The sequence below is a fragment of the Micromys minutus genome, assembly GCF_963924665.1.
Source record: "Micromys minutus genome assembly, chromosome: 15".
Classification (NCBI taxonomy): Eukaryota; Metazoa; Chordata; class Mammalia; order Rodentia; family Muridae; genus Micromys; species Micromys minutus.
Window position 1 is genome coordinate 49,216,780 of NC_137984.1, and position 144,179 is coordinate 49,360,958.

The 144,179-nt window shown below is 46.2% G+C and overlaps 2 protein-coding genes and 1 pseudogene across 4 annotated transcripts in view; 2 read left to right on the forward strand and 1 right to left on the reverse strand.

The window, feature by feature from the left end:
- Positions 1-333: 333 nt before the first annotated feature.
- Positions 334-44,969, reverse strand: SETD7 (SET domain containing 7, histone lysine methyltransferase). Its single transcript, XM_080929350.1, has 8 exons — positions 44,821-44,969; positions 34,721-34,850; positions 25,713-25,914; positions 19,926-20,115; positions 16,804-16,885; positions 14,105-14,222; positions 10,478-10,635; positions 334-6,180 (listed from the first exon to the last, which is right to left on the reverse strand). The coding sequence occupies exons 1-8, from the start codon at positions 44,858-44,860 to the stop codon at positions 6,000-6,002; spliced, it is 1,101 nt and encodes a 366-aa protein (XP_080785476.1). The 5' UTR covers positions 44,861-44,969; the 3' UTR covers positions 334-5,999.
- A 13,992-nt stretch (positions 44,970-58,961) lies between these two features.
- LOC308430458 (small ribosomal subunit protein uS12-like) lies at positions 58,962-59,864 on the forward strand (annotated as a pseudogene). The gene is made up of 2 exons: positions 58,962-59,009; positions 59,491-59,864. The product of its transcript is annotated as a small ribosomal subunit protein uS12-like (transcript).
- A 69,360-nt stretch (positions 59,865-129,224) lies between these two features.
- MGST2 (microsomal glutathione S-transferase 2) overlaps positions 129,225-144,179 on the forward strand; it is a gene marked incomplete at its 3' end in the record, with an annotated part of 19,118 nt that continues 4,163 nt past the window's right edge. Inside the window, exons 1-3 of one of the 2 annotated variants that reach the window (XM_080929234.1) lie at positions 129,225-129,319; positions 131,916-132,015; positions 143,592-143,662. In XM_080929234.1, the coding sequence (XP_080785360.1) occupies positions 129,262-129,319; positions 131,916-132,015; positions 143,592-143,662 (229 nt within the window). In that variant the 5' untranslated portion in view covers positions 129,225-129,261. Of the gene's footprint in view, positions 129,320-131,915; positions 132,016-143,168; positions 143,211-143,591; positions 143,663-144,179 lie in introns of those variants that run through there. The other variant, XM_080929235.1, reaches the window with a different exon arrangement.

Consider the following 144,179-nt stretch of genomic DNA (forward strand, 5'->3'; position numbering starts at 1 on the left):
CACCAGGCGGTCCCCTGGAAGAGCAGTGAGCGCTGTGGAATCTTTTTCTTATTGTGACTGATGTGTGTGTGTGTGTGTGTGTGTGTGTGTGTGTGTGTGTGTGTGTGTGTGTGTGTGTGAGATAGGGTCTACTGTGTAGCCCTGTGATGGTTCAGAGATCAGTCGTTTCCTCCCAAGTGCCTGGATCAAAGGCCCAGCCAGTGTGTAAGCACCACTAAGTCACCTTGGCTCCATCCAGGTAAAACTCATTAGTAATTTCAATGCACAGAAAGGCACATCCGAGACCTGCTGCTTCCCTCCCCTAGACAGTGACACACCGAACCCGACAGCAGGTGCTTGTATATTTTGTTTAATGCTTGCATTGTTTCTATAGCACGATTATAGCCATCTTTAAGTTTGCTTTTCATTACAAATATTTGTCAAGTTTTGTTTCAGAAACATTTTTCCTACTTTCTTGCACATGCGCCCAGACACACTACAAAAAAATTCATTCATAACACAGTAAGGGCAAACATTACTCATGTAAACATCTTCCATTGATTTCCCGTAATTAAAAAAAATCATAGAATTATAGATATTGAATAAGGCTCATAGATTTAGTTCAAATTCCACAAAAGACCAAAGATGTTTTGTTTTTTTAACTGTAATGGGTTGACTTTTGGTTACAATCAAAGCCGAAAGCATAACCCCTGGCTTCCACTTCATAAATGTACCTCACAACCCAATAACATGCTTTTTAGGATAGGAAGGGGACATGGAAAAAACGTTTGAAGAAAGGAGCTAAGAGTCATGGACATAACTTCTTTCTTATGCAGCCACCAGGTAGGACACGTAGTCCCTGTAGCATCAAGGGTAACTATAGTGACCAAGGGTGCACTGGCTCAGTGTTCGTATTGCTGGTGTGCACAGTGACATTTGTCAGATTATTAATTATACCGAGGGCCGAAGGTGGCTTGGGGAACGCACTCAAATGGAAAAATCATTGTAAAGGATTTGTTTTTGTTTTGTTTTTCTTTCCAGTCGGAAGAGTTGGGAGGTACACAAATGGGGTCTTCATATGAAAATGACATTTAACAACTGCGTGTAAAGTCACAGACAGGAATCACGGGTTTCCTTTATCCGTGGAAGTCTCCCTCTCTGGCTGAAGTCGGGTGCTTAGATGCATAGTCTTCCAGAGCTGAGACAGGATAAGTAAGGACTGTGCTGAGAATGGCCCCCTGCCAACGGCTGCTCTCCTCCTCCCTCTGGGAGAGGGAGGTCGGAAGGCAAAAAGCATTGGTAAATCTGTGAAGTCCCACCCCGGGGTCCAGACCCCAACTCCACTGAGGGTAGCCTCCCTGACATTGTGACTAGGCAGTTAGGGGTGGCGAGTGAAGGTAGCCGGGAAACCCAGCTCCGAGGTTTACACGGCCAAGTCTGGCTTCTGACTCTGCAGCCCTGCAAAGAAATTGTGCTCGGATAACTGCACCGGTGTCTCTAACGCCTCGCCCTCAGGCCCCTTAGGCCTGCAGGAATCACTAAAAGGTAAACACATCTCCTTTAGCACCGAACTGACCACCAGAAAGCGGCTGAGGCACTGGGGAAGCCTACCTCACATCAGACGCCACCCCACCAGGAGGTGATCACCAGTCAGAGCGGTTTGTAGGCTTTTGATTTCTAAAAATGAAAATTGATCTGCATTATATCTCAATAGACTCAGATAATTCTCACCAAAAAGTTTTGTCATGTGTTTAAATAGCACTGGAATAATTCAACTTCATTTAAATATATTCACTCTACCATGAAAATATTTCATACAAACATCTATTTACATACAAACACATTAAAATTTGTGAAAAGGGCTCCACCCCTGCGGCTTTATGGCTTGAAATAGTTTCATTGCTTTGAATATGTATGCACATGTTTGGCAAAATAAAACTTAGAAAATTTAGTATTTTTGAAAACAAAAATCACCACCCCCTGCCTTCCCTCCCTAAGCCCAGCAAACCAAAACCCAAACCAAAAAAAAAAAAAACAAAAAAAACCAAAAAAAAACAAACAAAACAAAACAAAACAAACAAAAAAAAAAAACCCAGAAACCAAAAACAACCCTCCCAAACTAAAGCCCGAACCAAAAAATCCTGACACCAAAGCTCAGAATTTCTGAAGGGAAAACAATCCAAGGTATACTGGGGGAATCTATCCAGATACCTCCTGTACCTGCAAACTGAATATATTGTGAACCTTTGATCTGCAGAAGGCAACACTGCAACTATCCATCTTGCAACATAGTTTTGCTTGTTTGTCTAAAACAAAAGATGTCTGGATTCTAAATCCCTGAACTCTGAAGACAGAATTTGAGGTGGTTCTTTGAGAATAACCAAAATCCAGAATTCTTGACCTTCTTGGAAGATTTGGAAGTACATTTTGCAGTGAGAAATTTAGATTTTTTTAAAACCAATTACGTGAAGTTAATAAAAGTGTCAATAAGACAGCCTTTTAATTCAGTGTTCATAACTGACCCTTCCACACCCAGTACTAGGGATGTAAGCCGGGGCCTCTAGCTGTTAAGCAAACATTGGGACACTGAGCTGTATCTGCAATCAAACTCAATTTTAATTGTCACAATTAAATGTTGTAAATGATTATGAGGCCTTGTTGGTGTGTGTGTGTGTGTGTGTGTGTATTGGGGGGGGGGTGTTGTTAATAAGAAAATAGTTTTTCAAGTCTGATGAACCCCAAGGGGTAATGAGGCTGAATTCCCAGTCAGGTTCAAAGAGGCCTTGACCCAAAAAAAAAAAAAAAAAAAAAAAAAAATCCTTTGTAGTTGCGGGAAGATCAGGAATTGAGAGGTTTAAAAATAAAAATCCGTACTAAGAAACTCAAGTTTTTCGCCTGTTACTTTGTAACCTTATCATTCTTATGTGTCCTAAATTCAGTTCTTCCTTTGCTTTTGTTAGTTCCAGGAATGCCCCAGTAGAGGGACATGCTCTGTGGATTAGTTCCTAGTCCTAACTTCTAACTCTAACACAAGGTAATAATAGTTCATCATAGACAAGGTGCTAAAGATGAATCAAGTCATGCAGGGTTGGAACAGCTCTGAATGAGTGCCCTCGAGACCAAGGCGTCAGGCAAGCGCACAAGCTCCAGCTGTTTGGAAGACAGCAGTTAGGTTTCTTTCCTACCACACAGAACCTCAGTCATGTCTGTGATTAGGATCCTGGGAGAAGACCAGATTTGTCTGCTTCCTATTTCCTTCTACAGCAGACGTGAAGTAGAGGCACGTTCTGAGGCTTTTCCATTTTGGTTCAAGCAAGGAGCAAACCCCAACCTCCCTCAGGAGCTAATTCTCCGTGCGGTGCCTACGCTGTCTGCTTTTCCACCCCATATCGAAGTCCTGGCCTCTAACAGTTGCAACCTGTGAAGATGCTGGGTATTTTGGAGAGGGAGGAGGAGGAGGAGGGGGAAATGGAGAGGGAGAAGATGTGGGGGTGGGGGAAACAGTGACTGGAATGGGTGACACTCAGGGAAAGGCAGAGCCCAGAAAGGGAGGAGAGGAACTTAGGACATAAAGAAGGAGGTGAAGCAATCAGCTGGGCTGCCATTCTCACACAGCAGAAAAGGCTCCGGAAACACACAGGGAGAGGGGAGACAGAGAGGCTCAGCTGTGAGAATTGCTGGGTTGCAAGTCCAGCGTGTCTTCCTCCACTGTGGGACGGGAAAAGTAGACTGGCCAGTTTACAAGCCACATTTGTGTGTGTGGCGGGCTGCATGCATGCCCCGCTGGGTGTGGTCAGGGGACAGCTTTCAGGAGCTGCTTCTCTCCTACTACACAGGTCCCAAGGCTCGGCAGCAGGCATCTGTACCTGCTCAACGATTTGGCTGGCCTCAAGCCCCCCAAATTGTTTTTGAGTTCCATTTGGATGCGATTGCTAGAGTAGCCCTTTAGGATAGAGGTTGAGCCCCTGCGGCAACTGAGGCTAAGGCTCCATCCCCAGGTGTGAAATCCTGTGAGCCCAGGCTATTGGAGGTGGGACCTGCCCTCTCTTCTTCAGTCTCACCTGGTGACTAAAGTCAGCCAACTCTCTTTGGACACATTTACATAAAAGCTCCTCTCAGAATTCGGATCCACAGACTTAGCCTCCTGTCCCCCGGTGGACGGAATCGTCTCTTTCTACAGAATAGAAGCCATCCTGTCCTGCTGACTTGCGGCCTAAAAAACTATTCTGTCAACTTGGTGGGAGGTGTCTCACAAGTCCTGAGGATGCTTCTCCTGAGGGAACCGGCTCCTGAAGTTTTCAGACAGGAATGTGACGAAGCGAGGCCACCTGGGGGCGGAGCCTTAGGGTCAGTGTGTCAGGAAGCTTGTGAAAGAGCCCAGGTGTGGCTATGCCAGCTGAGTTCTCCATCTGGGGCTGTTTGATGGGCAAGCTGTGCCGAAGCGCCAGATGGAGCACCGGTGAAAGCCATGAGGAGCAACATGGAACAGACAATAGGGTATCCAACTGCTCTCTACCGGTCTCCTCCCTCCATTTCTACCCACTCCTAAGTGAGCACATCTCCCCTTCTCAGCGCCCTCAGCGACCTATAGCAGCGTGGGAAGCTTTGGCTTTTAGGCCTAAACCAACACAGACCACAGGGAGCACTGTTGACAGCTGCAGGCCCGGCCTTCGGGTGATGGAGCGACGCCTTGGGGAGGTGTTCCCCCAACTCGGCGTTCATTCAGAGCAATCCAGTTATGTTACAGATCTAATGTGCTAAACTAAAATACCGGGGTTCTCTCTGTATTTCTGCAGGTGGGATTACATATGGCTTGTGAGGTTGGCTGAGATGCTAACGGCGTTAACCGTACAGGTGTGAACTTGTGGCTTCTAGCTCTTGGAAGCAACTAAGTGCCTTGAAATCGCTGTGACGAAAAGCTTTAACCAAAGATCTGATTTGTGCCTAGTGATCAGCACGTCTGCTGTCATGACACTGATTTCAAAGAGAATTTTGCATTCTGCCTTGGGATGCACATCGGCTACTGTATTTGAATTCAATGAGCTGTGTCACAAGCCGGGCGGCACTAGGTTATGTACAATTAATGTGTACCCAAGAGGAAAAGAAATTGCCAGCACTACTGAAGATACTGCAGAAATCGTCATAGCAACTGCTTAGAAATACGAATTTTCCTCTCTCCTTCCTGAAAGTATATCTTACATTTACTCTTTCATAACTTAATGCAAACAAGGTAATTTCATTTCTTCTCACATCTGAAAGCAAAGATATCTTTGTTTACATGCGAGAATAGTAAGTGTATACTAACGGTCTGGCCCTGTGAGCCAGGACTTTGTATCAGGACAGGAGAATGGGATGGCAGAGAAAGAGCCAGAGACCTGGGCGCTGCTATGAATGCAAAATCCATTTGGAAGCTTTCTCTTGTAAGGTAGAGCTAATATAGAGAAGCTAAAGAAATTACTCAAAGACTGGGCTTCAGTTCACTAGGAGAGGAACAACAGCAACAACAAAAAAGCCATTCTATTGCAAGATACAGATCAAAGGTTAAAAGGCAAATGACCCTACATGTATATAAAGATGTAATCGAATCGCTTCCTGCCCTGCGGCTGGCAACATGCAAGGGTGACTGGACACCGTTTGCACTAGCCATCATGGAAAAAACCATCGACCAAAAATAAAATAAAACAAAAGTGACCAAAGAACCCCATTTCCCCTTTTCAGCCTAATCATTTGGTAACTCTGAACATGGTCCAGATTTAGACTTCAACCATCAAAGAACATCATGCTGTCTACAGCTCGACAGTCCCTCTCAGTAGGGCGTTGTTGCAAGGCTATAGCTAATTTTAAATCTGGTATGAGTAATATAGTCAAACCTAGTTAGTATGCGAGAAAGTCGTTGCTAACGCGGGTGAGAGGATGTGACGTCACGGCATGAACAGTCCCTGGTTGTCCCGTTGTCAGATAAATGTAGTGCATAGATCCAAGATTCTATTCCAGGTCTCTGGAACCCAGGGCCAAGCCTTTCACTTTTGCTGGGTGGCCTGGAAGGCCTTCAGCTCCACCTGATACCACTCAGGGGCCTCAGGCCTACTCTTCCCCGGGGGGCTGTGGTCATAGCCATAGGCAACGGTCAGCTCTTCCTCAGCCTCCACAGCACGCAGGGTGCGGATGCACTTGATGGGCCCGAAACGGGGGTGGACAAACCTAAACACGAAGACAGGAAAGGTCATTCTTGGGCCAACCCAGGGGGCAGCTCACCCACATGCACCTGCTGGGTATCAATCCTGGGTTCTCAGGGAACGGGACAGCTCTGACAGCTTCAGTGGGACTCAGATTTGCTGGGTTAGAGCACTCTAGGTAGGCTGTGGGGGTGGTGGCTCAGTTGGTAGATTGCTCATCTAGTGTATCTGGCCTCCAAGGCTCTTCTCAGCATAGTCATAAACCAGGCATGCTGGTCCTAGCACTCGGGGTGGGGGAGGGGAATCAGAAACACGAGGTTATTCCAGGCTTCATAGTGTGTTTGAGGCCAGACTAGGATAATACAATATCCTGTCTTAAACCCCAAATCTCACAGAACTCCCAGCACATGTAGAGGAGGTCAGATGAGGACAACTTGGAGAAGGTGCTCCCTTCCTTCCACCATGTAGGTTCTGGAAATCAAACAGAGGCCTGGGGACAAGTACCTTTACCTGCAGAGCTACTTTGATAGCCCTCATCCTGCATGTAGGCCCCCATGATGAACAGAGGACATATCAAATGGGAAAAAGCCAGCCATACATCAGATTGGCTGGCTCCTCTGATTGTGGGTATGTGTCTGATGTCTTCTTAGGTCACTGGAATAGAACCAGTGACCAAGTGCTCTCTCTGGGCTATGCTCCCAGACGTGTGTATGTAGTTTGGGATAACTTTTATGCAGTATAAAAAACGAGCAGCTTCTCCTTGACCCCAAAGAGGCCTCTATTCATCCTGATTGGCTATCATGTTTCATGGAAGGGTCATAACTCAGGGTCGAGAGCTTTGGTTGGCTGCTCTGGTTTCATGTGCGTCACGGTGTTCTCCTATGTTCCTGTGTTCCTGAATTTCACTTTCCTGACAACCCTAGTAAGACTTTTTCCTTAGATGGTCTCTGTGGTGAGAAAATGGGTTCTCACGTAGCATGTCCCTAACACGGTGGCTCGTGCAAACTGAGACTCTGCTATCAGCTACTATGCATGTAAGCATGCACATGTGTGAATACGGAACATGTGCATGCACGTATGCTGATATGCGAACAGCACTTATAAGCTGTTCGTGGGCATTCATATGAGTCCATGTGTGCACATACATGTGCATGTGAACATATGAGCATACAACATTCAGATTGTGCTCCTTCACAGAGAAGATATCCAGCCCGTGAATTCAGAACTCTTTATTAAAACTGTGGCTTTGGGTGGAAGATATACCTGGCGCTAGAGTACTTGCTGGCACACAGATCTCCAGTACCATAAGATCACAGGTATGTATGTATGTATGTATGTATATGTGTTAGTGGTTGGTCTGGTGCTGTGTATACAAATGCTAAGCACTGGCCCCCAAGATTTGGTTGCCCCTGATGAGCAGATCCTCACATATACCAAGTGGTGCTATGTAAACCTTGCTCCCCAATTTAAAACTATTGGCTAGATAAAGGTGGCATTAGCCAGTTACTGGGGAGAGTTTCAGTTACTGGGTGGGGGGTCAGGTAGGGATGATGGAAGGAGGAATGGAGGAAGAAGACAGAAAGAACAGGAGCTCCCCATTAGACGTGATGGAGTAGCAGCAGCACATACCCTAGTGAAATGCACCCCCGGACAGCCTGCTGAGCTCAGTTAACTGGGGCAGGACTCAAACAGCAAGTACCATGGGGAGAGATGCTGGGGAAGTAGCAGAGCTTAGAAAGATGGATTAGGGGCAAACCCTCAGTCACTGGGCAAGAGCCGATAGGGCCCTACCTCAGCTACTGGCAGGCCGTATTAATAGTTTGCCTTGTTGAAGGAAGTGTGTCACTGGGGGCGGGGCTTTGGTGTTTCAGAAGCCCAAGCCAGGCCCAGTATCACTCTCTCTTCCTGCTGCCTGTGGATCGGGATATAGAACTCTCAGCTATCTCTCCAGCACCTTGCCTGCCTGCTGCCACGTTTCCCTCCCTGTTGGCAATGGACTAAACCTCTGAACTGTAAGCCAGGCCCAATGAAGTGTTTTCCTTTCTATGAGTTGCTGTGGTCATGGTGTCTGTTCACAGAGATAGAAAGCAGACAGAAGCGTATTACTGTGTAGCTCTGACTTGCTCAGAACTCACCGTAGACCAGGCTATCTCTGAACTCAGGGAGAACCTCCTGCCTCTGCCTATTTAGTGCTAGGATCGAAGACTTGAGTTACCACGCCAAACAATTTTGTCTTTAAATTGACATGCTTCATTAGAATTTGCATCACATGACTTCAGTATGAAAATTAAATAATGATCCTGAGATGGAGCTTTGATTAAATTTCTAGAAGATCTACTGGGGGTGGGGGAGGGGAGCCTGGTGTCGAATTTTTGGACCTAAAACCTTTTTTCCAATGTTTTTTCTCTCATGCTCACTGCCTCTGTTGCCTTTTTATTTCGTTGATGTTTGTGTTGAGACATGGTCTCACTATGTAGCTCTTGTGGGCTTTGGACTCACAGAGATCCTCCTGCCTCTGCCTCTCAAGTGTTGGGATTAAAGAACTCAGTCTCTTCCTTCAGGCACCTGAGTTATGGGCGGGCACCACCATACCCAGCCCATTTTTTGGTTTGAATAGACAGAACAGAAAGAAGTTGTTTTCAGGGGCTAAAGCACTGGGGCACACTGCACAGGGTCACTCTACCTCCAGGTCTGAGACCTGACTGACCAGAAGGTCCTGGGGGGACCAACTGAGATAAAACAGGCTATGAGGTTAGCATGTGTGAGGTCCCAGGTTCAATCTCTAAACATAAGAAGGAAGGAATGAGGGGAGGAAAGGAGAGGGACCTGCAATGAATGCTCAGAGGTCATGGTGGCAGAAGTAACAAGGAACCCAGAACCTCTGGGCCACATAGCTCTGGACCTTAGCTGGCCGACTTGGTACCGTATTTACTTGTGTAATTGTTCCCTGGGCGTTTTGTGCCAGACAACAAACACAAAGAAATCAAACAGAAAACACCCAAACACAACCTGCTGAGCGGAGAGTGACTTTGCACAAACACAAACTTCTTCTAGTTCTCCATTGCCTCGGGGAGAAACGCCATCCTGGCAGAGAAGCCATAGAATGGACTGGATTCGAGGGAGGGGTGTTAGTGGTGTCTGGGACGGTTAGCTCCCATGGCCTTAAGGGTTATGCCAGCACCATTGGGAATGAGCTTCAGCCAAATGTACACTAGTCGTGAAAGCCCACCCTAGTCATCGTTTTAGTTTCATGTCACAAGGCGTGTCTTAGGTCATTTCAGCTCGCCCTTTGAAAGCAGCTGGAGCTCCAGGTACCTGTCACTGGCTGCCAAGAAAAGCTGCCAGGATGATTTCTGTGGCATCTTAAGAACAAGTCTTGGGACATTTCCTAGCAAACCCTGCATCTTGGCAGGGTCTGACAGATGAGATGTCCAGAGTCACGCTCTGGGCATGTCTGCTGTGATCATGTACCAAATGGGGAAGCCTGTGCTACAAAACTGAGCCACGCCGCCATCCCATCATCTGTGTGCACGGACGGATACAGGTGCACGTGTGTGTTGAGATTGGTCTTGTGCACTGTGTATTCAGATGCTGAGCTCTGTGCCCCAAGGTCAGGTTGCAGTCTGGACCTCGGCAATGTAGTGTGCTATAAAGAATGCTCTCCAATAATCTCTAATTGGACGATAAAAGGCTAGAGTCTGTGACTGGGCAGGAGAGAGAGAGGAAGGCAGGCCTTGAGATCAAGTAGGGGGTCTCAGGCAGGGACCACGAGAAGGAATGAGGTAGGAGGAGGAGGTCTCCATGACGAAGGATGGACAGTGGGTATGTGGCCAAGAGAAAATCGCTCAGAGGACACATACGGAGCACAGCAAACAGAGGAAGACTTAGTTGGAAAGTAACGGGGTCTACGACTGGGACGCAGGTTAGATTGGCTCAGAACCTGCCTGGTTTACAGCTTTTTAATAAAAACATCAGGGCTGGAGAGATAGCTCAGCAGTTAAGAACACACTGACTGCTCTCCCAGAGGTCCTGAGTTCAATTCCCAGTAACCACATGGTGACTCCTAACCATCTATAATAGAACCCAATGCCCTCTTCTGGTGTGTGTGAAGACATCTACAGTGTACTTATATAAATAAGATTACTTCTATACACATGTACAGGAGTGTGTCTGCTTCTATGCGTACGCGTGAAGTTCACAGCAAAGGGCCCCCCGGTTATTCTGTGAGAGCAGCCACCATGTGACGCTTACAGACTTTCCCATGCCCTCCTCGCCCTGGGGCCCCTCTGCACAGATCCAAGCAGCCACTGTGTCCTACTCACAGGTCATAGATGCAGTTTGGAGTAAAGGAGTGATTCGCCTTGTGTCCCAAGGAGGCACAGTACTTGGACACGTGGTCATAGGGCTCAGGCACATCAATGACCGTCTCCTCATCCAGAGAGAGAGTGTTCCCATTTAGGGCCCAGTCCCTGCTGTCAACCTGCAAAACACAGGGGAGTCGTGCTAGAGAGGGCCTTTCCCCGCAAAAGCTCATAGCGTGTCAGAGGCACTAACTCACTTAGCTTAAGGCTTCATAGAGCACAAGACAGCCAAGACGTCTTCCCACGCAAGGACGGTGCAACCAGACAGCTCAGCCTACTGCTAGCTGGATTCTCATTTCCTATAACACAAAAGTCTCCCCTAGACTCACGCACCCTGTTTTTTCTAAATATTCCCAATATAGTCCTCCACTTCCAAGTTATAGCTTCTGGCAAGTTCCCTCTTACAAAGCTGAAAAGACACCTGTCTGTCTCATTTAACCCAGAACCCGCTGGGTCCTGATTCAGCCTTCGGGTGGTTGGAAGTCTCCAATTCTGCCACAATCCACCCTTTACAACACACACACAATTATCAGACAAACCCAAACGAGAAATAAACAGAGGAGAGGCTGCCGAGATGGCTCGGTGGGTGCAGCTGCTCACGACCACGCCTGGCCACCTGAGTTCAGTCCACGGGCCACCCAGTCAAAGGTGAGAACCCATATATACACACACACACACACACACACGTTATATATGTTATATATATATATATGTTGTGTGTATATATATATATGTATGTATGTATGTATGTATGTATGTATGTATGTATGTATGTATGTATATATGTGACAGGGTTTCTCTGTATAGCCCTGGCTGTCCTAGAATTCATTCTGTAGACTAGCCTGGCCTTGAACTCAGAGCTCTTCCTGCCCCCAGCTTCCCCAGTTTTAATTAGATTAAAGGTGTGCACCAATACCATCCATTCATCCATTCATAACTGCATTTTTAAAACACTAAAAGGTCCACACTTCTGTTTCAACAGAGGAACCCGGGACCAGGAGGCAGTCTCTAAGCCTGTGTGCTTTCCTACCTGTGCCTTATCAGGTGTGACTAATCACCTCCAGCACAACTTCCAGGCATCAGGCTGGACACTGGGAGGCTAGCAGAATAGCCCTTTGGGGCTATTTAAAAAAAAGGGGGGGGGGGCTGTGTTTCCATAGCAACGTGTAGACTCCATAAGGCACATCCAAGTCCCTGACATTGTGACACAATTGTGCTCTACAACTCATGTTTGTGAGCCAAAGACTGAGTTTGAAAACAAAACAAGGGTCTGGAAAGATGGCTCAGTGGTTAAGAGCACTAACTGCTTTTCCAGAGGTCCTGATTCCCAGCAACCACATGTGGCTCACAGCCATCTGTAATGAGATCTGAAGTCCTCTTCTGGAGTGTCTGAAGACAGTGAAGGGTATGCACATATACAAAACAAACAAATCTTTAAAAAGAAACTATAAAAGAACAAAACAATATTTCTTAAGCTGTAAGGAAACTTCCAACTTCGTTAGGCTGTGTCTGCAATTATTCTTTGCCTCATGTAGACTGTGAGTCACAGGTTAGCCACCCTTCCTAGGTGAACTGACTTTTCCTCAGATACACTGTGTTTAGATGTGACATCAGCCGATGGACTGGGTAGTTGTCACACACAGCAGTGTCGGACAGGAGGAAGGTCCTCTCAGGCCTCATTACTCCCAACCTGCCCTGGAAGTGTATGTGGTGTGAGCTGTGCTATACTGCCATTAGGTGGGTATCAGAGTCTCAACTGCACAGGGTGCAAGCGGCATCTCCTGCATTGCTGCAACCGTCCCATATCAGACTCTGCAACATCAGTGTCAGATGTCAGCCTGCTTCTGTTTTCGAAACCTTCCCTGAATTCTGCAGTTCACTGTATCTGTGACCTGGGGCAAACTCTTTAATCTCTCTTAGGTTTCCTCATCTGAAAGATGTTCAGACAAAGAAGCACAGGCTCAATATTTAAAAACTCCAGAATGCTTCCAAATTCAAGCCCTTGAGGCTGCTATGATGTAACGGAAAGAAGCCGCTTCCGACCTCATTTTTATCACAGGCAAAACGTAGGTGCAATAAAAATGTGGAACAGCTCCCTCTAAACTATGCACACAGGGCAAACAGGGACATCAGATTTCGTATTTTGACTGAGGTCCAATTCCTAAGAGTGCACACACACATACATACACACACATACACACACACACACTTAGTAACTCCAAATCCCTAACATTTCTGGTCCCAGCATTTCAGATAAGGGGTGCTCTACCTGTAATACTCCCTTTTCCATGTCGAATGTCCTGGACCTTCTGCAGGACTGGCAAGGGTGGTCACCTGTGTGATGCCAGCTCCTTGCCTTTTGCCTGCCCAACTGCTCTGAACACGTGACTAACTGGACCCGTTTGTGAAATGTTCCCTTATCCCCCACTGGCGCACTGACAGTGGAAACCGGATGTGAGACGCTGGCTGTGAGCCTAGGCTCAGCGCCCACACAGAAGGGCTCGAGGGTGTGCTGGAGCTTGCTCCTGGCCACCCAGCTCCTTGACCCCGTGAGCCATGACACTTAACGGGAGCCATCCTTGGAGTTGTAAACTACGCCAAAGACCATGCCTTAAGGCAAAGAGGGGCTGTGTGTTTCACAAAGGTGTGGGGAGGCCAGAGAACAACTTCAAGTGTCCTTCCCCAAGGACTCTTCATGTCTGTCTGCCTGCATTCTGTCTTTCCTTCCTTTCTTCCCTTTTGTGTTTTGGAGACAAGGTTTCTCAGTGCACTCCTGGCTACCCTAAAACCTTTTCTTCTTCTTTCTTCCTCCCTCCCTCCCTCCCTTCCCAAGGTCTCTTATTGTGTAGACCTCGCCCAGCAGGCTAGGCTGGCTGGCCAGTGAGCCCCAGGGCCCCATCTAACTGCTACCATTACAAGCATATGCTACCATGCCCAGCTTTTAAAACTGAGGCTCTGGGGACTGGATGAGTTCCCTCCTACCTGCAAGGCAGACACTTTAATGCCTGCAGCATCTCCTCATCACCCCACAACCCCCAAGACAAGACCTTGACCTATACAGCCCAGGCTTCTCCGGTCTCATCCTCACAAATGCTGGGGCTATGGGGTTTATGCCTGACACCCGACCACGCTGAGAGTAGTTGATGAACAGATCGAAAGGAACTCATTTTCAGGGGCTGAGACTCAAATGGGGACACTGCTGTGTAATGGTCAACTATACTTGACCCACACGCTCCTCACGCTTTGGGCCTTTCAGGTGCTGAGATTACAGGCACGCACCGCGTCCTGCTTACTCAACTTTAGGCTTCTGAGTTTGGACTTTTTGGTTTTTGCCCTAACTCTTCCTGGTGAGATGGAGATGATCGTATAACTGCGTTAGCAGGAATGGGGGCTTCCCTAAAAACATACCATACTGAAGGTTATTCATTTTAGGACTCTGACTGGATCTTGGATTTCTGATGTGGGGGTCTACAGTCTAGAGAAAACACACAACTGTGTGTTATCAACCTTTCCGTGACCAGGAAAGTGGCTTGTACAAACTAAAGCTTTTTAACTGATTAGGTTGATGTTCACATCTTTCCTACTCACCTCTTGGTGTGTGATTCGGACTCCATTATAAAAGGACATAACAGTATTGGGTCCCACTGCTACCTTGGAAAACAGTCCTTCTCCGGCGCTGGAGATGAGAGAGTCGGCAACATAAACCCTGAAATAGACACAACAATGACAATCAAGTCGAGAGCTGCTCCAGTGTGACCTGTCACTTCATGTCAGTCACCAAGTTCCACCATCAACTGTTCCAATCATTCAACAAAGGAAGCGAACGAGGTCCAGAAAGTAAACCACAGTATGTCAGCAACAGGAATCAAAGAGACACCTTCCATCTCTGTAGGAGCTGTATTCAAACTGAGCTCTACCCCGCTCCTTCAGATCAAGTGTCTGGCTTAGGCTGGCCTCAGACGTGCTCTGGAGCCAATGACAGCAGGAGCTACTTCTTTATCTTATTATTTTCTCTTGAGACAGGTTCTCTGTAGCCCCGGCTGTTCTGGAACTCTCCATATAGACCAAGCTGGCCTCGAACTCACAGAGATCCTCCTTCCTCTGCTTCCAGGGGACCCAGTGACAACCACCTAATGATAACAAGGAACTTCTAATATTTCTGCTTCCACCTGTGGAAGCCTGAGGTCAAACCCAGGGCCTTTATACATTCTGTTAACTGAGCTATGTCCCCAGGCCTCAAACAAGGTCTTTCCTAAGAATGGGGAGATGGCTGTTCTTCCAGATGTTTGGTTCCCAGCACCCACATGGAATCTCACAACTATTTGTAACCACAGTTCTAGGGATCTGACACCTTCTTCTGGCCCTGTGGTCAGTGCACATACATGGTGCACAGATAAACATGCAGACGAATGCTCATACATAATTTTTTAAGTCTTATTTACAGCTAATGATTATTTTTAGTTTTACCAGGCAAGAAAGCATGCCCAAACTTTTCAAAGCCACATAACAGAGTAAGACTATTTCTCAGTTAAATGCCAAGATGGACTGCTTACACAAATATCGACAACTAATGAGATATATCCAACAAAGGAAGGGGTTAAAGCAGAGGTCAGCTAGCTATAGGTCAAATCTGAATGCTGTTCATGTTTGTTAATAAAGTTTTATTGAGATACAGTCGATGGGCTCAAAGGCCTCTAGAGCTGAGTCTGTGCAACAGACAACACAAGGCCTCCAAGGTTCAAAATTGTTACCCAGTATAAAAAAGGTTCCTAAGCTCAGTTTTACAAGAAAAGCACTCTTGGTTGTGGCGCAGACGTAATAGGAACCTGTTTCACCAACAAGCCTTTCGTTTCTTCATGCACTGTGATATATGACCCTGCTCAAGACAGGGCATCTGTAATGTTGGCTTATTTTATGGACTGGAAGTTTGAATTACTGTTTCCAATTTTGCTCCTTTCTAGTGACAGAATGACACATCTCACCCCTTTGCCAGGTACCCTCAGGACACTTCCTTTAGCGTAGGTGGGTCCTTTAGCGTAGGTGGGTTATATGTCCCCTGCCCTATTGACTCTGCTGAAAGAACATGGAGGAAGGCCCTGCTGCTGGGTCTCAGGTGTTAAAGACATGGCGAGTTTCTGCCAGGCTCTTCCAGTTTCCATTGTCTCCAGGGAGAAAAAAAATATGTCCTGGGGGTTGTTTGTCCTTTAGCCAGAGTCTTGGAATGAAGAGATGTGAAACAGACCTGAACCCAACTTGAATCCTGGAGCCCAGCCTAGTCTGGCTGAGCCTGGTGAAGCCCAAATAAAAATGGCTGAATCTAAGCCAACCCTCAGAACCATGCGTATAACAGGAAATGCTCAAAATGCTCGCTCCTGTAAACAGGGAAGCAGTATGAGAGTATTGTTATGTAGAATTTCACAACCCTCAAAATTCCTGGCCCTGGGCCAGAACCTCTTGTCAAAAAAAAAAAAAAAAAAAAAAAAAAGTGGACATTCTCTCCCTGCAGTGGCATTGTGGGATCAGCTCTGTCAGGCAGACCAGGAGGAGGCTAGTTTCTCAGATGGAAGCAGAGGTAAACAAGAGATAAACCATGCCCTGGAGGTTGGGGGCTGTCCTAACTCAAGTAGTCCAGCTGCTAGAGATAAGACTTCTGAGCTCCTAAACCGAGCTAAAGGGCAGCCATTTTCATAGGCTAGGTGTGAAAAAGGCCAGACTCAAGGGCAGGAGCTTTCCTGTTTACTGTTAGTGCTCACTTTTATTTGCTTTTTCTGCCCTGTTTTCCCTTATGAATAAACACGTTGCTTTATATTTATAGCCCAAGAGTCGGCTGCAGAGCACAGGAGTCGTGCTGAAGGTATATAGGTGAGGCTGGAAAGAGGGACCCCTGACAGGGCTGGGAACATGGCTTGGTGGAAGGAAAGAACTGATTTCAAAAGTTGTTCTCTGATTTCGACATGCTTGCTTCCCTATCCACCCAGAGTCCTGAGGAAGGGGGACACTGGAAGGGAATGACTAACTGCTTGACCTTTCCTAGAGAATTTGTTCTAGGATGAGATGCACTGGCTGGATAATGTAGCACTTTCTACGGACAGGGTCACTGTAAGAATACAATCAGCTTCCTCAGGACACCCAAATGTCTAAGTGAAAGACGTGCCAAGGAAAAAAGCTCATTATGGAGAAGCTTAGGTCAAACAGGAGCCCCTGAGCAGACAGACAGACACAGAAGCTCACGGGTGCCCACCGCCAGGGCACACACAGTGTAATGAAAGCCACAAGGAAATAGTTACCTCTCGGACTCATAAGGATCTGGAAGGAGGGCATCGCTAGAGATGCAGGAGGAAGTCGATTTATCAAAGTGGTACACGGAACCTAAAAAGGCGAATCCACATGTCAGTTCCGGTGCAGAGCCCAGCAGAACGTGCAGATGTGTTCCTCAGTCAGGGAGGGGCCAAACAATCATGATGCCAATCTGACTCTGGCTCTGTCCCTTTACCCCAACCCGGCTTAAGGAGATGGTCCTACTGAGTTGTCCAGCCTGGCTTTGACCTTGTAATCCTCACTTTTGAGTAGATAGGATTACAGACCTGTATTTACTAGGCCTGATTTAATTTCAGTCTTAATGGACAACCATCAGACCTAACTCTTAGGATCCCTATTTGTTGATTTTTCTTTATTCCAATGTTTTATAAATCTGCTTGGGTTCCTAGAATTTTAAACAAAAATGTTTTTTTTTTTCATAGAATTTTTCAGATTGCTCTAGTAAGATCAAACAGAATAATGGTTTTTAAAATCTCTGAGGTTTTCTTCATACCAGACAGACAGTCTGTAAAATCTACAGCAGAGCCCAGCTTGACTCCTTTACTGAGGGTGAAGTCAGCCTCACAGAATTAAGAACAACATTGCTTCCAATGCTACGTTAACTGTCATGTGGCTTCTATTTCAGTGGCTCAGAACCTGGTGACTGATTATTCCTGAAGACAGGGATGCAGCTGTCCTAGAATTACTGTTGGCTTTCTGTCAACCTTGGTGGTTTCTGAGGGCTCATAAACAAAGAAACAATATTTGGAACAGGAAGCTAAACTCCTATAAAGCAAACTGTTCTTAGCACCAAGACCACACTAGGTCAGGTCTTCAGCAGTTGTCATGGTTACCAGACCCCTTTTCCCATGGTTTAAATAGGTCAACCTAAACAAATACCCTAAACTTAAGTCAGAAAATCCAAATCAGCCAGTGAAGACCCAGGATCAGACCACTTAAAGATTTCAAAAGTAGAACTTGTAGCTGGGCAATCTGCTTACAGGGGAGGCAGGGGAGCCGTGAAGGTAAGCAGGGAGCCCGGAGGAATCTGGATATGGGCAGGAATAGGAAGCTCTGCCTTGCGAGGCTGGGTATGGAATAAGAGGAGGAGGTGTGTTCTCCCCAGCCCCACAATGCATTCTGGGCTTAAACTCAGGAGTCAGATTCACAGGAGCCTGAGAAATGGAGCCTCTAAAAGAAGCAAGCAGCAGAAAACAAGGCTATCTTTGGTCATCAACTTTACTACATCTGCAATTAACCAAAATCTGAGTGGCCGCATACACCTGCGAGGGATTGTTTTCTTAATTAAATAATGTACCGTGGGAAGTACCACCTTTAATCTGGACTCCATGTTCTAAAAGAATAATTGCTTTTTGAGAACCAAATCAGGTGACTTAAAGTTCTGGCTCATGCCACCAAAAATACTGCTTCTTGGGTAGTTTTACATTTGTAGCAAGGCTAGGGCTGGAGCACCACGTGAGAACACCTAGCGCCATGTACAAGGCCACAGTCTGAACTCTAGAGCTGCACAGATAGAGGAATAAAGTCAAAGGGCACCACTTAAAATGTCATAAGGGAACGGGGTGTGGTGGCACACACCTGTCTTCCCAGCACCGGGGAGACAGGTAGGTGGGTCTCTGAGCTGGATGCCAGCCGGTCTACAGAGGAAGTTCCAGGGTAACAGGGGGACAGAGAGAAACTGTCACAAAAAACAAGACAAAACCCAAAGCTATGGTAATGGGCTGGAAGGATGGCTCAGTTATTAAGATTGCTGACTACTCTTGCAAAGGTCCTGGGTTCGATTCCCAGCACCCACTGGGCAGTTCCCAACTGTCTGTAACGCCAGTTCCAGGGGATCCAACACCCTTGTCTGGCTCATTTAGGTACCAGGCATTTTGGATAGCCACAGATCTCTGCATTTGCCATCATTTGTCTGATGGGGAGGTGGGATGGAACAGCAGGCATTCAATTTTAGATAAAACAAACAAACAAACAAAAAACCCTCCTTCATTTTGGGATTAAATGAATGAACTGACACTTGTAGGTCTGTGTGTTGCTGTGAATGTTGGTGGCAACACGTGTGACAGTGACCTCGAGGCTGGTCCTCAGGTCCCATCCACCTTGTGATCCTGAGACCTGATTGCAAAATCTGGAGCTGGCCAGCAAGCTCTGGGGATCTGCCTGTCTGCCTCTCTCCAGTGCCGCGTGGCTTCTGCACATGGGACTTCGGGCTCTGACTCTGGTCTTTGAGCATAGGTGGCAAGCGCTTTACTGAGCTACGTCCACAGTTCCTAGAAGAACAGTAAATCTACAGAAAAGCACAAAGAAAGCACAGAATGCCCCTGCTCTTTTTCTCCTAATGGTAACTTTCAGAAGGATTTTATATATATTTAGCATGTATGTATACATACATGCATACCGTGCATGTGTGCTCATGGGAGGTCAAAGGACAACTACATGGGTCCCAGACACTGAACTCGTCATCGGCCTTTGAAGCAAGCTCCTGTAGCCTCAGAGCTGTTCCCCAGCTTAATCAGCTCTTCAGTGTATACAGATGTGATGTTTTTCTGACTCGATTCTTTAATACCATGAAAATCACGGTCAGTGTTTTAGAGCTACCGTCATCTGAACTGATTGACCACTGTCCCTTCCAGAGTCACCCACAAGTGCCTCCTTACAAGACTTCTTGGCATATCCCACTGACACACATGCTACACTTTCTCTGACTCCCTCACATTGGGCTTTGTCATGTGACTTGCAACATAAACTGGGAGCCCGGCTGGTACTGTCTGATTATACTCTGACACTATGAGCCACTGTGACAAACTATTGCCCAATGTGGCCACTGTACCTTCACACTGGGCCCAGCCAGAAACAGTTCAAATCTGACCAGCCGCTTGGGAGTCTAGCCTGGCTGAGCCCTACTAGCCCAGCCCAGGCTAGACCAGCTGAATCTGAGGACACAGCAGATATACGTTTGTTGTCCGAAAGCAGGGAGGGGCCACGGAGGGGTCTGGTTTTTGCCAAAACCTGACTGACACTCCATTAAAGTGGGCTACGCAGAGAAGGAAAGAAACCTCTTCAACCTGTCACCCCACGGGATCCAACTTACTTTCCGACGTCAGCTCAAAGTGCGGCTTCCCTTCTTCAGTGGCTATGAGGGTGGCCAGTTTGGCTTCAAGCATCTCTCCGTCAATGAACTTCCCATAGAGCGCAGTCCTCTGGTCAGGGTACACATAGGCTATCTTTTCTCCCGTCATCTCCCCATCTTCATTGACTTCCCCAACAAGGCTGCCTCCATCCTGGCAGAAGAAACCAAAATGCGGAGCTATTATATAAAGGATTCATCTTAGCGCTCGAGTTCAAGATGTTTCTCTTCCACACTCCACGGTGAAGAACGTCAACACTGATTTATCTTTTTTAAACTTAAAAATCTAGAGCTTTTGACAAGAGCAAAAGTTCTTGATGCCTCTGCAGGTAGCTAGCTACTCTGCCACATACAAATATGCTTCTAGAGTGTTCTATGCACAGGAGCATACATGCCTCATTTAGAGGAGACCGAAGGGTACTTTATAATCCTGGGCTAACTACAAGCACTCTGGCTTGTGTTATCTAAGAAACAAACACGTTTCACTCAGTGTAACTGCCAACATTTGAGGGGAAATATAAGCTATGTCATTACAACACACACCTGTAATCTCAGCATTCTAAAGTCTGAGGCAGGAGGATTCTGAGTTTGAGGTCAGTCTAGGCTACAAACTGTTTCAGTTTCAAATTCCCTCAAAAAAAGAAAAAAGTAAAATAAAAAAGAGGGCACAAGTATCTATAGTAGAGTATTATTATCTGCCAGTCATATGGTCTTACCTCTTAAAACCCACTTCTTTTGAAATTATTTGTGTGCACGGCTGTTTTACCTGCATGTACGTCTGTGAACTGTGTGCATGCAGTAGAAGAGGGTAACAGGCCTGGAGCTGGGTTTCAGACAGTTGTGACCCACATGTGGGTGCTGGGACTTGAACCTGGGTCCTCTGGATGAGCTCTAACTACTGAGCCATCTCTACAGTCCGTCTGTCTTCCTTTTTGTTTTTTAATTTTAAGAAGTTTTTGCTATGTTTTTGAGCCTGGCCTTGAATTCATTATACTGGACAGACTGGCTGTAACCTCACCATGGCCCCCGTGTCTGCGTCTCAAGGGCCGGAACTGCAGGAATGCCCAACTCACCCACCCATCAATAGTTTGCTAAGAAAACCTGAAGGCTGGATGTGGTCTCATACACCCTTGATCTCAGCAATAGGGAGGCAGAGACAAGCAGATCTCTCATCTTTGTGGGTTTGAGGCCAACCCGATCTATCCAAGGACAGCCAGGATTATATATATAGAGAGATCTTGTCTCAAAAATAACACAACAACAAAACCTTCAGTTAAAATGTACTTTAAAAATTTATTATTATTACTACTACTATTGGGCTAGAGAGATGGCTCAGTGGTTAAGATACCTGACTATTCTTTCAGGGGTCTGAAGTTCAATTTCCAACAACCACATGGTGGCTCACAACCATCTGTAATGGGATTCGATACCTTCTTCTGGTGTGACCGAAGACAGCAACAATGTATTCATATATAAAATAAATCTTAAGATATATTTGTAGACTAGGAGTAGATGAAGGGCTCAAGACCTTGTGTGCTTAGACATGCTACACACTCTACCTCTGAGCTAAATCTCTATGGACTTAAGAATTCATTTGGGCTAGCCAGGCATTGGTGGCACATGCCTTTATTCCCCCGCACTTGGAAGGTAGAGGTACCCACAGAGGATCTCTGTGAGGCCAGCCTGGTCTACATAGTTAGTTCTAGGGCAGCCAGGGAAACCCCATCTGGAAAAACCAAAGTTGGGTGTGGAGGAAGAAAAAAAAAAAGGTCGTCTCTTATACATCACTTCTTTCCTTCTTCATTGGTGGGTCCCTGAGTCCCTCTGGGAGCAGGGCCAGCTTTGTGTCCTTCCTTAGGACAAAGGCCTGAGTAACTCTATGTCCTGGCAGGTGCCAGGGTAACAGTAGGTAATCAACAGATGCTTGGTATTTTTATTTTGTGTGCATGTCCCTGCATGCACGTGTATTCGCATGGGTGAGCATGGGCCACGGTGCATGTGTTAACGTCAGAGGACAACCTGCAGAAGTGAGTTCTCGCCTTCTAACATGTGGATCCCAGGGGAGCCATCATGGTCTGGCTTAGTGGCAGACACCTTTCCTTACTGAGTCATCCCGCAGACATGTTTTAGTTGAACCGGGCTACCATAGTACCGTAGATAATTCAATTTAGGAAGCAAGAGATGGGCCATCTGCTGAAGTCCTTATGGCATAACTTACCAATCAAAGTCACTTGTAAGCTTGCTAAACTATTTGGTACCACGGCATCTCGGATAGCTTGGTTAATGTCCTCAGCTCAGATAGCTAGAAACAGTTATGCAGAGTAGCAATGCAGGGGGACACTCATGTGACCCTCAGGGCTGCTTATTGGGACAGGAATAAGTGACATTATGCACAGGTCGCACGGCTCACCAGTCTACCCGATCTTTGGTGGGGGAGAGATTATAAGCTAAAATAAATTCCACAACTTCTGAGGAAAAATATACAGCATCGGTTTTCATGCGCAGAAAATGCAGAAGGTGACATTTGGTGCTCTTTGTCCTTCTGAACTTAATTCTTGCTAACGCAGTGTAAACGGATAGTCTGTAAATGTGATCTGCCTTCAGGCTGCTGCTGCTGACACAGCGTGTTAGCGCGTGGTGTGTGTTATTCTTACATGTCGTAACTAGCAGGAGCCATTACATTTCTGCCTCACCTTCCTCTCAAAAGCCAAATTTCTTACTTTGCACTGACAAAACAGAAATCCTTTGGCTTTTTTACATAATAAAATAAAATAAAATAATGCACTGGAAGCTAAAATCAAAGCAAACCCAGTTTGAGCACATGGTACCTCTTGCTAGCGTTCACCCGGGTTTGAGTCTCAGCTCTGCAAGAGCTGGCGGCACACACCTGTAATTCCAACCCTTAGGAGACAGAGGCAGGGGAATCAGAGGTTCAAGGTCCTCTGAAACTACGGAGAATCTGAGGCCAGCCTGGGCTACACAATATTGTCTCAAAAATCAAAACATCACCAGCAAAGCTTTTGTATAACTAGAGGGAGATTTTCGAAAGGAGCGGTTCTTAGAGCGATCTCACTGGAACAATAGGCAAAAAATAGTTGGTTTCCTAGTCTCATTCTTGCACATTAAGGGGAAGAGGTCATTGCTTGGTTTCTTCTGCTCGCTGGCTCCCCCTAGCGCAATTGGTGAGAAGGCAGGTCAAAGGCTTGTTGACAACACTTTTCTCCCTTGGATGGGGATTTAACAAGGTATGATGTACCTACAGTGGGTCCAAGGCACTGTCCCTCAAGAGACACCTGCAGTGCCCCATCACTGATGGCTGCTTTATTGACAGCCTCCAGACAGGACCGGCGCCTTCCACTCTCAACACATACACGTGTTGTCCGCCATTCTGACAGCTAGTTATTACTTCCCAACAATCGGCTCTTGGGGTTTGAGAAGACCACAGGGTGAACCGTTGCTACAGCTGTTGGCAGGTCTCCCTGTGCTGCGGTGGCTGCAGCAGCACTAACTGGATTATTAGGAAAAAAGGGGGAAAAGGACGCAAAGGTGGGAACTGACATTTTGGGGTGTCTGGGGTGGGTTGGGGGAGACCTGGGGCATGCATATGATGAAGACATGTTGAGTACACATGTATGAAATCATCAGATGTGGAGAGCTTTGGGGGCCGTTTGTCAGGAATTTGACATTGGGCCTGCACAAGGAGGCAGGGCTACTTCAGGCAGGAATCTTATTTAGGCTTCAGAGGAAGTAGTAGGCTTCAGGCAAGAATCTGACTTTGGGCTAGGACAGGGACGTAGGCTCAGGTATCACTGTGATCTGGGGACTTTATTGCCTCGCTTGTTCCTTGACTACTCTGTTTATTTGTCTTGCTTTCTCCCTTAACCTAGAACTGACCTTAATTAAAAGGGTGTAACAGCAGACTAGGAATAAAAAGCCCACCTCGGCCTCAGAACTGGCTGGGCTCATGCTACAGTGTAGTCTAAATGTCTTTTTTCTTTTTAATCCTCGATCCTGGGCTGGAGAACCTGTTGACTGACTGAGCTGGCTTGGTCAAAGAACACATAAAATATTCTCCAAAGATGTCATTTTTAGAGACATTTTTAGGTTTGCTATAGCCAGTGAGATGAAAGCAGGAGATGGTCTCAGCTGTGCCTTCGGTCTCATCACAGGACTTCCCTTGATCCTAGTCAGGGGAAAATGGCAGGGAGTGGGCGTCTCTGGGAATCCCGGTTTCGGCTGTCTCTCCTCTTCTGCCTACACGGGCTCCGCTCCTTTTTCTGACAAGTCTCTCAGAGGTTAGTAGCTCCTCAGCTCCGGGCAGCGTGGATCTCAGCCTGGCCACTCAGAAGGCATCTCACCCTGCCCTGAACTACAGGTACCTGGGCCCAGCCCATCGGCTTGTCTGCCTCTATCTAGACCCAAATGACGCCCAATGGATCAGAGCTGATCAGGATGCCTAAAAATGCTGGGCGATGTCTTAGACAAACAGTAACCATATCCTTTCCTTAGGGCACAGTTCTTTATAAATTTTAGTGTGTGCTCAGGCTCCTCTAGCAGCTGGACTGACACACAGAAACTATGTCAACTGGTTGAAAAAACAATTGTGTGGCTAGTCATGGTGGTGTGCGCCTTTAATCCGAGCACTAGGGAGGCCGAGGCAGGTGGATCTCTGTAAGTTCACGGCCAGGCTGGTTTACACAGTGAGCCCCCAGGTCAGCCAGGACTATATCGGAAAACCTTGCCTCAAAAATAAATACAAACCAGCTGTGTGTGGGATGATGTTAGGTGTCCTGATCTGCCACTCTCTGTTTTATTCCCTGAGACTGGAGCTCACTGAACTTGAGGTATACCAGCAAGCCCAGAGATCCTCCCATGAAACCCCAGTGAAAGCTGTGAGTGCCTAAGAGACCAAGCCAGGCTTTTTACTTGGTTTCTGAGGACTTGAACTCATGTCCTCTTACCTTCAGCAAGCATTCTTATCTGCTGAGCCATCTCCTCAGTTGAGTAAATGATTTATAAAGAACAGAGCCACTGGTGAGATAGTCTGCCCTGGAGATTGGGGGAGGGGTGAAGGTGTTCGCTGTTCACCAGCAAACAGCAGGGGGGGGGGGGTGGTAACTCCAAAAAGACCAGAAACTGCCAGATTCCATCTCACATGTAAGAGACTGGAGAAAACAGCTGGGTGTGGTGGCACATGCCTTAATACTAGCATTTGTGAGGTAGAAGTAGAGGCAGGTGGATTTCTATGAGTTCGAGGACAGCCTGGTCTACATAGTGAATTTGAGGTGAGATAATTCACAGGGTGAGATCCTGACTCTCCTCTCCTATATTTCCTATCCCCCCCCCCCCCCCAGGGTCCTGGCTATCCTGGATCTTCCTATGAGCCGGGATTTAAAGGCATGCATCACCACACCCAGCCACCCCCCATATGTATTTCAACATTGAAATAGCTTTCTGGTTCTTTCTATAGGATAAAGGAATTAAAAGTTTTTTTTTTTAACTTTAATAATGGTACAATAAAATTAGTTTGTCCCAGCGATGAGTAAATACTCAGCAATACTCGGTATGACTCAGAAGAGTAATTAATAGCAAATCTAAGCCTTGCCATCTAAGTCCGAGCAAGCAACAGCAGAAACTCCCATCTTTAGCGGCTGACCATGCCTTCACATTTACTATTTATTGTGAGCAGTCAGAACATTGGCTTAAATCATGTTGCTTTCTTTCCCTCAGAGGGAACAGGTGGCAGCTTACCGGGTAATGGACCCAACACACTCCATGTCGGATGTTGTCCTTGTACTGTCCCTTGAAGATCAGCCTGCCGTCCGTGTCATACTCCTGGGCTGGTCCATTCAGCTCCCCATCCACGTAGGTGCCTTGCAGAACACCACCATCCTCATAGGTGTAGACGCCCTGGCCCTGCAGGGCATCATCCACATAATATCCCTCCAGGGTGCTGCAGGCAAGGGGGGACAGAAGGGACAGTCTGATGACGTGGGGCTAGAGCTCCCCCCATTTCCCCACCCTAATACAGTCAGCGGCAGGTGGAGATGTCTTGCTGTGGTTGGCTCTCTCATCCCACTGTGTGGGTCCCAGGGATCATTGGGTTGTCAGGCTTGGTGGCAAGTGCCTTTACCCACCGAGCCATTTAAAAACAAAGGATCGGGTCCAAGGACCCACATGCCGGGCTGTTTCAACCCTTACTTGTATCCAAAACAACAGCTGGAGTTCCCAGAGATTGATGGCTAGGAAAAATGCCAAAAGATGGATAAATGGCTGGTGATCTCAGCTTGTTGGTAGGGCATTTACCTAACATGCCCAAGGCTCTGGGTTCTAAAAATCTTTAACCCATCATCTCCTGGTTTTTATGAGTCTTTTTTCTCTGACGAAGGAAAGAAAAGAAAAAAGTCACAGGTTGGGCTGAGAACAAGTCTCATCTCCCCGAGTCTCTGTGGCCAGGCAGATGCGCAGCTTACACCGGGCACTGGCATTTCTCATTTCTGCTGTTAAGCCTCATCTGAGGCTGGTCATTCACTGCCCTGTGGGCCAGCACTCACTGACCCTCGTGGGCCCCCCTTGAATGGCTCAAATGCAGGGGTCTTCACCTTACTTTCAAGCCACGAATTATATTTACACTCTACAGTAGCAAGGTAACTGGCATCCCATCCAAAGGCTCACCTTTGTTTCCCTTTGGAGTCAGGGGGGCCTTATTTTTGTTTTACAGCCATGCATTCCCTAAGGGCAGGGACAGGCTCTCCAAAGTGTGTCATTAGATGATTTTGTCATTGTATCAACAACACACATATATACACACAAATCTAGATGCTACAGCTGCTTCAACACCTAGATTCCATGATAATCTCTAGGAACTTTTGAGGCACGTGCTGTGTGTCTCAGCTGCACACGTGTTCGCATACACATGTAAAGGAGGAAGATCAGCAGTCTGACAAGAGGCTGAGCCCTGTGGTGTTGGACCAGAAGAAAGCTCACGGTGTGTTTGTGGTAATTTCACTATTCTCTTCTTACCTCTGTCCTCACAACGTGCACTTGGAAGTTCAGAAATGTGCTTTGCGCCCAATATCCTTACGTAATGGAAGTTTTCCAAAAACTCCATTTGGAATAAAGGAAAGAGCAGCTCAAATCATTTTAAGAATTTAAAATGTAAGGGTCAGCAATACGGCTCAGTGGGTACAGGTGTGTGCCGCCAAGCCTGAGGATATGAGTTTGATCCCCTGGGTACCCATCATGGAATGAGAGAACCCACTGAGGAACGGTGTACTCTGACTTCCACACGTAGCAATGGCACCTACGCCTCTCTACACATAATATCCACACACAAAATAAACATATGCAAATGAAAGATTAAAACTGAAATATAAGATACCCAGAAATCAAGACGGCTTAAATAACACCAGCTTTTATTCACAGATGCAGCGAGCACTCGTTTTCAGGTGTCGGAGTAGTAAAGCACTGTGTGGGGCTCTAGCCAGCATGGTGCACGGGACATGTACGGCCCGACAGTCCTCTGTGGTAAGCTCACACTGCGTACTGGGTAGGCAGGATGAATACAGCCTCACACTAGGACAAGCGTACACGGTGTACTAGGTTGGTTAAGTGGGACAAGCGGGCATGATGCGCATCATGTTCTGGGGCAGGTAGAACAAATCGAGGCAAAGGACTGAGCGGGCTGTCCCCGCCCCTGCCGACGAAAGCCTCGTCTTGTGATTGAGAATGATCTGTAATTATTAAATGAAATTCACAGCCCGAACGCTGACAGCTCCTGATTTCATTGTAATTACACTACTTGTGGTCTCCCAAGGGGATAAATAGTTCTCTTTCCCGTTTGTTTGTATTATCAATGACAAATAGGCTTATTAAATTCACGAAAGGAATAAAGTATACTTTAACATTGCTTCTGCATAAATAACCAAAACTCTAAACTCAGTGAAGCTGAATTAATGAGACGCAACTGTCATTAGAACCACTCAATTAAAAAAAAGAGCCGCTCGGAGAAGGATTGCTAATCAACTGAGGGGGGTGGGCACAGACCGCAGAGAATCGAGTCAACCATCCTCTTCACTTCCGGGAGGGACTGTCAGATTAGACACAAGATGCCCAGTGAAGCCTGAAGTTTAGACAGGCTATGAACTTCAGCAGGTGTATTGCCCAAATGCTTTATTGTTGTTGCTGGAACTATTAATTAAACTGATTGTTCTAAGTTAAAACCAATTGTTTTATTTGCTAGGCCTGTTTGCAACCTGTTTGACTTTAGATTCTCAGCAGAACTCAACATGTTCCTGTGTATACTTGGGTATTACTCCAATAGACAAGCACCCCAATCCCTCTGATATTCGTGACCAAATCTTAAAGGCACAGGTCTTCTGGACAAGTCAGTGTTCTTGTGACTTGTATAGCTTTGGGAGTGTGAGTTTATGAATGTCAGGCTTGCACTTGGAGGAACGAGGACGTGGGAATCAGGTTTTCCTTCCACTGTAGGTCCTGGGAGCTGAGCTCGGGGCATCAGGTGAGTTTTATCCACTGACTCATGTTTGTCTGTCTTTGCCATTCAGGGTTGGTCCTGGCTGTCCTGAAACTCACTATATAGACCAGGCTGGCCTCGAACTCAAGACATCTGCCTGCCTCTGCGTCTTAAATCTTTAAGTGTGTTAAAGGAGGTGCCTCTACACCAAACTCCACTGACCCATCTTGTTTGGCTTCGGTCCCCATTGTTTTCAGGGCTTGTCTTGCCTCTTTGTGAGCCCAACCTCACTCTGGTGAGAAGCTGCTCTGCCCTGCCGGCTTCCCAGGCACTTTCTAGCACTGCCACCCAGTGCTCAGTCCTACAGCGGGACACTCACGCCAAACCCAAGAGCCCTTAAAACCACAGTCTGAGGGACGAAAGACATGCTTCTCCTGTAATTTATGAATGACCCAACTGAATGGGAAAAGGAAGGAATAGATATCTTTTGTGCTAAAAATTTTAAAGTAATGTTTTTATTGGAACAAACAAAATAAACCAAATACCTTCAAGCTACAGAAAGTACAGATTTTTACCATTCCTATCCAAAGTATTTGATTGACCTTCATGTGGACATCATGCATTTTCCTCCTCCTCCTCTCTGTCCTCTTTCCTTCCCTCCTCCCCCTTTCTCCACCCCCAAACCCCGTCACAGGGGCTCATTGTATAGCCCAGGCTAGCCGTCAAACATAGGATCCTTGTGTCTTCTTAGTGATGGGGTTACATGTCTGCACCATCATGCTCACCTCTGTATTTGACTGTTGTAAGACAAGCTCTCTTGTCCTCAGGCTGGTCTTGAACTCATTATGTAGCTGAGAATGAACTCTTGATCCTTCCCAGAGGCCACTGCTAACAGCTGTAGCTGTTTCAATTTTATTCTGTCTCTCCCCCACTGTGTGTGTGTGTGTGTGTATGTTTGATCTCTTGGGTCTGGAATTACAGTTGGGAACCATTTAATGTGGGTGCTGGGAACTGAACCTGAGTCCTCTGGAAAAGTTCAGTGCTCGTAACCACAGAGACACCTCTCCAGCCCTAGTTTTAATGTTTTTAACCCATGTTTCCTTTTAACATTTTGCCAGACTCTCATGATATTAAGAAATAACAAACATGGTCTTTGGATTGATTGATTTTTCTGGTAATGGTACTTGAAGCAAACACTGAACAACTTAGGGAAAAGTTTGATTTAACTACATTTCTTTCTTCTCACATATAAAGGCCTTTTTATTTTTTAAAATTTGTTTTTGGTATGGTTTTTACCAAAGCTCATTTTATGAGGTGCTAGGTTTGCAGAAATAATGAACTTAGGAACTATACTTAAAATAGAGAAATGTAGCAGTTTCTCACCCCAGTGGGTGCGCCTTCATTTTATTCAAATATCACCATCTCCATTTGAAAGTCACCTCTGTAGTATCTGAAATACAGATATTTAGAAAACTTGACCTTACTCGTGGTTACTCCGTGGGCCTAACCACCAGTCCGTTCCTCCAGCAGGTGTGTGCAGCCGGGGACTTTCAGGCCTGGGATAGCCACGGATATGGCCAATACTAAATCTCCAACTTGCTTAAAATTTTAAGATTTACTTCTTGGTTTTCAAGTCTGAACCTTATCAAAAGGCTGGACACACCTGCTAGCATGTCCTCTGAAGCACAACAGCTGGGAAAGAACCTTAAAAATGAATCTGAATTCTACTTCCAAGTCCTGTCTCTAACAAATCAAACTTGAGGTTCTTAGTCTGAGAACCTTGTTCTAGGAATGATTTTGTGTGGCTATTACCTAACACTGAAAGCCAAGGAAGGTGAAGGAGTCTGAAACCACCCAAAGCTACTTCCCCGCTAACACCTTTAATCTCTGAAGGTGGGAGGGGCAGGCGGGATGAGTTGCTTTCTGCAAGGAGTCGGGCCATATGCCGGACAGCTTCAAAACTGCTTTTGATTTTGTTTTAACAGAGGATGAGAGCCTAGAGAATCTGATGATCACAAAGACTCAAAATAACAGCAGTTAGCAAAACCTAGTTCTTTCTTTAAATAAAACCCTTGAAAAGGGACTGCCATGGGCTGTTTAGGCCCCTGTAAAACCTGTGCACTGAAGTCTTATTGGCGGCGGAGGGGAGTATCAGGTTCCAAAGTCGTGGGCTTTCTGCCCTTTTACAAACAAGCTTTCTCAGGCTTCCTTCTCCACCATGGGAGGATGAAGGAACAGAATAAGCAAGCATCCATCTGTAAGCAAGAAACAGGTCTTGGCCAGATTTAACAGCATTTTGACCTCAAAGCTTTCAGCCCTCCAGAACTATGAGAGGTGAACAGAACCCAGGTAGAACTGAATTGCAATGTGTGATACCACTTGGTGTCTGGTGCCGAATTGCTTGTTTGCTGATGGGGGGGGGGCGCCACACTTTTTGGAGTAGTTGACTGTTGCGTGTGTGTATTGGTATTAGGACATGGGACACTTGACATGTGACACTTTGATGTTTTCCCTAACATAGGAGGCTTCTAAGCCACTGTAATGAACAAAGACTACAGTAACAACATCCGGTTGTGGTTAGTCACCACCATCATCCACCTCGTCCCCAGGCATGGGGACAGAGTGCTCTGCCTCTGCCAGGCTCCTAGCAAGTGCTACTGTACCCACAGAGAAGCTAAGTGCATCCTAGGGCTCCTTGGAAAGTGTCACAATTCTAGCTAAAGGGTGTAGCTGCACACACCTTTAATCCTTACACTAGGGTGTCAGAGGCACGTGGAGCTCAAAGCCAGGCTGATTTATACAGTGAGCTCCAGGACAACCAGAGTTACCAAAAAAAAAAAAAAAAAAAAAAAAAAAGCAAATGCAACCACCAACCAAGAGGAACAGTTAAGAAGTGATCTCAAGGGCTAGAGAGATGGCTCAGTGGTTAGGAGCACTGACTGCTCTTCCAGAGGTCCTGAGTTCAATTCCCAACAACCACATGGTGGCTCACAACCATCTGTAATGGGATCCAGTTGATGACCTATTCTGGTGTGTCTGAAGACAGCTACAGTGTACTTCTATACAATAAATAAGTCTTTAAAAATGAAGAAAGCTCAGCAAGAAAGAAGACCGGTCACTGTTTCCTCACTGGTGATCAGAATGGAGCAGCAGATGTAGTAGAAAAGAAAGAAAGGAAAGAAGTTAGCTCTAAAGGTGAATTTAGCCAGTGTTTTTCACATCTGTGAGGTAAACACAGGAGGATCAGGAGTTGAAGGTTATCTTAGCTACATAGTAAGGTCAAGGCTAGCCTGGGCACGGGAGACCTGGTCTCAAAAGGGAAAAAATATCAAAACACAAGTAGGAGTGAATTCACCTTAACTGTAACTCTCACTAGGGAATCTGGGAAAGTTTCTTCATAAGTGAAACGGGATTGTAAATTCACATGTACTTACTTGGTTCGGTCAGGAACACATAAAGGATTTTGCCTCAGTAAGAATTAAAAATTCATTTCCACCCCAGCTTCTCTGAAATGTGACCAAGCGCTCTGTAACAACCTGGGAAACCTTAGGTACCCTCATTTCCCCTCAGCCTATAGGGTCCCTCCCAGCGGAGCACACCGGGATAGGGAATCAACCTCTGAATATGTCTGCAGGAGGCTGGGGTGATAGCTCAATGCCTGCAGGAGGCTGGGGTGATAGCTCAATGCCTGCAGGAGGCTGGGGTGATAGCTCAATGCCTGCAGGAGGCTGGGGTGATAGCTAGGCTGGAAAGCCTTGCAAACCGAGGATGTGGGTTAATCCCTCAGAATCCACTTTAAAAAAACAACAAAACAGGCGAGGTGGTAAGGACCTGCAGTCTCAGCCTGCTTCACTGTCTAAAAACAAACACTGAACACACTCAGCAGGTATAGTGCTTCCCACTAAGCCTGGTGGCATCCTGGTCTCCATCTATGGTAGAAAAAGAACCAGCTCCTGCAAGTTGTGCTGTGATCTCCTCAAACACTGTGATGTGTCTAGCCCCTCCCAATAAATAAATCTATGTAATTAAAAAAAAAACCAAAGTTCATGTCACTGAGGAAAAAAATGGAGCTTCTTTTTATTTTCCACACATGTATGCACACATGTACACCACACACACACACACACACACACACACACACACACACAAACACGCTCGCACACGTGACTAGGGTACAGAAAAATAAAAGCATGCAGTAGCAAGTACTCTGACACACAGATGGCATGTCCAGAAAAAATGCTGAAAAATAAGTCTTTACCAAAGAATAATCATATATGATAAATTACCTTGCTTTTTATCTTGGGCTACAAACCACAGGACTCCCTAATACTAGCCCTACTCCATAGCTTGAAAGTAGATGCCGCAGGGTTTCCTTTTCCCGTTTTCTTCTCCTACTTCTAGGCTAATGACAAGTTCTGCCCCATCCTTATAAATTTTGGTGGAACTCAGAACAGTTAAATTCTACTAAACACCCAGATTAGCGATTTCAGGCAAAATCCAAGGTGCAGATACCAAACCATTCTTAGCGGCAGAAAATTGTGTCCATAGTCGTCTCCGGACCACACCTACCCAGTGTCAGGCTGCATCCAGACCGTGTGGCACCAACAGAATCTCAAGATCTTGTTTGCTGACTGCACACATCTCAGGATCAGAGAGGTCAGAGGTCTCAGTTTCATGAACTAAGTCTCTTTAACTTAGATTCTTTTCTTTTTTTCCTTTAAAAGGGTAGGGATGGAGAGGGATGTATGGGCTGAGGATGTATCTCCATGATAAAGGTCTGGCATAGCATGCACCAGGCCCTGGGTTCAAATCCTCGCATGGGGTGGCGGGGAAGACATGTGAAAAATACCACAGTGAAAGACATTAAATCACATGTGAACTTAAAATGACTTAATTTTACAAAGGGGGAGAAAGCTGAGCACCCGGGAGGCAGAGGCAGTGGGGTCAGAAGGCCAAGGACATCTTTGGCTGAGCAGTGAGTTTGCGGTCAGCCTGGGTGACATGAAACCCTGTCTAGAGAAGTGAACAGGCACATCAAACAGAAAAGAAAGGCCAGCAGGTTTACCGATGGCTACTGGGCACATGACCCACCTCTCCTCCAGATTTGCTACTTCATGAAACACATGCAAATTATTGCAAGCGTATGGCACAAGGTGACCAGATAGGGCACTCGAGGACGGAAGTGGTGAGCAAGGCAGATGGGGAAAGGCATTCAGAGTGTTGGTCCCTCAGGGAGCACATTTTGGCACCCTCATTCGAATGCTCAATCTAGGCATCAATGCCCTGGTTCACCAGGTCTGTAAAGCCGGAAGGCGTGTCTTCAAATACAACCAGTCTGCTGGATCGTTTCCCCTAAGAATCAGTTAATTGTTGGCTAGCCTCATCTAAACACCAAATTCAAAGTATAAACATGTCCATGTGTGTGAGTGTGTGTATACACCAAACTCAAAGTATAAACATGTCCATGTGTGTGAGTGTGTGTATGCGTGCATGCGCCGTCATCTGGATAAACTCTAACTTGTTTTCAGTTCCCACATCCACTTGGCAAGGACTTTGCTACATTATTTTAAACTATCAAGTTAAGAGAACCATAGACCATAGAAGACATCATAGGCAGAGGCTGTGCACTCAAGGAAACGGAAATACGTCATTTACAAAAACATACATTGTTGAATGAATACAAAAACAACCTGGGCACAAAGGGAAACTGGACATTTTTTTTTTCAGAAAAAAAACTATGATTAAATTGCCATGGAAACGAAGCAGGGAGTTACCTTCTGGAAAGAGGGATTCTGAAAGAGGTAACATTGTTGCCAACGCCTGGGGACAGGGAGCCAGTGGGTATTGAACTTGTGCCAGTGAATGTGTCTATATGATATACATGTGTGTGGACATGCGTGAGTGTGGGCATATATGTGCCACGGTCCATGTGAGATCAGACTGTGGGCGTCTGTTCCTGCCTTCGACCTTGTGTGATGTTATTAAGCTACGATAGGCTTTTTGAACTGGGTGGCCATGAAATGAATTTGTGCAAGATGGGGGTGCATGGAGGTGGGGGTGGGGGTGGGGCGCTAAATCTGCCACGGCAGAACATCACCGGACAGACACATCCCAGGCTCAGCACACCTCAGGTTGGCCATCACTGTCATTTCTGGCCACCAAAGCCTTGCATACATGTAGGGGTGGGTTACTCTCACCTTTTGCATGAGCTATACACAAACTTTTAATCGAACCCTTCCATTCGTATCCATGCCCCCAGATAAAACAGAAGAGCGGGGGCTACCTGCCGTCAAAGAAGAAGAATTTCCCACGGCCATTCTTTTCTCCATGCACAAAGTTGCCTTCAAACCTGTCCGTGGAGGAGTAGGTGACAGTGCAGAGCCCGTGTGGCAATCCGTCATCGTCCAGGTGCCCTGGGGAAGGAGAAATCGTCAGCTCAGAATGGCTGGACAAGTCTCAGAAACTGCCAAGGGAGGCCGGAGAGGGCATCAATTCCCTGCGTCCGGAATCACACGTGGTTTTGAGCTGTCCTGTCCATCATGGGTTCTGGGAGCTGAATTCAAGTGCCCTGAATGGCTGAGTTGTCATTCCAGCCCCTACTTCCGTGTCCTGAGAGGACCAAGTGTGACAAACTCTCACCCTCACTCAGGATATCTACTCGATATTTTGAATGCTTTGTGAACTGACTGGTCTACACTGAAAGGCCGGGGCCCGTCTGGAGAGAGTTTGCACAGGTTTGACTTTTCCCAGCGACTGGGATGTACCGTCAGAAGGACCCTCTGCGGCGGGTTACCACTGTCTGAGCTCCCCCACAGTACTTACGTTTGGAATGAATGTCCCAAGCTTCTCTCTCTCTCTCTCTCTCTCTCTCTCTCTTAAAGATTTATTTATTTATTATGTATAAGTACACTGTAGCTGTCTTCAGACACACCAGAAGAGGGCATCAGATCCCATTACAGATGGTTGTGAGCCACCATGTGGTTGCTGGGATTTGAACTCAGGACCTCTGGAAGAGCAGTCAGTGCTCCTAACCACTGAGCCGTCTCTCCAGCTCCTGTCCCCAGCTTTTTATCGTCCACTGAAATGTGTTCAGATGTCGTCTTCTTGTCTACACTGTCCCCGCGGTCCTGACATGTTGTAAGCATGCAGGACGATCTTATGTGTTATCACAGCACTGGTATTGAGCACTCAGAGTCCGGACACCCCATCTTATTTTACATTCAGATAACAAAGGGGGGGCACATGCCAAGCGTCATTGCTGAGAGGTTTTCTAAGTTTAAACTTAAGTGAACCCTGAGCACTTTACTTTATAAACCCATCTCCCTGTTGAATGGTTCCGGAGTCTTTCATACGTCCCATGTGTCAGCAGCCTCTGCTTTCAGTAGAGACGAACATGTCTACACTGCCTCCGAAATAGCGATCTTGGACTCCAGGAACAGTTCTTGCGACTCACCTTTGACAGCCTGGTGCTTTCTATTCACAGACTATACAGCCGAAGGCACACCAGGTTCTTTGTTACCACCTGCATGTTTCCCAAGCCCCAGACCTCTCCTTTCCCATTAGTTACCCCCCATCAACTGGGTGAAAAGATTTTTCAGAGATGAGTGAAAATAAAGACAGTCATTACTGCCTTCTCCCCTGGGTTAACAACCTGGATCACGAGTGAAAACATTAAATACTGTGCAATGCAGGGACATTAAATACTCAATATGGCTTCCAGACGGAAGCCCACAAGCATAAACACAAACCACGCCACCACATGAATGAATCTCCTAACATTTCTACGTAAGATGATAAAGTCCCAGGCTAAGGATCAAACTCGGGGTAGAGAGCTTAGACAGCGTGCCCAAGAACCTAAATAATACCCAGCTCTGCAAAAGAAAAATTAAAAAATGATAGAAGGTTACAGTCTCTTAGAAAAGATGATAGTCATGAAGAAAAAAAAATGTTCCGTATATTAAGGACAACTGAAACATAAAACCATAACAAAAAAAAAAAAAAAACCACTATATTTCATCACTCTGACTATATAGAATGAGTTACCTGGAACATAGCACAATAATTCATGCTATTATTTATCTGCTTATTATGTATACGTGTGTGCCTGGTTTTCTTCATGTGCACTACACACACATATAGCCTTTAGAAGCCAGACAAGGCCATTGGATCCCCTGGAACTGGAGTTACAGGTGGGTGTGCCATGTGGGTACTGGGAACCCCCCTGGAGTCCTCTGCAAGAGAAGGCAGTGCTCTTAGCATAGAACTCTCTCCAGACCCATAGGTGGCTAAGCAAACACATCACAGACAGGTCAGTTCTTTTTTGAACATAAACTTTTCCTACAAGGGTCAGGGAATCAATGGTCAGCAAGAAACTAGTCCAAGCTCGGTTTCTTTTGGTACAAAAACTAAATTACATGATATAATTTGGAGAACTATTTTCTAGCTATCTACTGATGATATTCTTTCACCGACACACACACAAAATTTACTTTCTTGTTTAATAAAAGAATATTCACCACCGAGCTAATCACTTTCTCTTATGAAACATTGAAATCAGTTAAATGCAGCCATTAACAATCCTATGAATGTAGTGTCCTACTTCTGATTTGGTGGATATATCAGAATAATTAGGTTAGCCTCTCACGAGAGTAATTACTGATGTGTGGGAATGCTCCCACCGTGGAGAAAGGTGCACACCCTTTAGGCCTTAAGAAGTGATTGTTAATAAAATTGTCTTTCTAGAGGGACATCATGATAAACATGAACAGAGGGGGGAAGAAAAGCCAGTGCAATCCATCTATCCATTTTCCTCCTCCCTTTAGTTCTGAAACCCCGAAGTGCGGGCACCCTCCACACTGAACTCAGACATTACAAATGGAAGGTGTCAATATAACTGAAGGCAGGCTGAGGCCAGTTCTGACCCCAGGTGAGGACAGAATCTCGCCCCTGCTCCATGACCGATACTGTTTGGACCCGTCTGCAGCAGGCCAAGAGAGAAGAACCCCCCCACTCTTTGCTGGAAGATTCTGTGACACCCACCTCTCTCAGAGGACCTGTAAGATATGTAGACGGGTGGCTGTTTCTTCATGCAGTCTGTCTGCACAGGAGAGTTCTGATATCTGTCAGACCTCAGAAGGATTTTCCCTTGACTCTGGTTTTCTGTCCTAAACTTCCACGTGTACCCTAATCAGTTTCCCAGGCAGTATATGGCTACTAAGTAGCTAACCCAATCAGCAAAACCAAACAATTTGGGCATGGTACTAAACACCCGCAATCTCCCACCTAGGGATTAGGAGATTTCAAGGCCAGCCACAGTAGGTAGCAATTCTGAGAGGCATAAATCTCAGTCTCTGACACAAACCACACCAGATCAGAAAGGAATGAAAAAACAGCTCCACTCAGAACAATAGCAACCAAAAGACTTGCAAAGCAGACAAGCCTAGGGAAGAGGTTGGGATGTTAAAATCCTGCCTGGCGGCCTCTGAGCACAAGTACAGTCTTAGCCCACTTCTTTCTCAGATGCTGTTAGGGTGATGTGGCACCACAACCCTAGCAGCCAATGGAACTACATCACTATCCAGGAAAGAAAACAACTAGGAAGCAACTGTTTGGGGCAGTGGGGGGCGGGGCTAAGTGCTTCCTTGGTACCTCTTTGAAACCTCAGATGACTAAACACTACCACCTGACCTTGGAGAGACTGCTGATCGCTCTAAATGCGTGCAAGGTTATGAAAATCCTCGGCCTCCAAACCACCCGGTTCACTTTCTTTCTAGACAAAGGCAAACAAACAAGTTGGAGCTTCCTCCCGGCTGATGGCAAGTAAGAGCCTCTGAGATGGTGGAGCACTTAAGGTTTTCTGCGCTGTCCTGAGGACCCAGTGCCAGGACCACACTGGGCTGCTCACAAATGCGTGCAACTCCAGCTCCGGGGACTCCCACACCCTCTCCTGCCCTCCAACACACACAAACAATATGAGTAATTAAACCAGAAAGTGAAAGAGAAACTGTCTAGGGGAACTAAGAGGAAGGCAGAGAAGTATACAAGTACTTGTACAAAAATAACCTTACATAACCCAGTATCAAGTACCAGGAAAAGAAAGTACATATAAAAATCAGTGTTTCAAGTCTTATGACTGTGCACTGTTGAGCCAATGGTTTACTGTGATTACATATCTTTTTTTTAAAAAAAGATTTATTTAATATATATAAATACACCGTAGCTGTCTTCAGACACACCAGAAGAGGGCATCATTACAGGTGGTTGTGAGCCACCAAGTGGTTGCTGGGATTTGAACTTAAAACCTCTGGAAGAGCAGTCCGTGTTCTTAACCACTGAGCCATCTCTCCAGCCCACGTATCTTCTTTAAAACAAAAACAAACAAACCACCAGCAAAGTCCAGGCTCCTTGTAAAGGAAAAGAGACTTTGTGAGTAGGCTGCAGAGAACTGCCAAGATTCTCATATCAGGGTTGCCAATTCTGACCCCTTGCCTGTGTTGCTAACTCAGTGTGGAAACTCTAGTCCTTACTGAAGACTACAGAATGCACCAGCCAGCCACCTTCCAGGCCAGTTCCCACTACACAGAAGGTGGGCACCAGGCCCAAAACGGTAGGCCAAATTCACTGGAATGATCCGCTTTGTGCTAATAACACGGCCCCAGCAAGCAAGGTACCCAGGAGCTGTCTACAGAAAGGCTCAACGGTTGCCAGAGAAAAGACAAAAAACAGCGAGTCTGATTTTCTTTCCATTTTGTTCTAAATATTTTTATCCACCAAGCGAAGAGAAAGTTCAACATTCTCCCTAGAGTCACCTCCGAGGAGAGGTGTTTCTTTCCTTAACTTGATAAGATTGGCCTTGGATCAGAGATGGGTCACTGCTTCCTACTTAGAAGGGATCTGAGAGCTCTGGATGTGTATTTCCCGCAGAACAAGAGACCTTGGCCCATAAAGGTGAGTTTTGCTGACAAAACTCGGCTCCACCCCTCCCCCACAAAAATCATTTAAGAAAAGCAAGCTTACTAATGCCAGGAATACGCACAAGAGCGGACGTGAGCTGGTCACCGCTGTGGTTTCAATGCGTGGCTCACAGAGAATGGTGCTCTCGGAACACTCGGCTCTCTGTCCGGGGCACGGGCAGGGCCGCACAGGGTTGTTAATCAAATAACCCTGACTGGAGGGTCGGGGACTCTAGAACGTGGATCTGCGTGTTTTCACCATGGCCCCTTGTTCTGTGGACTCTGACACTTTCAGGCACTCGTGTCCCGGTCCTTCCCTCCTTCCCCAGACCACGGGATTTACCCAGAGCCTTGGCTGGCCTCTAACTTGCGGAAATCTCCCACCACAGGGCGGGCATCACAAGCGTGGGTCACCACGTCTGCCTAAGATTTTACGTTTTATTTATTTGTGTGTACATATGTATGTTATATATGCACAAGCATGGTGACAATGTGGCGACCGGAGGACAAAGGAGTCCGTTTTTCTTCTTCCACATGGGCACTAGGGATCGAACTCGAAACGACAGGCTTGGCATCAAGAGCCTTTACCCGTGAGCCATCTTGTTCACCCATGTTGTCTTTCATCTTGTTTTAAAGCCACAGCGATGGCCAGGGGTCGTAGCCTAATTCTAAACCCAGCTTCTTAGGAGAGTGAAGCAGAGGAATTATGCTTTGGAGCCAGCCTGTGCTACAGAGTTCCAAGATAGCCTGGGGTTACAGAATCAGACTATCAGGGGTAGGGATGTCGGAACCCAAACCGCTTCCTCCTGACACAGGGTCCTTTCCCCAGTGGGGTGGGGGACTGACCCACCTTGTATTTAGAACTCTACTCGGGCAACATGGCGTGATGATCCCAGCACTTAGGAGGCTGAGGAGGATGACGGCTGGTGTGGGGTTAGCCCCGATTATATAATGAGTGCAGGATAGCCAGTGATGACAGAGATGTGCATCCAAGAAAAAAAAATCAACTAAAGAAGAGCGTCACCAGGACTTCAGTGCCAGCATGAGATCCAAAGTGTGCACCACCCTGTAAGACATTTGACCTCAAGTCTGAAGAGGCCAATGTGAAGAGCTTTGGGGCTGCCTCTAGAAATTTGGTGGGAATCTGACATCTGGCCAGGACAAAGTAAGCTCAAGGTGGGAATCCGATTTGGGGCTAGAACCCAGGAACTAGGCCCAAATTAAGAACATTTACATTTGAGTTAATGCAAAGCTCAGAGCTGGCTCAGCTGAGGCATGTGAGGCAGTCCTTTTGTCTTGGTCATCCACACTAGCCCCTAAAAAGGTGTTTATAGGATTTTGTTTATTGCCTTGCAAGTTCCTTGACCCAGAACTGACCTTACTTTGCATGTACTTAAAAAGGTCTAAAATCAGATTGGAAAAAATAAGGCCACTTCTGCTGCAGAACTGGCTGGGCCCATGCTACAGTGTTTTCTAATTGTCCTTTTCTCGTTTTAATCCTCACTCCTGCCCTGGAGAACCTGCTGACTGAGCTGGCTTGGTCAGGCCACCGTCTTCCTAAGAGGAGGAGGGAAAAGAAGAGAAAAGATGTTTACTGTGAAGGCTAAAGATTCTTTTTCTCCATATATATATATATATATATATATATAATATAAATAAACATATTTCTTTCTGATATATATACTACTCACCCTATATGGCAGAAGCCACCTCAGTAGCGACAGAATCACAGGGAATGGTATTGTCATCACACATTAACTGTTGCTTCTGAACTCAGTCACCAAGCATTTCACATGCTTGTCTTATTAAAATAAATAAATAAATAAATAAATAAATAAAATAAAAAATAAGAAAAGGAACTGCTGGGCTGGAGAAATGGCTCAGTGGTTAAGGTACTTGCTCAGTTCCCAGCACCTTCATGGTGGTTTACAGATGTCCACAGTGCCAGTCCCAAGATGCACATGATGCACGGATGTACACGTAAGAAAAACATTCACATACACAAAACGAATGTAAGCAAAAAGAAAAAAACTTAAAAAGGAAGTGCGTTAAAAAGGGAAGGTGCGGTGGGTATGGTGGTCACGGCATTATTCTGCACCCAGGATGCTGAGGCCAACCTGGGCTACATAATAACAGGAAACCATCACTGGACAGTGTGTGCACAGAGAGGTACCAGTGTACACAGGAAACCATCACTGAACAGTGTGTGAACACAGAGGTACCAGTGTACTCAGACAACTTTCTATTTAGGAAAAGATCACAGCTGTTCAACCTGTTCAGAGATGAGTGCTAGATTTTAAGCAAAGAGCAGTGTGAAGTGCTAAGGACAATTCCTGGAGAAAGGGACAGGGATGCAGCTTCCTGCAAGCACACACTTGCTCCAGGCATACTGCAAAACTGAGCCTGAGAGGCTTCTCAAGGCTTTTTCCTTTTCTTTTTTTGATTTATTTTATTTTTATATGTGTAAGTGTTGGTGCCAAGAGAACTGGAGTTCCTGAGGGTTCTGAGCTGCCATGTGGGTGCTGGGAACTGAAGCCAGGTCCTCTTCCAGAGCAGCCTCCAAGCCATCTCTCTATTGCTTTTTAGTTTTTCGAGACAGAATCTACCCATTACAGGGCCAAGCTCTGTTAGAACTCCCAGTCTTAAAACTGATCCTCTCCCTGCCTTCTGTGTAACTGGGATTACAGATAAGCCTCACGATACCTGGTTTTTCTGAGGACTTTAAAATATTAAGTTACTCTTGGGCTGGAGCATGTAGCTCAGTGGTGTATTGTTTGCCCAACACACATAGCAAAAGAAAGAAAATTTTATTGTTATTTTTAAAAATCCAGGTATAGTTGCTCACATCTGTAATCCCAGCACATCACATCAAAGCCAGCCTGGGCCACAGAGATCTTGCTTCAAAACCCATAAAAACAAAAACCCACAAAAAGCAAAGCAAGAACATCCCTCTACTTGTTTACTCTTAGGTAACTTTGAGTGACAGCCCAAGACAAGCCAGGGTTTAAGCCAAATTTCACAACATAATGAATAATGGTGCCTTTCTTGCTCTAATGAGCTGATTTATGCTACATCTGTCTATCCTACATCAAAAGAACCTCCCCTTTACTTACACACACACACACACACACACACACACACACACACACACACACACACACGTAAAGAAACTTCAGTGTTTTGAAGCTTTGAGTCCACTGGACTAACATGAAACCTGAAAACATACTTTAAATATTTTTATTCTGAGACAGGGTCAGATTGGATTTGAATTTGCTGTGCAGCTGAGGATGACCTTGAACTCACGATCTTCCTGCCTCCACCTCCACCTGCAGGTGTATGCGGCTAGGCCTGCTTTTTTTGTTCACAAGACAGTGCTCCGATCATAAACAGGGCTCATTTTCTAAACACAGGCCTGGGAAGGTGGCTTGGCCTGAGGGCACTATCTGTGATCAAAGGTTTGTTTTTAAAAATTGCAAGTAAAAGAACTGAGGAGGGGCTGGAGAGATGGCTCAGTGGTTAATAGCCCTGGCTGCTCTTCCAGAAAGCCTGGAAACAGTTCCCAATACCCACAAGGCAGCTCACAACCATCTGTAACACCAGTTCCAGGGAGTATGATACCCTCACACAGACATATATGCGAGCTGAACCACCACTGCACAGGAGATAAGTAAGTAAAAACCAACAATAGCAACAACGATCCAAACCTAAAAAAAAAAACAAATATATATATATATATATACACAAATAAGTAAAAACCAACAATAGCAACAACAATCCAAACCTAAAAAAACATACACACACACACACACACACACACACACACACACACCCGAAGGAGTGAGCCTGGCACTGACAATTTGCTAACACTTTTTCTGTCATAACAGAAATTTACAAGAAGTCAATAACTTTGAAAGTTAAAGAAGGCTTCCTATACCGGCCTCAAGCAGTACTGGCTGGGCCTCACTACTCCCAATACCGGGTTTAGAGAGACGTAAGCTCTGTGAATGCACAGCATTTTAGTCTCTTCAAAAAGTTACCAGCAAAACTATGTACTTTAAAGTTTTTTTTTTTTTAACTAAAATGAAGAAATAAATTTTACAACTTAAATTAAAATGGATGCCTTTCTGGGAATTCAAAAAATTATTCTACTTCATCTCACCGTAAGCCTTCAGTAGTTCGTGAAAGTTCTATTTATGAACACATCAACGTAGCACTAACAAATACATATATATCCATATGCATGTGTTAAGCACCGCCACGTTGGGTTTTTTTTTTAATCGTTTGTCAGCCCTTTTTACACAAATTAGATCAAAATGAGATTCAACCATCGACTCAAGATTATTTACTGAGATGCTTCGTTTAACAAATTCTGGAACAAAACTACGCAATCTTGCAAAACATCACGGGAACACTAACTGGGGTAGAATAAGATAAATAATAAATACGCTTAAGAATGTGTTTCAGTGTCCATTGTTACAAATTCATAACCTCTCAAGACACAAACAACGAGATTGTATAACATCCCCAGGTGTCTTTTATAAGTAGGGGGCCAAAAAAAAAAAAAAAAAAAGAGTCGTAGAAACTCAGCAAAACGTCGTGGCTACCAGAGTCGGGGGAGGGGTGCGAAAGAAGGGGCGGAGAAACCTGACACCCAGGCGGTGATATCACCCTCAGCCAGCAGCTCGGAATTCAGAAAGTTAGTGTCACCCAGCAATTTGGGTCCGGGCTGGAGCGTTCGCACGGAAGCCGGGGAGGGGGAGGGGGCCGGTGGCCGAGTTCGCCCGGGGGCAGCACAGACCAGGGCGAGCCGCCTCCGGAACGCGGAGCGTTAGAGCCTGGTGGGGAGCGGCGAGCACTACCCAGCCATGATTTCATCCTTTTTTTTTTTTTTTTTCCTTTTCTTTTTTCCCCGGAGGAGCGGCCGGGGCTGCCATGTGCCTGGTGTGCGGCCCGGTGCGCTGCGATGGGAAACCCACCTAGACCCGGCCCTGGTGGCCGTGGGACTCAGCCAGGAAAAGGGGAAGTCGAGGTGGCTGAAACGCGGCTGCTCCGCGGAGATCGCAGGCCCCAGGGGACTGCCCTCCTGCGCCCTCCCATCCTCCATCCCCGCAGGGACTAAGGCCGAGGTGCTAGGCAGCGTCGCAACTCCCAGGGATGCTGCGGCCGCGGCCGGGCGGGATGCAGGGAACCAGCCTTCCCAGGGCCGCGGACCCCGCGGGGTCCCACTCCCGGCCCGTGCCCCGGCGCGCTCCCGGCGGCGTGGCGTAGGCAGCGCAGCCCCCGCCTGAGCCGAGCGACCCGCCATCCGCCTAGGGACCGCGGTGGCCTTCGGCTCGGGCCCGCGCGCGTCGCAGACCGCCACTCTTTTTAGGCGCTTTCGGCCCCGGGCGCTTATCCCCACCCCAGGGTCCTGGAGAAAAGCCCGTCGTACCTTCCACGGCTTCCTCCACCACCTCGTCGTCGCTATCCATGGCGGCTGCGACCCTACCCAGCACCGGGCCGAGCGGCCGGCTCCCGTCCCTCCGGGTGCTCGCGGTGGCTGAGCGAGCGCTGGAGCTGAGCCCTGAGAGTTTGGAGGAGGGGGGAGGAGGGGGAGGAAGAGGAGGAGCAGTCGGGGCGGCTCGCGCTGCCTCCCCCTACAGTCCTTTCAATTCCTCCGCCAGCCGCGGCTGCCGCAGCCGCCGCTCCCCCTCCCCTCGTCCCCGGTGCCCGAGACTCCTGGGTGCCGCCGCGGCCGCAACTTTCTCCTGTGATCCCCCCTCTTTGTTATGGAGCAGCTGATCCGCTGACATCACCCAGCGCCGGTGCGCTCCCTCCCTCGCTGATTGACAGTTCCCTGTCCTTTCCCAGAAGTGAGGATCCTTAGAACCGAAGGCGCTCCGGGGCTGCGCCGCCTCCTCCAGGCTGTGGGCCGGCCCGGCGGCGTTTACCTTTTAGCTTGGTTCACTGTTCGCCAGCCACGCGGTCCAGGTCGCTAGCTCCGGGGGCCGCGAGGGTAGCCGCCTGGGGTGGGTGCGGGGCTCGGAGCGCCTGGTAACCCGCGATGTGCCACCGCAGACTTGGAAGTGCGCCGGGGCTGGCTGTTCCTACCGCTGTCCCACTCCAGGACAGCTAGAGCGCACTCGGAACTAAGGAGACCTTTCTGCTGCTCCTGAGCTTCGACTTCCTCTCGCCCTCTAACCCCACTTCACTCGCCTTGCTACCGCCCAGAGTTGCAAAGTGCGGTGCGCGCTGGAGCGCAGGTGCCCCCTCCCTGCCCACTGCCCAGCGTCGCCTCCACAAACCGGTTTCCTAGGCTCCAGGGGCGTCCTGCGAACCCGGATTCCACCCGACTTCACGTCCTACCCAGGAGTCCCCAGACTCCACTTTCTTTCGCGTCTCCAGGACCCCAGGGAGAGCGAGGAATTTACCAAACCCAAACGGCTGCAGGCTGGTAATCTGGCCGCACCCGAGTTTTGGCGGGTTCCTTCTTGTCTTGGAGATGGAGCCACCAAGCGGAGAGCCGGAGCCAGAACCCTGTGTCTAGCGCGCCTCCTTTTCTCGCCTCCAAGTCCTGTACTTGTAATGTCCCTAGATGTCTCTTTAGTTTCTCCAAGTGCCAACCACCACTTCACAGACTCAGGCATCTTTGAGGGAAGAAAAACCCCCTTGCCAGCCCAGCCACTTAAAGAGTATCGTTATGGCTCTACCTCCTACAGGTGGCAAAGGACCCTTTAAAATAGCGGGTTAACTGGATGCAGATGAACACAATGTACCGTGGAATTACCGGGTGCCGGTCTGGCCTTCTGCCAAGAACAGTCACCACAGCAGGTGGGAGGGGTGGGGCAGGAGGCAAAGTTGTTTCATTTGGTTTTCTGAACAATGAATGAGGCGGGGTTTCAACCCCTGGGAGAGTCAGCAACTCCCCGCACCCTTTTTTTGTGGGCAGATTCTCCGGGTCTCTAACCTCTAACCAGGAGGACCGTCTTGAACTGATCATCCCGCCCCCATCTCCACAGCACTGCAATTACAAACACTGGCCTGCATGCTGAGTTTGTAACACTGGAGATGAAGTCCAGGTTCTCCCATGCTAGGCAAGCCAGCTCTCTACCAACTGAGCTGCACCCCCCCCCCCCCCGCTAGCTGTTATATGTCCATCAAGAAGAAAAAACAAACAAACAAACAAACCAGGGCGTGGCAGCATTAATCCCAGCACTAGGAAGGCAGAGGCTGGAATATCTCAAGAGAGTTCAAGGCTAGCCTGTTTGGTCTATAGAGTGAGTTCCACATCAGCCGGGGCTATACAGAGAAATCCTGTCTCAAAAGGGAAAAAGCATTTAAGAGAAAATTATAGAGACACTAGCCCCAAATACTATGTGAAATTTTAGCTCCTCCCTGGTTGCTTTAGAAAGGAAGGTTGTGGATGTTCAGTTAGAAGGCTTAGACCTGCAAAGTGTACCAGGGAGGCCACTCAGGCATTAGACACTCAGGCCATTTGGGGAGAGACTCCTCTGGTTTAGGCTGGACTACCCTTTGGACTTTTAGCCTAGGCTACACTACTGTACACTCTGGCTCAGGCTACATTGTTACAAAATCTTCCAGACCCCTTTGAAGTCTGTCTTGGGTCTGATCATCTTAAGGTTTTCTAGGAAAGTATCTTAGGCTCCACAGAAGTCTATGCCTGCAGGGAAATATGAAAGGATACCTCAGATTATAATTTAAATTTTAATCTTTTTTTTAAAAAAAGATTTCATTTGTGTGTGTGCATTCACATGTGCACACGCACACACATGTATACACCTGAATGCTGTGTGTGTGTGAGGGTATCTAAGGAGGCCAGAGAGCGTTGAACCCTGGAGCTGGAGCTACAGGTACTGGTAAACCTTTGGATGTGGGTTCTGGGAACCAAATGTGGCTGTTCTGAATCATCTGCAGCCCCACACAACATCACTTTAAAACATGAATACAGAAACAGGATTTTACTGTGTGCATGTCTGTGAGTGTGTGCTAGACAGTCTCTTGTCTGGAATTCATAGAGTAAGCCAGGCCTTTTCAGGTTGGGTTGCAAGCATGCATCTCCATGTTTGTCGGGTCTTGTTTTGTTTTGCTTTAAATGATGGGTTCTGGAGTTGAAGAATCTCCCCAGTCCTTCTTCAGAGTTTTTGGAAAGGCCTGTACTGGGCTTCCTCCGTCTCTGCTTTTGAGCTGCATGGTATTTCTTCTTCTTTTCAGTTCTCATGTATCACTGCTGTCCTGCACATGATGCTGCTGCTCCCCTGATGAAGAATATCACATGCGCATCTCCTTCCGTTACTAGACAACGAAAATGCTGAAAACTGAAGGAAGAAGCAAACATTATCTCTTTACTGAAAGGGTAATGTCAGAGCAGGAAACACAAACACAGGCTCATGCTGAGAGGGTGTGTGTGTGTGTGTGTGTGTGTGTGTGTGTGTGTGTGTGTGTGTGTGCTGGGGGAGGGGAAGGGTCTACCACAAGTGTCTTACCTCTATCTTTGGGTTCAGAGGAGAATGTCCTCTTGGAGGAGTGAGGTTAGCCCAGCCTGCCATGAGCAGTCTATGTCAAGGGCCGTACTGGCTGGTTTTGTGTCAACGTGACACAAGCTGGAGTTATCACAGAGAAAGGGGCCTCCCTTGAGGAAATGCCTCCATGAGATCCAGCTGTAAGGCATTTTATCAACTAGTGATCAAGGGCAAAGGGCCCAGCCCATTGTGGGTGGTGCCATCCCTGGGCTGGTAGATCTGGATTCTATAAGAAAGCAGGCTGAGCAAGCCAGGGGAAGCAAACCAGTAAGTAACATCCCTCCATGACCTCTGCATCAGCTCCTGCTTCCTGACCTGCTTGAGTTCCTGTCCTGACTTCCTCTGGTGATGAACAGTGATATGGAAGTATAAGCTGAATAAACCCTTTCCTCCCCAACTTGCTTCTTGGTTTGTGCAGGAATAGAAACCCTGACTAAGACAAGGGCCTTTCCATGTTCTCCATTGACAGTGTCTGGAACCAGTGCCCACTCTCTACCCTTACAGAAATGGATTTTGAATATACCTAGAAGGGCTGGGAACTCGCCAGCTCTTTCCACCACAAGGACAGCAGTTAGGATGGTCTATCTCAGTCCCTTACCATTCATTTCTTTTGGCTCTAGACCACAAGTTTAGGGAAAATATTTCCCAGGTCCCCTAAAACAGTGGTTCTCAACCCCCCTAGCACCTCGACCCTTTAATACAGTTCCTCATGTTATGGTGACCCCAAACTATAAAATTACTTTTGTTGCTACTTCACAAATGTAGTCTTGCTACCGTTATGAACTGTAATGTAAATACTTTTGGAGACAGAGGTTTGCCAAAGGTGTCGAGATCCACAGGTTGAAAACTGCTGCCTTCAAGGATGCTTGAACCTTTACAGATGTTTTATTGTACAGATGTGTCTCTTGACTGATGGATCCTTATTTGGAGTCCCAGAACCCAACAGAGTCCCTGGAGCCAAATGTAGGGTGAACACCGACGGTGCTGGTTTTGCAGAAAGGACTTTTCTGCTTCCTGTAAACAGTGCTGAGTTTTCCTCACAGACTTAATTCTCTTCTGTGGTTTGGCCAAGGGCTCGGTTTCAGCCCAAGTGTCAGTGGCATCTTTTGCATGGTTCTGCTTGTCTCACGTAGGGACCCATCACCTTTCGTACAGCGTTCTTCTCTGAGAGCTTGTTTTACACTCTCCATGTGGCTTCCCACAAGTTTCCTACCAATGTGGTCGTGAGCTAGAAATCTATAAAGCTCTTGGCCGGAGACAGTGTGCAGCAACAGGTCCTAACTCATAGATTCCAGTATAATAGGGTGTGCACACAATAACCATAGTGGAGCCCTGGTGTGAGACTCGATTGCACACCACACGGAGTACTGACTTCTGTGGTTTTGCTTATTAATTCATTTTAATTAGTTAAATATTGCAGTACCGAGGCTTTGTACATACTAGGCAAGCATGCTACCGATACTCCTAGCCCCTTGCTGGTGGATTCAGGAAGGCACATCCTCAGCCTCTCACTGGTCCACTCAGACAGGACTCCATCACTGAACCACTACTCCCTGGATTCCCAGCTCCTGCTGAGCCATGACCCCAGTACATGGAGTGACTGGGCTAAGCATCTGAGGTTCAGCTTCCATTGTCCTCGCCTGTGGCCTATCTCTCCACACTCAGTGTGGGAAACAGAAGTCCCTCCTCTACTGTCATCGCAAAATTGAAATACCCAGCTACTTAATGTCATGGGTGGGAACCCATGGCTTTCCCCAGAGAACTCACGGGGTTCATCTCCTTGCAAAAATGATGTCACTTTCACAGTAAATAGATTTCTATAATCTTCCTGCATCTGAGGCACTTCCTGTGTCCTGGGTAAACAAGCTTGTCAGATAGCAGATGTGCGTGTGGGGCACTCTGGGGAAACTAAGCCAATGTGGGTTCACTTGTGGTTGTTAGTAAAGAACTATTCTTACCTGAAAGATCAGGGTTGGAAGGCCCACAGTTCTCAACACCCATTACAGGTCATCAGACTCCTGGGAGTTTAGGAGCTTCCACGGGTTAACACCAGGAGGTCTTTTAAAAAAATAAATTACTTTATGTATGTGTTTGCCTGCATCTGTGTATGTGCATCACACACATGCCTGGTTCATATTGAAACCAGAAAAGGGCATTGGATCGTCTGTACTGGAATTACAGACTGTTGTGAGCTGCCATCTGGGTCCTTTAGAAGAGCAGCCAGTGCTCTTAACCGCCGAATCCTCTCTCCAGCCTTCATCAGGAGCTCTTTTTGCGACTGCTTTTGAGAAAGGGTCTTTTACAGCTGCTTCAGAACACATTGTTGTAGTCCAGGCTAGCCTTTAATTCTCATGGTCCTCCTGTGGCTAACTCCAGTGTCTTGGGGGTTATAGGTACAATGCTACCATATCTGATTCTGTGAAAGAATTTTTTGAATTTAAATTCTATTTTCCATTTTTAAAATTTATTTTTGAGACAGTCTCAGGTAACCCATGTTGACCTCAAACTATTGGTCCTCCTGTCTTTACCTCCTGAATGCTAGATCACATTTGTGTATATTCCCAACCCAGAAAATCCCATGTAATAAAGTCCCATTGACGCTGCTTACTCTTGTAAAAGGCTGCTTTCTAGGCTGGAAAGATGGCTCAGTAGTTAAAAGCTCCTCCAAAGGACCCACATTAGGTTCTCAACGGCCATAGTAGGCTGCTTTCAACTGCCTGTAACAGGGCCAAATGCTCTTTTCAGACCTCTGTGGGCACCTCCCCACCTCCCCAGCATAAATTACACACACATGCATACATAACCGACAGTCAGTTGAGTTGGACTTTCTCCTTGTGTGTTCTGATCCAGCTAAGAACTAGTGACTAGGTGATGAAGTGCTTTGTACCGGGAGACAGGATGGGCCACGCCCCTCTCCACTCAAACCTACTCTGTGCAGCTTGCAGTTGGGGAGAGTCGGGTCCGGGGAACACCATTTACACTAAGTGAACCATCAAACCCAACACCATTAGAGAGAACGGGAACAGATGAATATAGGCGTTGACTTTCTAATGCTGTCTTTTCCTAGTATGAAGGAAACATGGAGAGAGGGCGGGAGAGGCCATTTTCTTGACCTTAGGGAGTCATGGGCTTTTATGAGGATCATGGTTCTTGGGTTCTGTCACTGAATCACATTAATCCAGTGCCTAAGAGTGTTGACAGCTGCAGAAGGAGGGAGGGCAGAGGGGCAGGGTTAGGGGTGCTGGGGGGAAAGGCACTGCGGGGGTGGGGGGATGAGGGTACAGAGGGGGGACTGCATGAAAGGGGCCATGGTAGTAAGCTTTTGGTCTGAGCTCAGGGAGAGCATGAAGGTCCAGGGAGCAAAGGAGAGGAGAAAGCTCATGCTGCTGGAAATAGACACGACTTCAGTTAGGCGAAGACTCATAAATCCAGGGTGACCTGATTTGATGACGGCAACAGGAAGTGCAGGGGGTGAGCAGCAAAGCCTGACCTGAGGAAGTGAATTCAATAAGATGGAGACTTCACAGTTACCATGGCGTTAAAGTACCTTCAGCACAGTAAATCTCTCTCTCTCTCTCTCTCTCTCTCTCTCTCTGCCTGATTCTCTTATTCTTTCAACAGACACATGTCCCTGCGGTGTATCCAGTAAACTAAATTTAGACCCTCTGGGACAACAGAGAAGGAGCCGCGTGGCCCAGATCTCTGTCTTCCTGTGCTGTGGGCCACATGGCATGCTTGCCTTCTCAGATCTGAGAACCTAGGTTAGATTTGGGTCTAGTGAAGCAGTTGGCACCAGGGGGAAAGACCACACTGGAAACTGTGTACTTCTGTAGCAATGACTTTGGAAAAAGTAAGATGCAGAGGCTTGAAAAATAAAGTTACCATCCAAACAAACATGCTTCCTTAAATGTTATTTGGTTTTACTAACTTGTAAATGTTCTTGTCTTGGGCTACAGTCACAGTGACTGGGGTCTTGGGGTTTATTAGCTCAGCTGACAAAGTACTTGGCTTGTAAACATCTGAGGGTGAATCCCAGGATCCATATTCTAAAAACAAGGAAAAAAATAAATTAAAAATCCAATACAGGTTTAGTCACACATGCTAGTAACCCCAGCACTAGGAGTGGGAAAAGAGAAGGATGAATGCCCTGGCTCACTGGCCAGCCAGCTAGACCAATTAGTGAGTGCCTGACCCCAGCAAAAGACTCGAACTGAAACACAGGGTGGACGGCATCTGAGGAGTGACACAGGAGCAGATCTCTGACCTCCAGACACGTGTGCATGTACCTCACACGTATGAACACATAGGTAGCTGGGCCTCACAAGTGCCCTTCAGAACCTCAGACATTGCAGGAGACAACGGATTGGAACCCAAGGCGTACATTCCTTTAACATTAGAAGACTCCGTATGCATAAAAGACCAGCTCTACCTGACTACAGATGACGCAGCAGTCTCCAAGTGGACTCACGGGAACTGCATCCCAGCATAATGGGCATAGCTGAATTGTGACTGAGAGATGAGGAGATGCTTGTCATGACAAGTGCAGTCTCTTTTTGAAGATGGTTGTGTTTGAGAAGACAAGTTTCTTTCCTTCTCCCTTCCTTTCTTCCTTTCCCTCTTTTTAAAAGATTTATTTATTCATTCCATGTATATGAGCACACTGTAGCTGTCTTCAGACACACCGGACCCCATTACAGATGGTTGTGAGCCACCATGTGGTTGCCGGGAATTGAACTCAGGACCTCTGGAAGAGCAGTCAGTGCTCCTAACCACTGAGCCATCTCTCCAGCCTCTCTCTCTCTGTGTCTCTCTCTCTCTCTTCTTTCTTTCTTTCTTTCTTTCTTTCTTTCTTTCTTTCTTTCTTTCTTTCTCTTTCTTTCTTTCTTCTCTCCCTCCCTCCCTTTCTCCCTCTGTCTCTATTTTCTTCTATCCTTCTCTCTTTCCTTTCTTCTTCTCCTTTCTCCCTTCTCTCTCTCTCTCTCTCTCTCTCTCTCTCTCCCTCTCCCTCTCCCTCTCCCTCTCCCTCTCTCTCGTTTTTGGAGACAGGGTTTCTCTGTGTAGCCTTGGCTGTCCTGGAACTCACTCTGTGGACTGAGTTGCCCTCAGTCTGCCTGCCTCTACCTCCCAAGTGCTGGGATTAAAGGCTGAGAATACAAAATTTGTACACGTTTGCACAGGTAGCTGGGAGTTAGGGAAAAGGAAAATCACATGAGCTACAAGAGAGACATCCAGACTTAGAAAGGCACAAGCTTCCCTGTCTCTCCCTCCTGTGTGCATCTTTCCAGCAACTTCTGAGCAGCCCCATGCTTCAAGACTCTGAGCAGTACAACAGACGGCCACATGCCTTTCTTATGTTGGTGAATGGAATCAGGGCCTGGAGCGTGCTAAGCCCTCCCACGTCATGGAGCTCCACACACAGCCTTGGTTTTCACGTTTATTATGTTTTATATACACAAGTGTTTGACCTTTATGTACCACGAATGTGCTTGCTGCACAAGAAGGTCAGAAGAGGAACCAGAGTTACAAGTGAGTGGGTTGTAGATGCTGTGAGGGAACCCGAGCTCCCTCTCCAGCCCCGGCTTCAGTTTTAAAGTCGTCACTGCATCTCTCTGTCTTTCTGATATTGGTTATGTCATGTTATGCTATTAGTGGCCAACCCGCTCCCCTATTCCTTCACCACCTTGGCCTGCTTTGACTGGGTTCCAGCCACATTTCTTGTGTGTGTGTGTGTGTGTGTGTGTGTGTGTGTGTGTGTGTGTGTGTGTTGTAGAACTGATCTTTCTGAGAGCAATGGTCCACCCTCTCTCAGTGAAGCGCCTCCTTTTGCTTTATGAGACACTACCCGAGGTGTGATGGTTAACACTGACAACTAGACAAGGGTCTGGCATCACCTGGGAGACAAACCTGCCTGGGCATGTCTGTGAGAGAGTTGCTAGCCTGGACTAACTGGTCTCCAGTGCACATGTGGATGAGAACTTGAATATCGCAGTGAGTGTCAGACAACCTGCTGGAGTCGGTTCTTCCTTCCACCATGTGGGATGAGGGCTCAAGCTCAGGCTTGGTGGCAAGAGCCTTTACCAGGGGACCATCATGCCAGCTGGGAGTAGTTTTGTAACTTCATTGCATAGCTCGAATTCGCTCTGTAGAAGACAACGTCAAAAGGCTGGGCACGCCTACATGCTGTCATTTTTTGCTGGGGGAATTGCTGAGAGTCTCTGAATGAACAGTGTCCTTTCAGGTTACTTTAAGACCCTATTGATTCTGTTTGCTGACTCTATAGATTCATTCCTAGGAAAAAACCTCTCTGGCCAGCCTTCTGGAATACCTTTCAGACAGATTCAAAAAGCTTAGCTCAAATGCATCTGTGTTCGGGACAGAGGGACACAAAGCAAGCAGCCCCGAGGCAGGCTTTGCACAGTCTCCTTGGCAAAGGGCCAGTCGATCGGTCCTGCCATGGGAGTGGGTCTTGCAAGTCACCAGCACCCTTCCGGACCTGATATCTGAGGAATGCCTGGGTTGTGATAAACATGAGCTTCCCAGTGGAGTGGCTGCCACGTCACTGCTGGCCTGCAACATTACCTCCTCCACACTGCCTCACCCCACTGTCTCCCCTCCCAGCCTTGTTCTGAACTCTTTCCCCTGTACAAATATAGCAAGAGGTTGGATGGAAAACATGGCCGTTCATGGGCAGATGTAGATGAGACAGGAGGTTTATGTAACTGACTCCCTTCCTCTTTCCAGACAGTTCCTCCGAAAATGAGGTCCCTGATTATGAACAAGAGGGTTATCTTGTTCATAAAGCCATTTTATCCTTACAGAGATACCATTGCTACACACTCTTTCAAGTATTTGAAGAGATTAGAAACTCATTCGGCATCTCTGTTTTCCGCTATACCTCACAGCAGTCTCCGAGGCAGGAGAGCTTTCAAGACTTTACCCAGGATCTCACGACCAATGAGGCACAAATCTGGCCTCCTTGAATCTTCAGTTGCCTCCTCCAAAACTTCCTGAATAGAATGGAGCTCTCACTGGGTTGGCAGACCGAGCAGTTCTAACGTGAGGAAGGAGCGCTCTTAGAGATAGAGCACAGGTCCCAGAAGTTTGGTTCATTAAAAGTAAAAATTACTTTTGGAAATCCATGTATAGGTGACCAATGCAGAGGCTTGGTGTTTCATAGCTTCCTGGGGTCTTGCATTTAATGAGAGTGGGGTTTTGTGGGTCTCAAAGCTCTGAGGAGACAGCATAGTAGCATAGCTCTGGAGGGGTCATTTTAGAAGACAGGCGAGCAAAGGAAAAGTTCTAGAAGATTCATTTTGTGTGTGTGTGTGTGTGTGTGTGTGTGTGTGTGTGTGTGCCTGTGCATGCATCTGGAGGCCAGAGCTCCGTGTTGGATGTAATTTTCTACCTATCTGTACCTTATGATTTGAAGCAGGGTTTCTCTCTGGATCTGAAGCTCCCTGATTTGGCAAGACTGGTTGGCCAGTAACCCCCAGAAACCCTCCTGTTTCTGCCTCCTGATTACAGGCATAAGATACTACAGTTTTTATGTGGGTACTTGGGAATGCAAACTCAGGTTTTGCTGATTGTACTTTGCCAGCCGAGCTAGCTCCATAACATTTTTTTTTTTTTTGAGTCCAGGTTGGTCTAGATCTCACTGGGTGACTGAGGTTGACCTTTAATTTATGATCAGTCCTCCCAAGTGCTAGGAATATGGGAGTGAATCACTCATCTGAGGTTTTTTTTTCCACTCATGTTTATGGTGCCATAGAAGCTGGATTTATGCAGTTGTGGAAGTAGGCCATTAGGGTGGACCCTTGGAGACTATACCTTACCCTGGTTTCAGCCTTGTCTTGGCTTTCTGTCTGCCATGGTATGGACTCCATCATACACTCTTTTTCTTCCTTCCTTCCTTCCTTCCTTCCTTCCTTCCTTCCTTTCTTTTTTTATTAGATACTCTGTATTTACATTTGAGATGTTTTCCCTTTAAATCACACACTTTTGCCACCATGACCTGAGTGACTCTTAGGCCTCTGCACCCTGAGAGAATAACACTTCTAACTGTGAGCCAACGCAGGGCTTTTCTCCCTTAAGCTGCCTCTGACAAGTATTTTGGTCACTGAGATGCAAAAGTGAGATATAGCTATGCAGGTGGCCACAGCTGGTCACAGCTGGCCACAGCTGGCTCAGGAAAGTGTTGAATGTGGGTACCACTTTGTGGAAGTGTCTCAAGAGACCTTCCTTACTTGGGATGTGTAGATTGTCCTGAAATTTTTTCTATTTTAATGCTAATTCCACTTCCCCAAGAAGTCCTGCCTAGTCACTACTCAGGACTTCATCAGAACCTTCCCATTTTAATTAGTAAAATAAGAGCAAATGCCAGTGATTGGGTGGGGCAAAGGAGGTGGAGAAAGAGGGTCAGAGGTGAGAGGACCAGGGAGGACCTAGAGAGAATTCGAAGATAGACTTCGGAAAGGATGAATTGGATCCAGGTAGGCTTAATTTGTGTTAAGTATCAATGAACATTTAAGGATTTTATGGGTCTAATAGCTCATATAGAAGGGCAGCTTGTATCTTTGTCTATTTGATGTAATAGAATTGAGTAGAGGGTTTGTGAATTTAGAGTTTGATATATAAACTTGAATGAAAAGTTATTGGGCCTTAGAGATGTGTTTGTGTTGGGATTTGGGGTAAAGAAACACCCCGGGACAGAGGCAGTAACCAAGGCAGAGTAAACCGCCAGTGGAGGGAGAATGCAGAGTGAGACCATGGTGGTGGCTCAGACTGAGCGACAGAGGCGCACACGGCTCGGCTCCGTACTAGAAGTGGGCCTTCGGAGTGAGACCTCAGAGTCGATAAAGAGATAAGAACAAATTGTTTTTTAATATGTACTGAAACAGAAATGGCTCTCACTTTTTTGAGATCTCACATGTATTGTTGTTCCAAGTGGTTTTGGGGTTGTGACATCTGTGTGGAAAGTAAAAATCCCATTTGCAGCAATGAGCGATCTTTCACCGCGCCCAGGGCTTGGAGGTGTCCTGGAGACTCAGGCAAGCTCATTGGCGAGTGGAGCCATTCTGCTATCAAGGGGTCTGACTCACAAATGCACCATGAGCAGATGAGGCCTGGGCTGACCATGGCCCCCTGTGGAGTATCTTGGGTCTGACAGGGCACTCGGAACTGTGAATGCTGACAAGTTTAGAAGTTAGTGGTAACTTGGGGACTTCATTTCAATTCTAAAAACATCTAGTTCTAACCTGTAATTCTGAATGGCAATTTAGTACCACTTTCAGAAGAAAATCGTCACAGCAGAGGTACTAGAAAGAAAATTAAAAAGAAATCAAAATCCTTCCGGTTCCTAACAGTCACCATTCTAAATCATGTGGTCTGTGTCCTTCCAGCCACATTTTGTGTGTGACTATAGTGTCGTGATTTTATTGCCCTCATAATAAAATTGGTTAGAACTCAACCGACTGACTGGCTCTCTCTCTTCTTATTCCCCCCAGTTCATAATGCTTCAGCTAACATCGTCTTAGACACACAGCTGGGTTCAATATCCTCCAATCTCTGCACAGTCCTCTTCAGCATTCCAGTATTTTTGTAGTAAATGCACTTCAGCTGCCTACCACAGACACTGGTACAACCTGCTCCCTCTGGGCACCCAGAGAGTCCTGACCCTTCTTTTTCTGTGTCACTTCATGGGGCATATGCTTGCCACCTTTGTCACAGAGGGTCTAGCACATTTAGGGATACTCGCTGTGTTTCATGGATCGCCACTGTTGGTAGCCGTTTGTGCCACACCCAAAGATGGCGCCGGCTTCCGGCCGATGATTCAGCAAACAGAGCTGTTGTCCAGCCCGAGGGACGTAGTGCGCATGTGTCACACCCGTCACAGCCCGCTCTCGGGGCATGCTAAGGGCGCACCAATCAGGTAGTGACACGAGTCTCCTGGACATATATAAGCAGCGCACTTTTCTTCCTCGAGGTCCCCTGCTCAAGAGTACTGTACAATAAAGGTTGTTCGCAGAAGAACCCTGTTGCCACTCGTCGTTCTTGCTGGCGAGACATTAGGCGCGTGACACACCACCATTAACCAGACCCTTTGTTACTGATGTTAACAAGAAAAGACCTCGCTACACTGTGTATTCCAGAGTGGCCTCAAACTCATAGCAATCCTCCAGCCTCAGTTTCCCTGGAGCTGGGAGCCATCCTGCCCTGCCGGTAACAATCTGTATCTTTTGGAATGAACTCTATTCTTAACTAATATTTTATATAAATTAACTTTATAAGAGTCCAGTATTGTTTTCATACTATCATTCAGTTCTCAAAAGTAATAATAAAAGCATTCAGAACTATACTAAGGGATTATTGCATTAAAAGATGAAGACGGGCTTATGCATTTGAAAACAGTAGTCAAGGGCTCAGGCGAGGGAGGCGTGGCTCAGAGGGAAAAGAAGGCGCTCCCTGTCAAACCTGACTTCCTGAGTTTAATGCCTGGGACCTGCATGGTAGGAGAGAAGCAACTCCTCAAAGTTACCCTCTGACATCTTCATATGTGTACAGTGGCACGGACTTCTGTGTGTGGGTAAAAACACAAACAGAAACACACACGCTATAATTTTTTTTTTAAAAGAAAGCAATAGTTAAAATGCCTACTTGGAACATGTTGGAAAACAGAAACCAAAATGTTAACAATGGCTCTATTAGGGTGATGTGATCTTAATTAGTTTTATTTTCCTTTTATGCTCATTAGCAAAGGCTTTCTAAATAATAGCTATTTTGGGGTCACATAACTATAAAAATGGGGCTCTTAAAAACCCTCCCAGCTACAGACAAGCTTCTTTACTTTTCTAGGTTTCATTTCCTTTATATATAACACTGAAATCCCAGTGATTTCTGCTCCTTAGAGAGACGATTGAGAGTGATCAACCAAACACACGAAAGCACTTCACAGACAACACATACAGCGTGATGTTCAGGACACGACAGTCACCACCATCTTGGTTATCACCAGACTTTTTTCTTCTTGGAAACAAGTACTTCATAAATCGCCGCCATGGGTAAGGCCTCAGATGGCCTGGGGTTTGGGGTCCGATCTGAATCGGTACACTGGACCCCTCTTCATCCCTGTGAGCTGCCCTCCGGTACTTGGCCTCTAATCAGACTTTATACACTGGCCCTGTTTCCCTCGGTAAAGTCAAACTCAAGCCCACATCGGAGCCTCTGCAGACATTTTTTTCTACCTGGGTTGTCCTCTTAGTTTGCCATAGTTGGTTTTTGGTTTTAGTGTGGGAGGTGCTTCTTCAGATGCCTCCCTGGGCGCCCAGCCAACAGTCACCCCTACACACACTCGGTTGATTCAAGATTAGCCTTCTGGGATTTCCATCATGACGTTACAAGGGTTTGTGTGCTTGTTTTATTCTATCACACACACACACACACACACACACACACACACACACACACATACACACGTTGCTTGACCTGTCAGAGACGGCACCTAAACAGGGCTGGAGGGCTCCTAGGTGCTCAATTCACCATAGGTGCTGAAGTTAATGATTAAACTTGACCCCTTTCTACGGAAGCTCCGTAGTCACCGCGGGACCAGAAGCGGCAGAATAAACAGTACAAGAAAGCCCCTTGGGCACTCCTCTAATGGCCAATCCGTTTGGAGGTGCCTCTCGTTCGAAGGAGTTGTGCTGGAAAAAGTGGGGGTTGAAACCAAACAGCCAAATTCCGCCATCAGGAAGCGTATCCGGGTGCAGCTCAGTAAGAACGGCAGGAAGATCGTGCCCAGAGATGGCTGCTTGAACTTCATTGAGGAAAACACGATGAGGTTCCGGTTGCTGGATTTGGTTGAAAAGGTGATATTCCTGGAGCGCGCTTTAAGGTTGTTAAAGTAGCCAATGTGTGTATTTTGGCTCTGTACAAAGGCAAGAAGGAAAGACCAAGATCTTAAAATTTCACAATGCAAACACAGTAATAAATTTTCATATTCTGAAAAAAAAAAAAAAGACTCAAAGTAAACCAAACAAGACCGCCTGTTTCTCAGCCCCCTCTACCATGCGACCGTATTCACAGCACTCGACTTCAAACTAAGTTCTTAAAGAGCCTACCGGAAAACGGATGGCTGCAAAGTAGAAAAAAAACCGCCATAAAATTCTAGCAAGTCAACCTGGGAGATGATTAGGAAACATACGTGCATGTGTATCTTGAATGTTGTGAGACACTTTGAGGTGATGTGGGGTGAAGGAGCTGGCCTAAGGAACCAGGAGGGGAGGAGGCAGCCGGCCACCCTCAGCCTCAGACTGGGGCCTACCTGTTTGGGGCTGGTCTCAGCTTGCCTAAGCGAACCTGCCCTTACACCCCCAAGCCCCATGGGTGGGCAGAGGCTGATGCCAATGTTTGTACCCATTGGATCCTAGAAGCTGGAATGAATACAAGAGAATTATTGAGAACACCGCCTTTTGCATGTGGAGTAGAGGCGACTCACGAGCTTTTGCAAGAAACCCCAGTAAGGAATTCTCCAAGTATGAACAATCAGACAGCTTTAAAAAGAACAGGCTCAGGTCTGAGATTTGTACCTCAGCCGAGGCTCTCTCTGGCTTTGATCTGTAGCCCACAATCTAGGAGTGGTGACCATATACCTGTGATCCCAGCATTGGACAGATGGACGGACGGTCACAAGTTCAAACTTGAAGCCAGCTTGGGATACAGGAGCCCTGTCCCACAGCACCCAATTAAAAAACAGTAACAATTACAGGTTTAGTTTGTATTTATCAACAACATTGTTTGCTACAAGGTAATGTTGAGAAGGGTTTTTTTGTTTGTTTGTTTTAACTCCTTTTTTTAAAAAACTCCTTTATTTGATTTTTGTGCTGCTTCTTTGAGGCAAAAGTTTTTATCCCTTGAAAGTCTTCAAGAAGCAAGAGCAATATCCTCATTTGGGAGACTAAATAAAGATTATGGAGTTATTTTGAGGAAGGGCTCTTTTGAGAAGGACCCACTGATTTGAAATGACTCCAGTCAATACTCTGGAAGCCTGTATAGAAACGACCCGAGACAAAGAATGCAGACTGAGTTCTTAGTACTTGAAAGAAGACCTCTTAATGGTTTTTTTTAAAAAACATATATTTTATTTGTTTTTAGTTATGTGCATACGTGTCTGTGTGTGTGGCCAGGGCCAGCGGGACTGCAGGTGTGGGAACAGGCCATCAGCTCTCTGGAGCTGCAGGCAGCAGTGAGCAGCCCGACGTAGGTGCTGGGAACTGAACTCCCGTCCTCTGCCAGCACAGCCAGCCCTCTTACCTACTGAGACATCTCTCCAGGATCCGCAATTCAGTGTTTTAAAGATCACAAAAAGTTGCTGAGTGTAGTGGTATATGTCTTTAATCCCAGCACTCAGGAGACAGAGACAGGCCCTTCTCAACGAGCCCAGTTTAAGATAGTGAAACCCTATTTTGAACAGCTACTAAAGTGACCAGAAAGAAGAGTTGCTAATTGTGCATTAGCCACGGTAGGTATAGAATTAGAGAGCAGGGTGAAGGTTTAGCTCAGTGGTGGAAAACGTACTTAGCATGTGGGAGACCTTCAGTTCTGTCCCCAGTACCAACAGACGAATAAGCAAACAGTTATTATTTAGTTTAGGGACAAATGAAAAAGTAGAATAACATTTTTTCTTTTTTAAAGATTTATTTATTTATTATATATAAGTACACTGCAGCTGTCTTCAGACACACCAGAAGAGGGCGTCAGATCTCATTACAGATGGTTGTGAGCCACCATGTGGTTGCTGGGAATTGAACTCAGGACCTCTGGAAGAGCAGTCAGTGCTCTTAACTGTTGAGCCATTTCTCCAGCCTTTAGGATAATATTTCTGAGAACATTGTCTTATTTGAAATTTCAAATGCTTAGACAGGGGAAATAATATTCTCCCAAAAATGGTGTTAAATGATTCTAGAACAGTCTGTGTGATAGTTAAGAGATTAAGATGCTAACATTATGGTTGTGCATGAAGAAGTTCAAATAAAAGTCATGAAAAATAATTTGTTTTTGGGAGGGGCAGCATTAGGGTTCTGCATGTTTGGCAAGTGCTCTACTACTGAACTACACAATTAGCAAGATTAGCGATATTTTTAATTAATATTTACATTAATTTAAAAGTAATAATTAATTATTTTTAATATAATTATAAATTAATAGAAATAGTATTAATAAAACTAGTATTATTTTACACAACGTGTGTTTTAAAACGAGTGCAAAAGTAGTATCTCAGAGGCAGAAGACAGGAGTCTTCGGTCAAGAGCAACAGTTCAGTTCCCAGCAGCGACACTGGTCGGGCAGCTTGTAACTCCAATTAGAGGGGGATTTCATGTCTGTGACCTCCACAGGCACCTACAGGCCTCCACAGGCACGCACATGCACGTACCCATTTCCCAGACACACGTAATTAAAAATGCAAAACACAAACGTTAAAGAAACAAGATCCCCAATTCCAACATGGTTTGAAGGTGAAATGCTCCTCCTAGATTTAAGCGTTTGAACACTTTGTCCCCGATGCTGAGTTACTTTGGGAAGGTTGTGGAACTCTGAGGAGAACTGTAAGGCACAACCAACCACTTTACACTTGACGTTGTTTGGTCTGGAATTGTATCACAGCAGTGACAGTAACTATGACAACTACAGACGTTTGGCTTTTTTCTGTGTACATCCCCAGCCGGGCTGATTAAGGCAGGGTGACGACAAGGTCAACTTCTATATGTCACCTCTTTATTTGGAAGTCCTGTTTCAATAGCAGTCTCTTTCTGAAAGATGCAAAGCCTCCGGAGGAGGGCAGGTTCTGGGGTGTCACAGTAGCTATGTCTTCTGGGAAGTCACTTATTATGTCTCAGTTTTATTAACTGGAAAAAAAATAGAAACAATCACATTTTTCAAGTCATTTTAAAACTTATTTTTATTAGAAATATGAAGATTCAACTCCTAATGTATATTCTCAGTGGGAAGCAAAGTCTGGCTGATATTAATTTAGCATCATTTTAGATGTTATTAATAGTAGTTTTGCCTTTGCATTTTGTATCTACCTGCAGCTTATTTAATTTTTCATTTTTATTGGAGACAAGTGCTTTCTGTGTAATCGTGCTAGCCTGGAGACTTAAACTTTTGGTAATCCCTCTGCCTCAGCTTTCTGGGTTCTATGTGGTTACCACTGTGTTGGTTCTGCAACTGTGACAAGCCATAAATGTTGGCCTTGGCAGCTGCTGACCTACTGTGTCAGTTGTCTTCTTAGGATATCGGGTTCTGCCAGAGACTGGTTCTCCAGGCTGGCAGCCTCAGGGTCAGGTGACCAGGGATCGCAGCCAACTCTCCAACCCCTTTAAAAGCTGTCTGATTTCTTAATCTTGCTTGGTCATGTCGCACTCTGAGATGGAGGTGCTTCACTTGGTAATGGAGACCATTGAACTGGCTCGTAAACCCAGAAACAAACGGCAGCCATTATCACTGTTAATTGTTGTGATTTTATTCCCTATTTTGTGCAACGATGTCTTTTGTATTCCAGGCTGGACTCAAATTCACTACATAGCCCAGGATAACCTTGATCTCTTCACCCCTGCATTCTTCCTCCATCGTCAACATGGACGAGAATACAGCTGGATATAACCATGCTTGGCCAGATTGTGTGTGTGTGTGTGTGTGTGTGTGTGTGTGTGTTCCTACTCTTGCACACCACCATACCTGATTTGTGTGGTGCTGGGATTGAACCCAGGTCTTTGAGAAGCCTAGAAACACACTCTACCAATGTGCTACTTCTCCACCTTTGACTAAGTCTCTTGAGAGACATGTTAGGAGCGTCTGAGAGTGTCCCCTCTCCCTGTAATCCTGGCAGGACTCTGGTGGGGCTTGGGGGGCAGAATGGCACTGTCACTTTTCCTACAGCTTTCCCAATTTCTTTTGGGGTTTGCAGTTGAGTTTAGTAACAGAGGAAAAAGGCTGAACTGCATGTGAGCCTGGTTTTCATCCTTCAGAGATGATGCCCAAATGCTATTTATATCCCAAATCCATGATCTGGGTGTGAAGGCTTCTGGGTTCTTAGGTGGAGCGATTGTCACTTAATACCTTAGCATATGAATGATGAGTTTTCTAGACCAGGTATAGACTCAGGTCATTATTTCTCTCTGAGCCTGGTTTAGTCCTCGAAAGAAAATCTTATCTTGTCCCAGCCACGGACTTGGACGTTGTGAGCTGGGGTTAGCACTGAACCAGTGTAGTCAGCTGTACTTGGCTTTTATGTGAGCCAGGCAGGCCCTTAAAGGGGAGAGCTAGTCTTTCCTTTAGTAAACAAACCCTTGTTAAACACCCAGATGCTGCAAGGGATAAATAGTGAAGAAACACTGCTTGACAAGGCTCTCCTAATGTCAGGAGGGGTTTCAGGAACCCAGTGGCTTCTTGGACTGGCATAGTGCTGGCAGGGCATTGCCCAGGAGGGGACAAAGTCCACCGATGCCCTTGTAGTCTCTCCATAGCTGCTCTGCATTTTGAACCCTTATTTGGAGCTCAAACACTTTCATCAAAGTAGCCAGGGAGTAATTAAAAATCGTTAAAACCACACTTCCTCTTCCTCAGCTTCCTCAGAATCAAAAGAACAAGCCTAGAGTCAAGTGGCCCAAGTTGCCTGGATGGTTTCTGTTAACCACTAGGCTACCATCTGCATGAGTTAGGGCTGGGACTTTCCAGTGCCTTCTTGCCAAGTCCAGAGCAAGTAAGGCAAAGACCTAACCCAGGCCAGCTCTGTCTGTGGTCTCCTAGCTCATGTGATGACCCTCGCCTACCATTCTGTAAGGAGGGAGAATGATCCTGTCTGTGGCACACACAGGAAGACAAGCTGCTAAAAGCTTCAGGAACGTTCCGAGGTCATGTGGTGACTCAGGACTTAAGAGCAGGGAAAGCAGTCAGGCTTCCGGTCCTTCCGGTTTTACTGCCTTAGCCCAGGTCTTGCTGTATCTCTAAATCCTCAAATGCAGTTGGAGCAGAGGGCGGTGGGTGTGAACAGGTTCCACGTTAGCTCCACTCGTTAAGGACAAGGACTAGAAGTGGCTCACCCTCCCAAAAAGTCTGCTGCAAACCCGTTTTAATTTCAGTGAGCACGGCTTAGAAGGAGCTCTCCTCCACCCTGTTCCCCAAGCACACAAATTCGTCTTTTCTATCAGAGGCTGGTATTTCACAGTGACTGCTGGTGGCAGTCTATACGGGCTGGATCTCCAGCTGCTGGTAAGCAAGTATGTGCTATTTATAGCTCTCTCTCTCTCTCTGTGTGCTCAAAGGAATGGAATTTTTTTTTTCTTCTGAGGAATATTGAAGCTGCAACAGGATGTGCCCTCTGGTAGAGACAAGATCACTGGAATCACGTCTAATGTTCTTCTCAGAGTTGAGACTAAGTCAGAGTCCCCTGGAGGGTTTGTTAAAACAGATTACCAGGCAAGGAGGCCCACGCCTATGACTTCGGCACTGAGAAGGCAAAGGCAGGAATATCACAAGTTCAAGGTCAGCCTGGTCTATGGAGAAAGATTGTGCCTCAACAAAACAACAGGACAAAATTCCACATGGGCTGGGGAGATTGCTCAGTGGGTAAAGTACTTGTTTGCAGGTGTGAGGGCTGGTGTTCAAATTCCCAGTACCCACATAAATGTTGAGTGGGTATAGTGACCCTTCCCCCGTAATCTCTTCACTGAGAAAGCAGAGATGATCTCTTTGGAGTAAGCTAACCATCTAGCCTGGTCAAACCAGTGAGATCTGTGTTCAAGTGAGAGACCCCGCCCCCCACATGTCATTACTGTTCTAGAGTCTTTGATTAGGTGGAGTCTTAAGGCAGTGCCACACTCTGGTGGCTTAGACAGCAGATATCTGTTCATCACTATTCTGAAGGCTGATGATCCCAAGACCAAAGTGTTGATGTCACCTGGTTTACAGACAGTGTCTTTTTGCTAACCTTACATGTTGGCCATGGGACACAGCTTTCTGTGATCTTGGATATGGAACTAATTCCACCACAGGGGTTTCCCCTGGTGACAAAGTCTTTTCCAAAGGGTACCATTACTTTAGAAGGTAGGATTTCAACACATTTATTTTATGGGAGCTATAAATCTTCAACCCGTAAAGGCAGGTCTGGGGTTTGGCCCTCAACTGAGAATTTCCAACACTGTAGGGAAAACTCTGGCTGCTGGTTCTAAACCCACGCTCTGGGATAACCACTTTATTTTACTTTATTTTTAAGATAGGATTATGGCTGGGTATGGTCTCAAACTCATTATGTAGCAAACAATGACCTTGAATTTCTGAGTTTCCTACTTCTATTTCCCAAGGATTAGGATTACAGAGTTAAAACACTACACCTGGGCTTTGTGTACTCTAAGCAAGCACTCTCTCAAATAAGTTACATCTTCGGTCCCTGTGGCTCTGTTTTGCTGGGTGAAGGGTGTTTCAGTAAATATTAAGAAATAAAATGGTTTATCTTTTAATCTGCCCGAGGTCTTACTCCTTAGGCCCGATTTTAGTACGGAGACTCCCACACCTCTGTCGCTCAGTTTGAGCCACCCCCGTGGCCTAACTTTGTCCATGCAACTCCCTTCCCTGGCGGTTTTTCATTGCCTGTTTTCCGCCTCTGTCTTGGGGTGTTTCTTTACCCCAAAATCCCACATAAACACAGCTATATAGTCCATTAGCTTTTCATACAGGGTTATGTGTTCAATTCTCAATCCACAAACCCTCTACACAACAAAATTTTATCAAATAGACACAGATACAAACTACCCTTCTATATGAGATATTAGACCTATAAAATCCTTAATGTTCATAGCTGTTTAATGCCAGTTAAGCCCACCTGGAACTAGCTGGTCTTTGTGGACTTCCATGTTGGAGTTTCTCTTTCCCCTCATCCTCTGACCTCTCCTCCCTTATCTTCTCTCTCCCCACCTCCCTTCCCCTGCCCAGTCACTGGTTCTCCTTTATTTTACTAATTAAAATGGGAAGACTCAGATGAAGTCATCTCTTGAGTACGTGACTGGGCAGCTCTTCTTGGGGGAGTGGAATTAACATTAAAGTGGAACAGCTTCAGGACAACCCACAGAAGGGTACAGGTATATGAGAAGGGTTGTCTTTCATGGTAGCAGAGGAGACCAAAGCAATATATTGACATGCACCAGTGCTTCCTAGAGAATGGCGTTCTGTCCTCGTCAAATCAGGTCAGTGGTTTCTGGACCAGTGTTCAGAATAGAGGTGTTACTTTATCAATAGTAATAATAATATCATCAACAGCGTGTTCATAACATTTAAAGGCTAGGAAATATTGCTTTGCCAGTTAAGGTCTAAGTCTACCATTGCCTAGATAACCTGGGCTCAGAGCAAAATGGAAGACTTCCCTATATCAGCAGGGCTTCCCCTTCTCTGACCCTAACCCCTACATGCCTCTACCTGAAGAATGTCATGTAGCCTTAGTTAACGTTGCAGGTTCAACTACTTTCCTCCCTAAAAGGACCCGTTCGGCTAACTCTTGAGATTCCTAGAATACCTCTCCATGTTAATGAGGCATCTCTGTACCTTAAGCCTTCAGCCAATGACCTGTCCATCCTGGATATTCCTACCTCCAAAACTCTATAAGGACCAGTAAGTATCTGGATCCTGGAAGGGTGTGCCTGAACCGCAGGATGCCCAAGATCTCAGCTCTGTTCTGTCTATTTCTCCCGCCCTCCATTCCTCCCACCCTCCATTTCCTCCTCCTTTGTTGGTTGTCGTTGTGGGATGCCTTTCTTGCATAAGGTTGGTCTGCTTGAGATGTCTGCTTCTATTTGAAGGACTTCTGATATTTTGCATTTTCCTCAAGAATTGTTCACTGTGAGGGGCTGGGGATGGTTCAGTGGATAAGTTCTGGCTGAACACTGCTGAATTTGGGCACTGGGAAGAATCCACCTAAGTTGAGCCTGGCTGTCTTCCTTTATTGCTCCGAGAGAGGCTCTCTCATTGGACCTGGAGCTCATCAGTTGGCTAAACTGGCTGGCCTTCGAGCCCTGGAAATCCTCCTGTCTCTGCCTCCCAGTGATGGAGAGAGCACTTCCAACCCGAATTTTATACCTGGGGATAAACTTAAGTCCTGGTGCTTGGTACGGCAAGCAAGCTCTCATTCTAGCCCACAAATGATTTATTTTGCAAGAGTTGTACTTTGTAGGGCTGGTGAGATGGCTCAGTGTGTAAAAGTGCCTGCTGAGACTGAAGACCTCAGTTGGTCTACCCGACCATACAGTAGAGGAGGAGAAATGACTCCTGCTTCTTTCCCTGTGATCTCCATTGAGTGGGCCATGGCATCAGGTAGCCATACATATGCATATGAGATTAAAAACTTAAATGTAATTAAAAAATAAAAATGATGCTTTCCTATATGTGAACATGCCAATGTGTTTTCCCAGTCTCTGTTTTGTGTATTGTGCTTTTCTTGATTAGGCTAGTGGATTTTTTTTTTTTTTTTTTTTTTTTTTGCCATTGTTGTTCTTTTGTTTAGTTTGGCTTCCGGGGATCCATCCCTTCCTCTCCTCTGCCTCACCCCCTCTTCCCTTTCTTTCCACCTCTTTGAGTGGACACTAGCTGGGAACTCACTCTGTAACCCAGGCTGGTCTAGACCCCTGCTGGGGTTTCAAGCATGTATCACCATGTCTCGTTTTAGGAAACATTTCTCAGCAATAGTTAGGTGGCTCTGTGCTCCTGACTGGTCGCATGTGCACATCCAAAAGAAAAAGACACATACACACCAGTTAATTTTAATATGCCTTGACTAGCTTCGTGGTTGGGCATTTCTAACCCTTCCCGTAGCTAGTAAACACTCCCCTCCAGTATTCTGGAGTTAACTTCTTTAAAAACTATGTTTCACCTCTGCTTCCCCAAATGCAGTTGGGGAAGTGACCACTAGAGTCATTACTGGAATTCTTACATGGCTGCTCTGTTCTACGCCTTCTCATAGATTCTGCTTCTTCCTTTCCTCTGTCTTCCAAGCCAGGGGATCCTAAAAGTCCCGCCTCTGCCTTTCTTGTCTAGCCATTAGCTGCCACCATCTTTATTTTCCAATAAGAGCCCACTGGGGGCAGGTTCCCTCAGTGTCTGATGTGCAGACACTCACGTAAGCAGTTTTGGGGACCAAAATTAACATAATAACACAAGCAGCATTAGACCAAACCCACTTCATTAGGAGGCATTTCTGTACTATCCTTGAAAAGATGATTCAGAACAAAGGCTGTGGGCACAAAACGCACAGGAGACTATCTCCCAACAGTCAGTTTTATTTTCAAAACTGATTTCATATTCAAGTTTATTACACAGGCACCACTGGGTACCCAGGAGATGAATTCCAGTGTCCCCTCTCCAGATACTCAAATGTGCAGATGACTGTCTCTAACACGGGCACTCATGGGATTTTCATGCACCCATACACAAGCTTCTGTGCACTTTAAGTTGTTTCTAGGTTATTGTTGTTGTGACAGGGTTTCTCTGTGTAGCGCTGGCTGCTCTGGAACTCACTCTGTAGCCCAGGCTGGCCCCGAAGGCAGAGATCTTGCCTCTGCCTCCCAAGTGCTGTGATTAAAGGTGTGCCACTGCTGTCCAGCTTAGATGATTTAAAATATCCAAAACCAATGAAAATGCCATGCAACAGTTTCTCTACTGCAATGTTTAAAGAATGGTAGTGAAGAATCAGATATGACAAGCACAAAGGCTTCCCCCAAACTGCCAATCATAGTTGGATGCTCGGATGCTGAACCCATGGGTGTAGGTGACTGACTAGCAACTTAATCCTGCCTTCCTGTTTGCCTTAAATTTTAAAACTTTTTTTTGAGTCAAATAATTTTCTTCAGATGTATTCTTCTTAAATAATTTTTAAGTTAGCATTATTTATCTATTTGTTCCTTTGTTTGTTTATTTATTTGTCTTGTTCCATGGGACACATGTGGAGGCCAGAGAACAACTTGTGGGAGTCAGTTCTTTCTTTTTAACTGTGTGGATCCTGGGAACCGAACTCAGGTTACCAGGCTTGGCAGATTGTGCCTTCACCTCAGCCATCTTCCCAGCCCAACAAATGATTTTGAGAGTGGTTTTTCCTTTATTAAAAGTAGGATTTTCCTTACTAGTTGCTAAATAATCTGGCCTTTTGTCTTTATTCATGGAAGTGGAAGATTTTAGACACAAATAATCCATCATCTTTAAGTTTTGCTGTTGGGTGATGTTGGTCTGGATACTATTTCTTTTTCTCTCGGCTTCTGCAGATTAAAGCAATAAAGCCTTTTAACAGAATTCCTGTGTGGTGTGTGCTCAATGAGACTAAATTGCTCTTCTCTGCAGTTTGGAAGGAAATGAAATTGGAAGATGGAGCTTCAAGTCCTAACTCTGCCACTTTTTATTGGTAACCAAATAAATAACCCGATTTGAGCCTTACTTCGTGTACAGCTGTAAGGTTGCACTGTGTTCTCTTCTATGCCATTTAGGGCTGTGAGGAACTTGGAATTAGTTTCAATTAGGCTGGCTTAATGATTTCTAGGCCCACTTGTTAGTTGAGTCAGCTTGACCTCGGGACCTGGTGATGCTGAGTATAGCTCTTGCCATGATCAAGCAGAGGCTGTGGCTTCCTCACATTTTCCTGTTTGACACAGAGGAGAAAACATTGACAACTCTGGGGGCTCATTTCCTCCCTCCTCTTAGGATAGGGCCTAGCGTTGACTGGAAGGGATGACAGCCTGTTAGCTCTGTGGAGATTCTTCCTGTCACAAAGCTCTGCCCTGCCCAGCTGTCTGGATGATCTGGCATTTCCTGTCCACAGACTTAGGGATTGTCTTGGCTGTCTCCCTGGTGTGGCTGCCTTTCTGTTGACAGGAACCTTACAGCTGTAAGAACATGGCTACTTCTTTGCCTGTAGGTTTTCAACACCGCAACACATGCCCGTCCTTTTGCGGCCCGTAAGATTTGATGATCATAGAGACTTTACTCCCCCCACGGAAAACGTTGCTATGGAAATGACGGAAACACCCGGTGCTCGGAAAACACCAGAAATTTCCCCCAGAGAAGCAGAGAAATAGGTAGAGCTCCAACTGCTTGGTTTGGCCAAGGATTTCAACTCGGGGGAGCCATTCCCATTCTAGACTAAACGGTTTTCCTGTAGGTGGCGCTCAAGGGTCTGATTCCACCAGCGTCTGTTTATTATGACAAGATTTCAAACAGAGGAAAGTATAAGGAACAGCATTTCTTCTTTGTCCGTTAGTCCCACGAGGGTGAGCGGCAGCCCCGAGGTCACATGCCGATGCCACAGAAGAAAATTAAGACATGGTGATGGAAATGCATTTCTTTTAGGAGAGATTTAATTCTAGATCTATTCTGCTTACACAGAACACCAAGTCTCGGAAGGGGTGTGTGTACAGCCAGCAGCAACAGCGCAGGAAGGCCGCACTTTGCCCACGAGGTCCTGGTGTGGAGATGAGGTAACCCGTGGCTTCTCCCTCACCCCCCACAGCTCTTTGGATAGTAATGTCCTCGATCTTATTGGGTAATTGTGGGCTCTGGAAATGTCTGAAGTTCCTCAGCATTGTTGATTATAGGAAATAATTTGTTGGTGTGTGGCTGCCGGAAGTCCCCGGAGAGGAACATCTGGTTCTTAAAGAATCTGCAGTGCGTGAGAGCACCCACTTTCCCTCCCAGCAGTTTGTCTTTCCCGGTTCAGTGCCTGCCATTCAAACTGGGACCCATCAGCTTCCTGCGCTAGCCACAGTGCCTGGCGTCTCCCTGCCTTGACAGACTCTTATCTTTCCTCTATGAGTTGTGTATCATGGCACTAGAAAAGCCCCAACACACTTCACATGCTATCTAAGATCTGCTGGAGCTCACGTTAACACAATCCCATCTGTTCCTCATAGCTCAGAAAGCAAGAAACTCCCTAGAATCAACATTCTCCTTGGACTCAGCCTTCGTTTGACATATATGATTGCATTAGGGCAGCCAGTGATAATAGAAGTCGGCGTGTACACGTTCCCGTGGATGCAGGGCATGGTGATGCTGGGAGCAAGACGTTCTTATAACTAGGTGTCAGCTTCCATTGTCACAAGATTCCCGGGAAAATAATTTAAAGGCGGAAGGGCTCGATCCATGGTTTCTTGGCTCTGGTACTTCTTGGCCCTCACATAACCAGGCAGCACAGCATGAGCCTGTGGCAGAACAAAGTGGCTTAGCTCGAAGGCAGCAGTGTGCATCGGTAAGGGTGCCTGGAGGAAAAGGCATTTCTCCATAGATCCGCTCCCTCCACCCAGGCCCCAGCTCCCGGAGTCCCTTCTAGTGTGTGTACAGCAGGGACGGAATTCAGGCCCTCAGGACTGCTATCAGGTGCCTTGAACCACTAAGGCACCTTACTTGCCCTTCCTAAATTTCTGAAAACTATGGTTACAGTTTGAAGTCTGGGATCTATGACTGTCTGATCTCCTGCTACCACTCCAACAAGATGAGGGTGTTGGTCTCATCAGACTGCGACAACTATGAAAGGAGTTTGGTGTCAGCTGCACAGATGCCTTTTGAATCTATTTACTTAACTGCTCTGTTTATTCCTGGGTCATCCGTTTGAGCCTTCTAATATAACCTGGCTCCCCAAGAAACCGCCCGGAATCTCTGCTCCTCTCAGCAGAATTGCAGCAATTCCAAAGATAGTTCAAGTTGGCATTTTTGGGGGGATGTTCCCCAAGGAAACATTCAATTAGGCTTATCTCTCACAGCAAAATAATACAATGTTTTCTAGTATATAAATTAGTCTCCTGACAATTCGGCTATAAATACATATGGTAGAGTTTGAACTAAGAAAACTGAGCTTATTTTTAATGGCAGTTCAAGTAGTACTTCTTCAGACCATTTATCTCTAACTTTTCAGAAGTAATTTTGTGGCATTCATTCATTCATTCATTCATTCAACATATTTAGTGCTCCACATGTACCGGGCTTCCTGTAAGTACATCAGTGAGCACATCAGAAAACGGTGGCTCTTGTGCTTCCGTTACAGTGTCTGGTAACCTTATGTGTACTTATTTGTTTGGATGATTAGAAATACAGTATTTGGGGTTTTTTTTTTGTTTTTGTTTTTTACATTTACGTGTGTGTGTGTGACAGAGAGAGAGAGAGAGACACAGAGAGAGAGACAGAGAGAGAGATGAGAGGAGGGGAAAGGGAAGAGGGAGAAAGAGGAAGGCAGAGAGGGAGGAAAGGAGGGAGGGAGGGAGAGAGAGAAACATGGAGTATCAGGCTTGAGGGAAGGTGGCTTCCCTTCTGAGCCATCTTGCAGGACTTTAAATTATTTTTAAACTAATACCTAAGGACATAAAAGCTGCACATACTAACAGGACACCAAGTCTGATTAATTTGATCATCCCATTTTTCCTTCTTTTGTCAGACTCATGTGGTTGGGGCCAGTTTTGCTAATGATTGTCTAGTTCTCACCCAGCCCCAGTTCATGAATAGACACTCAAATATATAAGAAAAAAATAGAAGCCAAACTCTTAGGGCTTCATAATACAACACTGGGTCTCAGTGACTGATCCTCTGAGCCTGTAACTAGTGTGCAGTTTTAGAAATTACTCCTGGACATTGCGGTCTTGTTCCAAGATCTCCAGCAGGCACGTTTTGAAAAAACCGGAAATGACAGTGATGGCCAGGCAAAGGGTGGCCTGAGCTTAGCTTTCCTGAGCTGCTCTCAGAGCTGGACCCGCTATGAACTCTGGGTGAATGGATCACGGTAGGGGTTGGGGGGGTAACCGAAGCCAGCTGGAGAATGTGGGAGAAACCTGGGCTATTCTAGAAGAGCCAGGATGAGAGAGCTTCCCACCCAGCTCTGGCCACACCCCCTGCATTGTTCACATTGAACTGGCGAACCAGTTGGCTTTATAAGCTGAGGCTTGGAGGGGAGAGGAACTTGGTGTGGAGACAGCTGAGACAAACCTAGAGCCAAGACCCTACAGTGCACTCAGCTATCCAAGTGCAGTCAAGCACATGCGTGTCAATCAAGTGTGGCAGACTGGTCCTCTGCCACGGCAAGGGTGACGATGTAAATGAGTAAGATTAGCTTGAATGGCAGCAGGGACAGAACTCTAAGCCCAGCTCCAAGGGGGTGACCCAGGAGCAAAGAACCACGTTTTGCTGCTGCAGTTATCAAGTTGGGACGCTCCTCTGCTCCCCTCGAGGGCAGAAAACCCATGATTTCGGTTTTTGGCCACCTTCATAGCTGTCTAAATCGCTATGCACAATGTTCGCACTCCACGCAGGCAACAGAGCTGCGTGCCCCAGCTGCCTCCCAGACATGGCTTTCACCCACTGTCCTCCACAGCCCGGTAAAATCGAAGATCCAGAAACTTGTAATTTAGCAATTAGATCTATATATTAAACTCTCAGTCCTCAGTGCATCCACACAATAAGTTTACTGCCAGTTAATAAAGATATAAACCGCCCCCCTTAACAAGATAAAGTCGACCTAGTTCACCTAGATCTGAACTATCCTCCCTCAACTGTCTCATTCATTTCTCGCTCCTCCTTCCTAGACTCCGCCCCCACCTTTCCTCCTCAGCCATTGATAGGCTGGACCCGCCGTGCTGCAGAATACCACCATACTACATTCCTTTTCTTTTCTTTTCTTCTCTTCTCTTCTCTTCTCTTCTCCTCTCCTCTCCTCTCCTCTCCTCTCCTCTCCTCTCCTCTCCTCTCCTCTCCTCTCCTCTCCTCTCCTCTCCTCTCCTCTCCTCTCCTCTCCTCTCTTCTCTTCTCTTCTTTCTCTTTCTTTCTTTCTTTCTTTTTTTATTTTTATTTTTTTATTTTTGAGACATACTTGCTGTGTAGTACAGGCTGGTGCCAAAGTCCCCAAGTCTTACCTTGGCCTCTGTGCTCTCCCATACCCAGATGCCTTTTATAATCAGCTTGACTGAGACATTTGCACGTGATGGAACCTTAGACCTCGCTTCTCAGAGGAAGCCACGGAGCTGGGATTCAACGAGTTCTGACTCAAAGGCACGTGTTGCATTTGGTGTCTTAGTATCTCCAAAATGAGAAGAACACACCAGAAGCTTGCAAAACGATCTCAAAGGTTCTGTGAGAGCTTTACATATAGAGTTGCTCAGTTTAAATCGTATTTCTGACCACAAGCTCCTCCTGTCATATTCCTACCTGCAGATGCCGGAGTCTCCCCTTCGTGAATGTCTCAGTTGGAAGAGCAGGTGTTGCAGGAGATTGGATCACACCGTGAACCCTAGCATAACCCACTGTGTTAGGTACTGGAGAACCTTGGTTTTAGTTGTGGTGTGGCTCAGCCTTAGCATATGCCTTTAATCCAAGAGCTTTCTGGTGGAATATTGTAAACAGGATTAAATAAGGTCAACCACAGGTCAAGAGGTGGAGCAAACAACCATTTAACAGGAAGTGAACATAGGATTATTAAGAAAAAATCATAGAGAGTAAGAGGAAATCAGGAGGATGGATAGAAGGGAGGGACATTCGGTTTGAAGGAGGGCTTTTGAGACTGTGGGAGGGGTGTTTATGGTAGGACATCCATTAAGGAGGAAGGTCAATTGGGTGCTGCTTTCTCTGCTTCTCTGAGTTAGCAGGGTTTTACTCCACCATTGGCTCCTGACTCTTCAACAGTAAAAAACGAACGACCCAGATTTTGTTAAAAACAAGCTGGCAAAAGGGGTTCTCTGTGACTTTGCAGGCTGGGTGGGACAAGTATCACAGCTATCACCTGCGTCTCTCTTGAGATGCTTCATTTGGAACTTGGCCACCATGAGCGAGGAGGCCCAGTCTTTGTGCTGTGTGGGAGAGCCCAGAGACTGCACCTCTGCTATTCACTGCTCATGTCGCACATGAACAGCAAAGCTGCAAAGGGGCTCATTCAGGAGCACAGCAGAGTTGCAGGTCACCTGCACTGCAGCAGGAGCTTTGCTCACAGGCGCCTGCCGCCTGCTTACAGCATCTTTTTCTTGGTCCCTTAGGAGGGCTTGGTTGCTAGGGGTGGAGCACAAGAGCCTTTCTGTTTGGATCGACAGGCTTGGGTTATGTAAGCCTTTGCTCCCTGTGCACAGCCTTTCCCATAATGCATCTGATTTTCATCACATGCATACCAATGATGCAAATGCATAGGATAATAAATAGGGGAGTCTTCTTAGAAGTGCTCCCTGCATTCCAAGCCCATCTAGGTTAGACTGAGCCACTGTCCGCAGTTCTTGGATAGATTGTGGGATGCTTTTAGGCACAAAAGGGAAGTTACTGAGGTTTGCTAAGTAGCATTAAGTCTGAGTAACCTGTTGTTTTGTTTGGAGAAAGGGTATATGTGCTAGATGTCGATCTGGCTCTGAGCAGCTGAGTGCATTGTTTAGAAAGGGATGTGTATGCAGCGTAGACCAACTGTAGACACAGACGGATAAGCGTTTCATATGCTAGCGTTCTAAAGAAGTCCTGGTTTCTTGGACTGCTTTTTAAAATAGTCTGAGAGCCCAAGGGAGGGCCCAAAGGGACCCTACAGAATATTGCCACTCCTTTCAGGACGGTTATGTTGGCCTGCTATTTGTTTTCATGCCTCAGTTGTGAGGTAGATCACATCTGTACCTGCAACAAATGTCATGAGCAAACACTGTTTAGCAACTTTTGGAAGGTGTCTTAGGGCTCCATTGCTGCAATAAAACACCATGACCAAAAAGCAAGTTGGGAAGGAAAGGGTTTATTCAGCTTACGCTTTCACATTGCTGCTCATGACCAAAGGAAGTCAGGACAGGGACTCAAGTAGGGAACTTGGAGGCAGGAGCTGATGCAGAGGCCATGGAAGGATGTTACTTACTGGCTTTCTCTCCATTGTCTGCTCAGCTTGCTTTCTTATAGAACCCAGGACTACCAGTTAGGTATGGTACCACCAACAGGGGTCTGGGACCTCCCCCCTTGATCACTAATTGAGAAAATGCCTTACAGCTGGGTCTCATGAAGACATTTCTTCAACTGAGGTTTCTTCCTCTCTGATGGTACTACCTTGTATCAAGTGACACAAGACCAGCCAGTACAGAAGGGTTGCCATCTTGGTTTTGGCTTCATGACAGGGTTCTCACTATGAAGTGCAGAAGGCAATGGTGCTTGGGTATTTATGTGTGTGGCTTCTATAAGATCATAGTGCATTCATTATAAGTGAAAGGACCTGGAGAGGAGGTCATCTTTGATAGAGCAATCCCTAAATTGAGCTTGCAGGAGGATTACCTGGGGGCCTTGATGAGGCACAGATTATCTACCCCCAGTTTCTGGTTTCTGGTTTGGCAGGTCTGGGCCGGGACCTGAGAATGTGCACGCCTGGAAAATCCCCAGGTAACGTCAGTGCGGCTGGCTTGAGAAACGCTGGCCTGGTGTGTCAAAAATATTGATGTTGAAAAATGAAAACGTCAGATTGCTATTTTAAATGTTGCTGGTAAATTAAACCTACAGCATCCTGAGAGACTCTGAACAGTTTGTTACTAAAACACAAGAACAAGCTCTTTGGGGATATTGGAAATTTTGTCTTGTTTGTTTTTTTTCTCTCCTTGGATCTTTCTTTCCACCCCTCTTCCCAGTAAAATTTATGCTAATATTATAGAGCTGTAGTTAACAGAGTTCTGATTGTTTTCATATATGTCTCTGCCATGAATATGCATGGAAATTAAATTTTTCTGAGACTGTTTTCAATTTTTACTCTGGATTATATTATCAAGACACCTACTGCATCAAACTAAAAGGATTGCGATCTTGCTTTTGGCTTCATGATGGGCACACACACATATATACACATGTATATGTGTGTATAATTAGTTTTGCTGATGCATCATTAAAGATAGGAAGTATTGCTCTCTTGTGTTCCTGCTCTTTGCTCTCCTGCTCTTGCTCTCTTCCCCTTACCCCTCCTCTCCCACGTGCTCACAGCCCATGGCTGGTCTCTGCTTCTCTACCCCTCTCTCTCTGCCTCTACTGCCCTCTTCACTCCCCTCCCCATGCCCTGAATAAACTCTATTCTGTACTATTAAAAAAAAAAGATAGGAAGTATTACTTTGTTGAACGATATCTCCTGATAAAATAGAATTTCCTTTTTAATTACCTCATATATACTTTGAATTAATAAAACCAGTTACTAAAACAAGACAAGCTTTCTTTATTAGAAAGAGTACTTGAAGCATATTGTAGCAGTAAACGTGCAGACAGAGTTGATTTGTGTGCCTGGCATGCTGGTGTGCATGCCGTTCCACTTGGAAGTTAAGGCATGAGCTTCAGGTCATTCCTGACTGTGCATGGGCTCAAGAGCAGCCTGGACCATCTGAGACCACGTCTCAGAAGTCCAGTAAAGGGGGCTGGAAGGATGAATGGCTCAGCAGTGATAAACATTGGCTCTTCTATTGTTAGCTGTGTCCGAATTCTTGACTCTCAGCTGGAGTGAAGAAGGAAAGGGCTGTGGTACCAGCCAGAGGAGGAATTTGTCTTCAAAGGAGATTTCACACTTCTGCATGTCTCCCGCCTTCGGTTTAAGCCTAAACCTTGTCAGGCCCCCAAAGATAGACACGGGAGTCACTGGAAACTTCTTTTTCTTTTTTACAACTTGCCATGTTCAATAAATTCACTTCTGCATTTTCCTATTGTGTCTTTAGTGACCTACTGAGAATAGGAGGCTGAGCCTGGCTTGTTGGGACTTTGAGGGTAATATCAGCAGCATGTAGCTCATCACAGACTATACAAGAGTTCCTTCCTTGGAGGGAGGAGGATGGGGACAGGCATTGAGGTGTCTGTCTAGGAACTAGATGGAATTTAAACCCATCACTGGGTTCAAATGAATTGTTATCACTAAAGGCAGAGGAGCAGGACCAAGGCTTAGAGGTGGAGGAGGAGGTTGTGAATAAGGGATGGCTGAGCTAGGCTGGACCATAATGCATCAGAGAGTAGCTAGAACTAATTTGGAAGGAGATGTCTTCCTTGGCAGGAGAGAGCTGTGGTCAGAGTTGGGTATAGCTGGAATTGCAGTGGTGCTGTGGAAAGAAACCACACAGATACCATGACAGCACCCTGGAGATGGTCCATGCCCTCAGAAAGATGGCTACTCACTTTGTAAGCTGAGGAGGTCCCTGCTGAGCATCACTGAGAAGTGGAGCCTGGCAAACTCTAGCAACAGTGTGGTGGTTTGCCTGTGTTTACCCCAGGGAGCAGCACATGGTGTGGCCATGTTGGAGGAAGTGTGCCACTGTGAGAGCAAGCTTTGGGAGAACCTCCTCCTAGCCCTTGAGGATGCCAGTCTTCTCCTGTTTGCCTTTGGAACAAGAAGTAGAACTCTCATCTCCTCCAGCATGATGCCCGCCTAGATACTGCCATGCTTCCTGCTTTGATGAGAATAAACTGAACCTTTGAGCCTGTACATTAGACACAATTAAATGTCATCCTTATATGAGTTGCCTTGGTCATGGTGTCTCTTCACAGCAGTAAACCCCAACTAAGACAAGTTGGTACCAGGGACTGGGTTGTTGCTGTGACAGGCCTGACCATGCTTTCGTTTGGAAGAATGTGGATTTGGGGACTTGGATTTGGAAAGCAGTGGAACACTTTAAGTGGGGAATATGGAAGACATTGGTGCTAAGGGTCATTTTAACTCTGGAGACTGTTCTTAAGGTGTTTTGGTGAAGAATGTTGCTGCTTTTTGCCTTTGTCTGAAGAGTCTGAGAGATTTTCAATTAATTGCACTGACCAAAAAAAAGTCTCAGAAAAGCCCAGCATAGACTGTGTCCTCTGGTTTATGTTCATGAAATGTGTTTTGATCAAGTGTAGCAAGCTTAGGAAGGGAAAATATAAAATGTATGGTTCAAGTAATAAAACTGAACCAGGAAATACAATGGAGCTAAATCCCGTGTTCAAGGAGATAAACAGGTTAAGGGAGTGGTGACTTTTGTACAAGATTCCACCCAGCTAAGTTTATTATTTATGTATTTACCACTGAACAAGAAATTGTTATGTCATGGTAGGCATTATTATTACTTGGTTATTGTTTTCGTTTGTACTTTCTTTTTTTTTTTAAGATTTATTTATTTATTTCATGTATGTGAATACACTGTTGCTATCTTCAGACACACCAGAAGAGGGCATCAGATCTCATTACATATGGTTGTGAGCCACCGTGTGGTTGCTGGGATTTGAACTCAGGACCTTTGAAAGAGCAGTCAGCGCTCTTAACCGCTGGGCCATCTCTCCAGCCCCCATTTGGATTTTCAATCTGGAATGAACTACAATTCAGAAACATAGGACACAGGCTTTTGATCTGAATCTTGAGGAATAGTCACCATGAAAGGCTTAGGTCCAAGCATGGTGGCACTGGTCTTTAATCTCAGGAGACAGAGGCAGGCAGATCTCTGAGTTGAAGGCCTGACTGGTACAGAGAAAGTTCCAGGTAAAGAAGAGTTTAGATCTAGGCATGGTAGTACATGCCTGTAATCCCAGTGTTCAGGGGACAGAGCCATGCAGATTCCTGAGGTCAGGGTCAGTCTACAATTTCAGCACAGCCAAGCTTAGAAGGAGTTGGAAAACAGAAAGCATGTGATGATATAATAGAACAAGGGAGGCTGTTCCAGTTCTAGCAAGCACCAGAACTCAGCAGCTTTGGCCATGTGGCTCTGGCTTTAGAGTCAAGAATAGAAGGGACTACTGGGACAACTGATGCTGGTCAGCTGGAGCTAAGAAATTAGCAGTGATTAAGAAGAGACCAGCATCACTGAGGTGAAATCTTCTGGGAAGTGTTTTCTGAGATCACAAAGAAGTGTGTTCCAGAGACGGCCAAGGTTGTACCTCATGCTGCCACTGGAGTTGGAGTTGGTAATGTGTAAGAGTCACGCGGGTAGTACTGGTTTTGAAGGCATGAAATGGTCATGAAGGTCAGGGAAGGATTGGCACTGTGAGAGACCACGGAAGGCCATTGGTGAAGGTGCAGCTTCAGCTGCAATAGATGGCCTAGGACTGAAGGGATCATACAAAAAAGCTGAGGCTTGGCATCATGAAGAGAGCCTACGAGAAGCTATTGGTGACACCTAGTTGCAGTAGAAGATCCCAGCAAATCTAGCTGCCAGTACCATGGGATGACCACCAAGAACAGCAGTGGTAGTGGAGTCAGCCAGAGACTAGAGTACTACAGAGGGAAGAGCTGGATACACACACACACACACACACACACACACACACACACACACACACACATATATATATATATGACCCAAGCCCTTTGGAGGAGCCCAGAAGATCATGTGTGAATCCCGTACATTGGAACAAGAAGCTATAAAACTGAAGTTGCCTTGGATACCCCAAGTTGTTAGAGATATCAGAACTGTGGGGTATCTGACAAGGAAAGCTGCTAACAAGGAGTGGAGTCAGCTCAAGAGAACAAAGTTTGTTGCTGCCTAGTGCCAACAGCAGTCAACAAGGATGAAAGGAGATCTGAGGACCACTTTGACACCTGATGCAGAGATGCAGAGTTTGGAGGTTGTCCATCTGGCTTCTGGCCTTGCTTTGGTCCAGTCTTTTTTCACTATGATGCTCTGGATGGAAACATACATCCTGTATTGTTGAAGGTATGTGATCTGCTTTTTGAACTTTGAACTTTGAACATTGTTGAGACTGTTATAGACTATGGGACTTTTGAAGTTGGTTTAAATGTATTCTGCATTATTCTATGGCTAGGTATGGCCCCCACAGACTTAGATGTGTGAATAAGCCAGTGGAGGCCAGGGGGTGGGATGTGCTGGCTTGAATAATTTTGGCCCAGGGAGCAGCACTATTAGGAGGTGTGGCCTTATTAGAGGAAGTGAGTCACCATGAGAGCGGGCTTTGAGGATCTCCTTCTAACTGCCTGAGGACGCCAGTCTTCTGTTTGCCTTCAGAACAAGATCTAGAACCCTCACCTCTTCCAGTGCCCTGCCTGCCTGGATGCTGCTGTGCTTCCTACCATGATGAGACTGGACTGAACGTCTGAGCCTGTAAGCCAGCCCCAATGAAATGTTGTCCATGTAAGAGTTGCTTTGGTCATGGTGTCTCTATAACAATGGAAAGGCTAACTAAGACAGATAGGCTGTTCTGAGGTAGCCATAGTTTGCCAGCTGCTTTGGGTTCCAGCCTGGGGCCATGCTCAAATCCTGTTTTTGCAGCAGAGAGCTCACCCATTGAGACCAGTGCGAAGGCTGTGAGCTGTTGGAGCTGCTTAGTCAGACAGGACTCATGAATCCCTGGAGGAGAATATATTTGTTTCTGTTTGGCCAAGGACACTCCAGGGAGAAAAGCCATTAGATCATCACAGCAGACTCTCATTGGCTGGCCGTTACTTGGCAGTCGCTTAGTGCTGAGTGTTCTGTGCACCGAGGAGCTTGTTCTGCTGCTGCAGCTTCTGGATTCAAAACCCCTGACATCACTGGTTATGGCCAGAAAGTCAGCAAGTGAGATAACACAGTGATGGGGGAATGTGGGTGGTGGGAGGGGTGGACCTTGTGCTGGCCTGGTCTGAGCCCTGCTTAAGGTGCGTTGGGCTTTGTATTACTACATTAATTCATGATGTAATATGCATGAGGGACAGGATAATGGAAACGTGACACCCTCTCTTCTTGGTGTCCCATAAAATTGGATGCAAATAAATTGATTTTTTTTTTTTAATCACACAGCTTCAATTCACAGCTCCTGACGGATTCCTGTCTTTGTGAGACTCAGGTGCCATTTCAGTTCTCATTGTCACTCTTATTTCTTGAAGGTTAATAGCAAAACTGATTTCTTAAAAAAAAAAAAAAAAGAAGAAGAAGAAGAAGAAGAAGAAGAAGCACAATTATGCCGAGGAAATGGAGGAAATTGTCACAGTTGCTTTTCTCTGAGCTTGAATTTGATGTTCTTTTTGGATGAGAAGAGTTAAAATGAACACCTCATTTTTTCTTTTTCTTTTTTTGCACTTAAAAAGCAACATAATTCTAAAGTGAAGTTTTACAAAATCCATCAAGCACTTCCAACCATTTGATGAAAAAAAAAAAAAAAAAAAAAAAAAGAACAAATCTTCAAAGGGATTTTATTTGAAAATACCCATTAGGCATGTACTGTAATAAAAAAAATTTAATGACCATTTTATATTTCAGTTCTGAGCTCATTTTTAGTGAAATTACTTGGTGGCAAATGGAACCATAGTGATCACCTGGGAGGCAGAGCTTGTGGCTTTCTGAAATAATGGAGTGGGTACTCTCTGGTGACAGAATCCTCCCCAGGATGAGCACTTGATAGACGGAGCCTCCCCCAGTCTTCTTCTGGTTCCCCTGGAGCTGGTGATGAGAGCATTACCCTTCCTGCTCTGGGGCTTGGCCCTTGCAGTGAGGCAGAAGAAACCCCATGGCTGCCCTGGGATTCCCGAGAACAACCAAGGCCTTGAATCCAGTGAGCCCAGGGACACAGGCTGCGGGACAGAGCCTGTTCTCCTAGGAGAATTTGCATCAAGAGACTTTATGTTTTCAGGGCAGGGAAGACAAGTCTCCTGAGGCCTTTTAACATTGTAGCTTGCAAGGAGCAGAGGATGCAGGGGGCTTTTTTCTTCTTTGCTAAATTTCTCAAAGGAGAACCAGGTTGCAATGGTGTCCAAGGAAACCCTTTGGCGAAGTGTAAAGGGGTTTTCTCTTGGCCGTGAGGATAGGGCTGCTATGTGGACAGCTAATAATATGTGAGGGCTGGAGAGATGGCTCAGTGGTTAAGAACACTTGTCCCTCTTGCAGAGGACTGGCTTCCTATATCTCATGTGGCAGCCTACAGCCAACTGTAACTTCAGTTCTAGGGGATATGACATCCTCTTCTGACCTCTGAGGACACTAGGCACACACACGGTGCACACATATCACACATATACATGCAGACAAAACAGTTACATGCATAAAGTAAAATGAATATCTATATATGCTATATGTATATATAAGGTAAACATATATATATGCATGAGTGTGTATGTGTGTCTGTGCGTGCGTGCGTGTATGATTAAACCCTCAGGCTTTTCATTTAGGCTGGGTAATGCTTCTGGCTTCAATATTTGCTAGTCACATGTTCTTAATGGCAAAGCTTTCTTACCTGTAGGTCCAGTGTATATATGAAATGAGATTTTACATATATACTGATCCCATAGTAAATATTCGCATGAATTAATTTTCCTTGTAGGAATACTCATGCTACAGATGTGACCCATTATTGAGAGGCTCTGGATTGCTGAGCTTTTTCTCTCTGAAGTTTAACGTGGTATGACAGACCTTAGGTGATTGGGTAGAGAATGAAAATCCTGTGATGTTTCACTAAAGAAATCTCTTTCTTTTCTTAACTTTTTGAGACAGGAATGAAGCTGTTGGCAGACCAGCCCCGGTGAGCAAGCCACGGGTTTCTCTCATCTTAGAGGACATGGATGAATGGCTGAAGAGGGTGTTCTCTGAAGGAGTCTAATGGCTGATTCTATTTCCATAAAATACTGATCTTTTGCTGGAGTTGAATGCAATCTTCATGGGCTATCGTTTAGAGAACAGAACATTTCCAATCCTAAAAACAAAACAAAACCTCTGTAAAGAAATGTTTTTGCTAGAGACTCAGATGAACCTGGGTTGTTTCAGAACTAGGCTGTTCCCCCCCCCCAGGTAGCGTTCCTCCCCAGGGAGGAAGAGGGCTTTGTGTGGGGATTGAAAGGGTTTATCAATGCAGTTTGTGACACTCAAGGCTCCAGAAACCTCCAGTGGTCACCCTTCCAACTGAGTGTAACCGGGAGAGTTCTTTCACAAGAGAGACTGTTTTCCTCCATCATGGAGCTTCAGAGCTGGGTCTGCAGACACCAGATCTACCCCAGGGGCATCCCAGGTGGAGTTGTGACTCTGAGGAGGCAGAGAGAAAATGAGCTTGCACAGGTGACTTTGGAGACAAAACTAGGGCCTGCCAATACCAGAAGACTAGAAATACATACACTGGGAGGGAGGGAATTTAAAAAGTACTGATAAAAGCTATGGTGGCTTGACTGGGAAAGGCCTCTCTAGGCTCATAGATTTGAATGGGAGAGGCATTACTAAGAGAAATGTCTCACTCTCACTCCCCAACCCTCTCTTCCTTTCCTTGGTTTCAAAAAATAATTGGCTTAATCTGGTCAGCACTGCCTATATGTGCATGGGAGTGGGGTTATCCCCTGGAGCATACAAGGCCAAGTTACCTGTGGCCACATCCTCAAAGGAGGTGATGATTTTATTTTATTTTGACAAGGTCTTATTCTATAGCCTTGGATGACCTAAAACTTCCCATGTAGCTCAGGCTGGCCTTGAACTTATAGACACTGGCCTGCTTTTAACTCCTGAATGCTGGGATTAAGGGGGGAGACACCATGTCTGGGCCCTGGGAGGGGAATTTTGATGTCAAGCTGATAGAGAGTATGAATCATACAGATTTGGCCTTAACTTTTGCTGTTGTTATTTATATTATGTTTACTTATTTTTCCGTGTGTGTGTGTGTGTGTGTGTGTGTGTGTGTGTGTGTATGTGTGTGTGTGTGTGTGTGTGTGTGTGCTTGCCCTGTGCACATGACGGTTCTCACCTTCCCACATGTGGGACCTGGGTTTTTTTTAAAGATTTATTTATTTTATATATGTGAGTACACTGTAGCTGTCTTCCGACATACCTGAAGAGGACATTAAATCCCATTACAGATGGTTGTGAGCTACCATGTGGTTGCTGGGAATTGAACTCAGGACCTCTGGAAGAACAGTCAGTGCTCTTAACCACTGAGCCATCTCCACAGCCCTCCTCCAAGCTATCTTGCTGGCCCTATATTTGGATTTTAATATCAACAAATTGATTGCATTTGTGCTCACAGACTAGTAAAGCCTGAAATATCTGACTATAGAGACATAGAAATTATTCCCACAAAACATGTATTTTTAGAATATCTCATTCAACTGTCCAGCTCACCCATTTGTTATCATTGGCTTTCCATCCATAAAACCTGCTGGAGATTTTTCTGGAAGCCCAGTGGGCAGAAAATCCAGTCACTAGTGACAAACAGCGCAGCGTGACTGTTCAGCCACACTGACCCTACCAGATGTTTGACACTGTGTAACAGACTGTCAATCAAGATGCAGAATTTTCCACTTGTCCAATTATTGTCCTGGTTTCCAAGGAGACTATTCTCCAGCAACAGTTTAGAGTCTTTTCAAACAGTTTACCTGGGTGATTTTCCTCACTCAGCCATTGGTGTCCGAGCCCTTAGGGACAATAAAATATTGATCTCATATTGGGAGCAGTTCCCATCTCAAAGGCTTCTCTTGATGAGTCCTAGAAGCCATGAGACACTTGGCCTGAGCTGAGGAAGAAGATCCTAGAGAGAAGCATGTGAGATTGGGCCTATGGCTCTCAGATGCCAGGTCCTGAAGAACAGCAGCCAGCAGCGGGGAACCAGGAACTCCAAGAACCTAGACATCAAGAGAAGATGCGGCATCCCAAAGGCAGGGTTAATTCCTGCCTGTACATTCTCTAGCTTTTGGGGGGAGAAGTTGAATTAACTCCGCAGTTGCTAGAATAAGATTCTCTCTTTTTCATGTGTCTTTTCTTTCATGGCATTAGTGGTGGTATCTGCTGGAAATCACTATAATATCCCTCTGTTACAATAAACTATGCACAGAACTGTGGGGGAGAGGGCATCTTGAGGTGGTTTTAATATGCTTGGCCCATGGGAAGTGGAACCATTAGGACATTAGGACACATGAGGAAGTGTGCCACTATGTTGGTGAGCTTTGAAGGCTCCTATGATCAAGCTCTACCCAGTGGGCAAGAGAGAGAGCCTCTTCTTGGCTGCCTGCAGAAGTCAGTCTCTCCTGTGGCCTTTGGATCAAGACGTAGCCTGCTCAGCTCCTCCAGCACCATGTCTGCCTGCACACTGCCATGCTTCCTTTCCATGATGACAACGGACGGAACCTCTGAAACTGTAAGCCAGCCCCACTGAAATGTTTTTCCTTTATAACGGTTGCCTAGGTCTCCTCAGAGCAACAAAACCACAACTAAGACATAGCTCTTACTCCTGGAAGCCAGGACATGCAACAGTTGGGAGTAAGTAAAAGGACATAAAACCCACACTTTACAAAAAGCATTCTCTTTCCTTTCTTACTCCTTTGTCCCTCTGATTTATTTTTCCTTCCTTTCCCTCACTTATACCTCCCCCTCCCCCTTCTCCTTCGTTTCTTCTTTCTTTTTATTTTGAGATGAAGTGGAGGGCTTGCTAAATTGCTCAGACTGGCTTTAAATTAACTGTATCCAAACTGTCCCAAAATGGCAATGCTTTTGCCTTCACTCTTGGATAGCTGGGGTAGTGTATCTGTCACTGGTCACTGTGGTGTTTTTTGTTTTTTTTTTTGTTTTTTTTTTAATGTGTCAGGCACTGTTTTGAGTTTATAACACTGAGCCTTTTAATGCTCACAGCAATGTAAAGACATTGTTTTTGTTGTTTTACATTTTAAAATATTTATTTACTTTTTGTGTGGGAGGGAGTACATGTGGGTCTACATGTATGGGGGTCAGAAGAAAACCTTCAGGAGATGGTTCACTCTTTCTACTATGCAGGCTCTGGGGATGAAACTCAGGATGTTAGCCTTGGTGGCAAGTGTCCTTACCTGATGAGTCATCTTGTAGTCTGATCTCTCAGAAACTTTGGGGCATAGGTACTGTGTTTACATTTTCCAAATAAGGAATAGAAGGCACAAAGCAAGTGACTTTCTCAAGGACACAAAAGAACAAATGGCAAATGTTGATTCCAGCTTAGCCACTCTCTTTCTAGAATCTATCCAGGTCTTTAAGTAAGTCACCTCATTTCTGGTCCCATTCCATCAGCATCTCCCTGTGGGACTTGGGGGTGAAGGAGTACCCAGATTCTTGGTCAAGATAAGTAGAAGCTCTGGGGACCCTAAGGGATAGCAGGAGCTTCTTAGCCTCCCAGGAGATCAGGCCCCAGCATGCAGGGACAGCCCCCACAGCTCCCTGTAGAGAGGTTTGGGTAGGTCATGCCCCAAGTCCCTCCTCTACAGGTGACATAGGCTCAAGCCAGAATAGTCACGCCCTCAGACCCTCCTCCGAAGGTGAGGATGTGACATATCACATAGGCTCAAGAAAGAAGCAGAGCCACACCCCCAAATATGTAGATGAGGTTTTCCCACGCTCTCAGGCCAAGTGAATAGGAGGTACTGCCCGACTCTCAACCCAGAAGTGCCTATAAGAAGCCTATCCAGAAATATTAAAGGTGTGCAGGAATTACTCCATCATCTGAGAGCTTCTGTCATGAGAGCTGTAACACTGCCGCTTGGGAAGAGATCTGCTGTCCCAAATTTGCTGGGTCAGCCTGTTCCAACATCCTGCAGCAGGTCAGAGAAGGAGGTGGGGCGGCACCAACAGTGAAGGCTGGAGAACCAGTTTTCCCTCCCTGCTCAAGTCCCTCTCTCCCTCGCCTGAACCCATATACCTAGAGGGACCCAGCAGCAGAGGCTTCAGAAGCTGTTCCCCATTCCTGATCAGAGATCTTCATGTGGGGCCTCCGAAACACAGCCCCAGACCCCCCCACCCCAAACACATTTCTCTCCAGAAAACAAACAAACCCAAAGCAACAAGGCTGGGGCTGTAAGTCAGCTCAGACTATTTACTTTGTCTCACAAGACCTGGTTCCGTTCCCAGCACCAAATACAGTGTTGACTGCTATGGTGTTGACTGCTGCAGAGTTAGTCAGTTGCTGGTTGCTGCACCCTCCCAGAAGCCACCTGGCTGTGGTTGGGCCCTCAGAGTCCTGTTGGAATTCACAGACACATGTGATGTGATGTGAACAAATAGGAAAGTGAAACCGAGAGAATCTGACAAATCAAAAGATGAAGGATTCTTTAGGCAGCTCCGGAGCTTACGAGCACATGATGTTCTTGCAGAGGGCTCAAGTTCTGTTCCCAGCATCCACTGTGGCCAGCTCACAACAGGCTGTAGCTCCAGCTCCAGGGAACCTGATGCCCTCTCCTGGCCAACATGGGTATTAAATTCATGTGCACATAACCACACACAGACACACATATAAATAAAAGTTAAGACAGATCTTTTTAAAAGAAGTATTCTTTGGGGCAGGTGATAATGTTTGCTTTGCATGCATGAGGTCTGGGTTTGGTCCACATTAATGCATAAATTGTGTATAATTGTACATCCAGCACTCACTGGAGGGTTAGTAGCTTAAGGTCATCCTTGGCTATGTAGTGAATTTGGGGCCAGCCTGTGCTACATGTGACCTTGTCTCAAAAAAAAAAAAAAAAAAAAAAAAAAAAAAAAGGAAAGACATTTGATTTGTAGATTGAATCCCTGTGATAGTTGCTTGTTTATTTGACAAAAACGTCTGGCGTGAGTGAGAGAACTCTCCAACTAAAATGTTCATAGATCAGTGTGGTGCATTGGAGACCAATCAGCGACTCTGTGGTAAATTATCCCTAAAATGCATGTAAGCAGTGAGAAGAGACATTTGTATTCATGATACCCTTTCAAACCACATTACAGTGACATTTGGCGAAGTGCATCTTTGGCACACAGCCTAGTGAGTGCACACGCAGCTGCCACGTGAACAGTCTGGCATTGCGACTCACAGACATTAGAATTAGAAGGCAGGATGGCTGGGTGTCAGTGGTTTCACTGGCCCGGGAGATGAAGCGAGTGTATTTATTGACAGGCGGCCAGACCACAGACACTCATTTGCCAACAGCAAGGGGGCTGTCTTCTTTATGTGTGTTTTAAAAAAGTAACCAGTTGCTTTTCTTTCACAATTTTATTTATTTAAGAAACCATTTTTAAAACGTATTTGTTTTGTGCCGGCTATGCTGTTAGAGGACAATTTGAAGGAGTAAGTTCTTTTCCTTCTGCTGTGTAGAGCCCAGGGGTCAAGTTCAGGCCACTGGGCGTGGCACCAGTGCCCTTTTCTGCTGAGCCTTCTTCTTCTTCTTTTTTTAAAATATGATCACACTAAATGTTTACAGTCTTTGGAAAACTCTGCAGGTCTCCGGAGACTGTCAGTAGTCAATTGCAATGTTATTTTTCCCCAAACTAAAAATCATGGCTGTTTACAGAGAAATTTGTGAAAATCACCACAACCCAAAATTTAGCATTTTATAAGAACATTTTATTTAAAAATTGAAAATAGATTCTTCTTTTATACAGTACATCCTGATCACAGTTCCCCCTCCCTCCACTCATCCTAGCTTCCTCCTTGCCCCTCACACACCGACACCCCGGTGTCCCCTCTCCCCTGGATCCACATTCCCCACCCCACCCTGTTGTTTTCCTTCAGAAAAAAGCAGGTCTCCAAGAGACAACAAACATGACAGAACTAGATACAGTAAGACAACGCAAAAGTTGGATAAGGAAACCCAGCCGGAGGAAAAGCTCCGGGAGTGGGCAAACGAGTCAAACACACACACACACACACACACACACACACACACACACACACACACACACACACCACAGACTCAGATGATCTAGTGCAGACCATATAGGACCTGTGCTTCTTGCTTTGGTCCCCGTGACCCTATGTGATTCAGTGGAACGTGTTTTCCTAGCGTCCTTCATCCTTTCTGACTCTGACAATCTTCTCTCCCCTCTTCCCAGGGATTCTCCAAGCTTCAAGGGGGAGGCACCTGATTCATTGTTGATATTACTGTCCGTATCTGTGTTCTCTCAGAAAGTCATCTCCTGAACAGTACTGAGGCTTGAACAATATTCAAGACTATCCCCCACTTTCTCTTCTATCATGTTCAGTGTATCTGGTTTCATGTTGAAATCCTTGATTCATTTGGAGTTGCTCTTTGTGCAGGGTGATAAATACAGATCTATTTGCATGCAGACATCCTGTTTACCAGCACCATTTGTTGAAGATGCTTTCTCTTTTCCGGTTGTATATTTCTGGCTCCTTTATTAAAAGCCAGTTGTCCATAGGTTTAAGTACTACATTGAACAGTAATGGAGAAAGCGAGTAGCCTTTTCTTGTCCCTGATTTTGGTGGAATTGTTTTGGGTTTCTCTGCATTTAGTTTGATGTTGGCTGTTGGCGTACTGTACACTCTTTACTGTGGTTATGTGTGTGCTTGTATCATTATTTCCTGTAAGACTGTAATCGTGAAGGGGTGTTGGACCTTGTCAAAGGTATTCTCTGCATTGGGAGAGTTGATCCTACTTTTTTCTCTCAGTTTGTTTCTATGTGGATTACATTTTTAATTTTTATATATTGAACCATCTCTGCATCTCTGGAATGAAGCCTATTTGATCATGGTTGCTGTTCTTTTTTATGTGTTCTGGATTCAGTTTGTAAATATTTTATTGGGCATGTTTGCATCTATGTTTTAAGGAAAATTGTTTGTTTGTTGAATATTATGTGATTTGGGCATCAGGGTAACTGTGAGCTCATAAAATGAATTGGACAATGTATCTTCTGTGTCTATTTTGTGAAATAGTTTGAGGAGTACTGGGGTTAAATCTTCTTTGAAAGTCTGGTAGCATTCTGCACGGAAACCATCTGGCCCTGGCCTTTAAATGATCATTTCTGTTTCACTGGGGTTACAGAGCTCTGTTTAAACTGCTTGTCTGTTCTTGACTTAACTTTGATGAGTGGTATCTATTAAGAGAATTATCCATTTCTTTTAGATTTCCCAAATTGTGAAGTACAGGTTTTTAAAACGTATCTTTATGATTCTACGGATTTCCTCAGGGTCGTTTGTTATGGTCCTTTGTTTCTGATCCTGTTACTCTCTCTGTCTTTAGTTAGTTGGATAAGGTTTGCCTTTCTTGTTGATCTTCTCAAAGAACCAGCTCTTGGTTTCATTGACTCCTTGTACTGTTCCCTTTGTTTCTATTTCACTGATTTCAGCCCTGAGTTTGACAATTTCCTGCTGTCTACTCCTCTTGTTGGTTTGTTTCTTTCTTTTTGCTCTAGAGCTTTCAGGTGTGCTGTTAAGTTGTTAACATGAGATATATAGCATATATATATATATATATATATACACATATATGATATATATGTATATGTTTATATATGTATGTATACACACAAATACACACGCATTTAGTGCTATGAACTTTCCTCTTGACATCACTTTCATTGTGACTAGTAGCTCAGGTATGTTGTTCTCGGGTACATTAATTTTCATGTAATTCTAAAAGGTCTTTAATTTCTTTCTTATTTCTGTCTCGACTCAGTGGTCATTCTGTAGAGAGTTGTTTAGTTTCCACAAGTTTGCAAGCTTTCCGTTGTTGTTGATTTTTAGCTTTAATTTATGGTGGTTTGATAAGATGCAGAGTTATTTCAATAACTTTTTGTATCTGTTGAGGCTTTCTTAGTATCTGAGTATGTGGTCAATTTTGGAGAAAGTCTCATGAGGTGCCAAGAAGGTTTATTCTATTGTGTTTGGGTAAAACACAAAAAAATATCTGTTAGGTCCATTTGGTCCATACCGTTGTTATTAGCTCCAGTATTTTTTTGTTTAGTTTTTGCCCTGACACCCTGACCATTGGCAAGGGTGAGAGTGAAGTCTCCCACTATCAGTGTGTTAGGGTTAGGACACAGAACAGCATTTGAGGTAGGGGAGGAGTAACACTGACTGAATTCACTGCAGAAACTTCTGGAGGAAGTGCCACTGAAGTTGAACTTGAATAAGGGTTGGACAAGTTGAAGGGATCAGGTACAGTGCAAGGAGAAAGGGTGTGTGTGACCAGACTGGGAAGGCAGAACAATGGCGGTAAGATGGGACAGGAACAAGACACCTTTCTAAAAGTGGGGGAAGCAGAGGAAAGCTTAGAGGAGGTTCAAGGGGTGAGGGAGAAAGCAGAAAGTGCAGGGAACTGTGTGTGGGTGTGAAGAGCCAGGTTGGGAGCCCTGTGAGCCCAGAGTGCCCAGGTCAGTGAGCCGCAGGCACGCTGAGCATCTTCATCCTACCATCAGGCAGGGTAAAGTCTAGGATGAGCTGGGGCAGAAGAACCAGACGTGGCCCAGGGCACCAGGACTACAGCTGGCCTCTAGAATATTCTTCAAAGGTTCCTGTCCATGGGTTTGCTCTCTAGACTCTCTAGGTGCTGTTGAGAGTGGGTGGAGCCTTTAGGAAGGATGCCTAGTGGACGGAGCTCAGGACACGTTGGGGTATACAAGGGCAATTGGAGGAAGAATGTGGTACACACATCATAGTGTATTACATACATGTGTACAATTCTGAAAAATAAAGTTTTGTTTTTCTTTTTGGTTTTCAAGACAAGGTCTCTGTGTAGCTCTGGCTGTTCTAGAACTAGCTCAGTATTCCAGGCTGGCCTCAGACTCACAGAGATACTGCCTGCTTCTGCCTCTCAAGTACTAGGATTACAGGCATGCACCAACACAGCTTTATGTTTTTTTACGTTTATTATATCAGTTATTTTGCCACACAATGCTGAGCTTATTAAAAGTATTTCTAAACTTCTCTTACTACCCAAAGTCTGACCATCCCACTGCCCCTTTCCCTATCTACAACTTAGAAATATTTTAGAATTCATCAACTCACCAAATTCTTGGATGATGGCCAAGAATTTTCAAAATTGATGGCAGAGAAGAGAAGGTATTGTACTGGCTGGTTTTGTGTCAAGTTGACACAAGCTGAAGTTATCACAGAGAATGAAGCCTCAGTTGAGGAAATGCCTCCATGATATCAGCTGTAAGGAATTTTCTCAACTAGTGATCAAGGGGGGAGGGCCCAGCCCATTGTGGGTGGTGCCATCCCTAGGCTGGTAGACCTGGGTTCTATAAGAAAGCAGGCTGAGCAAGCCATCGGAAGCAAGCCAGTAAGTGACATCCCTCCATGGCCTCTGCATCAGCTCCTGCTTCCTGACCTGCTTGAGTTCCAGTCCTGACTTCCTCTGGTGATGAACAGCGATATGGAAGTGTAAGCTGAATAAACCTTTCTCTCCAACTTGCTTCTTGGTCACGATGTTTGTGCAGGAATAGAAACCCTGACTAAGACAGGTATCCGGAGGGAAAGGGTCTTTGGGGAAATGTGTGTCTAAAATGGAGTTAAGAGAATTTCCATTGATTAGATCTAAGAGGGACAAGAGAGTGGCTTTGGCAACCACTCCCGAGGTCCAGTTTAAGGTCTGTGCTGAACAATCAAATACTGTAAGTGTCGCTGGAACAAGGAGGCAGCACTGAAGCTGAGACAGCCTTCGAAGGGTTAGCCAAGGACACGGCTGGAGGGCTGTGCTGGGAGGAGGGGCTGAGGGTGAATCAGTCTAGGGCATGATGGGGCTGAACAGGATGACTTTGCAGGTGCAGCTTCAGGGGAGGTGTCTGGATGCTGGCTGCTGTCTGAAGCCAAAAGGAAGCTGTAGACAGGGAAAGGGGGCAACAGCGTGGTCAGGCTTTGGGTAGAAAGAAAATCTTAGAGCATAAAGAAGCTCTGGGTCATAAGAGTTTAAAGAATAAGTTGAAGCCAGACAGCTCCAGAAAAAAAAAAAAAAAAAAGCAAAAGACTCTATTGTAGGAGAGAGACAGAGGCATACAGAAAGACAGTCAGGCAGAGATAGATAGACAGATAGACAGACAGACAGACAGATAGATGGATAAACAGACAGATAGATGCATAGACAGACAGACAGACAGATAGATAGACAGGCAGACAGATAGATACATAGATAGATAGACAGACAGACAGATAGACAGATAGATAGATACATAGATAGATAGACAAGACAGACAGATAGATAGATAGATGATAAACAGACAGAGACAGACTTACACACAGACAGACACAGAGAGACAGACACACACAGAGACTATTAAGACCAAGATGGGGCACGTGTTACAGAAAGAAGACAGGGAATCACTTGTAGTAGAAAATTTTGCCTGTGGGTAAGACACAGAGTTCATTACAGAGTCCCATCCAGGTGGCAGTGGCTCTGGTGACAGCCATTTTGGCATCAATCCTGGCCTGCAGTGGGGGAGGGGGTACCTGGGGGGAGAAGAAAACTATACAGGAAGAAGGGGGTGCTGGGCATAGAGGAGAATGGTGAGTGAGTGAGCATTTAGATTTTCTGTGTGTGTGTGTGTGTGTGTGTGTCCCTGTCTTTGTTTTTGAGACACCCTATCTCACCTCTTGCTGACCCTGGTGCTCACTAACGTGGCTAGGCAGGCTGGCCAGCAAAGCCCAGTTTTTCGTCTCCAGCTCTCAGTGCTGGGTTAGAGGAGTGCATAGCTCCCTCAGCTTTTACGTGGGAGCTGGGGTCAAACTGAAGTCCTCATGCTTGTGAGGCAACACTTTCTCCAGCCGTTTGCTCAGACTCTGATCTTATTTTCAAGGCAGTGTCTTATCAACGTCTCTCAGGACAGTGGCTTGACCTGTGACAAGGCAAGGCTTAAGGGAGGGTCTAGATCACGGTTTCACTGACCTCAGGGCCTTGATAACGGGAGCCTTGGGAGGAGCTGCTCACTTTATGATGGGGAGGAAGTGGATATTTGTTGCAGTAAATATTAAAATGGATGGCTTATCTCCTTATTAATCCCCCCACCCCGAGATTTCACTCCTCGGATGCCACTCTAGTGTGGAGCCATGCGCAAGGACTCTGTCACTCGGTCCACGAGCCACACTCTCCACGAGATTCCCTTCCCAGCCTGGTGCTTTTTCCCTGGCGTGTTTCTTTACCCCACCACCCGGCACAAACATGACTCTAAGGCCCGATAACTTTTCATGCAGGTTTATATATTGCATTCTCAACCCACTAACCCTCTATACCATAAGATTACATAAAATGGACAAAGATACAAACTGCCCTTCTATATGAGATAAAAGACCTATAGAATCCCTTAAAATATTCCTATCACCGATAGTCACCAGGATCCAGGTCTGCTTTCTCCAGCTCCATCTTGATTTTCTTCCTCAATCCCTGCTCCTCTTCTGTTTTCCTACCTTTTCTCCGCCTACCTTTCCGGTGTCCAATCATGTATTGACTTAACATAAACCTACATATCACCCCTTTTGTTTACTTAAAAACAAACAAAAAAAAAAAAAAACCCAAAAACCAAACCAAAACAAAACTTTACCTTTAAATGTAAGCTGTGTACAGATATTAAAGAAGGAACCAGGGACCTTCAGAGGCACACACCCAGTGACCCGTTTTCCTTCCCTGTTCTTCTAAAAGTTCTTCCACCTTTCCAGTTGTCATCACTAGCTGGGGACTTAAGCCTGTGGGGGAACTTCTCATATTTAAGCCATAGCCAAGGAAACTAAGCAGTGTAATGAAAAATGCTTAACAATGATGGGGAGAATCTATAGGAAAGAGGAGAAGGCAGACAGTAGCAGGGGCTAATCCTGTCACAGGAAGGCAATTGAGAAGGAATCTAGAGTCCCCAGCACAAAATAAAGGGAAGGACAAGGTTTATTTTTTTTAAAAGATTTATTTATTATATATGAGTACACTGTATCTATCTTCAGACACACCAGAAGAAGACAACAGATGGTTGTAAGCCACCATGTGGTTGCTGAGATTTGAACTCAGGACCTCTGGAAGAGCAGTCAGTGCTCTTAACCTCTGAGCCACCTCTCCAGCCCCGACAAGGTTTATTATTAGAGACGGAGGGGGGGGGTGCTGGCAGGTGTGCAGATTTGGTGCTGGGTTGTTACTGGTATTCTTCTAGGTAAAGCCATTGGGGTGATCTGCCAAGGGGGGACTGGAGCAACAGAGCTGCAGGGTGAGTGGAGACACGGGGTTAGGAGAGAACCAATTCTAGAAGCAAGGGAAGCCTGCAGAGGTCAAAACTGATGTCTGGGAAGTTACTGGATGCCAGCCAGTCAGAAGGTAAGAGGCTACAGGCCTGTGATTTCAGAGAGGTGACAATCTGCTGTGACAAGGTCACAGTATGTCCCTGAGTACGGGTTTCTGGAGAAGAGAGAAAAACAAAGCCGTGAGGTGACATTGGGATGGACACTGAGGTCTAAGACCCAGACAGGACTCAGGAACTAGAGTTCAGATGGAGAAATAAAACCTTCCAGGGAAGTCAGGAGCTCACGTTGTCAGAGAACTTCACGCCTAAGCCCACCTTCAGTAACCTAGCAAAACGGCATGGTAACCAGGCGCCAGAACACAACACATTCCCACTGTCTTGAGTTCCCCTGTGTGCGCTGTGCCTCTTTCTGAGAGTCTTCTCTTAATGCACCTTCCCTTCCACTTCACACAGAGTCAGCCTCTGCAAAGGCCCCTCCCGAAATAAGCCTCTTGCTTAGGATCTGCTGCATGATCTCTGCAGCATACCTTGGTCTAGAGCTGCCAAAGATGCTCAGCCATTGCATCATGACACACACGGATTGGGGTTTTTGACCTGAGTATTGGAGTTCTGGGACCAAGGCATTGGACTTGAATATGGGAATGTTTCTTCTGGTTGGTAAATGTCTATACAGCCATTGCAGGGGACTGCTTTCTCCAAGCTGTGATCAAGCCCACTTGATATCTGACAAAACCTTACCCCAAAGCACGTCCCACATGATCCAATCAATTGTGCAGTAAATGAACACAATGTCCGCAAGGAAAGTTGGCCCAACCTAGTCAAGGATGTCAATCTAAAGCAGAGCAGTTTCCTTTTTAGATAATTTATGTTTGGTATTGACTTTGTATCCTGCCACCTAGCTAAACTCAAACTCGCATGTTAGCGTTGGGGAACCTTGCTATTAAGGTAGCAGTATCCCAAGACCAGATGGCTTTCTGAGCTCGGAGCAAGATGGAGATCTCACTTTCTCAGTGGGACTTCACTGTCTCTGTCTAGCTTTATCTGGAGGGTGTCCCTGAACACAGGTGGCTGGCCTTGTCTTTAAAGCGACCTTGTACAGAGCTGTCTGCAAGGCTGCATAACTCAGCACACATTCCCCTCTCTGGCTTCCTGCCCACATGATAATTAGGTGCAGCGCTACAACCAATCATCCCTTCCTGCTCGATTGATGCCATGAAAATTAACCCCTTCCACCCGTACCCCTAAAAAGACCCGTATATCCCCTAACCCTGGAAAAACAATACAGATTTATTTCTCTGCAGTGGTCTCTCCATCTCTGCTCCCTTTGTCCCTTCAGGCTGGTGGCCGCAGCTTCTGGGGAGAAGGGGAGGGACCATATGGTAGCATTGGTATAGTTTAAATACTTTCCAGATGTTTAATTTCTTTGTACATATTTGTATAGAGAGGTGCACATGTATTGTGGGCAAGGGGAAGACTGAGGTTATGTGCTCACTGACATTTCAACCTGCAGTGAGAGCTTGCTTGCTCTTGACAAGGTGGCACCAGGGGGACTCTGTGCTCACATGGTAGATGACAGAAGAACCTTTCACATGGGTTTTCATCCCCTTGATGAGAGTGGGACCACTCACGACTCGTTTTATTAATCAGTTATTTAAACTCACATGTTAGCCTTTGGTTTAAGTTCTGACATGTATCCAAACAGTAGGGGGATTTAATATACCAGATAAATTTCTTCATTTGTGTGTGTGTGTGGTTGTGCACACAGGTACATGTACATCTATGCAGAGGTCAGAGGTTATTGCTGGGGAACATTCTTTGACCATTGCCCACCTTTGAGTCTCTCACTGGACCTGGAGCTCACTGGGTTGGTTAGTGCCAGGGGTTCTCCTCAGCATTGGTACTTCACCCAGGCGCTGGGGATCCGACCTCTTAGTGAACCACGCAGAGCCAAGTCCACTTCCGAACTACATTAGATAGTCAGGTGGCCTATGACATGGGCGAGATACAGCCTCCAAGTTGCTTCAACATATTCTAATAATACCCAAGGTCACAGTCGTGTAGAACAATGACCATGCTGGGTGCTGGGGGCAAGACATTTGCCTTTTCTGGTTAACCTGGTGGATCTAGGTGACCCAGAGCTATACAATTTGGTCGTGCCATTGGTGACATTTGCCATTTCTTTTAAGATTGTATAAGGTTTCCCAATGTCTACAGTTCCTTCAGTGGCCATTTGAGTCACAGGGAAGAAAAAAAAAAAAAAAAAGCCAGAGTCCCCGGAAAGCACAGTATGAATATCGGCAGCCAAGAAGGAGATGCTCACATTATGACCCACTCACAGATTTTTGAAATATGGGTCGGACGGAAAGGAAATGAAACTTCCTGTTAAAGTTTCATTTATAGCGTGTGTCTGGAAATTGCTAAATGTAATTTCTTGGTGTAAAATAAACTGCAGAAATCTGGGCTGTGTCTGTCTGCTGTATGTTTATGGAAGCCGTTCTGTCTGAAGCTGAGATGCTGTAAAATTATATAGTGTCACGAACAGCCACAATTAGTTTAACAGATGTGACCCTTGAGCTGAAAAGCCATCATGATCTTAGCAACCAGGTCCAGAAAATATCTGGGAATCCCTAAAATTCATACAACACTACCCACGGGACGGATACCATTGACATTTTATTTGTTACAACTTCTGTGTTTATCTTAGCACTTTCTACCTTTCTTTTTTGTTAGCTTAAAAAAAAACCATCTGTGGGGCTGGGGGGATAGTTCAGTTGGCAATTTCTAGCACTGTGGAGGTAGAGACAAGATAATCCCTAGGGTTCAATGTCCAGTCAGCCTGCAAATGGATGGGCTCCAAGTCCCAGTGAGACACCAAGTCTCAAAAGTCAGTCGGAAGGAAGAAGAGGCCAGAGGGAGGCCACTGGGTGAGATGGTGGCAGTGTAAGTTTGAGGAGGAGAGCCAGGGTACTTCTCAGCCAGAGCAAAGGCAGGCACGGTGGCCACTTGTCTTCCCAGTACTGGGGCAGGTAGGGACAGGATTCTCAGGGCAGGCTGAATAGCCAGGGTAGCTGGGTTTCTGTGTGGGATAGCTCATAAATACAGTGAACGACTAAGCATGATACCTGACATCAATACACATGTGCACGCACATCCACACACACCATCCCCCACACCCTTCTGTCAACACACACACACATATACACATAAACTCACACACAGACACACACACACATACACACACATACACACACATACATAACATACACATACACACACAAACTCACACACAGACACACACACATACACATACATAACATACACATACACACACAAACTCACACACAGACACACACACATACACATACATACACACACATACACAACACACACATACACACACACAAACTCACACACACATACACAGACACACACATACACAACACACACACAACACACACATACACACACACAAACTCACACACAGACACACACACATACTCACACATACACACACATACACAACACACACATACACACACATACACAACACACACATACACACACACAAACTCACACACACATACACAACACACACACAACACACACATACACACACACAAACTCACACACACATACACAGACACACACATACACAACACACACACAACACACACAAACTCACACACAGACACACACACACATACACAACACACACACAAACTCACACACACATACACAGACACACACATACACAACACACACACATACTCACACACACATATACACAACACACACACACACACACACACACATACACTCACACACACACCCTTCTTTTCTTTGCTTCTTCTCCTTCACTTTGATTTTTCGAGACAGGGTTTCTCTGTGTTTCTTTGCCTGTCCTAGAACTCCCTATGGAGACAGGGCTGGCCTCGAACTCAGAGATCTGCCTGCTTTTGCTTCTGGAGTGCTGTGATTAAAGATGTGTGCTGGCTGGGCCTCTCTTAGGGTCTTCTTTCAGGTTTGTTTTTTCATTTTCATTTTGTTTTGTTTTTGTCAGAGCAATGGGAGTAACTATTACAAGGGCCCTTAGCGGTGGAAGGACTGCCAACCAATGCCTCCGTGTCTCTTGTAAAGAACACTGCTGACTTCTGGGCACAGCAGATGCTCTGCCTTTGTGGTGGGTGCATCTCTATCACAGGGTGGCATGCTCTGGGAAGGAGACTTTGATTCCCATCTGGCCTTGGTTTTGACTTTTCAGAGTCAACCATAGTGATTCCGTTTTCCTTTCCAGGGCTTGGTTTAAGGGAGGTTTCTGTAGGATGTAGTGTTTGAATCTGGATGCTTCTGGGTGAGTCTAATTTAGAGCCAGTGCTGGTAGCCATACATCCTGCTCCCAAGCCCCTTTCCTGCCTCCTGCCTGGAAAGCCAGAAACCTGACTCCCAAGTCCTGCTTGGTCATGTGTAAGGAACAGAATGACATGGTTTCTGCCCCAGGAACTGAGCCACCAGGGCCTGGGTCTCTGCGAGTGTTGATGGTTGCTGTGGGCATGAGGCTTGTTTAAATACTAAACATATTTTCACATTTTTCCTTTGAGGGATGTACTCTCTGCCAAGGTTAATGACTCCATGATTATCAGAGACAGCACAAGTCCGGGAGACAAGGGTGTGGCTAATGCCTGAACAAAATGGTAGAATGCTGTCACCTTGAGGAAAACCCTTAAGGCTCTGGGAAAGAATGATGAAAACATGAGTTCAAAAAAATAATATAATTTGTCAATTATGTAAAATATAAGGAGAGAATATGAATTATATGAGGGGCTTCTTGGACCTAGAGAAACAGAGGCAACTGTTCTGTGAGCCAGCTAGTCAGAAAGATTCAAGGACGGGCAGATACAAGGGCAGGCAGGTTCTGAGTTCAGGGTCAGTTTGGGACAGTGGGAGTTTAGATCCAAGCCCAGGAATGGTAGGAATGCTGACTTCAGGGCAGGATCCCTCCCAGCCGTCTTATTGTCTGTGTTTGTGCTTGCTGTCTCTTTCTAAGAATCAAGGGGCTGGGGTTATGGGATGCTGATTCATGGGATAATCAAAAGGGAACCTGGATAATGACTGAATTGATCTGTAAATAAAAAACTGGGCTTTTTGATCTGCAAGAGTTGAGCTATCCAGAGAGTTAAAAATAGTGCATACACACAAAAAGATAGTAAAACAGAACATAGAGACAACAATCTAGAAGCTGTCTCAAGCAGAACACAGGCCATCAGCCTGGACACACAATTTGACTTCAAGTCATTTGTTCAGAGGCTCCCAGACATGCCTTCTATCAGAACCCCTCTCCAAGCCAAGGCTGTTCCTTGGCACCTGACTGTGGGCTTGTGCTGTGAAACCTTCTCTGTCCTCAGAAAGGTTATCAGCGGAGACCACCACTGCTGCCATATGGCTCTGACTCTTCAGAGACTCCCCACCATGATGTCTCCCTCTGTGCTGGGACCTGAACTCCCCTCAGAGTTCCTGCCTCTGTCCGATTGTCTATGACATTAAATAAGCCTTGTGACCATATGGAACAATCTCTGTGTTGGTGTTCTTATCTGAGACCCTGGCCTAAAAGTCTGGCCTGAATCTGTCAGCAGCCCTTTCATGGACCTCCAGGGTTGTTAAATATTAGCTATTTGAAACCCAGGAAAGGCAGCTTACCCTTATCCAAAGACCCCTGGGCTTGATGTCAACATAGCTGGCTATAAATCCCACCTTTCATTTGTGGTTTGTTTGCTTAACTCCTAGGCCAGCACTACCCAATAGAGATTATAATGCCACCCTTGATGCAAGTCATGTATAATTAAAATTTATCTAATAACCATATTTTAAAAAGTAAAAGTAAATCAGTGAAAAGCTAGTATTTGGTTGAATCCAATATATTAAAAATACTAAACGTGTCAGAGTAAAAATGATCAGGTATTCTATACAATTCTGTGTTTTATTTTTATTGTTTTTTAAAAAGATTTATCTTAATTGTATGTGGATGGGTGTTTTACATGCATGTATGATTGTGACAAATGTGTGTGTCTGGTGTCCAAGGGGATCCGAACAGGTTTCAGATCCCCTGGGAATAGACAGACAGTTGTGAGCCATCATGTGGTGCTAAGATCCAAACTCCTAGTCCTTGGAAAGCATGACCTGTGCTTTTGACCACCAAACCGTCTCCAGCCCCGGTATTATTGTTAAATAGTAAACCTTTGAAATTCAGGGTTCCATTCCCAATGCATCTCAGGTTAGACTAATTATGTCAGAAGTCCACGGTTAGGCAGTTATTACAGGAGACATCAAGCTCTGTGCGTCTCACACAGATTCCAATTCTTTAGAAATGTCATGAGAGTCAGAATCTCCATGGGAACGACCTCTGGGCATGCCTGTCAAGGAATTTCTGGATTGTATTCACGGAGGTGGGAAGGCCATCTGAATAAAAGGGAGGGAAAAAAAGGAGAAAGGAAGAGGAAGATTGGCATTTACCTCTCTTTGCCTCCTGACTGCAGATGCAGAGTAACCAGCTGCCCACTCCTGTGATCATGCCTTCTTTGTCATGGAAGGGGTGGCACCCTCAAACCGTGAACCAAGATAAACCCTTTCTTCCTTACTTTCTTTGGTTGGGTATTGTATGCCAACAGTCATAAAAGTGACTAATTCAGACTCTCAGATTTTCCCATGAGGCAAAGTGTTGGCCACTTTTCATGGCTGTAATAAGACACCATGACCAAAAGCAACTTCTGGAAGAAAGAGTGCATTGACTTACAGTTCCAGAGGGATACGGATTGTCATGGCAGGGATGCATGGCAGTGACTGGCAGGCATGGCAGCAGGAGTCAGAAGCTGAGAGAGCACATCTTTAAACTGCAAGCACACTGCAGAAAGGGATGTGAGGAAAGACTGTAAAACACTCTAATCCAGTGAGTGATATACTCCTTTCAGCAAGACCACACCTCCCAAACCTCTCTAAACAGCGCCACCTACTGGGCTAAAACGTTTAAATACCTGAGCCTATGGGGCACATTCTCATTCAAACTCAGCCATTTTGCACATAGATTTGCCAGCCACATATGCATGTTACATTCATTATGCACAATTAATGTATATTTATTCCTATAATTGCAATGGTCCGTTGATATGATTGTTTTGTTGCAAAACTATGTAAATTCTGTGTATTTGCACACTGCTGGGACTGTCTTTCACATTAGAGCAGAGTTGAATCCTGTTGTCTCTTACTTCCTCATCTGTAGTTCCATATTAGGATTATAGAACTTGAGGTTGAGAAATCTTCTTCCTTAGTTGGTTCAGGAAGGAAGTTCAAGTCTCTTTGATTTCCATGATGCACATCTCACCTGGGAGTGCCTTTGTTCTCTGTAATAAAGTAAAAATTATGATTCCTAGGTCCAAAGCAGTGACTCTCAGAATATGCACAGTAGGAACCAGAGACATCAGTGGGAAGCTTAAAACTGTTAAGAAAGAATATTTTGCAAAGATTTTTGTTGTGTTGTTGTTGTTTTGTTTGTTTGTTTTGTTTTCAGGAGAAAAGGAAAGAAAACAAAACAAAAGAAAAGGAACAGTCACCCTATTATATTATATTGGAGGCTAAAGGCAAGGATGTAATAGCAAATTAGAAAACACAAGTAATAATATGATGTAGTTTTGCACACAGTCCCAGTGGCTCTAGGGTGACAATGGAAGTCTACTGTGGATCTGATTACAAAGGTGATTGGCTGGATAGTTAGGGATACAACCTGAAATTACCAATCCACATCTAAGCACAGGAAACTTGACAAGTGGCCATCCCCCTGAGAACCCTGAAGGAGATCCCTGTAGGAACACAGCAGCAGGCTTATTAGGCGAGGGGAACTGCCCATAGCCAGCCAGTCATGGTGCCAAGGATGGGGCTTTCCAAGAGGGAAGCCCAAGGGGTAGTGTTTCTTTCCTTTGTTGTGTGTATCAGCTGGCATCTTGCTGGGTGTGGTGACTTGTCGAGAAGCAGACCCGTTGCTAGGCAACCAAGGAGGCTGAGGAAATTCTCCTCCCCAAGGAGACTGAGTGCCCGGAGCTTTCAAGAAGGATTTGGATATTAACAAACAAGCAAAAAATGTGCGGCCTTAGGGACTAGCAGCTCAAAAGCATTTTTTTGTTGTTGTTGTTGTTTGTTTTTGAGAAGACTGATTGGTGGAAAATGATGGTCTGGACATGAAAGGGGAGTGAAAGAAAAGAAGTATAAGAACAAAGAGGAGGAAGGATCATGTTTAATGTGTGTGTATACATACATGTACATACATACATACATACATATATACATACACACACGTATGCATGCATATTTGTTTATTACTTTTCTTGTTGCTGTGAGAAAATATTTGAAAAAAGCAACACAAGGAAAGGCCCACCAGCTTCCTGTTCAGGTGGATACAGTCCAGTGTGGTGGTGAAGATGAAGGTATCTTTATGGTGCTGGTAGGCATACAACTGGGGCTTTTTGTTTCCTTTTACCTTGACCGAACAGGAAGCAGAGAGATGAACGTTGGTGTTCCTTACATTTTATCATTTTCTATTAATCTCGAAGATTCGGGGAGAAGGACACTGACCCAAATCATTGTGGCCAAATTAATTAAAGCAAGCTGTTTTGTTCTTGTAACTGGGCTGTCTTCTCCTAAAGTGGGGTTCAAGAGATCAGCATTGGACAAGGTCAAGATAAGGGTTTTATAGTTCAAGTGCAGGGGCTTTTCAAAAGAGGGGTTTGGCAGGCAAGTGGGTGAAATTACAGGAGCAAGGTGGTCATGACAACACAGTCATAACAAACTCCTGAAACAAAGGTAGCCGTGCAAGGTGGTCATAACACCTTTGGTTCTCTGTGGAAGAACAGGGACATAGTCATAACAAACACACGATTGCTCTTTCCTCAAACACAGCATACAGCCATTTGTAGTTAAAGTTACAGACGGGGCATAGCCCAATTCTTAAGAAATAGAAGTTTAATCTCAAGCAGGAACGAACCTGTGTCTTTACTATAAGGTGGCTTTTAAGCCCAAGATGGAGGCAGGCTGGTTCATCATTTCCTCTCTTCTGTTTAGCTGAAGCCTCCAGACTACGAGATGCTGCTGCTCGGGTTCAGGGTGGGTCTTCTCCTCAGCTAACATACTCCCTGGAAGCGTATTCCTTGACATATCCAACTGATAATAAAAACTAATCACCACGGTCTATCACAACCCCCAAAGACCATCAGAAAACCCAGATATTTACATTAGGATTCATAACGACAGTAAAGTTACAGTTATGAATTAGCAATAAAAATAATTTTATGGTTGCTGGGTCACCATGACATGAGGAACTATATTAAAGAGTCTCAGCATTAGGAAGGTTGAGAACCGGTGCCTTAATAAGCCTGTGCAGGTCAGACAACAACTTTTTAAAAGATTAATTTATGCACGTTATGTATATGGGGTTTTTTTCTTTTGGTCTGGATATACATCTGTATACCAGAAGAAGGCATTGAATCCCATGGGACTAGACGGTTGTGAGTCACCATGTAAGTGCTAGAATTGAACCCAGGACCTCTGGAAGTGCACAGTGCTCTTAACCAGTGAGCCAGCACCCAGATGGCAACTTTTTAATTCTCTCTTGTTAAAGGGTCTTTGGAGAGCAAACTTAGGCTCTTAGTCTGGGAAGAAAGTATCTTTACATACTGAGCCATGTCAACATCCATAGGCTTTCTTACAGGCTTCCTTTCTGCATCATGGAACAATGGTGATGCAGGAAATCATGTCTCCGAGTGTCAGAATTTGTCCGGAGGGGCTGGTTTTCTGCCCATCCCCACTGCCAGCTCTGGTTGAGTCCCACATAGCTGGTCATGCAGCACCAACTGGAGGTGAGCCATCTCAAGGGGAAGGCCTTCACCTAGTGAACCTTTGTGAGTAAGAAATTCATCTTGGAACAGTCAGTACACATGTAGCTGTACCATTGATGAATGATCAAGTAAATCTGCATACCGAGAAGGATGTCCATCACAGTGATGCCTCCCTGTGAGGAAAGACAGCGGCTAAATACTAGTATTGGAAGTCTGCATTCTGCAATTGAACCGCTACATTTTTATAAAGGCGATAGGTTTGTAGTCACAGTAAAGACACTGCAACTAATAACATACAATGAACTTGAATCTGAACTGAGATGTTTCAGGCAGTGGTCCACGGTGCTGTGTGATTACATGTAGTGTGTGGAGCATGCTGTGTTAGCAGTTAATGATGCTTTGAAGTCACGTGATACAGCACTGGTGAGTTCTTCTAGAAATGCCTCAGATTTATTATTTTCAGATTATTCATCTTTCATTTTGAATTATTGAATTATTTGGGTTGTTGTCTATTCAGAGACCTTTCCCTGTTGCCAACTTTTTACTATTCTATTTTCAGTTATAACCTGTGGTCGAAGAAGCTTTGTCCTAGACCTGACATTTCTCTGGTTCTGTCCAGTGGCTGCCTGGTGATGAAGGAAATGAGTGAATATCTCAGAACTCCTGTTTTAAAAGAGTATTCATAAGTTTTAAGTTTGTCACAGAAAGCTCTGTTTCCTTCTCCATGTTCCAGACTTTGAGGAGTGATGATCCTCCTGCCTCTGACTCCCAAGTGCTGGGATTGACAGGCATAAATTCCCACAAGTCGTTGAGTTAGTGCTGGTGATTAAAGACAAGGTTTCATACATACCAGGCAAACATTCAACCAACTGAGCTACGCCCTCAGCCCATGGGTGTCAGTTTAATACGATTTTAGCAGAAAAGGACCTTGTTCTCATGTGTGGGAAGAGTTTTGGGTTGCACAGTGTGACTAGTCTAGGGAGACTCATGTTTTCTAAAATATGATTTTTTAAATGGCCAAACCAACAATTTAGGGGGTGATTTAAAAGGCAAAGATAGAAGAATGGGTGCTCCAGCATCAGTAGCTCACCAAAGAAGTCACTTTAGCGTGTCCATGGCGAGGACCTCTTGAGACGCAGAACTTACACGTTCAGAAGCCAGGTCCCTTAGTGATGGGCAGAGGGTCAATGGGGCGATACAAAGAATCTTTTCAGGAAATACAGTTGTCAGAGACCATTTAAATGGCAATAGTTTAGATGAAATTGTAAACTAAAGTTTCCAGAAATTAAAAAAATAACTATATTAAAGGCTCTACGAGGCCAATTGATCAGAATTTTATAAATACGGAGAGCTGCAATGTTGTGGGTCCAGAATCAAGTTATCTTGTTTCTACTTCAGGTTCCTTATCAGCATTTAGCACCTACCTTCTGTATCTGACCTAACATCCTTCTAAGCAGCACACAAAACCTCCAGGATGCACTGAATTCGTAGACTGCTGGTTTCTTTCAACCCCAAGGCTAAGATCTTCACCGGATTGCTTCTGAGGCCTGAGCAGTAGCCCTCGCTTTCCGATCACATGCCTCCCGGCTGTTCCCACCACCGCGTTTCCTAAGTATTCCGACTTATTTTGTGTTATGATGATAATTGCTTGCGTCTTGTGTTATGTTATTTAGATAACCTGGATCCCCGTTCCTGGATCACTCAAATTTGCCTCAGCATAGTCTCTTCCTGCCTATAGGGGAGGAAAGTTGTGTTTTGTATTGACAAAAATCGACGCCCAAACTAAGCAACATTGGAAAGTTTACACTCGGCTTAAATCCCCATTTGAAAACTGACCACCCCGATGAACAGTGTGATTTTTCCTTTTGCTATCATTTCTGAACACACTGAAACCAAAGAGCAATCTGGAAATCTTTAGCCACCAGAAGCAGAGGCTGGAAGCGAAGGGAGCAGTATTCTTTTGAATGTGCCTACATCCTCCAATGCATTTGTGATGGTTTGCATATGCTTGGCCCAGGGAGTGGCACTATTAGAAGGTGTGGCCGTGTTGGAGGAAGTGTGTCACTCTGGGGGTGGACTTGGAGACACTCCTCCTAGCTGCCTGAGGATGCTCAGTCTGTTCCTGGCTTCCTTCAGATGAAGATGTAGAACTCTCAGCTCCTCCTGCACCATGCCTGCCTGGATGCTGCCATGCTTCCACCTTGATGATAATGGACTGCACCTCTGAACCTGTGAGCCAGCCCCAATTAAATGTTGTCCTTTATAAGAGTTGCCTTGGTCATGATGTCTGTTCACAGCAATAAAACCCTCACTGAGACGGCCTTCCATCTGCAAACCGGGCTGGTAATTGGCTTTATTTTAAAGGGATACTTTAGTAAGGCCAGTCTTCCCTCTGAGCAGCCCAACCTGCTGCTCTGAAAGGGGCTGCTCAGATGTTTATCAGGGCAGGTCTCTTCCCATGTTCTCTCCACTGGGAATTCGGGACTACTTGGGCACTTTAGGCCACCGTGTGCTCAGAGAGTAGCAAGGGCTGTGCTGGAGTGGTTCTTCAACTCCTGTGGGAGTTTCTTCAATCTCCAGCATTGCAAGGGCATGGTGGGTTCTTTGGTGGCTGAGCTATAGAGGACAGGGGCCCCCTGAAGCCTTCTTTTGAGCTTCTCTTAAATTGAAGGAATGAAATCATCATGGCTTACCATGGACTTCTAGGAATCTAAGCTAGGGTGTTAAAAGCGGATGGAGTTGGGAGCTAGAGAGATGGTTCAGTGGTTACGAGAACTTACTAGGTTTGCATAGGCTCTGATTTGGCTTCTAAGTGCCTATGATTTCAGTTCCAGGGGACCCAATGCTCTTTTCTGGCTTTCACAGGTGCCTGGATGCCCATGGTGCTCATAAACGCATTCAGGCACACATACAAACGTTTAAATAAAACAAAGCACAACAAAGTGACCTACGAGTGTAGAAAACCCTTGCCTTTGTGCACTGTTTTTGACGCATGGCCACCGATCCCTTTCCCCTTCTCTCTCCCACTGCTCTAGAGCCCACTTTGTGAAGAAAAGTGAGCCCCCGTACCTAGTGTACACCCTGGGGTTTCTTGTAATTACCTACAATTCTATAGACTCATTGGCTTAGGCCGTATAACAAAGTACCTGGAGTGGGTTTGTAAGCAGGAGCCCTTCATGGTCAGTTCTGAAGTCCAGTCAAAATCACATTGCCACGGTGGGTGGTGAGACCTCCCTGGCTCTCGGAGGACAGCCTTCTGGTTTGCCCTGGAAGGACCTGTTTTCTGTTTATTTTTGTTTTTCCTTGTAAATGTCTATGTGTCAGAGGCCAGCGCTGGCAGTGTGTTCAGTGACTCAAGGAGGAGATGCAGGGTCTGTGACTAATGTAAAGTAGACACACACACACACGCACACACACACACACGCACACACACACACACACACACACACACACACACTGTGGATGAAGCAAGCTCCACCAGCTCTTTTTTCTGTCCTAGCCCTTATGTATCTTAATGAAACCCTCCATGCAGGGAAAAAAACATTACAACAATTTCTTAGTTATGAGTTTTAATTACACATAATGATTACAAGTTCCATATTTTAAAAAAACAAGTTATTTTAAATTTCACATCTGATCACTCAGCTGCTCATGTGGTTTCCTCCCATAATACATCTATGTCCCAAAGTAATAGTTTTTCTATGTCAGATTAACAGAATCTGAGCAAGCCAACTATTTCTAACAATGGTTTCTCTTGAACTGGCAGGTAGCAGTAGCATTTGCTGTCACAAGAAAGGAGCGAGACCTACCTTTATATGTGTTCATAGCAAAGTAAATGTATGGTTAACAGCAAAAAAAGGATCTATTCAGTCTGTGTACTGCACAGTACTAAGTCCTCACGGCACACCTAAGCTCATCGGCAGATTTATAGTAATAAAACCGGGAAAATCAGATTCTATAATGGACACTGTCTTAGTCAGGGTTTCATTGCTGTGAACAGACACCATGACCAAGGCAACTCTTATAAAGGCAAACATTTCATTGGGACTGGCTTACAGTTTCAGAAGTTCAGTCCATTAACATTATGACAGGAAGTGTGGCAGCCTGCAGGCAGACACGGTGCTGGAGGAGCCTAGAGTTCTAGATCTTCAGATCTCGATGAAAAAGCAGCCGGAAAGAAACTGTCTTCTGCAGGCATCCAGGAGGAGGGTGTGGATCACGCTGTCCCACCTCCACAGTGACACACTTCCTCTAACAAGGCCACATCTCCTAACAATGGCCTTCCTACAGGCCAAGCACATTCAAACCACCACAGACACAGAAGCTCAATCTAAGCGGCAGGCAGTGGAACTCACTTACTGACTCTGATTGTTAGCCTGTCCCTTGTGGGAGAAACTCTGGAGCCTCAGCAACCAGGCTCCCTATGTTCTTGCTTCCCAACCTTAGTCGGGACTTCATGAGGTAACTGAAAATGTGTTTTCATTTTCATGTTGTGCCACAGGATTTTGCTACTAAGCAGCTGGCAAGCTCCCTGGACTAATTTATTAATTGCACATAAAACATCACCTTGTCCTAATCTTTTCAACCATACGTATTTTTAAATTTCGACCAGAAATCTTCAGCTAAATAAATCATTAATCTGAGTGGCACTGCTTTTGGGGAAAGGACCATGATTGTAATGCATTGTGATTGTGTTGCTCAGTGGGGACTTAGAAACCCCTCCAAGGATATTTATATACAAGGCAGAAAACAGGGCCACTGAGGCAGCAAGTACAGTCGGGGTTAGCAGTAGTACGGGGTCTTCAGGAAACACGACCCTCGGGGCTTTGCCTCTCCAAGGAATAACTTTGCTGACCAGTGAGTTGTCATGTTCCAATACTGACCGTAGCTCCTCCCACTGCCTGGATACCACCATCTAACCAAGGTAGCAGCTAATGGGAGAGAGGGAGGGGGGAAGATGGTATAAATGAAGCGACCCCTCAAACAAGAGTCTGGCTGAGCCCCTCAGTACTTGGGTGTCAAGAATTCTAGCTAGGTCTTCTGCATATATGCTATGGCTGAATAACTTGGTGTTCTTGTGGGATTTCTCACGTTAGGAGGTGGGGGACTGTTTCTGACTCTTTCGCTTGCTTCAGGGACCCTCCTCCTCCTATTGGGTTGCCTTGTCCAGCCTTGATGTGATGGTGTGTGCCTGCTCTTACTGTAGCTTTTTATGTGATGCTTGGTTGATATCCCTGGGAGACCTGATCTAAGGTCTCAGTGTGGATGACCAACTATATCCTATCTCTGTTCTCAGTTGCAAACCTACCATTTTTCTGGGACTCTTACAAACAAGACTGTAAATCCCACTCACAGTAAAGGATAGGCCTTAATCCCTTGTGTAGCTACTTGTGATCCACAGCTTGACCTTAGAAGATTGTAACCCCTACCCTAGAACCACCCTATTATCTCATTTATGAAGAATAGGGAAACATGGGGGAGGCCTTAGAAACACTTTGAAGAAGGCTGTCATCTGGCTCAGTCCTTTGCTGGGGACTGAGTTTGGTACCCAGAACTCATGTTAAAAATAGACCAGACTTGGTGGTTCCAGCTGATAAACCCAGTGCTAGGGAGGCAGAGGCTAGTAAACCCGGGGTGCTCACTGCACAACCAGCCTAGACTACTGGGTACCTTCCCAAACAGTGGAGACCCTGTCCCAAGGGAAAAAATGGCTGGTGCCCCAGGAACGACACAAAAGGTGGTCCTCACATCAAGTACACACACGTGCATGTGCATGAGCAAAGTCACACACACACACACACACACACACACACACACACACACACACCCCACAGGTGTGAGGAGAAAAACTACTGATTCAAGTTATGACCAAGTCAAAGCAAGCTGTTCCTGTGTACGAAGCCAGCCTGCAGTTGTCTCCGCCTAAGGCAGGACTCAAGAGGTCAGGCCTGAGCCTGTTTTTCAAGCCCCTTTGATGGAATGCAACACAGGGTGGAGAGTTTTGCACTGAAGCAGATGGTTACAGAAGCAAGACCAGGTGGTTAGGAAAGTCTCTTAGAACCAAGGGCACAGAACGTTTCTGGGAAGGGATGGCTCTGAGGTGGGGCGGGGCCGTGGGGCGGGGCCGTGGGGGTGGGGCCATGGGGCGGGGCCGTGGGGCGGGGCCGTGGGGTGGGGCCGTGGGGGCGGGGCCGTGGGGCAGGGCTGTGTAGAGAGTGGGTTTACAGTTAAAGGGAACTAATTTAAGTTTTACAGTAATTAGAAACCTACATTAGCTAGAATATCAAAATGACTCCTGATTACAAAATGGAGGTGGGCTGGTACCTGAACACCTGTACAGGAATATTAAAAAAAAAAAAAAAAAAAAAACTTAAAGAAAAGAAAGTCTTGGCAACAGTGCAAGTTCAGGAACCTCCAAAGCTGATATGGCTGCTATAAAAACACATTAGTGTGACTCTCTTTGGAAAAGTCCGTGTCCATCCTTGGGTTACTATAATATTTTTCTTGAACGTGTCTCTTGTTCCGGCAACCAGGACCACCCCCTTAAGCCATTCAGAATCCCTTGTTTGTTGAGGCAGTGGTATGAGGCACCCAAAGCTGTCAGCTAAGTAAAGCTGTCACTGAGCTACAAACAGAAATCTCCTTGGGGATGAAAGCGGCCAGGCTAACTGACCTTAAAGCTGCAAAAATAAAGCCAGCCTTTTCATGGAGGACCACTCAGCCTAGAGAAAGGAGATCTATTTCTCTGTAACCCAGTTGAAGGAGAGAAAGGACCACACAGTAGTGGCTATGAAACATCATGCAGTCAGACCTGGTGGCAGCAGCCAGGTAGTGGAGCTGCTTGGGGTGCTAGGCAGGAAGATCACAAAATCAAGACCTTCTCAGGCTACAGGGTGAGCTCAAGGCCAGGTTGGGCAACTTAATGAGCTTCTGTCTGAAAACAAAAAGCAAAGAGAAGGCTGGGATATAGTTCAGGGTCAAGTGCATGCTAGCATGTGTGAAGCCCTAAATTCAATGCCCAGATGAATAAACGTTAGAGCACAGCGGTGCACACCTTTAATCTCACCGCTTAAGGGGCTGGTGGATCTCTGTGAGTTCAAGGCCAGCCTGGTCTACACAGTGAGATCCTGTCTTGAAAAAAAAAAAAAACAAAACAAAAAAAAAAAAACCCAAGAACACAACACAACAAAAACAAATAACCCTCCAACATAGAGGGTACTTCCTGTCCCATAAGCTAGTTATTGCCATCATCAACGATCAACAAGTCGAAAGGCTTCCAGAATAGGGGGATGGCTCAGTTGGTAATTTAGTTACCTCATATAAAAGTGGTCCATGAGACCCAGACACAGGGTCAGAGGTCACATGAATGAGCTGTGTTGGACTTGAAGCTCCTGATTCTTAGAGGAGAGTAAGAATGTAAATTGTGTCATCAGCAGGCATGGCTTGGTGCTTGGATTCTGGATGAATCTGCCTACAGACTCCACATGGGATGGTGTGGTGGTTTGAATATGCTTAGCCCAGGGAGTGACACCATTTGGAGGTATGGCCTTGTTGGAGGAAGTGTGTTATTGTGGGTGTGGGCTTTAAGATCTTTATCCTAGCTCTCTGGAAGCCAATCTTCTGCTTGCTTTTGGAACAAGATGTAGAATTCTCAGCTCCTCCTGCACCATGCCTGCCTGGATGCTGCCATGTTCCCACCTTGATGATAATGAACTGAACCTCTGAACCTGTAAGCCAGCCCCAATGAAATATTGTCCTAATAAGACTTGCCTTGGTCATGGTGTCTGTTCACAGCAGTAAACCTTCACTAAGACAGATGGTGATAGTTTGAGGTCTGGCTTCTGAGCATATGACCTCCTTTCCTTCCTCTGTACAGATAGCTTAGTGATGGGCGTCATATTGCTGAAGCCTATCTCCCTTTGCTCTTAGCTGCTGTTTTCCTCTGACCACACACATCTCCAGTGCACTGCCTTCAGCCTTTCCTTCCTCTCTCTTCCCATTGCTTGGGCTCACTCCTGCCTTCCTTCTTTCTCTGTGGATCCTGGTGACAACTTTCTCAGTGGCTTCCCTGCCTCAAGTTCCACCACCTTCCTAAATTCACCAGAATACAAAGCCCCGTGATCTTGCTCTTCCTGCATCAATGGTATCTTCTCACCTGTGCAGCGGTCTTTCCATAAGGTACCCACACTCCCTGTTAGTGTCAACCACAGTGAGTCAGTTCTCAGCCCCAGATGCAGCACACCTCATGCACCCCCATGCTTTGTGTGTTCTTTCAAATAAATAAATAAATAAATAAATAAATAAATAATAAATAAATAAAAACTGTGTGTGTGTAAGTGTGCATGCTTGCATGCATGTGTGTGTGTGTGTCTTAGAGGACAACTCAGGGTATCAGTTCTTGCCTTTTGCCTTGTCTGAGACAGGGTCTCTTGCTCTCTATGTTGGACTGGCTGGCTTGTGAACTTCCTGGATTGGCCTCTTATAATGGGACTTTCAAGGACCCGCCAGTCATAGAAATGATGACAGCAGTTTATTAATATTTTAAAGCTTAGGCTGACTACTCTGTCCTGGCTAAGCCTGGCCTATGGCTTAACTCTCTGCTTCACTCTGGACCATCTGTCCACCTCTGTGTCCCCTGATGAATCTCCTGCCTCTTAGTTCTTCTCCCAGAGTCCCTATGTCTGCCTGGCAGTTGTATTTTTCACTCCCTGCTATTGGCTGTTGGATCTTTATTAAAACCAATCAGATATAATTCTAAATTGCCTCAGGCAGGTGATGAAGAAAGAAATATTTACAAAACGTGAGGCCTGTGATGGGCCATAGAAACACAATACCTGGATCTGGCTAGTATTTAGCTCTCTGCTGGTACAGAATTAACAGTTGAACAGACAGAAACACAGTTTCAAACAGTGGACCCAGGAGTCTCATGCCACATCTTTGCCTGCTTTTCTCCAGCCCTCTCACATACCCGCCCCTCCCCCCTCCCCCTCCCCCTCCCCCTCACCTCCCAGTGCAATGGGCTGTTACCTCACAGAGGTCCTCTAATAACAGATTTCCTTGCATCTCTGTCATCAGAATGTGGACTCCTTGCATCCTCAGCTCTCAGGACAAATGCTTGACATGTCCTAGGTGCACAATTAACTGTTGCCATGGATACTGAGGGCTGATGACTTCCTTTGGGGGAATATCTGTTTAAGGCCTCTGACCACTTTAAAATTAGTTGGCTTGTAGGTTTCTGAGTCTCAGGGTTTGTTGGGTGCTCTGGACTATCACCTCAGATGCACGATCTGTGGACACATCTCCCTAGTCTGCAGGCTCAATAGTCATGTCTATTGGGTACCTTTTGTGGGTCTAACCCTGTGCTTTCTCACTCACACCCTCCTCAGAAATGGTCTCCTGCTCATGTGGTGGTGTTTTCCCATAGCTTCCGTTAGTCCTGACGTTTTGTCTTAAGCTCTGAGCAGCTGGTTCTTTTCTCCTTCCGGTGACGAAGTGCCCCACAAGAGTGAGGAAGGGATTGTAGGTTTAGTCCATGACCACAAGAAGTCGTGGTAGCGGGATGTTAAGGCATCTGCAATCAGGAAGCCAGGAGAGCTGAATGCTCACGCTTAGCTTGCTGTTCCTTTCTTACCCAGTCTGGGAACCCATGAGAAAGTGTGGCCACATCGATCTTGGATTTCTCTAGTTAACTCAGTCTAGAGACTAACTCACCTTTATGCCTGGTAGTTTGTCTCTTAGATGATTCTAGATCCTTTCAAGCTGTTAATAAATACTCTAAGATAATTTATATGTAGGTGTAGATGTCAATATGTGATCATGTGTGTGTGCACATGTGCATGCATGTGTGTGGTGTGGTGTGTGTGATTGTAGAGGTCGGAAGAGGGTATCAGATTTCCTGGATTTGGAGATATAGGCATAAGGGAGACGTTGCACTCAGGTTTTCTGCAAGAACAGCACTTGCTTGTAGCCACTGACCTTAATTCCCACCCCGACGTTAACCAGATGTGATGGCCAATCTCAGCTGTCAGCCTGACATCTGGAATCACATTTGAGGCAGATCTGAGCATGCCCCTGTAGTAATCTTGATTGGGTTAACTGAAGTGGAAAGATCTGCCCATTGTGGGTGGCATCATGTCTACGCGGATGTCTACCCGTGAGCTAAATGTAAACCCTTTCTTCTTTGTCAGGATGTTTTATCACAGGAACAGGAAGAGAAATGAAGAAAGCACTGCAGACGTCTTTACAACTTGTTGACATTGTTGGGACATGTTGTGGTTCTATGTGATGCGTTGCGATGTGTGTATCATATGTGTTACATATATGTTGTGACTTGCTGTATTGCGGTGTGACATGTATGTTGTGATGTGTTTGTGTTGTGTTTTGCATTGTGGTGTAGTGTGATACACCACAATGTGTATCACACTACATGATGTGATGTAGGCGTTGTTATCTGTGAATTGTTTATGTTCGGATACACTGCATTGTAATATATGTTGTGATGTGTGTATTGTATGTGTTGCTATGGGTTGCACTGTGATGAGCTTCACTGTAATGTAATGCATTGTGATGAAGTGTGTGTCTCCTGACGTGATCTGTGCATGGTGTGTGCTATATGTGTTGTGATGTGTGTGCATTGTGTAGGTGTGCGGGAAGGGCTGTACCACGGAAAAAGCTTTCTAATAGCTACAGGAAAAAGCTGCCGCTTGAAGCCTCTCTGTCACCCAGCTTGTCGCCGCCCTCTCTCTTCAGGACACTCTATTCTCTGGACGTGGGTGGGATTAGTGCCCTGCCCCGTGTCAGGAATGGAGAGAAAATAGAATCAGATGTGGGTTAGCAGTAGGCTGCAGAAGGAAGAAAAGCTAATTCACTTATAGCCTGCTGAGAGCCAACCAAGTATCCCGGTGGGAGACAGGGGCAGGCAGAAGGCTTCACTTTCTTAAATAGAACTCTGTTTTGACATTCTCCTTGCTGCCGCTCCCCCACGCATGTCTGTTTCAGGAGCATCGGTAAGAGGAAGAAGTTTGCCTATCATTGCCCCATCTGGTGGTGAGTTTGGAGAACTGCAGGCTCCGGGACGCTCTGAGCCAGCGACCCCCATGGCTCAGGCTGCTCCAGGACAGAGGGGCAAGAGGGATGGAGTTGAATGCAATGGGAGGAGCGCAACAGCGCAGCGTGCACTGGGCCCGGGCGAGTGACACGCGGACTTGGCGTCTTATTTAGCTGGGTCATGTTCTGAAGTTCTTCGTCTTTTTGTTTTGTTTTGTTTTTGGACGCAGGGTTTGTACGTGTGGCCCTGGCTGTCCTGGAACTCAGAGATCTGCCTGCCTCTGCCTCCCGAGTGCTGGGATTAAAGGCACGTCCCTATGCCTGCCAGGCAGTCCTTCATCTTTTTGTATCTCACTTTCTTCTTGTGGAAAAAAAAATGTGGATTGTCACCGTGAGGATCTTGTGAAGGCATGTCAAGGTAAAGTTACCCATAAGAGTAGACAGTGAACCATGTGGACCCTGTCATGAGTCACCCCTCCCCTCCTTCACCCCCGCCTTGGATTTCTCTCCCCTAACATGACTGTGTAGCTGTTCTGACGTCTCTGTAGGCACCGTTGCGTTGAGATTAGTTGGGAAGCAGAAGAAGGAGCTGTGTGGGGACAGTGTAGATTAGGGGCTTGGCGCCCCCTAGATCTGGGTGGGACACCTCCAAGGCCCTGCCGTTCTGTAGTATGAGGTCTTCCTTGGGCTTACTGTTTCACAAGAGGTCTTGTCAGCTTATAATTAATAGGGTATACAGTCTCTGTCCCCTTTGACATCCAGAAGTAGGGAATGGCTCATTTCTAAATTGGGGTTGCCATTGGTGACCCAGCCTGGGGGCTGTTTGTTAGGTTGTTCTATATGACTGTTGTTGTTGTTACTATTACTATTGATAGGCTCACATTATGCAGCCCTAGCTGGCCTGGAGCCCATACAGATCCTGCCGCTCTGCCTCTTGAGTGCTGGCATTAAAGGTAGATGTGACCACACCTTGCTATATTACTAATCTATAAGATCCTTTCCAGGTCTGGAATAGTACTAGTTTTTTTGAGCTTAAAGTAACGTTTACAAAAGCAAAACGCACCACTGGCAAATGACTTGCCGAAGACTGGCATTAGCCACACCATAGACCTTGCCAAAGACCAGCTTTGAGCCACACGTAGACCCTGGTGTTCGGGTTAAAGGTGAGAAGGAGGACAAATGGGACTTACGGATTGGAACCAACAACATATTAACGTTTTCCTCTCGTGGATTTTCTTAAAACAATAGGATAGTCACTTCCCAGCAAGCTTTGGGATCTAGGCATGTGTCCGCAGAGGGCAGGTCCTGCAGGAACCTTGCTCTTCCTATAGCTTCACCTCTGTCTCCTTTGACAGAATGCTTTTTAAATACATAACTCAGCTGGTGAAACATTCCAGCCTGGTACATGGAAAATATCACTCAGGAGAGGAGATTCACACAAGCCCTACGTCTTCCCCGGGCCTGTGGGTTAAGAGCCATGACTGCTGTGGACTTCGTGGACTTCGTGGACTGGATTCTATTAGTCTTGTGGCCTGCGGTGCTTAACTGAGCTACTTGGTCAGGGTCACCTTTCCTCTCATCAAGTAGAGCCACCTAGAAACCAGTCAGAAATGGCGCACTCCACCATCTTCCTCATTTCCTGCGTCAGACACACCGAGGGTGTCCTCTCCGAGTTTCTTGACCTCGTCTCTGTCCTGAGCGCTCAGCTCAATGCTCCCCTTTGGCTCCACTGAAGCTGAACAGCTTCCTTGAGGTTTGGGGTGTGGGGTGCCACACTTCTGATGCTCCTGGCCCCTGTTTGGAGTAGCACTGTGGTGCAAGTGGAAACTGGAGCTGTTGACTTGTAATGAGGCCGTTCCAGCGGCTACTCTAGTGTGACAGACGAATCACACCTAAAATTTAGGGCTAGAAACAACATTTAATTCTGCGCACGGGTTATGTGGGTTAGTGGGACTGGCTCGTGTCTCAGCTTGGGGCACCCAATGGTGATGAGTAACTCCATGTCGATGAGCTAGAGTCATGGGAAAACCTCTTCAGTAAGGTCTAGCGGGTCATGCTAGCCGGTGTTTACTATGGCCCTCACACTTGGGCTCTTCACATGACCTGCGCTTCATCTCAACATGATGGACTGACAGAAGCTGATATCGAAGGCTCCTCTCACGGGTGCATCGCTGAGCAGAGCCGATGCTGTCCTACATTGTCCCGGAAGCATCACCCGCCATCACAAGGAAGTTGAGGACGCTCTAGGCTCTCGGTAAGAATGCATCAACCATCTAAGCTCACAATGCCAGACGTGTGAAAGGGTGTGCAGATATGTTCTCGAGCTGTTATAGGGATTGGCCCGTGGGAGCTGGGCACAGAAGGTGCCAGGCTCCTTCCTCGCAGTGGGTGGAGACTGGCTGCCCTGTTTTGTAGAACTGTTTCCCCTCACAGTCTGTCCGGAGATGTCCCGAGATGCTAGCGGGGACGCCTGTTCAGGAAAGCCAGCCTGAACACACTGTGCTTATATAACTCTTCCTCCTGGGGTCCTGGCTTCCCATTTTTCCTGCTGTGGCGATACGTTATTCAAACACGGCACCCACATCTAAGCTTTGCCTGATGTTGCCTCAAACGAGGACCCTCCGCTTCCACTGTACCTCCCCAGACTACTGATGTGTTCCTTCCACCCTCTCCCACCCACTCACTGTGTCTGCCAGGGTCCCCATTCCCTTTCCTAACAGACCCCTTCTTATGTGCAGTAAGCACACCACCGTATTATCCATCCCGATACCACATCGAGACTTGCCGCAAACTTCTGCAGCAAACCTTCCAGCTGAATGTCCTTGGGCGGTTCTGCAGCCTCAGCACCATGGACCCTGTGAGCAGGACCATTCTTTGTCATGGGCCGTCCTGTGAAATATAGGCTATTCAGTAGCATCCCCGGCCTCTACCCACTAGGTGCCAGTAGCACCCCACTCCTCAGCTGTGACAAGTTTTAAAAAAGTCTCTGACATTGTCCACTGTCTTGGGAGGTGAACTAACCACAGACTGAGTGCCTCTGGTATGAGGTCAGCATGCCTAGCGCGGCCCCGTGTGGGCTCACTCTGGCTCCTTGTTTGCTCTGCCCTCCCACAGCTCCAGAATTCTTTGATGATGACGTATCCTTTCTCTCCTTAATCTTCTGTGTATACTCCAACACACACAGACACACATACACAGACACACACACAGACATACACACACAGACACACACACAGTCATACACACACAGACACACACACAGAGACACACAGATACACACACAGACACACAGACACACACACAGACACAGACACACAGACACACACACACAGACACACACACAGACACACAGACACACACACAGACACACACACAGACACACACACACACACATAGACACACACAGACACACACACACATACACACACACCTAGCTGACACTCTGTTGCTAGCTGAACCATCATTCGAATCTTGTGTGAGCCCGATGCCCATTGTCTGTCTGGTCCTGGGAACCTCTCCAGAGTTCACGCAACTCTCTGACTTGCTCCTCTGTAATGATTTTAGGAAAAGTCTAAGCAAAGCTGTTTATTTTTAATTTTAAAGTCAAGATACTCTAGAAAGCACAGGCCAACGTTCACAGCAAAGTGTCAGCTTCCTCAAAAAACTTTTTCAGGAAATCCAGTACCTAGTGTGTGGGAGTGTGCCGCAGACCCGGGTCGTGGTCTGAAGCATTTTCTGCATGTGCTGTTCTCAAGCCGACGTGAATCCGTGTGGTTTCTGTGAGGAGTCTGGTCTGGAATTGTTCGTTCTGAGCGGTCAGGGCTAAGGAGCAAGTCCCAACAGTTTTGTATTTTTCTACTTGTGGTTTTGAGCTCTTATGTGCACTGATCTTGTGAAGGACTCTTGGAGATGCTCTATTTGTCGCTCTCTGAAAACCTGCGTTTTTATAGCTCTTTTAAAAATGATTCCAGCAGACTCCCTCCCCGCCCCCCCCCACCCCCTCACATTTCACTTCCAACCGACTTGTTCCAGTTTTGATGACGTGCATCCTTGGGGTAGTAATAATACCTGAGAGACCAGAGTGGCTTGCCTCTAAGCGACAGTCCTGGTACTCCTGGGATTTGCGCCCCCTTGTGGTTTGACAAAATAGGTTAACAAGACCCTGAAGGCTCTCAGTCTGACCAGGTGACTCTTTAGACTCCTCCTCCTGCAAACTAGGGGTGTACCAAATCTGCTGAGAACAACGTGAGAAACAGACTTGGGGAATGAAGGGAAAGGAAGGGTGCACTAGGCAGCTTTGTTGGGAATTCTGGCCCTGGGTGTGTGTGTGTGTGTGTGTGTGTGTGTAAAATGTCAGTGACAGAAATTCTGATAATGTTTTGCCAAAGCCTCAGGAACAAAGGCTAGAAGCAGACACAGCCTGGCAGCAGGAGAAAGGAACACAGGAAGGAAACAAAAAGGCTGGTGCCTGAGCTTTGAGAACTGTTGCGATCTTGCTGGATAACAACCCTCCTGGCCTCCCGTGTTACTCGGGATGAGGGTGGGATGTGGGGATGAGGGTGGGATGTGGGGGGGGGGCGGGGGAGAGGATCCAGCTCGGGCTGGTCTGTTTCTTGTTTTTCCGTGTCACTTTCCTTCCTGCTGGCCTTGGCTTGGCTTGCGATCTGGTCAGATGAGTGTTTTGCTGCGTCATGTGGCCACAGACTTGTGCTGAAGTTAACTGTTGCCAAACCCCTCAGCCCAGATGCAGGCTCAGCGCTGCATTTCGAAGTGGGGGGAGAGCCTCCCGAGCTCGCTGTTGGTGCTAAATTGGCCAACCTTTTCTGAGGGCTGGGGATAGCGCTCCACCGACCTTTTCCTTTTGCCTTAACAAACCCCCGAGAGAGGCGGAGGAAAGCACAGCACTCCACGGTTTCTCAGCCTAAATGCTGTGTGTCATGCACACGGCAAATGTCTTTGTAGGCTCCACAGGGTCCTAGTGATGGGATGGGGGCCGGGGGATGTGTTCACACACAAAATAACATGGGAGTCTGAACTAGAGGAACGAAGCACAGAAGCCTCAGGAGTTCTCTGGTCACTCTTGTGTTGAAAAACCCAAGGGGTTCCCGAGTTCCACTGGTGTTTATTTAAACCCCATCACCACAGGATGCTCGTGCACATTCACACACAGCAGTCACACATTCACACTCATGCATGCATGCATGTGTACACGTGTGAAGAGAAGCAGGTACCAGCAGGGAACTCTCACTCCGCCTCAAACAGCATGAGCAGTTAAGGTTGTCATTTCTTGTGCATTGGGGACACACACACAGGCAGCACACAGAGAAAGAGACCCTCTGCAGAGGAGAGTGGGGGCTCAGGAAGCTGAAAAACTCTAGTCTTTCCTCGAGGCCTGGGGGTTCTGAGGCCTTGGGAGAGTCTTCCTCTCTTATTTTAGGGACAGTGAGTTGACAGGCAGGGTGATTGATACACATCTATAGTGACACTTTCTCATCAGGCCCTGCACTTCTTAAGCCAGTCCACCGGCAGGCTTAGGTCACAAGTCAGGACGGTAAGGAAGAAGCCAGCCATCTTGGAGATTTGCCACCTTTATTACCTAGCCATGGCTGATCTGTCTGTCTGTCTGTCTGTCTGGGGAGCCCTATCTAACTCCTGGATTTATTTTTTGAACTGAAATAATAAAGCAAGCACTGGAAGTTCAGTGGGTCTTGGTTTCTGGATCTGTAAAATGGGGATCATTTACAATCTCATGGGAGTCTGGTGTGAGTTCTGAGAGGCTGTATGTGATTCGCTGATGTGCAGTAAGGAAGTTGGAAAGAAGCCCAGAAATCTGCCCATTTGTACCACTTCAGAGGGTGCAGATGTCTGAGGAGTGTTAATCCCTGACAAACTCAGAGGCTCTGCACCGGGTGGTATGTGAGGGGTGGGAGTTGGAAACGTCGGGTGGAGGGCTGCAGACATAACTCAGGGGTTAAGAGTGCTTCTTGCTCTTCCAGAGGACCTGGGTTAAGTTGTCTGCACGCGTATCAGTTGATGCACAACTGTTTGTAACTCCAGCTCCAGGGGAGGTGCAACGCCTTCTTCTGGCCTCAGTGGCCAAACACCGATGTGATTCACACATGCAAATAAGAACTAAAAAGGTCAGTTGCTCAGCTGGGGTGGATGCAAACTAAATCAGAAGCTCCCTGTGTGTGGAGAAGACCCCATAATGTGGCCAAAGTTAAACAGAAAGGCTTTGCAGGTAGCAGGACTTGTTGAGTCGCTAACCTCTGAGCCTCACTGTAGCCACCTGACACTAGAGAAAAAAATATGTATTTAGTTTTCATACCGATTCATGAAGATAATTTTGTACATGGCTGTCATTGGGTGAAGGTCAATTTCTTGTCTTCGTTATTTCATTATCTTTAAAAAATAGGTTTCTTAAAGATTTATTTACACACACACACACACACACACACAAGTGACTTCAGAAGGGTGGCCAGGGGGTGTCAAATCTTCCAAGAGCTGGCTTTGCAAGTGATTATAGCTGTGTGGCACCTGTGTGGGGACGCTGAAGACCAGTACATGCTCTTAGCTGCAACACTGTCTTTCCGGGTCCTTCTCCTAAGACAGGGCACTCTGTAGCTCCGTCAGGCCTCGTGCTCACGTGTGTAGATCACCTGTTCCATGTACATACTTGTACCATGATCCCAGCAATTTGCTGGGAGCCACCAAGATTACATCAGGGACCCTGGGCCCACCTTGAGCACCTCAGGCTCTTGACTTGGGCCTAAGTTTCTCGTTGCTCTGAGGCTGGTTGAGTTTATCAGACCCTGAGCCTGGCCTTCAGGGACTAGGGCAGAGTCCTCATCACAATCCTGTTTTAATACATGTAATCCAGTACACTGTCCAGTTGAAAACAGTCCCAATTAAGACGACTGTAACATTACTTAGAAACAAAGCATCACATTAGTTTCACTGCAACATGTCATCCACCATATGAGCCAAACTTTTATTTAATGTGTGGTACTGTGGAAACTGGCTACCTTTTATATGCATCACTATGTGCCTGTGTGAATATGGGTGCTGAGTAAGTATGCATGCATGTATGTATAAGCATGAATGTGTGCTGGTATGTGTGGCTAAGAGCAGGAAAGGACATGTGTGGCTCTAGATGTGTGTGTGTGTGTGTGTGTGTGTGTGTGTGTGTGTGTGTGTGTGTGTTGTGTAGAGCTGCAGGGCTTTGAGGGAGTTGGAAAGAGGATTTCTATTTCCCTTCACTAGCCTCTGGATTCTTTTATTTATCCTTTCCTAACCCTTAAATAAACTTAAGATGACTCAGGTTGAGACCTTCTACTACTGTCAAAAGCCACTGTGAAGCCATTCAGATGATATTTCCCGTCTTCTGGGGGAACCCATGTAGCCTTGGCAATGATGCCTGCATTCTGGAGTCTGTGTTATGACATGGTGTGGCCTCATCAACACATAGGGCTGGTCTCTCTGTCCTTATTGGAGGCTGGCAGCCATGGGTTTTGATATCACACATGGGCGGTGATGCCTGTGGACAGCATTGTGTTTGCTCCCTCGTGTTATTTCATCTGCATGTCCGAGGAGTTCTGGAAGGACAGAACTATCGCTTGTCTTTGAAGAAAAAAGCATGTGCAGGAAAGAGTAGCCTCTGACTCCTACCCCAGGCTATGAGCATAGGTCAGTACTCAGGAACGGTACCTTTCCTTACTTCGAAGGACTGACCTTCCATTTTCTGCATTTTGCTCTTTTATCTTTGGGTTTTGGCATGACACTCCAGTGTTGGATGATGGGAAGTTTCTGCCAAGGCTTGTCCTAACATGGCTAGAAGCCATGTGCCCTATGCCTAGGGCAGATGACCCCTCAAAACAGTAAAGTGCCTTTGTCCTCTTTAGTCAGCTTTCCCTCACATCGGATGACAGTGCCAAACGCCTCCGTTTCTCAATGGCAGGAAGGATAGTCTGTACTGTTTAGTTTTGTGTTACTGTAGAAAAATAGGTTAAAAGGGAAAGAGGACATCGGCTCCTGGTCTGTTGCTCTGGGCCTGCGGTAGCACCATACCTCATGGTCGGAGGCTGTTACATGGAAAGCAAGCCTGTTGGTCTCATGGTGAGGGGGGGGGCAAGGTCCCAGTCTCTCTCGTAAGGACATTCTCACAGTGGCCTAACTTCTTCCCAATATGCCCACCTCTCCCACCCCCTAAACAGCGTTTGTCTATGTAGCCCTGGTAGTTTTAAAACTGAAAGATCTGCCTGTCTCTGCCTCCTGGGTGCTGGGAGTAAAGGCACGTACCATCCACTCCAGATTAGGCCCCACCATTAACGAGTCACCCAGTACCACCGATGTTCTGGAGGGGCTCTTGGAAAACACATAAGCAATGGCATACTCTATCCTATTGTTGCTGTTTCCCCGACCTTACATGAGAAACGGGCACACTTCCTAGTTCACTTTTCTGAGTGTTCCTTTCAAGCTCGCCCAGTCGGTTTGAGGCTTGTCAGCTGGCCTGAGGATCATGCAGTCAACTGGAGCATCCGTGACAGTTACCCGTGATTGCTCCTGGGTAACTCCAGGAAGGAGGTGTATCTTCAGTCTTGTTCCTCTGTCACACGGCATGCTGGCAGCTGGGAGAGAGCTGCCACAGCGCCTTCCACTCTCTGGGATGATGGACAAGCTGTCATTGTTTGGAAGACAGAGAGGAAGGGGAGAGGCTGGGGGATGGGCAGCAGAGAATGTTTTGGAGAAGACATTTATTTCGTGATAGATGCCATTCCTTTACATCAGTTAGCAGAATTATGCAGAAATAGCCACATCTGTTTCCAGACGTGTTCTACTTACTACACTGCCCAGGCAGAATTCCACTTTAAAGTGATGGGGTCAATTCCAGGGCCCAGCCTGTGCTGAGCAGGTGCTGTTCTATGAAGCTCCATTCCCAGTCTAGAGCGTCCAGAATAGCTATATTTAATGATTCCTTCCTATACAAACAATTTGTCCCCATAGTTCAGAAGCATCTTTCTGTTATCAGCCCCTGACCTGCCTCATCCAGAGAATGGCTTTGGTGAGTAGTTAGTACTGTCCTTTTGTAGTGGCTCGGATGACACACTGGAAGAGCACTTACCTTCGACTGTGAATGCGGTGCTTACTCTCTTAGTCCCCTCCTCTAGACATCTGCGAGGACCGTCTGAGGTGGCCTCAGCGGCGAGCGGCTAGCACCCACAGGCCCTGGCTGCTGCTCTGTGGTGCGTGGCTGATATGTCCAGGCCCGTGTTTAATCTCTAGTGCCGGGGAAGGCGAAGAGAAGGAAAGGACGTTCTACGTCTTCTCTTCTGCAGCCTGCAGATGTTACAGAACCTCTAGGACTCAGTAGGTAAGTGTGCTTTCAATTCAAGCCTGAAGACCCAAGCTCATTCCCTGCACTCTACAGTGGGAGGAGACAATCGGCTCTGATCTCCACATGTGGGGTGTGGCCACACATACCTGTTCATACACATACATGAACATACACATGCTTATATAAGAATACACCTGTCCACACACATACCAATATACACATGCTTGTACACATATGCATAGTTGTACTTGTACACACATATACCTGCACATACATTTGCACAAATATATATCTATATACACACATACCTGTACACACACAACCTGAACACACACACCCATACATACACATGTACACACACATACTTATATATACACATACATATATATATCTGTAAATACACATACCTATAAATGTACATACTTATACATAATACCTGTACACACATACCTGCACACACCTGTATATACACCTGTACACACATACCTGTATACATACATCTGTACACACATACCTGTACACACACATACCTATACACACATACTTGTACACACACACACCTGTACACACATACCTATATACACATACCTGTACACACACACCTATCCACACATACCTGTACACACACATCTGCACATACACACCTGTACACACACACCTGTACACACATACCTATATACACATACCTGTACACACACATACCTGTATATACACATCTGTACACACATACCTGTACACACACATACCTATGCACACATACTTGTACACACACACACCTGTACACACATACCTATCCACACATATCTGTACATATACACCTGTATACACATACCTGCGAGCACACTCGTGGGACACACACACACACACACAGACACACACAGAGAAACTTGGAGGTCCAGATGAAAAGGACAAAATAAACATTAGTTCTGTGTCCTTTTTCAGGAATGGACTTGTAAGCCTGCCTCATCCTGGAGTCTGTGCTCAGTGGAGTCAAGACTGTGGCTTTTGGGACCTGAGTCTTTACCCTAGGCTGTGGTTAGCATCCTAAAACAGCAGTGTCTGAGGTAGCCTGTGTTCTTTTCGTCAACATTGTCTGACTTAGCTCTCTGCTGACCTTGGCCATGATTTCCCCCCAAAATAGGTTTTTACGATACCATGCTTCTTGATAAACTTGCTTGGCATACGTGATTAGCCTGCACAGACCTCCCTGGCCCAGCTTTGATCTTAATTTCTTATCCCTGGTCCTTCTACTCGGTGGCCCATTGTTATGTCTGCTGGTTCAGATAATATACACACAACAACACATATTTAACAAATAAAACCAAACCTTCCAGTTTTGTAGGCTTTTGTTGGTTCCGCAGCAATATTCTCATGGTAAGATCGTGTAGAAATTTTGTCTCTGCAGAAGGGTCAGTAATGTCCCCGAGTGAAACCACATTGTTTTCTACCTTTCTAGAGCTAGAAGCTCCTTGTGCCCAGGATTAACCTGCCTCAAAACAGATGCAGGAGGTTTCTGGTGAGTGGGGCACAGGAACACGACAAGATTGATACCAGGGAGCGGGAGAGACCTGTTGATACAAGGTCAAGGGCATCTTTAAGCCACCTGGGAATAGCACATGTACTGGCATGGCTTCCTGGGCAGACGGGAGCTTCTCCATCCACACAGCTACGCCTCAGCACCAGGCCCAGCCTCTGGGCTGATGGTGTCTTTTAGATCCTTTGCATCGAGCTTTGCTCATTGAGGATGTGGTTAAACACCTCAGGACCATAAGGTAGTAACTACAAATTCGCAAAAACCAGCGGGCCAGCGTCCCCAATGAAAGAGAATATCAAAATTGACGTATCAAACAGAGCGGATGCATTAGGCTTCCAGAGGCTTCAGGCTTTTATTTATTTTTAATTTGTCTCTTGGGAGCTGGAGTTGAGGAATTGGGAGAGATCAGTATGTGTGTGTGTGTGTGTGTGTGTGTGTGTGTGTGTGTGTGTGTAAGGTGTGTGTCTGTGTAGGGTGTGTGTAGGGTGTGTTCAGAGAGAACCAGATATGGATCTGAGCCAGCAGCCCAGCCTCGCCTGCTTCTGTGGTTTTCTGTTCCAGTGCAAAGGTTGTTACCCAACCTTGAATCCTACTCTTTTTTTTTCCCCAACTCTGTTGACTCAACTTTGTTGCTTTCTAAGGGAGAAGATCAGCCTCGCAGGGGCCTAAAGCGCCTACGCTCTTCAGCTGACTTCCTACAAACAGTTCTGAAGAGATCAGAGAGCGAAAGAAAGATGGTGGGGCATTCCAGCCTGCTGGCTGCTGTCTCCCTTCTCTCTGCCTGTCAGCAAAGTAAGAAGATGGGAAGTGGGAAGTGTGTGTGTGTGTGTGTGTGTGTGTGTGTGTTTTGTTGGTAGTCCTGGGTGCTCAGCAGAGACTGTTCAGGGTGGCCTGCCCACTCCTTCCCTGAGATGGGTAGAATTTGGGAATGTTCCAGATATTAGTTTTCTCAGGGATGTTGTGGGCCTCAGAACCCATTGACTCTGTGTCATTTAGGGTGACAGTTCATACCTCAGTGCAGGGAGCACCAGGAGTCTCAGGCAGGGGTGTGAACACATGAAAAGAGAACACAGATAACTATTAGGCCCATTCACCAGGAAACTGTGCCTGTTCCTAAAGCTGGTTGTAAACATTCAGCATTTGTGTCTTGTTGTGTTGTAAGACAAACTGCCCATGGCAGATACGATCACCGGGGTCAAGTTCTACAGAAATATGCAGCTTAGAATGAATCCTAAACATCACAAGATTTCTCCACTGAGATGACTCCACACCCACATCTGGCTGGGTCAGTGGGGACTGTGTCTCCCCAGGAGCAAAGTTATACATCTCACGCTGTCTTCCTCACATGCTTAGTGAGCACAGGTTCTTCCCAAGAAAAAGCCTGTTTATTCTTTCTGGGTGGAGAGCTGGGGGCAGTGCGGCCGCACACTCCCACAAGTAAAAGGCTGCTCTGCTTCGTGGATAAGGGCAGAAGTTAAACCTTCAAACACATGTTTTGTTTAGCAGCTTTTGCGCAATGCAGCAGGAATTTGCTACCAACCCCTGAAGAATTCCACAAAGGCTTTCTCCCCACAGCTCTGTGTGCCGGCTCCTGCTGAGGACACTGTGTACTGGGATCAGAAGTGAGGCAGTCTGACGATGGAAGAGAACAGGAAGACACCAGAAAAATGACATTTGTGGCAGAAAAAAATGTTTAATTGTTGGGTGTAGATCAGAGAGAGGGAAAGAGAGACAGAGAGAGAGAGAGAGAGAGAGAGAGACAGAGACAGAGACAGAGACAGAGACAGACAGAGAGACAGAAAGATACTGTTTAGGCTAGCCACTTCAACGGAAGTTTGTTGTTCACAGGATTAGGACACCTTTGTTCCAAGGGACAAACAGCTCAGGCTTTAAAGACAGACCCCAGGACCTGTGTGGTCCAGCCTTCCGGAAGCTGACTGCTCCAAGCCGGGATATTTTGCTTTTCCATGTCCTCAGCACAGAAAGTTAAACAGGATCCTGAGTAGGAAGTACCTCCATGGCCACTGGCCCAGAATAGGTCCTTACCACTGTTCTAGTCCCAAACTTCTTATGTGCAGAGAGAAGCTGCCAAACAGAGGTGGCTTCCCCAGGGAAGGCTCAGTCACTGACTGAGCGGTCCTCAGTGGTGGAGGAAGTATCCTTACTGTCCCTAGCCCACAAGCATCCCTCAGCCCTCCAAAGAGGGAAGATAAGAGAGACTCGGTCTTTCTGCAGAAGGGATGTAATAACTTGTCCACACTTTCTGTGCGCCATCTGCCTCTGTGCTCTTCCTGAGACGCCGAGCTCAGCGTATAGATCGGGGCTTTTAGCCTTGAGAGAAACTGACCTCTTAAAATGTCTACAAGGCCTTCAGAAGCCCCGTGTTTCTGGGCTACTTCTCATTGTCTAATCCAGGAGCGCACAGGCTTCGTTGTTCCCGTCCCTAGGTGTTTCCTCCAGGGCTATGAAGCAAATTAGGCGACATGATAAACAGTATAGGCGCGGGGCGGGGGTCCTGGGGGCCAGAAAGGCTAAGTTCCAGTTTCTTCATAATAGACAGGGCCCCCTTCTTTTGGTTGGTCCCGTGAGCTACTAGCTCGTCCAGTTATTTTGCCCAGTAAGGGTGTTGTGGAGGTTTGGACAGTACCCACCCCTCTCTTTCAGATCACTTTAGCTTTACTTACATAGCATGTTTACTTCCGCTGCTTAAACACATCTCCTAAGCAACAGCTGGGGTGGGGTGGGGTGGGTGGGGACTAGGGGCGGAGCCAAAGGGAAGGGAGGGAGCCGGCTAGGGGAGTCCTTCCCAAGCCAGGCTCAGTTCTGACTTCCTGTCAAAGGGCAAGTGTGCCGTTTCAGGAGAAAAAACATCTCCATGAACACTCACAGAGGAGAGACCGAACCCATAAACTCGGTGTGGGATTTTTACAAGAGGAAGCTATTCCTTTTTAAACACCAGCGCCTCAGAAGTAGATGTTGAGATATTAAAGTGAGACCAAAGCATGTTTGAGGCGATGATCAAGGACAGGAAACTGGGGTAGATAGTGGGAAGGGAAATGGCCGACATCAGGAGGTAATTATGAAGTAAGGAGGGAGCTGGAGATAATTCCGGTGGTAAAGGACTTGCTGTGTAACCACAAGGACTTGTGTTCAATTTCCAGAATTCACATAAAAACAAAATTAGACAAACAACAACCCCCCCTAAACTGGGCATGGAGGTGCAGGCCTGCAATCCCAGTGCTAGAGACAGAGACAGAGAGTTCCCTGAGGCTCGCTGGCCAGTCTGTTTTAATTTGATTTCTAGTAGGTAGCCCTGGTACCCAACTGTACATGTCACTGGTGACCGGTGATGGGCCAGAATGTAACCCGACATCTCGTTCCCTTGCAGGTTACTTTGCTTTTCAGGTCGGACGAGTAAGATTGAAACACAAGATTGCACCCCCAGCAGTCACAGGTCCCCTGGAGTTTGAGAGAATATTCCGTGCACAGTAAGTAATGCCTTTCACACAGGCAGGCCTGCCATGGACAGAGTCTGATTAGGGGAAAGCTTAATACAGAAGCCCCTAAATTTATTTTTAGTTAAGTAGTCTGTCATGAGTCGCTCCGCCTCATCCTCTTCCACTGCCGTGAAACATTGAATGACTGATGTTTACCAATTTTTGGTTCAGAACGAATAGGGACTATTGACCCAAACTGCTTCAACTAAAAAAGAGAAATATGGGGTCTCTGAAGCATGGTGGCTGATCACAGAACCTCTCTAGCCCCCATGATGGCTCAGAAGACTCAGGTGGAACTAACAATTCATATTTCCTTTTCTCTGGCTGTTAATGTCTCCAAGAATTATTTTCCCAAACCTGAAGCATGTAAGGATGAGATGTTCCGAGAATCTCAGAGTCTCTGGTCATCCTGTGTCCCCTGCCTTTCCTGACACACGGAACCTTTCTGTCACGGACAGTTGCCTGTAGACATTAGGGTGACCTTTATATTCCACCCCCAAAGCCCAGTGCTTGGGAAACCATCACTTTCATCAATACCTGTTTCTCAGGGTTCTTTTGGTAGGTTTTGGGATTTTTGTTTTATGCCCAGGAGTAAGGTTCACCTATATTTTTCCTTGTGTAGTTCTTGTCTCATTTTGGTCATTAAAATAAAAATTACACCTTAAATTCAGTTTTGGTAAGGAAAGACCCTTGGGCTGATAGCATGGTCTCTTGATCAGCCTCTTGCTTCTAGAGAGGTTTTATAGGCCTTTCTTTCCCTCAGCTTCAAAGGGTATAGGGAATGCCACTGACAGGGAACAATGCAATTTTAAGTAGCATCAAACCAAGCAAGGAGAAGTCACTCCAGTCCTAGCCATCTTTAAATACCTTGGATATGTCAAGAAGCAAGTATTGGTTTGATGCCAGAGTGTTTGACACCTAGAAGTAACCATTTGTTTTATCATCGTAATACATGTGCACAGCCTGGAAACAATGAGTGACAAATCTTTACCAGCTACTCTTTTGTGCTTGCCCCTCACAAACCCTCCTGCCCCTCACATGCCCTTCTGCCCCTCACAACCCCCCCTGCCCCTCACAAACCCTCCTGCCCTTCACAACCCCCCCTGCCCCTCACAAGCCCTCCTGCCCCTCACAACCCCCCCTGCCCCTCACAAATCCTCCTGCCCCTCACATGCCCTTCTGCCCCTCACATGCCCCCTGCCCCTCACATGCCCCCTGCCCCTCACAACCCCCCCTGCCCCTCACAAATCCTCCTGCCCCTCACATGCCCTTCTGCCCCCCCCCCCCCACATATCCACTGGCATCCATTTTGGTAACGTTTCTATTTCTAAACACTGTGGTCTCACTACTGCTCTATTGGTAAACAGTTTTGAGCCTTGTCAGTTGAGGTTCTTCTATGAAAGGATGTCACATTCTTCCCTCTTCATAGTTTTGTAATTGGGTCACCATGCTCCATTAGACGCTGAGCCAGTGTACCATTGTGGTTAAGTACACAACATTCTAAGTGCAGCGGCATGGTCTTCTGTAATTGTGTTTCCTTCTTGTGCAGGTTTTATTTTTCTTACAGTTAGTTTGTTAGTTCAGTTGTCTTTGTTGTCTCGAGTCTTCTACAGAGTGGAGTCTGTCCTCTGAGCAGCTTGAGATGCACTATTGGCTGCTAACATCCCGTGCCTGCTTTGAGCCAGCTCTGCCTGAATTCTCCCCGCTTTGCTCCAGGGTGGAAGATGCTCTTTAGAACTATTGCATGGCTTTTACTCTGGACCTTCCTGTCGCCATCTTAGGATTTTCTTACACTCTCAGGTGTGAATCACCTGGATCCCAATATTTTTGCATTACTTTGGTCTCTTACTTTCGTGGAGCACGTCTGTTAGTTGGTCTGTCACGGCGATGAATGCGTGAGATTTTCACCTTGCAGAGTAGGGTTTATTTTGGTTCAGGGCTTTAGATATCCTCCTCTGTTGGCCGTATTGTGAGGCACACACCTCATGGGGTAAGCATGTGGTGGGACAAACCTTGTTCACCTGATGGGCTCATGTGAAAAAGAAAGAATCTGGGTCCCAGCATCCCCTTTCAGGGTCTACCCAGTGACCTAAACCCTCCTACCTCCACTCCCTGAAAATTACACACCAACTCTGGATCACAGAGGAGCCTGTAGGGGAACTTTCCAGATCCGCTCTGTGAAACCTGTCTGAATGTTTCCTGAGAGAAGTTCAGTTTCATAGAGTTTGGGGACTTACCCTGTTTAAGTACAGCACAGCCGGTCACGGCCTGACAGCACTGAGGGCCAGGTGAGGTGTTCATATGTACATATGAAACACTGTGTCCATCCAGAATCGTGAGACAGTTGTCCCATCGCTCTGGAGTGTCTTTGGATGCTGTTGACATTTGTCTTCTAGACCTTGCCATGTGGTATGGGAACTGTGAGAGGTTCTGGGGTGCTCTGTGCTCCATGTATCTCTTCTGCATTATATCATGCTGAGCCCTAGAGGAGGCCTCCTAATGGTCCAGAAATTCATGTCCTCTGTTCCGGGAGACTAAAAAAAAATTCTCCCTCAATTTTTCCTTTGTGCTTTTGTTCTTTTCTGAAACATGCTAGTTGCTCTTGAGCTGGTCTTTTAGTTTCCTTTATTTCAGTTCCCGGATTTGGGGGCTTTTGTTCTTTCTGGAGAATTCCCCCACTACCTACTGTTTACCAGCTGGAATTTTTTTTTTTGCTGATCACTGTTCCGACTCCATGAGCTTATTGTCACCCTGCTCTTGTATGGCTCTTGTCAGTGAGGTTAAACCATTATGTCTTTGGGTCTCATGGGTACGATTTGTTCTTTTCTGTTCGAGAAGTTCATTAATCACTTAAAAGAATTTGCAATCGTCATTCCTGTTTAAATAAGAGTCGGCAAATTTTAATAATATCAAAGCACACAAGTTAAGTCCTACCTATTTCAATTTCCCAAGCTCTTATGCTCCTTGCGTTCAAGTTACTATTTATTTTGAACTTTTCCATTTTCATACATTAAGTAAAAACACACATTGAATACCTTAAATATGTATGCTTATTTCCATATATAATGGCTTGGACTGTATCAGTGAACAAACCAAGAGTCCTTGTGGCATATACAGCCAAGGAAGACCAAAGGTCAACATCAGTCACCTTTGCTCCACTGAGACTTGTGCTCTGGAAACCCCTTGTAAGAGCCCAGAGGGGGATGTGGTCACATGGGTTGGGGTGGACTGTAAGCTGGACTAGGTTGCCTTATGTAAACAAGACTAACTGGAGTTACATACTGAGACCCTGTAACCAAGAGCTGGGGACAGAGCTCAGTGGTAGAATTGCCTTGGGTTCAGCACCATAACTCCTTCCCCCACCAACGGAAGAAAAAAATAACTGAATAATCCCCTGAACTAACCAACCCCACAACTGGTGTATAGAAGACTAGGAAGTGGCCAGTGTGAGGTTTATTTTGGCCTGAATGAACAAAGAGCACCTTGTTGGGAAGAATGAGGTGTCTAGGTCAGATCTGAGGCCACGTCCTGGTTCTAGGTTCCTTCTCACTGTTCTCACACATTGATTCTGTTTCCTCCCTCCTCTTTTACAACTGGACCCCTTTCGTCCTAGAAACAATGCTGGACACCATTCTAAACATTTCTCTGAAGTTGTTATTTCTAAAATAAGTGCCCAGGCTCACTTATTTGTGTGATTAACCACAGTAGAAGAGACAGAGGTTAAAATAATAAAAGAGCACCCTCGTAATATCAAGGTGGATTTAGCGCCAAGAGAACTTGACTGGTTCAATGGCAGCTCTTCTGCTATCTTTAGAGGGTAGTCCTGCCCACTCCCTGTATTTCTTCTTGAATGTTCTATAGCACCAGTCAAGTCCTTGCCTTAAATTCTAAAGTTTGGGACAAATCTAGCAAATCCAGATTCCATCTGTCAGGAGTATGGAGTGTAGACGTTATTGGAGGTTCCTGCAGAAACTTCCTGGGCCAGAAGGACGTCGCAGGCTTTTCTCTGTCTCTCCTACACTGGCTTCCTCAGTTCTGAGGAAGGAAGGGATATACTTCGTTTTCTCCCTGTCCTGGCACAGAATCTCTTTAGCTGTCCTCGGCTGTCGTGAACACTGCGTTTACCCACTTGTCTCTACTGTGCAGTCTCAGCAGGGCCCAAGTCACCGCCCAGCCTGTCTCTTGAGTAGAATTACCTCAGCATCACTCACAGCCCTCTAAGCCCTGCTGAGGTGCCACCTCCTCTTGTGCAGGCTGGGGCAGTCCTCTGATAAGCTGCACAGTGAGTATTAGCTCTTCACACTCACTTAAAAAGTGAAGCCTGGAATTTTATAATGTTTTATAATGTGTTTTGTATGGTATATGATATGTGCATACATGTACCACAGGGGCAGAGGAAGACACTGGTATCCTGCTCTATATGTGTGTGTGGTGTATAATATTTGTGTGTGCGTGTGTGTGTGTGTGTGTGTGTGTGTGTGTGTGTGTGTGTGTGTGCTTGTGTGTGGTATATGTGTGTGTGTATGTGTGCTTGTGTGTGGTATATGTTTGTGTATGTGTGTATGCTTGTGTGTGGTGTATGTGTGTGTGTGCTTGTAGGTGGTGTGTGTGTGTGTATGTGTGTGTGCTTGTGTGTGGTGTATGTATGAGTGTATGTGAGTGTGTGTGTGTATATGTGTGTATGTGTGCTTGTGTGTGGTGTATGCATGCCTATGTGTGTGAGTGTATGTGTGTGTGTGTGTACAGAGCCAGAGGAAGACATCAGGTATCTTGTTCTATACTCTTCTTTATTCCTCTAACACAGAGCATGCCACTGAGGCCCAGACCTGAGCTGGCAGCCAGCAAGCCCAAGCCGACCGTGTCTCTTGCCTTCACAGTGCCGAAGATTAAGGCACACAGGCAGTCACAGTCGGCTTTCTACATGGGCGTTGGGATCTGAACTCGGGTCCTGGTGCCTGTGTACTCTTACCCACTGAGCAGTCTCTCTGGCCTGAGCATTTCTAAGGATGCTTCCTGCTGGTCTGTGTACTGGACACTGTCTGTGGAGATCTGTGGAGCTCTGGCCTGGCCAGAGCAGCCAAAGAGGGTCTAAGGCTGATGCTGCTCTGCAGTAGGAAGAAGCTACGCATATGCTGGTGAGAGCAGGAAGGAAGAGTCTACAGGGGTGCCCAGGGGCCAAGATCCAGGCCACCAAGTAGGAAGTGACCACGGTAGGCTTCCAGTGGCAAAAGCTTCAGGAGAGAACCCCCTTCCCCAAAAGTGTTACAGCTCTTATATGACAGAAGCTCTCAGACAAATATTTGATGAAATATGCACCTTTATCCCATGTGGACAGGGTCTTATATACATTTTGGAGTGAGTTGGGGTCTAAAAGCAGATGCTTATTATTGGCTTGGTCTGAGATGTTAGGGATGCTTCATCTGGATGTGGAGGAGCTTCTGATGCTGTCCCTACATCATGGTCCTCTCTCTGGGGTGCTATGGTCATGTGACAGGAACCTTGTCAGGAGCAGTGAAACACCTACCGTCCTCGGGTATAAGGGTAATGGGGTTTCTGAACCCACTTAGTCTCCCCATATTTCCTGGCATGATCCATTGTACCACAGCTTACCATTCCAGGGTATTAGCTGGAAGCACTATATGCCCTTTATCCATTGAGTTGGATTAAGAGGATGCCCAAGACCGTGAATGATTCAGTGGTGAGGTTGGTGGCAGGCAGGGGGAATCTGGAGCAGAGAGAGATGGAGATTGTGGCCCGTCCTGTGTTCATCCTGCTTCTATCAGAGGTTCAGTTGCTGTGTGGTGGTTAGAATTAGGCCCTGCTGCCACCAGGATACACCTCCTGCTATATTCCTACAGGTGGCTTACCCAACAAAGATTGATTGAGCCAATTAAAGAATTCTTATTTTTGAGATGCTCATTGTTAGGATTGGTATTGGTTCAGGACAAGTGCTCAGAACAAAAGGGATTTATTTGCCCCAGAGGGACAGAGGGCAGGGATTAGAGACAAGGACAGGAGATAGAGGGGGAAGGAGTATTTGTCCTGGGGACAAAGGACTGCCTCTGGACAGAGAGGAGACAGAGTCATGGCACATGGGAAAATGGTAGCCTTTAAAGCTGAAGAGGGGAACCCCATGTTAGGATGGCCTGTCATATTCATGTTCACCACACACTGTCAGAGTCCCTCCTCCACTCACTGTGTAGCTCAGGTTGGCCTGGAATTTCTGCTTCAGCCTCCCAAGTGCTGGGACTCCAGTTCTGGACCACCATATAACCTGTCCTGTAAGGAACAATTAAGGCATGTCTCCATCTATACATGAACTCCTGTAACCCTTTGTTCACCCAGAGGCCTTCTCTAGGCATGATAAGCTGTCGCCCTGACCCTTCTGATAAGAGCCATAATTCACAGGACTTCCTGCTCCCCAAAGTTCACAGACCAGGCCCTGACACCTGAGAATTGGCAGCTGCTGAGTCGGGAGTGAATCAGCAAAAACAGAGGAGGGAGAAAGATCCTTTAAAGCCTCATTGAAATGCCTGGCCTGTTTTGATTTTGAAAAGCTTTCCTATCTACTGTGAACACAGAGTTGGGAAGGTTCTAAGGCTGGTCTGCTTTGAGAATGAGGCTGTTACAATCAGAAGTTCATTTTGTATGTCCAGCCGTCTATTGACTAGAAGAGCTGCTGAGAGAAGTTTCATGTCACAGGCTTCCCTCCCACCAAGAGGGTCACCCTAAGTGATGAATTTTTGAGAACGACATGACCTTTCTTGGTCCAAGTCTGCCTGACCATGGTCTTAGGGTGTTTTAGTTACTGTTTTATTGCAGTGATAAGACAAGATCAAGGCAACATGTAGAAGAAAGGGTTTATTGGGTTTCCAAGTCCCAGAAGGTTAAAGTTCATGGTGATTATGGTTGGGATCTTGGCAGCAGGCAGGCAGGTATGGTGCTAGAGTGACAGCTGAGAGCTTATGCCTTGATCCACAGAGAGCTAACTGGCCTGACAGGCTTTTACCTCAGTGACACACTTCCCCCAACTAGGCCACACTCCCTCATTCATACTAAACACTCGGCCAGACTGGAGACTAAACATTCAAACAAACGATCCTATGGGGGTGGGAGTAGGGGTGGGTGGGCATGAAAATCTATGGTCACCAAAAGTCAACCCGAGACAGTGGTCCTTGAGTTCCAGATGCGGGTAAGCAAAGAGTTTTATTGAGGGTCAGTAAGGAAAAAAGTGAGAAAAACTTCTGAGAGTGGGAGGGGTTCCGGGATAGGGGGGAAAATCCTAACAAATTGTTTTGTGCAGGAGTTTTTGTTGAATAGGACTTACAGTAGTAGAAACGAGGCTATGACTAATGTAATTTCTGTTGCACTGGTTTTTCTGGGCTGTCATGGGCGGAGCCACCTGACCCAAGGAGGGAGATGCTAATGCTGTTGGCTCACTGCTCACCCAGTCAAGGGTGGTGGGAGCCCTCCCTCCCCTTGTCTGTCTCTGACTTACTCCTTATTAGCTGCTGACCTCGGCTGTCTTGTGACCGAGCCTGCTAGCCATTGGTCTTAGTGGCTGTTAACTATGCTCTCCTTACAGGAGCAGCTTGTATTACAGCAGCCAGGATGAATCTGCAGTCTTTCTTCTACCTCGGGGCGGGGCCGTAGTCTCCTGTATGGGGTGATCTTCGGAGGTGTCCTTTCTAGACTAGACGGCCGTTGCTGGTTAGAAGACATTCTTACCTAATAGTCTGATAGTAGACTGTTTGTCATAGGACAGGGCAACCAGCCTTGCGTATATTCTCTGAAGAATGGAGTGGGGTTGGGGCCTCAGGGAAGCAGCTGGCCTGCTAACTCTGGCTCAGAGCGCTGAGCTCTGGCCTTCCTCTCTCCTTATCTACTCGGTTGTCTCTTAGTTGCTAGCCCCTCTTATTCATCTTCCTTGATGTTCCAGACTGTATTGTTTTAACCCTAACCTTCCTGTTAATCTGTACCTGCTAACTGTTTTCACTGAACTATTTGTTGCCAAAATGTACTCTTCCCTGCCCCTTCCCTTGCAGTGAGCTGCTCCTGCGTCCCAGTAGCCCACAGAGAGGCCAGGGCAGTGTGGCAGCTTCCGTTCATAGCCATGATGAGAGTCCCATCTCCCCATTCCGTGTGTTCTGTAACACACACAGTATTGTTTTCTAGTTCAATGTCCCGAATTCTTAGAAGTTTAACACAGTGGAAGATGTGCCACACAGGTCACAGGGCTGAGCCCCAGAGGTGACAAACAGAACTGCAGCAGTTGGAGTGGGCACAGACTGTCTGATGCAGTAGGTATCATGCTTAGATGAAGTCCGGGAAACGGCTGGAGTTCTTTGCTGCGGGTCCCCAGATACACGTAGTGGATGGTTGGATGAGTGCTGGCTGGAGCTATGGTCTTAGCAGGAATGGGGTTTCTTCTTTATGGGGTGCCGGTGAGAGTGTTACAGTTTTCAGTGGTCCAGTGTGATTGACAAGTCTTGGCCTGTGTTTTATAATGTGGTTTAATCTGCCTAGACACACATTGGCCCCTGTTTAGTTTGGTAAAGGTGCGCCTTTGTACTGGGGTGGGTTTGCTCTCAGTCTGTGCAGTTGGGCGGGGCTGGTGGTGTCTGTGCATGGATCCAGGGCCACTTTCCTTTGCATGTGCATTAGACATGGAGCCAGTGTCTGCTTGCACACTGGAATCACCCCGGGAAAGGCACAGGCTGCAGCCACTGCTCCACACAGTGTGGAGGAACGCTGAGCACACGTGATCAGCACAGTATCCAGCCTTTTTAGCTTTTCTCTGGCTTTTACCATTTTCTCCCTTAGGCCTCCTGTCTCCTGAAACATTGTGGCATCGACAAGCCAGGGCAATGTATCAGGGCTGCACTGGTTTCAAAACCTGAAGTTCCACCTTCTAGATAAGGATCTCAAATCCAGGCCAAACAGAACACTTGCGCCCCCTACTGGCCTTCCAGGTTCCTGCTCTGCTTGGATTCCCGTCCTGGCTTCCTTCAGTGATAATGGTGCTGTGGTAGTGTTAAACTAAATGAACCCCCTACCCCGACCCCCAACCCGGTTTTAAACCCTTTCCCCCAACTTGGTTTTTGGTCATGATGTTTCATCACGGCACTAAAGCTGTGGACCTAACTAAGAACTGGACCGAATCCTGGGGCTGCTTTGGGGGCTCCAGTGGAGGGAGGTGAGATTTCAGGGCACTCTCGCCATTGAAGCCTTGTCACTGGAGGCCTGGTGCTGTCTTTCTGGTCTGGAGTCTCTCTAAGGCTTTCACGAAGGTGATCCGTGTACTAAAGAGTTCTCCAGCTTGAGCTGAAAGACCCCCACCCACCCTATGCTCTCATTTCTCTTTTCTTCCAAGAGACTTCCTTCCTCTTTCGTGTAGGGGCATAAAAACACACCAGTGTGTCAGCCTCTGTGGACAGAGGCCCACAGAGACCACAGGCTCCTGGACTCTTCCCCACACCAAACTGGGCGTGGCTAGGAGGCTCTGCAAAGTATCTCTTTGTTCCTCAAAATGCAACACCATGGTCATGAATTCACTGCAAACAAAGTCTGAAAATAGACTTTTGTGAATGATGCTTCTGAGATGTTTAAAACATCACAGCTAATTTCGAATAAGAAGATGTGGGAAAACTCAGTCTTTACGTCTGGAGGAATTTAGGGTGTATCATGAAATCTAATAAAGGATGGGCCAGTTGGGTGATGTTTCCAAAAAGGGTCAGGAAATTGTCCTGACTGTAGAAAGGGTTTCAACTCTCCTGTGATATCCTTCTCTTTTGTTCTCTGGAAAAGACTCCTTGGAAAGAGAAATGCCGGGAAGCAAGTTCTTCATTGTAGCTAACTACTGTTAATCTTCCTATGAAAAATATAAAGTTAAATATAAAATACAACCTACCATAGCTACTCACAAACTCATAAACCCATCGCATGCGAAAACATGCCAAGGTCATGCCAGGGCAGAAGAGAAAACAACCCTTATCACTTCTCGGAGTGCTAGAGAGCTGAGCCTCTGCTTAGGCGCCCGAAGAGAGCTTCCGGGCCGCCGGTGCCCTTCTCGGCCTCAAAGAAATGACAAGAAGAAAGAGAAGGAAGCATTTCAACATCAACACTACCCATTTCCCAGTTTCCAGGCCCCTGAAGAGCGAAGGGTCCTCACTGGTTTTGTTGGTGAGGTTAGGGATTTCCATGTGTGCTTTAGGACTTGGCAGCAGACATGGCTTTTGTGTGAATGTGGGGTTCACTGCTTACTTTCTTCACTTCTTTTGAGGACAAGGTTTAAATTTAGAGCCTGGTACATGGTAGAAAAACACCCCAACATGAAGAAACAGCCTAACTTTTAAAAAAGAGTTTATTATTATTATTTTTGTGTGTGTTTGCGTGTCTGTGTGTATGTGCCGTGTGTATGGGTGCCTGCAGAGGCCAGAAGAGGGCACCGAGTGTCCTGGATCTGGAGTTACAGGTGCTTGTGAGCCACTGGGCATGGGAACTGAATTCACGTCCTTTATAAGTGCTGAGTGACCTCCACCAGCTCCACTCCACCCTAACTCCATTTCTAAAGTTTCTGTTTTGAGACAAATTCTCATTAGGTAGCTCAGGCTGGCCTTGAGTAAATGTAGACATTGCCTTCCTTAACCCCCAAATTGGCTTAGAAGACAGACATGTGTCACCAGGCTCAGAGATGACAAATTATTCTTGCTTAACTTCACTCAAGTGAGCTCCAAGAACACTGTCTTCTCTGGCTGAGCTGTCTGCTAATAAATTAGAGCTAACCTGTTACTGCACCTCACAGATGAGTTAACGTAGCTCCGGGAGAACCACTTCCTCATGCTTAAAATAGTATCAAAATCTTTATCTGACTTTCCCACAGACAGAGGCGACGGCATGCTACTGTCTACTAATTTTAATTTTTACTTCATGTCTATGATTATTTTGCCGGCATGGAAATCCGTGTCACACTGTGTGGTGCTCACAGAGACCAGAGGATCAGATCTCCTGGAACTGGAGTGACAGACACATGGGTGCTTAGGATTGAACTCGGATCCTTTGCAAGAGCTGCCAGTGCTCTTAAAATGATGTCAGCCAACTGGCTCTCTTCCTTCCCACTGCATAGAGTGGGAGTTAAATGTGTTCAGAAGCTTTTAGAGGAATCATTTAAAGACTCGAATGGAAAGGTATGGGTGTGAGAGAACTTTTAATAAGAAAAATGTTTAATGTGACTTGAGTAGCCTCTTGGGTTACTTGGATAAGGTATAGAAATCTATATAGGCTCTAGAGGCCTATCTCTTAGAAAAGAGCCATGGTTTGCTTCACTAGTGACGATGTGTGTATAGGAGAATGATTCTTGGCCCTGTGATTGGCTCTGTGGTTTGAGCAATGTCTGAATCTCACTTCCACGGACTCCTTTTAAGTGGAAGGATCCTTTAAGTCCTTGATGTAAGTTCTTGTATTATTTTTGTTTGAATTGATGAAGCGCTCACCTGCAGATGGAAAATCAATACATTAGTGTGTGTTTCTTCATGAGTTAAGTTTCATCTTTATTTCTTCCCCTACAGGCAAAACTCTTTGGAGTTTTATCCCGTATTCATCATAACGCTGTGGATGGCTGGATGGTATTTCAATCAAGGTAATTAATTATAAGAACATGTCAACTCATTCCAAAGATGACTGTGGTGTTTGGGTTACGCACATTAAGGGGCAGATAGATTACTATATGGCTACTGTTGTTGGAAGTGGCTTTAGCTATAGGAAGCAATGCCAATATACATCCAAATTATAGGTATACTAAGATGGCCTCAGTTTTAGTTCAAGAATTAAAAAGTAAACCCAAACACTAGCAGTTGGATATAGGGGTAAATACCCGAGACTCCAGGAGTCAGACAGAGGCTGACGGCACTGTCTCTCAAAACAAGCACTGCTAATGGAGCCCAGTGGAAGAATACCTGCTTGTCATGTACGGGGCCAAGAGTCTGGGTCTGAGCATATTCATAGTCTCCAACATTAGCATCTTGGAAGAGATAAAGCTCATCCAACGTCATCTGCCTATAGACCACACACAACTTCAAACAAACTACATGCTAGACACTCAGGGAGAAAAATGACTTGAATCTTGTCTTTCAATCTAATAGTCTAATTGAACTGGG

What these genes read in the sequence shown, in the direction of transcription:
- SETD7 (XM_080929350.1), bottom strand. Translation starts at nt 44,860, where the DNA reads ATGGATAGCGACGACGAGGTGGTGGAGGAAGCCGTGGAAG. An exon ending in GGTGGAGGAAGCCGTGGAAG is followed by an intron (nt 34,851 to 44,820) that starts GTACGACGGGCT and finishes CTCCTTCCCCAG; the next exon opens with GGCACCTGGACGATGACGGA. An exon ending in CCAAACTGCATCTATGACCT is followed by an intron (nt 6,181 to 10,477) that starts GTGAGTAGGACA and finishes CTTCGTGTTTAG; the next exon opens with GTTTGTCCACCCCCGTTTCG.